This window comes from Alnus glutinosa, chromosome 1, assembly GCF_958979055.1.
Source record: "Alnus glutinosa chromosome 1, dhAlnGlut1.1, whole genome shotgun sequence".
NCBI classification, from domain to species: Eukaryota; Viridiplantae; Streptophyta; class Magnoliopsida; order Fagales; family Betulaceae; genus Alnus; species Alnus glutinosa.
The window spans coordinates 4,997,194-5,133,526 of record NC_084886.1 but is presented as its reverse complement, the minus strand read 5'-3'; the positions used below and the strand labels follow the sequence as shown (position 1 = coordinate 5,133,526).

Sequence of the window (136,333 nt, the reverse complement as noted above, 5' to 3'; positions counted from 1 at the left end):
GCTACGAGCGGGCCTCAGGCCAGAAAACCAACAAGGAGAAGACTTCCATCTTTTTTAGTAGGAATACCCCATCAGAAGCTAAAGAGGAGATTCTGTCCAGAGCTGGTGCGGGGCTGGTTCAATGCTTTGAACTATATCTAGGACTCCCAGCCCTAATCGGGCGTTCTAGGGTCTCCTCCTTTAATTTCATAAAAGGGAGAATTTGGGCTAAGCTTAATGGATGGAAGGAGAAGTTCCTTACGCATGCCGAGAAGGAGGTGTTGTTGAAGGCAGTCATACAAGCGATCCCGACGTACACGATGAGTGTTTTTCGTCTCTCTAAAGCTTTGACTAGAGAAATCAATGCTATGATGGGGAGGTTTTGGTGGAGCTTCAAGGAGAACACCAACAAAATAGCTTGGATGGCTTGGAGGAAGATGGGCAGAAGCAAGGACCTCGGGGGATTGGGCTACAGAGATATTGGCTGCTTCAACATGGCCATGCTAGCAAAACAATGCTGGAGGCTTCTGAAGAGGCCGGAATCCTTGGCTGCTCGAGTTATGCGTGAAAAATACTTCCCTAATTCGGAATTTCTAGAATCCAATTTGGGAAAGAAGCCTTCCTTTGCTTGGAGAAGCATTTGGCAGGCAAAAGGCCTTCTCCAATAGGGTCTTATGTGGAGGGTGGGGAATGGTCACAGGATTAATCTGTGGAATGACAAGTGGATCCCAGCCACTCCTCACAAAATTCTTGATCTCGTCAGGATGCTTCCAAGGGATGCAAGAGTGGCTAATATCATCAACAGGGAAGCCAATTGGTGGGATATTCCCCTCATAGAACAAATTTTTTCAGAGGATACTGTGGAAAAGATATGCAGCATTCCCATCAATCCTAGGTCTCAGGAGGACAAGTTAATATGGATTGGGACTAAAAATGGAGGATTCTTGGTCCGTAGTGCCTACCACCTCGAAGTGGGGAGAAGAGATAGGGATAATTGGAGTTCCTCTACGGTGAACTCTGCTTCCCACCTATGGCGGCGTCTCTGGAGTCTAAAACTCCCTCGCCATATCCTTCTATTTTTGTGGAGAGCTTGTAATGAAATTCTACCTACGAAAAATAATCTCTACAAGAGGAAAGTGGTTACTGACCAGTTATGCCCGATGTGCAGCTCCGAGGCAGAATCTGTCGGTCATGCTTTGTGGAGATGCGTCTCGGCTCAAGCGGTTTGGGGTTGCTGTAAGGGTCCCATCCAGAAGAGCTCTGTTGAGGCAGAGGAGTTCTTTGAGGTTTTTGCTGCTCTCTGTGATAGGTTGGAGGCCAAGGATCTTGAACGATTTGCCACGGTCGCCCACAAAATTTGGTCCCGGCGTAACAGGGTGGTTTTTGGGGGCGCAGTTCTGCCTCCGAACGTCCTGATTAAAGAAGCCTTTGAGCTTGTGGAGGAGTTCCGGAATGCTCAACTGCGCACTGAAGATCTAGGGCAAGGGGGGCAATCCTCTAATGGCAGATGGGTCAAACCAGCGCCGAATAACATTAAAATCAATTGGGATGCAGCTCTGGATGGACGGAAAAAACTAATGAGGATGGGGATTGTTGCTAGGGACTGCCAAGGGGCTGTGAAGGCAGCCATGTGCGATGTCATCCCTTATATTAGGGACCCAGTTGTAGCGGAAGCCATTGGCGCTGGGTGTGCTGTTCAATTTGGTCGAAAACCTGGGGTTTGAGTCGATTGAATTGGAGGGTGACGCCCGTGAAATTATCTTGGCTCTAAGGGATCCTGCGGAAGTCGATTCTATTCATGGGCATTTGCTGATCGAGACAAGGCAGTTGTTGGATTCTTTATCTTCTTGGAGGGTCTCCCACGTTAGACGCGAAGGGAATATGGCTGCTCATCTTCTAGCAAAATTTGCTTTGTCTGAACAGTCCCAGCATGTGTGGTTTAACTCTTGTCCCAGTGTGTTGTTGAGTGCTGTAAATGCAGATCTCTATTAATGGAAGCTTCTGTTTCCCTTCAAAAAAAAAAGTTCCTACGACTGTGTCAGTGATATTCAACTAACGATGTGTTTGAGATTGTAATTTTGTAGACAAAAAGTGAGATTTTAAATTAAATCACATATAATAAGGGTGTGTTTGGGATTGCGATTTCGTTGAGAAAAAGTGCGATTTTAAATCAAATCATAGAAAATGAACCGTTTGGAAACTGCGTTTTTAAAAAATTGCGATTTGAAAACGCAGAAAAGTGCTTATTCAAATCGCAAGCAATGTGGTGCTTTTTTTAAAACACAGTATTTTAAAGGCTAACCTGCGATTTTAAAGGCCAAACTGCGATTTTGCCAAACGCTTAATTGCGTTTTTAAAAATCATTTTTTTTCAAATCGCACATTTTAAAATCGCTATTTTGAAATTGCACTTTTTGAAATCGTAAACCCAAACGGACCCTAAATAGTTTAAAATTGTGTTTTTTAAAAATTGCGATTTGAAAACATAAAAATCTGATTTTTTCAAATCGCATGCAATTGATATTTTTTTTGAAAACACAGAATATTAAGGTTAACCTCAGCGGTTTTAAATATCAAACTGAAATTTTGTCAAATGCCTAATTGCGCTTATAAAAATAATTTTTTAAAATTACACATTTTTAAATCAACTTTTTAAAATTACAAATCAAACCGGATCATAAACCTAGTCATTACTTTTACCTGGAAAGTCCATGCAGTTGGCAGCATTAATGATAGAAGGAAAGAAAAAACAGTAAGAAATGAAGTAAATGGTCGTCATTGAATCATATTTTTTTTCTGATTCTTGCATTTCTCATTGACTAAAAACGTTTTTCATTCCCTGTTGAATGAGGAATATTGCGCAAACTTAATGAATTAATAGATGTCTGCCTCTCTTTTCTAATCATTATTGCGTTTACGGAGAGAGAAAGACTACAGACAGTAAAAGGATAATCTAATGCAGATGAGGGCCAGTTTCCAGCCACAATAATGATATATGTTTGTTAAAAAAAAAAAAAAAAATCATGGTAGACTTGCAGATCCTGTTCATATATACCTCTCTATTTTCAAAATAAAATTTCATTTTGAGCTGTGAAGCAACTATATATATATATATATATATATATATATATATATATATATATATATATATATATATATATATATATATATATATATGTATAGATCCTCCCTTTCCCTCTTAGAATATCATAGATTAATAAATAAATTTTTTATTGAATTTCAGCATACCAAAGAACTTGACATATAGAAAACGGAAGGCAATATTCAACGTTAACTTTTTCTGGGTTTTGAGTTTCTGACAGTACCTCAAACAAATAATTTTGTTCTTTGTTTTTATAGGGAGATCTTTTTAATTATCATGCCCTAGAACAAGTGAAACAGATTTTAATCGTGAAAGCTAGCTAGCTATAGCTATAAGCCTAGCTATAAGTATGTTCTGATTATATTATCATTAATTAGACACATTTCATCATGCTGGCCGGAGATTCACTCTCTGATATCATATATATATATATTTAGAAACTGGTTATGGGAGTCATCTTCTTAACTAATCCTTTTTCTTTTTTCTTTTTTTCTGTAAGTTACGCTATAAACGGACGTCGTACGTGCACCTTCATGAAGAAGCTAAATTTCCATGTGAAAGCGAAGGTGCCTGCTCAAACTAATTAACGAACGCTGGCTAAAATGTCAATTTTAGGACAAGGAGCACTTTTGAAATATCGCAATTATTCAAGCAACTACGCATCAGAAAGTAAACGCCGTGGCACCCACGAGCCTTGACTTTTAATATAACCCATGATCGATCATCAGCTGCTTCTCATATCCAATCAGTACGGTACTCATGATGGCCGGCCAACAGATAGAAATATTAAAGCACTCTCTTTGACATCGATTTCAGATTATCATACGTACAGTAGTGGTTTAGAAAATATAAGGGTGATTGATTAATGTATATAGCTCATGACTGCGAACAACAAAGTACGTACGACTAAATATATACTTGACAAACTCAGTTGTCTTTGACATTTCATCAAACTGGGCGTGCCCTGTTAACCAATAGATTGAGACTGTAAAGCTCTAAGTATTTGGAAGAGGCAGGGAGGGACCCTGGGGGGCTGGGGTCTATGCAAGGAGGATTCAGATCACACTAATTAGCTAGTAATTTGAGCATTTAATGTAAAAAAATATATATAAAATAAAACTTACGTGTTCAAATAAATTTTAAACATCAATCAAATTTGATGTCTGAGAATGAATTTATGATCATTGATGTTATATGGAACGCATCCTCATTGACCATTCATTCATTCACCTATCTAGTGACGTGTTTAGGGAGAAGGGTTTGTTACAAGAGATCTGCTATATGCATGTTTTTTTTTTGTACATCCTTTATATATGTTTTTATACAAATCAACTATCAAAATTTATAGAATTCACATGAGATGATCAATGCATGTTTTGAATTTTTTTTTTTTTTAAAAAAAATGTGATAAAAAAAAAAAAAAAAAAACATTTCTCTTGCTACAATCCCCTGCCCAAAGAACAGGGGGGGGCAGGGAAGTTGCAGCTCAATATATGAAAACAAAAAAGAAAATAAAGAAAGAAGACCCAATTTCTTTTCTTTAGATTTTTTGAGTCCTTAGAGCACAAGCGAATGGACCAATTAAATGCAGCTACGCTGGAGACTGGACTAACTAGAACAATTTCATCAACAAATTTGACTTGGAAAAGGACAACCTAAAATATGTAAAAGCTAATTAATTAGGAAGACTTGTTCAATTTTTTCAACAATGAAGTCATAAAACTCATGCTTGTCTTTGGAATTGACTTGTAGCCCAACCTACGTGAGCAAATGTGGTTTTGTCTTCGAAAAATAAAGACGTGTTGGTTTGGGAAATTCTTAGAAAATATTTTTTGCTTTTATGTTGTGACGTGACATAAAAAAATAAAATAATTTTAAATATTTTATAAGTATCTTATGTTTTGAGTTATTTTTAATTTTTTTTTTTTTTTTCAAAAAAAAAAGGTAAAAAACCTATCCTAAAAAACATTGTCAAACGAGTCCAATACAATGAAAAAATACACTTTAAAATTTACATTTAATTCGTTCAAAAAGCAACAACATTTAATCCGTTCAAACTTTCACTTCATTAAAAATTACAATCTCTATTAGCATTTGGTGTTAAAATATATGGAAAAATCTTATATGTGATGTGCACGTATTGTTTTTGTTTTTATTTGAAATGTTCAAATTACGTACCCGTAAAAATATTTAATTGTTTAAAATAGAAAGAACAAAGAACAAGATGCTTATCTAGCCAACACTTAAACATGGCTCATAACAACCTCTTACCACAAGATGCGTACCTAACCAACAATTAAATTAGATCTGGCTCTAGCTACTTGTTGGGACACCCCGGACGTCACTAGTAAAAGGGTGATTTGGCCTCCCTCAACACTAGTAAGAGAATGGCTGAACCACCTTCACAACCTTGTAAGGTAGTTCGGCCACCTATTGGCCTTCAACTTTTTTATATTTTTCTTCTTTGTTGCATTGTTTTATGATTTTTAAGGGATAATTCAGATATTTTAAATAAAAATTTAGTATATGTGTGTCACGTACGTATGACAGTTTCCAATACGTCCATTTTTCACGTAAGATCAGATGCTGAAGGATGGTGTAATTTGCAACAAAATGATAGTACGTAAGAGAGTTCATTGTTGTTTTTTAAAGTTTGATGAGGTAAGTGCAAAATGGCGTATAAACTCCGGAAGGGGTTAAGTGTATTTTTTCCACATTTTTTGATTTAAAAGTTTGAGATATAATAATGTATCTTTTTCATGGAAAACGAATGCATGCAGCCATGCACCCACATTTTATGGCATGAAAATGAAATAAATAAACAAGAATTGAGAAAGCATTTAAATATAATAACTTGACCATAAATAAATCCCAAATAATTCGGTCGATTTGACTTGAGAATTCAATGCAACATTAATTCTAATCCCATCACTAATTTGCATCCTATACAATTTTAAAGAAATTTTAAAATTTTAATTCCATAACAAATTAAAAGTCTTTGTAATTTTAAATAAATTTTATATTTTAAAATTACGTAAATTCAAGCCGATTTTTACATCGAACGCCATAAAAAAAAGGTTTTTATTAAAGATGGATTAGGCTTAAGTGTAAAAAAAAAAAAAGCTACAACACCTATACAATCGTTTTTTCAATACTCAAGATATAGTTTTAAGTGTTTTTTTAAAAAAAAAAAAAAACAAAAAAGAAAAAAAAAAAAAGAAGAGAGAGAGAGAGAGAAAGAGAGAAAACGAAGTTAGATTTTAACCATTGAAAAACTTACATCACCTATGCAGTAGTTTTTTTTTTACAGCACAAGTCAAATTTATCAAAGATATGACATGTTACCGAGACAACTACAAATTTTTTTGTTCCAAAAAGTTTTTTATTCACTTTTGAATATACGTTTTTTCTTTATTAAACCAAAGACAATTTTTTTTTCAAAGTTTTTCTAACACACAAAAGCAATAACCTGATAAAAATATACTCAATTTTCATTAGTAACATGTCACATTTTTAATATGTAATATTTTTCATGTCATTCAATACATGAAATGACTTGAGAGCTTTCCAGTGAGAGTTGTTTTGCTGGGTGATCCCTCCTCCCGGCTGTATTTTTTGTCTCTCTCTCTCAGCCTTTTGAGCTGTAGAGTTTTTGTTCCCCCCGATAGATCTGATGGTGGTTGATCTTCCCATAGCTCATTTGAGCTATGGTGGTTTGTGTTTTGTTTTTGTTATTTCTTTCTTTTGGTTTATGGCAGGGAGATTCAACTCAAGAAGTCCAGTTTGGGGAGTGGCTGGCTTCCTGTGTCGTCGATAGTGTGCTTTGGCCGGATTTTAAGTGTTTTTCCTCGAATTTGAAGCCAGATCTACGCACATCTATCGACTTCTACTAGACACGAGCCACCCAGCCGCATTCCCCGTCGCCTTCCGCCCCTTCTGCTAGAAGTATTGGTTGTGTGGATCACCGGGGCTCAGTGCGTGATCCTCACGCGCCAGGGAGTCTTTGCTCTTTGATTGCGCGTGAAGCCATTCTCCGCCTTTTCAAGCCGTGCTTGGCAGCGCCTGGGGTCTACGACGTCGGATCTGTTGCTGGGTGCTTCTGGTGTCAGTGCGTGTTCTACGCGCGCCGCCACTCTGGCGAAGTCTGCCATTTTCTCCACTGCCAGCGACTTGTATTTGGGTTTTTTTTTTCTGCCATTGTGTTTATGTATTCTCCTTGTTTCTCCGGTACAGTTTGTCTTTGTATTGCTTAAATCTTAATGGAATTTTTATTGGCTAAATGCTATATCGGCCCTCTTTTATATTGAGAGTGTGCGTTAATGTAAAGAGAGGTTCAAACGTAATTCCTGTAAGGTTTGTATTTCTGCTTAGGCAGCTTTTTTTAAGTCAGATCCTTCTGGTTTAGAGTTGTATGGATCTTGTACCTCATTCTCATAATGTAAACCTTCGGGCCTTTTTAGCAATATATTTGGTAGCACACGCTAGTTTGTTAAAAATAAAAATAAAAAAAATTGCATGAAATGACTTAAATTTAAGTAATTTGAGAATCTAAAATTTGAAAAAAAATTGTTGAGATCCTAATTTTTTTTGGTCCGTATTCAAAGAGCAGTGAACATTAATAGAATTCTTTCAAATGATCTCATCAATTGATATAGAATTCAAGGGTCAAGATTTTGTAATCTCTGCAGAGACGACTGCAGTTATCATTTCCAAGATATGAGTAAATAATGATAATATAATGCATGCTATTTAGTACATTTTATTTTGTTTTTTTTTTTTTTATTATTATTATTTTTTAAATCTATATATTAACTATTAAATCCGTAAGATTCAAACATGATTCAAGTGTGGGTTCTACACCTCTATGTTGATTTTCAAAATAGAATTATAGAAGTTTTTTTTTTTTTTTTTTTGAAGGAAAAATTATTAGAATTATTAGAATTATAGAAGAATAGGAGAAAGATATAAATAATAATTCAAAAAAGCATTTCACTAATATAATATTGAGTTGTTAAAAATGACAAAATCTTAACCATTAAATCCTAAACTAATGGCCAAAGATTCTAAGCATTCTACAATTAGAATATTTTAAGAAATCTTGATATTAACTACAGCATGAAAAGGGACTTTCTTCTCTTGTAAACCTTGATATTAACTACATTTTGAATTTTCATATGCAAAATAGTTAACCAAAACATATTTTTTCTATTTTAACTAATGAATTTCAAAAGGTACTATATATAAAATTATCTATTATTTCACTATATCATTCTTTTTTAATTCTTTCTTTATCTTAATTCTTATATATTTTTTCCACGATAAGTCATTCTTTTTTAACATGATAATTTTTTTGAATAATTATTTGCTATAAAATCAACAAAATTTTGTTTTCATATGAGGTGGTTCATCTAAATATAACCTTAAAATGACAAACATAGATTTTGTCAGATAGGCACACTCTAAAATATAATTTTCAAATTCAAAAATATATTAGAATATTGTTATGGCATAAATAAGTTTTGGTGAGAGAGAAAGGGGAGAGAGAAAGAGAAATAAATAAAAAAATATATATGCATTTTACATTTAATTTGCATAATATAAATTTTTTAATAAATTTGTTAGCTATTTTAACTTGAAGATGAAAATGACTGAGCCGTTAGAAATGCTTTATAAAAAGTAATAACGAAGTATTAAAAAAGTATGCCATTTGGGGCATGAAATTCGAATTTTGAATTTGACGTCCAAAATAAAGAAAGGGGGAGTGGGGGTTCAGAGAAACCGCGGCGGCTCGGTGAAAGGTGTCGAGCCGGAGCCAAAGGGAGCCGTGTAGGCGAGGCCGGTACTGGGAAAAGAGAGGTGGAGAGAGAAGAATAGGTAGGGGCCACAAGGATGGTGAGTCATCACCTCTTCCCTAAATCGCGAGCTCCTATCTGATTACGATTGATTGGACATGTTGCTTTTGTTTTCATTCACTCTCCTTCCCACTCCCTCGTTGTCATCTACATTTCCTCACGATACTTTTTTTTTTCCCAAATTGCCCTTTCACTCTTATATGGTTTTTTTTTTTTTTTTTTTTTTTTTTTTTTTTTTTTTTTTTTTTTTTTGTTTACCAATATTATTAACCACGTTATATAATATATGAATTAATAGTATACTTTCGATGACACTCTAATCTTTTGTGGTCAATATTTTTATGCATAAAATACTCGATAGTATAACATTTTTGTCTGGTTAGGAAGCAACACATAACTTATGTGACGACTTATACGCTTTGATAATGACTTGCTGAAAAAATACAGTGTGTGTGTGTGTTTTTTTCACACTTTGGACAAGGCCATAAAAAAGATAAATATTACAATGTAAATTTCAGCAGCGCTTTATGTTTTAAAAGAATATAAGAGATAATTTCACTTAAGAGTACTGAACATCAAAACGTCTTAAATTAGATACTAAATTATCAGCTGTTTTGAAAAAAGATTATTGAACTTCTAAACGTCTTAAACTAATGTATCAAAGTTTCTAAACTTCTCAATAAATGGTAATCCGTTAGGATTTGTTGTTGAATTCTGTCAAAATTTTTAAAATATCATTTATTTTTTTTAAGAAATTTTTTTTTTAGGATTTAGGTGTTTGTAAGAATTTAACGGAATTTACAAAAATATCCATGTTTAAATCTTTGGAAATTTTTATAATTTTTTTTTTAAAAAAATAAACACATGAATATTTTGAGAATTTTGATAGAATTTAATAACAAATTCTAACGGATTACTTTTCGTTGAAACGTTTAGAAACTTAGATATCCTAATTTAAAATGTTTAAAAATTTAATATAATTTTTATCAAAAACAACCGATAATTCAATACAATTTAATAAAGTTATTCCTTATTTATTTGATGTCTTTTGGTTTTCCCTCTCTCATACGCTCTATAAAGCACCCATCCCTTGATATTTTTGGCTTTCAACTTTTCCAAAAACCAGTAAAACTTTAGACGGCAATCAGAGCATTTTTGTTGCTTCTTGATGTCCTGCACGACCACTTTCCCTTCTCTTTTTCCTTTATTTATTTATTTTCTAATTATTCTCTTTTCCCTTTTATTCGTCCTAACACCCTCCCTACGGCCCTGAAAAACCAGTACCGTACGCAACCTTTTTTCATGAACTATGAGATATTTTCCTTGTAACTTTCTCAGGTTCAATGGACTGCGCACACTTGAAAGCCAATTCATTCATTTCATGCATTCAAATAAAATCAAACACACTAAAAGTAAATTACAAAGTTGCTACTCTCATGTCATCACATACTTCTTTTCTTTAACCTAAACAATTTTTTAGGGTCACAACCGCCCGCAAAGTTAAAATCTTATTCGATCGGTATACTAAATTCACAAGTTTAAAATGAATGTAATTTTCATATGCATTTTTTGTAAAGCATGTTATTTTCATTTAGATTTTGAACACATATCATCAGTTTAATAGACTTGACGGAAGAAAATCTTCAATTCTATTTTGGAATAAAACTTGTCTAAAACTAACGAAGATCATACCAATCACAGGAAGCATCTTACATTTTACATCTTAGGTTTGTGTCCTAACATATAAGATAAAGAAAATAATTTCTTTATATATATGTTGTCCGGGGCGGAACTAGCTTATGACCTTTTTTTTTTTATTTTTTTGTGGTAGATTCTAAAACAAGCATATTTTCCCCCAATTTTTTAATTTTTATTTACTTTTCTGCGGTGCTAAAATTCTTGTTCTGCCCCTTTAATGTTGTAATTGTATCATGGAACATGAAGCATAGTGAAACAGGGATCTAGGTCGACTCCTCTAGAAAAACCAATTTCAGGGTAATAGCCCCATTAAAAGGAAAGAAGAAAACGAAGGAGACATGAATAAGTCAAGAATTATGACGCGGTAATAAATATATTTCACTTTAGCTTCTTCTCATAGGTTTCGTGTAGACATGAAGGAGTCAAGAATGAAATAACGACCATTAATCTCGTTTGGTTTTTTCTATTATTCCGATCATTTTTCATCTTGAGAAATAGCCATTTCTCTTTAAAACAAATTTGAAATAAATAGCCATTTCTGAGATATATAATGAAAATAATATGGAATAGCCCTAGTTTTTTTTTTTTTTTTTTTTTTTCTGGGCAAAACAAGAGAGGCGGGGTCTGATATGATACATTGTAATCTCAAAACATAATACTTGATCGTCTTTATCCACGTGTCAACTTTTACTTTTATTTTTTACTCCTTTTTTTTTAAGAAAAAAAAAAAAAAAAAAAAACCTCTAAAGTTAGATAGGGACCATTTTGCCATATGAGTAATGTGGCCAAAAGTTATGTCTTAGAGTGATAAAAGATCATATTTCAATGGAATGTGACCACTTTAATTGGGGTGGTCGGACACTCATTATAACTAATTTTTTTTTTGCCTAAAAATAAAAAATATGTGTTGAAATTTCTTTACTGGTTCAGATTTAAATTAAATCTGAACCATTAACTTGAAACGATTGGAGGCAGGTATATTTTAAAATATGCAAGTGTGAGTATGTATAGCATTTTTCGATAATTTGGACTTGAACCCAGATTTTTTTTTAGCATGATAAGGATACTCCTGTTTCCAGAAAAATCCCCTCTCTTCGAGACCTCGGTGCTTATATGGCCCAAATAATATGAGAAAAAGACATTGCCAATAATTATTTATTTATTTACGATTTCTTTTATCCTTAGTAGGGCATTAAGGTAATTTCACGTTCATCCTGTTCACTCTTCCACAAGAAAAGAAAACCTCCGGTCCTTTCACCTAGCTCCTTATTAACCCCATCAAGCTCTCCAACCCAGAGAAGAATCTCTGTGTCTCTCTCTCCATCAAAGTCCTCAACTTTGAAGCTCTCCCATCCAAACAGAATACTCTGCCTAACGCACAACGCTGTCTATCTTCTGTCTCTGGTGAGAAAAAATTTTTCTGACGTACTGAATGTACCAACGCTGTGTCTTCTTCTTCTGCTGAGTGGTGGGTTTGAACTCTCCCCACTCTCGAAATTCCCACATTACAGTGATCCTCACCATCATCTTCTTCCGCCAGATGCTTTAGAGTTACAATCTCTGAAGGAAAAGTCTGTGTTCGTTGCTTTGGCTTTCTCGAATACTACCGTTTACATTCCCCTGGGAATTCAAATACAGAACTGAAATAAAGAAGCTATGGCGGGTGGTAAAGTCTATGTGGGTGCTTCAAACATGAACGTCTTACTTCAAAGCGAAAGGCTTCCTTGTTCTTCTGAGGTCCTTGAGCCTCTCTGGATTCCCAGCTCTGAACCCTCTTTGCACGGTAATTTTCCAAACCTGTGGTGCAATTTTTTCATTTGACTTTGGGCTTTGGGAGATATTATTCAGCCCGTTCCGTGCCTTCTTTGTATTGGGGTTCTTGCGTTATCTTTTTGTTTTTTCATCTTCTTTTTTATAATAATAAGCCTCTCTTGTAATATTTACCAATAGGTATTTCTTGCTTGATACTGGAGATGAGCTGTTGCTTCAGTTTTAATGCTGGGAGTTCGTGTTTGTTGATCTTGATTGTTTCCTATTTTTCATTGGTGTATTTTTTATTATGCCTTTTATCTCTGTTACGTGGCTTTATTGGTGAAATTCGAATATTTATTGATTATTTTGGTTGCGAAACAGAGTAACCCCTGTTATGCCAACATATTGAGATGTAAAGCTTGAAGCTTTCATAGTGTGTGACGTTAAGCCGCTGTGTCTGTTGCGTGTGTGTTTTAATGTGTTCTCACTGTGGTTTATCTGCCTTGATTGTTGATTTTTTTGGGATTATGCCTGGTAGCAGATGCTTTTGGTTATTAAATTCATTAGATTTGTTTCATGTTAGAGAAGGAAACAAAGTGGGGATTAGTTGCATAAAGTTATTTCATCATTTTTTTTCTTTTAAAAAAATAAAATAAAATAAAATGTTTCCAAGCAATTGAGATAAAAACCACCCCCAAATCCATTCCTTTTGCGTACGCAGCGTACCCATCCATGAATTTTGCATATGGAGTAACCAAGACAAGAAAGAAATTTAAGGAATTTGAAACGCTTATAACCATCTAATTTTGGGTGTCTTCAATTCAGCTTCAAAATCCATGGTTAATTTTGAGAAGGTTGGTGGAGGAGACAACACTGCTAGCCCATTTTTCCAACCGCTAGGTAGCGATGAAAATGGTGATGAGGAGGATTGTGATGGGTGCTTTCATCGACCCGGAAAGAAAAGGCGGCTTACAGCCAATCAAGTTCAGCTTCTTGAGAGAAATTTTGAAGTGGAAAACAAGCTTGAACCAGAGAGGAAGATCCAACTCGCAAAGGAACTTGGTTTGCAGCCTCGGCAAGTTGCCATATGGTTTCAAAACCGGCGGGCTCGTTTTAAAACCAAACAACTGGAAAAGGACTATGACTCGTTGAAAACCAGTTATGATAGGCTCAGGGTTGACTATGACAATCTCCTCAAGGAGAAAGAAAGCTTAGAAAATGAGGTAAATCCTAGACGCTTGCTCAACAATTACTGGTTAGGATTAAAACTATACCCTTTATCCTGGTTGACAGGTTCACTGTTTCATATGCTACAGGTTAATTCCCTGAGGGACAAATTGCTTGATAGAGAGAAAGGGAAGGAAAATGAGGAACCACTTGATGCCTGCAAGTCATCAAATGCAGAGCGCCAAGAGCCAAGTCTCAATGCAGTTTCTGAAAGGGTGTGTAAACAGGAAGATGCAAGTTCAGTGAAAAGTGATGTTTTTGACTCGGATCGGGATAGCCCACATTACACTGATGGGAACCACTCTTCATTGTTGGAGCCTACGGACTCTTCTCATGCCTTTGAACCAGAGCAGTCAGATTTCTCACAAGACGAAGAAGACAATCACAGCAAGATCCTCCTGCCCCAAGCATGCTTTCTAAAAGTTGAAGATGGATGTAACGATGTCCCGCTTGCAAATTATTGGAATTTTGGTTTCCCAGTGGAAGATCAGCCCCTTTGTTTCTGGAATTACTGAGTTATCATGTCACTTTAGCTTCTAAATTATGTTTAAGCACTTAGTTGTAATTATGTTTAACGAGCAATAAATCCTATTACCTTGACATTGTTTCTCTTTTGGGTTTGAGATTCTTTGCGTATCCTGATAAGCATATTTAATACTAAACAAGAAATAACACCCAACAAGAGAGAGACCCAATGTGAAACCCAGCTGAGAAAAGAAAATATCTCGACAAATGCTCAATGCATTGGTAATTTTCCTCGACATGAAAAAGATGGGGAAATTCTTGCCAAAAAGTCAAGAATTCGGTATGGTTCATCTTCAAGAAGTTATTTGATTGGCGTAGACTTTGAGGCCCCTACAGCTTCCTGTGGATGCTGACAGCTTGGTCTATTACTTATAAACAATTCACTGCTATTGTTCTAATCTTCTATTTGTTTATTCATTGAGATTGCGTCTGTTACAGAATATCTTGCTGATGCAAGTTGATTCGCCTATGGAAATTAGTATAAAATGTCTTTCTCTTTATAAGATAGGATCTCTCCAATATTTTATTTATTTCATGGAATATTGATTGCATCATCACTAGCCAGTAGGCATCTGGAAATGGAGGGACTTGTAATAGACGACTGCTATTGGTTTCTCACAGTTCACGTGAAAAAGTTCCTGCTTCTTTTTTTTTTTTCTTTTTTTTTTCTTAGCAAATACATGGAGCTAGGAAGTCATAAGCTGAACTTCTGGTTTAAAGTCATAACACATTGAAATTAGGTGTTGAAAGTCAACAAAATCATGCTGTTCTTCAAGGTTTACCAATTGGACGTTTATTATGATGAACAAATGTGCATCAATCATGGACCACATATCTGCATCCGGATTCATTAATATGAAAGCGATAAAAAGCTGTATACCATCGGATGCTTAAGAGATAAAGAACAGCACATTCAGGAGGCAAAGGATCAAGGAAGCTCTCGAAAAATGGTTAAAAAAAAAAGGAAAAGAAATGTGCATCAGTAAACTGAACCTATCAGAATGGACAGTCATTGATGTCTGCAGAGATCAATAAATTCAAGACAAGGACTCAAGTTACACAAAACAAGACTTTCTTCTGAGGAGGAGGAATAGAAAGAAGAAATTACAGGGATTACATAAAATAAGCTTAGATCAATGAAAAACCAGCCAAAATTTGTCATGACAGTGAAGCACGCAATCACTGCTTTTTTTCGTGAAAGTATCAATACCCATGACATTTCTTGTTGGGACGATGTAGGGTTTTTTTTTTGGTGTGGGTTTGGTTCAATAAAAAATTGCATTTGGACGGGTATTAACATAAAAAGAACATTTGGTAAACAAATGTTGAATTTTGTTGTTGGAGGAATATTTTGACAAAATAAATGTTTAATTTCCATAGGGTTGGCAGCTAATTTATTCTTTACAAATTTTAAAAATTGAAAAAGAAGTGGCTACTTAAGTGGAGGTACTTCGTCGAAAAGAGGGAGAAGAACTTCTGAGTTTGGTTTGCCGGAGGAGGGAGGTTCCCCTCCTCCCTCCAGGATTTTGTTCCTCCCTGGGTTAGCCTAGTGGAGGCTAAAGTCTCCCAACCACTAGGGTTGTGGAGTTTTGAGTCCCCCTGGACTTGTTCCAGTGGTGATTTTAGTCCTCCTAGTCTTTTTGGACTATGGAGTGTGTTTGTTTTTTAGTTTTCTAGGTTTCTTTGTTTCTTGGCAGGATAACACTTCAGAGAGGAGCAGGAGGGGGTAGCTTCCGTCGTACTTGTCGTCGGCGGAACGATTTGGAGAGTCTCAGTTTTTATCATTTTTTAGTTCCAGATCTCCTCTGTTCTGCCACTCTCTAGTCGACACGTGCCCCCCAGCCTTGCTCGCCGTCGTCCTCAGACTCTGCCGCTGCTAGCTACGGCCGATATACTCACCGTTGACCGGCGCGTGGTCGACACGCGCCAGGGGGTTAGTCACTCCTTGGGCCGCGCGTGATGACCACGTTTCCACCTCTGTTGCCGTGCTTGGTGGCATTCGGTGGATTTGGTGTTCGGTTGCTGCAGGGGAGTTGCTGGCGGCGGCGCGTGTGGAACACGCGCCGTCTCCGGCGGTGCTTTATTCCGACGACAGCTCTTTCTTTGGGTGGTTTCCTGTTCTTGATTGCAGATTGTATTTGATAGTTTGCTCTGTGTTAGATTTAGCCTAGTCTTTGATGATTTGTGACTGACTCCATAGTGCAAGTAGAGGTTCGAATGTCAACGCAAAGGCACATTTCTATTGATTAGGTTTATTTGTAGCAACTATCGGTATAATCTGAGTTTTAGGGTAACTGTAAGGGGACATTTGTATTGTTATGAGTCCCTTATTGGTCTGAGTTTGTTTATGACTGTAACTATGTTACCCTTTGGGTGTTTAATGAAATGTTTACATCTTCCCTTCAAAAAAATAAAAAAAATAAAAAATAATAAAAAAAATAATAATAAAAAAAAGAAGTGGAGGTGGTTGCACGACTACCACAACATGTCAGGGGTGAACCATAAATTTTACTGTGGGGGCAAAACTTAACAAATTGGGGGAGGAAATTAGTTTTTGAGTCATAGAAAAATATATGTTTTGAGAAATTTTTAAATGTTTTTGGAGAAGCCCCCAAGCCATAATATAGTTCTGCAATGGTTCTACATTTGTTTTTGTTCTCCACATAAATTGTTTTTTTTCTTTCAAACGCCAACTCCACCAAAATATATTTTTAAAATTATTTTTCACCTTTTACATTAATGTTCTATTTGTTTGGGCGTAAAATACTTTTTAGAAAATATTTTCTATATTTTCTGGTGTTTAGTGCAACAAAAAATGATAGTTAACGGGAATCATTTTCAGTTTTACTGTAAAAGCCTCTTTAATTTTTAAAAAATGAAAACTGTAAATTATTTTTTGAATTTAAACTCTTCATTCTTGTACGCACGTTTGTGGGAATCCGTCACCGCCAGGCATTGGAGTTTGTTGGTAACCCGAATCTACCACCGAAGGTCCGTCCCCGATTGTCAAAATCCGGCACAAATTGCCACATTCTGGCATCGACCAGATTCATCGCCGTAATTCGTTGACACCAGGCCACTGTTGCCGAATTCTGGCCAAACTGGCCAATATCCAGCTTTATTATGCCAGACTCCGATTAGTTTGGCCGGATTTGGCCATTTGTGCCGGAATATGGCCATTCTCGTCAGATTCTGTCCTCCATAGTTGGAATCCAGCAACAGTAACCAGAATTCTGTGAAAGTGGCCAGCTCGTGACAGAATTACTCTCGTCACCTGTTGTTTTTCGTCGTTGGTATTTTTTCGTAAGAGCTAAACGTCGAAATAAAATTCAAGGAAATCAATTTTTTTTTTTTTTTTAAAAAAAAAATGATTTCGTTGAAAATAATTTACAACAAAAAAAACATTTTACTTCAAAATAAACAAAGGATAAGAAACATAATTAAAGTCTATGTTGGGACCATATGAATTTTAGCTGCTGGTAACAAATGTTAGATATTATTGTATCTTTGGTGAAAATCCAACTTTGACGTCAAACAAAGAGAAAAAAAAGATTGGAATTGAAGGGTTCAAATATCGTTGAACTGAAAATTGATGGACATTATTTTTCTTGACTATGGTAATTAAGTAACCATAATATTTTTTTTTATTACATATTAGAAAGGGTATCTCATTGTATTACATAATAATTTTATTTTTTCTTTTCAAAGTTGGATTATTAATAGCACTTAATTACTATGTTCTAAATGTGATTTGAATTTTTGAAATCCCTACACACCTTTAAATTTGCTGAAAATTCAAACAATATCTGTATTTCATCAACTTAATTAGTTAAAATTACCGAATTATTAATATCATGCAAAATTTTACGTGTAGATATCTATGACTGAAAAAGAAAAGGCCTTGGCAATTCGCCAGGTGTCAGCAAGCCCTTGAACTTAGATATTTACTCCAGCCGATGATCTCCATCACATAGCTGAAACCATCAGTCATTGTCCGCCACGTGTTCATTGAACTTTCCACCCAAAGCGAGACAGCAATCATCGAGCAGCTTGATGAATCCCTTGATGATTGCGCCCCACTGGATGCCCCCCACTTGAACATATATCCCCGGAAACGTGGCAGCCAATCGATGGTAGCTATCGAAAGCAAGCCAAGAGAGGGTGGGGTCCAGTGCAGAAGTGTCTCGGGAATACTCCACCCTTTTCCACGAATTTTAATTTAATTAATTTAATATATATAAGTTTTATGTATACTTTAAATTTAAAATCAGCAATAAAATAACAATATAGAAACACCATCCTATCATTTCGATTAAAAAAACAAGACTAGAGTGGCAGCTACTTTCTTTTTGGGATTGCTCGCGGCTAGGGCTGTATTTGGGTTGAGCCAAATCGAGTTTGGATATGTTGAATTCAACTCTAATACACAATAACTCACAAAAAAAAAAAAAAAAATTCTAATGCACAATATAGAAGTTCAAGCCAAGTTTTGAATAGTTGATCGAATTCGACTCGATAAAAATTTTGTTGAGTTTGAGTTTGGCTCGAATTCGATTAGCTTAACAAATTAAGCCTTTAATCGAGCTTTAGTGACTCAAGTTTGATTGGGGTTTTATAATAATTTTTATTTAAAAAAATAATAATATTAAAATTCAATACAATTTTAACTTTAATTTATGTTTCACATTCTAAATGGAATGTTTGTAGTATTACATATATTATGTCTACTATGTTAATATTTGTACACAGTAAATAGAATCTTATATTTATAAAACTTACTTTTCTATTTCTATATATATATATATATGTATATATACATATATATATATATATATATATATATATATATATATATATATATATATATATATATATATATATATGTGTGTGTGTGTGTGTATATATATATATATATGTGTGTATATATATATATATATGTGTATATATATATATATATAGACGCACACACACGAGTGAGCTAACAATTCAAGCCGAACGAGGCGAGTCGAACTTATATAAATCGAGATCACGAGTTTTGTTCGAGCCGAGCTGAGTTTACACGAGTATGTCTCATGTAATATGAGTGTATTATTATGTTCACAAACGGCTCATTTATTTTTTAAACGGAAACCGAATCAAATTTATGTGAGCCGAGTCTAACCGAGTTCATGAGCAGCCGGGCTCATCTAAGCTAGACTTTTAAATGGAGACACATATGTGGTTTGAGTCAAGTTCAGTAATTTTTTACATGATTAACTTCAATATAAATTTAATACGAAAATCTATAAATTGGTGTTTTGTATAATTGGGTTTGGGTTGACCCGAATTAACAAATTTAATAAATGTGTCAATTCCATATCATCCCGCTTAACCCATAGATGACCCTGTTTGACCCGTATAATAATAATAATTATTATTTTTGTTCTTTTACCAAAAAAAGAAAAACAAAATTCGAATGGGTTACCCGATCACAAGTTATTCATTGTTCATTTATTTGAGTTAATTTTTAAATAATGAGTTAAAATAGATCGTGTTTGGGTTAACCAAAACAAGACATGTTTATTAAATGAGTTGTGTCAACCTAATATGGGTCGTGTCATGTCATTCGCTTATTTAAATATGTAATTTCAAGATTGAAGAATCTAACTCGCTTAGTTAAATAAGTCATGTCAAGATTGATCATTAACTGGTTGGAGGGTCAAATAGACCTGGCACTCCAACTAGAATTACCAACCCTAACTTGGGCGAATCCAATAGAGGAAGTGATTAGATACCTCTTTAACATAATATGATTCTTATTCTTTTTTCTTTTTTAAATGATTGAAGGTGTTAGTTAAATATATGAAATAGATCACAAAGCGCGTAAGAGAATAATAGACTACATTGTATTGAGTCTTGTTATATATTTAACATATTACAAGAGACCTCTATATATAGAGAGACTATGGGTAGTGACCAAGAAACCTTAAAATAATTAAGGTAGAGAATAAACCATAATAGAAAAGATACAATAAACATAATGTTGAGAATATAAAATATTATAACAGAAGGTGTAAAAACTACCACATCATCAACCCACTAGTTAACCACGTCACCTCATTTGATTTTTTTAATTTTTTATTTCAATTTGTATCGAGAAGAATACAGTAATATTTTCAAGTTATTTTATTATTTAATTAAGGAAAAAATTAGTTAAAAAAAACCGTAAATTCTAAATAATTTTAAATTGAGATATTAAATTGATAAAATTAAAAAGCTAATTTTTTTTTTTTTAAATATATATATATAAAAACAAAAAAAAAAAAAAAAAACGAGGAGTTGTATAATATTTCCCTTTCCCTTAATTCATTCTCTTCCAGGAGGTACACGTACAGATAAGATAGGGATGTTAGATGTAACGCATGGAATAGGGCCCAAGAGTTAATATGGGCTTTGTTGGCAGTACTATTTCACTTTAGTCTATTTCGCTTTCATAGGTCCCACGGTCCACGTGCCTGCCCCGCCTTCTTGTCAGTACATTCACGGTTCGACACAAGGTGCTATGAGCCTATGACCTGGGGGATTGTTGCCGAATAAACCAACCACCACCATTGGCCTTATTTTTAGTTATTGAAATGGATGACACTCAAGTTTTTTTTTTTTTTTTTTTTGGGCCAAGCAAGATTCTCATATTCATACACGTGTAACAAAGCCGAAAGCAACTATAATTTCACAGTTTGGCTGAAGAACTAGTTGACCCAGCCTCGATAATCCAACACTATTCTTTGTTTGCCTGCCACCCAGTTCTTTCTAGTTAGGCCATCTTTTAAGGAACAAAAAAAAAAATCACAAATATGATGATTTAATGATTGTTTTTGAGTAAAAAAAAGGGATAATTGCACCGGAGGTCCCTGCGGTATACCATAATTATTTTTCACTCCCTATAGTTTAAAAAGTTCACTGGAGGTCCTCGTGATATGCAATAATTACAAATCGATCCCTGGCGTCAAATTATGTTAAAATTTTTAACAGATTCCGTCAAATGCCACGTCAGCGCCACGTGTCGTCATCTTATTGGTGACACGTGGCGCTGACATGTCTAATTTTAATAAAATAATATAAATTTATTAAAAAATAAATAAAAAATACTTATTTTTTTTAAAAAAAAAACAAAAAACAAAAAAAAAAAAGAAAAAAACAAAAATGGGAAAAGGGTGGCCTGGCCACCCCAAAAGGGGTGGCCAGGCCACCAACAGCCCATGGGGGTGGCCGCGCGCCACCCCCAGAGGCCGCCGGCGGTGGCGCGCGGCCACCCCCAGGCCATTGGGGGTGGCCTTCGGGCCACCCCTAGATCTTCTAAGGGTGGCCCAATGGCCACCCCCGGCCACTGGGGGTGGCCGCGCACCACCCCCAGAGGCCACCTGGGGTGGCGCGCGGCCACCCCCAGTGGCCGGGGGTGGCCATCGGGCCACCCTTAGTAGATCTAGGGGTGGCCCGCCACCCCCTGGGCCTTGGGGGTGGCCGCGCGCCACCCCCTGCAGCTTCTTTTTTTTTTTGTTTTTTTTTTTGAATTTTTTTTATAAAAAAATAAGTATTTTTATTTATTTTTTAATAAATTTATATTTTTTATTACGATAGACACGTGTCGCCATCTTATTGGCGACACGTGGCGCTGACGTGGCATTTGACGGAATCTGTTAAAAATTTTAACAGAATTTGACGCCAGGGATCGATTTGTAATTATTGCATATCACGAGGACCTCCAGTGAACTTTTTAAACCATAGGGAGTGAAAAATAATTATGGTATACCACAGGGACCTCCGGTGCAATTATCCCTAAAAAAAAAAAAAACAGTTTCAAAAATACCATTTTGGTATTCTAAAAAACAGCCATTTTGGTTGCAGTTTCCAATTCAATGGGGAACCAAAAGAAGAATCACCATTGTATTTTTCTAGTTTGATGCGAAGTTTATTCTTCTGTTAAAAAAAAAAAAAAAAAAAAGATAAACCAAAAGAACTCATATTTGATCAGATAATGATTCTCTATAACGATTTGTTCGAATTTGAGAGAATTCAAATAAATGATCGTAAAATACCACTTATGAGACCTATATAACCAAATAAAAATTAGGTTGTCCAACAAATTATTCGGTTAGGTGAATCTCATAAGTAATATTTCACAATCATCTGTTCAAATTCTCTCAAATTCAAGCAAATAATTGTAGAGGATCCTTATCCAATTTTATTTGTCAAGTGTCCGTGACAAAGCTTGTTGGGTCGATATGGATAATGCAAGAATGTTTGTTAATTTGTTTTGGAGAGTTTTTGTTTTATGTTTCAAAAAAAGTATGGTGTAACATAAAAATGAATATAATTTTGAGTATTTTGTGTTTCAAGTTATTTGATAATATTTTCATTTTTTGAGAACAGAAAATAAAAAACATGGAACAAAAAATTTAGCACCATTAGCTAAAAGCAAAAGAGAAATGATCCCTACACTTATTTCTCACAACAGTCCCACAACAAGCTGACGTGACTGGTAATATTTTATTATTTTTTTGCAAAAAAAATAATAAAATATTATCAGTCACGTCAGCTTGTTGTGGGGCTGTTGTGAAAAATGAGTGTAGGGATCATTTCTCAAAGTAAAATCATCCTCAGCGCTAATTACATTTTCCACACATGTAGTTTGAGTCGAATTTGATTTGTCAATATGTAATCTTGAGAGTTACATATTACCCACCTTAAGTATAATTGTATATATTTTTGGTTCATGAGTTTAATATGCGAATTTTAATAATTTGGGATTGAAAAAAGAAAAGAAAAGAAAAAAAAAAAAAAAAAAAGACTCGTGGTAAGTAAAATAAGACTTTTTAAACGAGATATTAATAAATTAAACTCAAAAAAAAAAAAAAAAAAAAAAGACTTAGAAATATCACTGAAGACACCTACAGTAAAAATAGCCTCACTGCTGCGCAGATCAGGCCCATGAAATAAAAAGAAATCCTCAAAATTTTAAGCACATTTTAAACCGAATGCACACCCTTAGGCCTTAATAGCAAACAAGATCCAGGCATTCCCCTTCAACCTCAAAATCAGGAAGATTTCCTTTAGCGGCCCAGAAAAAGTCCTCTCTACAGCTAAAGCTTCCATTCATGAGGTTTTGCAATGCAGATCTCTAATGGCACAAAGAGTCAAAAACTCATCTTCCCTCCAAGTTTCTTACAAGAAGACCAGAACACCAGTTTCCAGATCAAAATTTTAACTTTGCCAAACTAGCTTCGAGAGGAATATCATTCAAAAAGAAAAAAGGAAAAAATGGAGACTCAGGTTCATTAAGAAGTCAGGAATAAACTTGACAGAACAAATTACTCTACTCTTGGCAGTCATAGATTTTAGAGAAAGGAGCTTTGAGACCAGGAGATGAAAATAATCTCAACTTAATGTTATCACATGGTGTCCATGCAAGAATTTCGACACAAGCATTAGTGAAAGGAGCAGCTTAGGAGTGATTTCTGAATCAAAATAGTTAATAGACCAGATCTTGTTTGAAAAATAAAGATGTTCCAAGAAGTAACTAAGATTAACTTAAAAGTGTGGTCTGGATTCTGAAAGGAGAACATAGGATTCAAAGAAGTGGGTGCAGCCAGGACTTTGATTCTATCAGAAAAGAAATGGTTCTCCTTTTGATTGGAGATGCCTTATTCGTAAGGAGATGCCTTATTCGTAATGGAGACTGTTCAAAGTTCAATTCATAAGCTGAGGAAGAAGATTATTATTATTTTTTTTTATAAGTAAGAGAATTTTATTAAAAAACGCAAAGCGCAATCAAGTATACAGGGGGTATACAAGAGAGACAATTAAGAAGAAGAAAGCAATATAAGGAAATCGTTATAACTAATCCCTAGAGGTGCGAGATACGCAGCCGTCCAGGAGTACAAAGAGTGAATAAAAAAGGAAATGAGCTCCTCTATGGTTCTTTCTTTGTCCTCAAACTGTCTATCGTTGCGTTCCATCCACAAGCACCACATAAGACAACAAGGAACCATTTTCCACACGACCGCGCTTCGGGAGCGTCCCCCCGGCCACCAACAGGCAAATAAGTCTATCACCCGAAAAGGCATCACCCAAGACAGACCGAAGCGACTAAGAATGACATACCAAAGAGCGCGTGCAACCTCGCAATGAAGAAGAAGGTGATCCACAGTCTCCCCGGTCATTTTACACATGCAACATCTATTAATCACAATGACACGCTTCTTTCTGAGATTGTCCAAGGTGAGGATTTTCCCTAGCGCTGCCGTCCAAGCGAAGAAGGCCACTTTCAATGGAGCCTTGGTCCTCCAAATGCTTTTCCAGGGAAATAAAATAGCCTCTTTGCAAGCAAGAGCCTTATAGAAAGAACAAACATCAAAAGACCCTTTGTGAGAAAGGGACCACCAAAGCCGGTCTCCCCCATCTTGAGCAACCTTGGAGGAATACAGTAAGGAGAAAAAGGAAGCCATAGCATCCACCTCCTAGTCGTGAACGTCTCGAAAAAATCTGACATCCCACTGATAGGATCCACTTACCACTACCAAGTGGTCTGCCACCAGAGTATCCTTGACACAAGCTATTTCATACAGAACTGGATAAGCTTCCTTGAGGGACATCTTCCCACACCATACATCATCCCAAAAACGGATCCTGGACCCATTACCCAAGATAAGTCTGGTATAGCTACAAAACAAGCTCCACACCTTCCTAATGTTCTTCCAGATCCCCACACCGTGAGACCCAGGGGGGTCTAAGGAACACCAACCAGCCCTAGTAGAACCATACTTTGCATCCACCACAGATTTCCACAAAGCCTCTCTCTCGTAAGCATAACGCCACAACCACTTCCCTAAAAGAGCCTTATTGAAAATTCTCAAGTTCCGGATGCCCAAACCACCTTCGGAAATAGGAGAACAAACCTTGGACCAACTGACCAAGTGATATTTGAATTCATCGCCCATGCCACCCCACAAAAAGTCTCGATGCAACTTCTCAATACGACTAGCAACACTGGATGGAATAGGGAAAAGAGCGAGGAAATACGTAGGAAGGTTGGAGAGAGTACTCTTTATAAGGGTAACCCTGCCCCCTTTCGACAGATACAACCGCTTCCAGCTAGCCAACCTCCTCTCAATCTTACTTACAACTTCATCCCAACAAGACTTAGCCTTGAAAGGAGCTCCCAACGGAAGACCAAGATACTTTATAGGGAGAGAGGAAACTCCACAGCCCAATATGCTAGCCAAACCGTCCATATTATCCACCTCACCCACAGGAACCATAACAGATTTAGCCAAATTGATCTTCAATCCTGAAACAGCTTCAAAAGACATAAGTAGCATACGAAGATAATGAAGATGATCTGAATTAGCCCCGCAAAAGACTAAAGTATCGTCTGCGAACAATAGATGAGAACTGTTAATCGCTTCACTGTTGCCAGATCCCACAGAAAACCCTGATAGGTAGCCCTTTTGGGCAGTAGCGTAGAATAACTTACTAAGAGCCTCCATCACAATAACAAACAAGAGGGGTGACAGTGGATCACCCTGTCTAAAGTATCGTCTGAGGAAGAAGATTATGAAGAAACAGGGAAACTAGAAATAGCTTCATATCAATCTCAAGCCTAGGGGTTAAAATTTTCTGACAGCAAAATATGTGGCCATTCCTTCTTGTTAACTAACAAAAAGGAATGTTACTTAATAGCATACACATTTACTGGTGACCACTTTTCCTGGAGATCAGAAGTGCTTAACACATAGAAGGCACATTGCTAAATCTTAAACCACCATCTTATCTTACATGTTGAGCCAGCTCCATCTTGCCTACAGCAACTTCTCTCACCCCTTTTCTGGATCCAACAAAAATTAAGCTTGAGCATAAGGTAATTAATTTCTAATTGTCTTCAGGTTATTAGACATGAGGTAAATGAGCATGCTATCAGCAGAATATCTGACCAAGGTAGAGTAGCCCACCAAAGAAACTTAATATCCAAGCTTGTATCTCTAATCAACAATGAAAATAGACATCTTCTTTTACATCACAAATATTGAAGCAGAACTAAGATGGTAAAGATGCCATAGATCCAACAGCCAGCCAGTTCTAGCTTTTCACATATTACTGCCCTAGCACACTTGTAACTTTTGTTTAAGATCATCTCTAATCATGATCAAAAGTATCATACTGAAAGCAATATGGGAACAGAATACATGATTATGTGAGTCTAAATATTAGATTATAAGAATTAAAAGAATGATTTTCAGGCATTGTTCGTTGGCCACATCCAAACTATTTGCGAGGGAGGCTTACTCTTATATTTCCTCATCTCAAATATCAAAACATGAGGTCTCTCTGAAGGCTGCTTCGATCTTGAGCAGCATTATAAGAAAAAGAAAAAGAAAATAAAAAATCCAATGTTGTTGATGGAATCAAAATTTGCAGGAAGGTAGATAGGCCTCGACATTGAGAATAAATTTAAAAATGCATAGATTGTCACCCCACAGCTATGAGGGGAAAAATGAGTTAAGTTTGTCAATTTATCACTTTGATGAGCTAGAAGACTTCCTGAGTTTCCGAAGGATGCTCCACATGAATGTGGAAATAAAGAAGAGGATAACCCCAGTAACAACGGCATACTTGAGACCAAGATTTACCAGCAAATTTACCAGAAGCCCAGCCAACAAAACACCAAAGAAATTTGCAGATACAGCTGACCAAAATGGCATCTCTAGAACAGAAGCTATCATGGCTCCTGTCCATGCTCCTGTTCCAGGGAAAGGCACAGCCACAAACAGCATCAGACCGAGCCACTGGAACTCTTCCACAGGACCAGCCTTCTTTTTGGCACTCTCAAATAGCATGTCGAGGAACCGAGAAGCAGTCTGATTCCTCCCAGCGAGAAAAGATGCAAATTTCTTCAAGTATAGAATGATGAAGGGCACAGGAACCATGTTCCTACAGTTATAGCCGCAAAGTTTATTAATTTTAAACTCATCAAGCTACCAATCTACTGAAATCAAACTCCCTTGCACGGTTGCACCAATAATCATAGAGAACTTTAGACACAACAAAATCATTAATAATCCAAAAGCACTGAACCTCAAATACAAGCACAATTCTGTCAAATGGGCCTAAAGGCCCTGAGAACAATATATGCTAAAGATAAATGGTCTAAACAATGAAGTGCCTATTCCTCTTATATCACTAATTCACTATATTCATACAAATCCAATCAAACAGGTTCAGAGGCACTGAAAGAACCAAAATGATCAAAGAAAATCGATCAAATTGAGAATTCCAACAACAGCCACATTTAACTCAATAGTGGGGTTTTGAGAAAAAGGGGGAAAAGACTAACCCAAGAACGGATAGGACGGTTAGGGGAACAGGATTGAGTTGCATCCAATACCCAACAGGAATAGCCCCACGAAGCTCAAGCACAGGAAGCGTAGCGAGGGAAAACACGACGGCCTCATCAGGCCAGCCCAAACGCCGAAGCGCACTCGCAATCTTCAGGCCAGAGCTCGAGGCTCTAATGGAAGCCAAAGCAGCATTAGCCTCCCCAGAAGCCGCAAACCAACCCAGGGATAGAGCAGCCCAAAATATTACCCACAACAGAAATTTGCCCGGCCGTTCCTCAAAGGACGGCAAAGTCTCATTCTCCTCGACTGAGTCAAGAAACCCATCTGAAGAAGCTCTTGTTGTAAGAAGAGGACCAAAATGGTGGGAAGCTTGGAAGGTTAAGCGCGCGTTTGATTTGAAAAGAGGCATTGCGCTAGGAATAATGGAGGAAATGACACGGTTGAGAGAAAATTTCAGGTGGGTCTTCCGAGTAGAGAATGTTGAGGTCGATGGTGACGCTAATAGAGAGGCAGCCATTGATAGTAGAAATATATAGAAGGATTGGTGTAGGTTAGGGTTTGTAGAACTCTCTTTTCAGCCCCATAACCTGGAAATTGAGCAACAGAAAAATCATGATACTATTCAGTTTTCCCTCGGTAAGTAAAGATACCCATTTGGAAAATGCCTGGGTACAAGCAGAAGCAAACAAGGAGGATTTTCCGAGGTTTAAGTTTCTGACATTAGATAGGCTAAAGCTAGGAAGATAGGCATTGCCGAATAGGATCTCTATAGGGCTTTGCTTCAAAGTTGACACAGACCAACAAAGAGTGATGACGACAGATAGTCGATTAAATCAATGTAGCATTTTTAGTTAGAATTATGTTTGTTTGGCTCCTATTAATGCACCTAATCTTCTATCTAATGGGATTGGGATTCCATTCCCCGTAATCGTTTGTCCGTACAGTAAGAAGCTTTAAATGGATCCTGCTTGAATAAGAAACCTCTCTACCTCTTCACATTTGTATTGAATATAATTAATATGAAGTGTTACAATAGTTTTTATAAATAGAGAACTTAAAGAGTGGGGAACAAAAAAACCTTAAAAGGGTAAAGAACCTAATAGAATATAAAAATATCCTAACACTATAAATACTAAAAAGATTTGTTACGAAGTTGTGCCCCGTGAATAAATGTTCGGCCCGAAAATGGAAGAAGTTAATAATTTCTTATATCATGCTTTTGAGCTAAAAGCAATTAATTTTATAAATTTAAAGCTATGTTCGTTAAATTTTTTGTTTTTTTTTTGTTTTATTTATTCTTCTCAAAATAAGAGTATTAACAAATAATATAAATATAAAAAACTTTAAAAAATTTTTTTCCCTCTGCCTTCTCTCTACCTTCTCTCTAGAATTCTCTGGTGTCCTCTGTGAAAGTCTCCATGGGAGGGAAGCTTTGTGCTTCTCTCCCGCTCACTCATCACTGTTCCATACCTCATCTCTTCATCCTTCCTGCCACCCATCCACCTTTCTCACCTTCCGTCATCCGTCTTCCTTTTTTAAGGTGTTTTAAGCCACTGGAGATAAGGCATAAACTCCATCTATCCTTCTATCCTTTTCGATGTTTTAAGCCATTGGAGATAAGGAGAAATCTCCATCTACCTCTCTATCCTTTCAGGTTTTTCTATGCTTTCTGGTTTGTCACCACCCAGCATCTGTCTCTGGTTTTTCCCTCCGCCCCTCACGTGTTCTTTGTAAATTTTGGAACGGTTTTAGGATCGAAATTTACGAATCTAGATCTACTCTCCTCCTTCGATTTTTACACGACACGCTCCTCACCAACGGGTTCTCCGGCGTCCCCGGCTTCCACCGATGGTCTCCAGTTCTTCCACCGCCGCCTCCTCCCCAGCGCGTGGCTTGCACGCTCCAGAGCGTTTTTCGCTCTGGCCGGCGCGTGACCACCCTGTTTGCTCCCACAGCCTCCCACCACTTCGGCCATCGGTGGTTCTGGACGAAACCGGCGTTTCCTGTTGCTGAGAGGTCTCCCCTCGGCGGCGCGTATACCTCACGTGCCGTCACGGCTGCTGGCTCCCACTGCTCCTCCTCCTACCGGACTTCTGCTGTTGCTGTTTGTGTTTTTATTTTTTTGTTGTTTTGGGCTTATTTGTTGTATCCCTCCCTCCCGGTTTACCTCTGTAATTGTGTTTGGGTCCTTGTGACTCAATACACTTGTGATATCACCTTTACTGGTGACCCCGGCTTTGTGGCATCAGTGCCTCAAGCCAATGGACCCGCATCTTCGGAAGCATTGCCCCCGCGTACTTTCATTCTTAGTTTTCAATTTGGGTTGCCCAAGCCCTCTTGTTTTTGTTGTTTTAAGTTTTAATTGTAATAGTTTCTGATGTACTTAAAAAAATAAAAAAAATAAAAAAAAAATAAAAAAAAAATAAAAAAAAAATATATATTTATGTCACATCAAAACACACACACATACTCTATATATATATAACGAGAGATTCAATCTAGGTTTTAAGTTTTAACCCAAAATAAAAAATAAAAAAAATAAAAAATAAAAAAGGAAAAAAAAAAGAATGAAATCAAAATCCAAATCAAAATATCTACACCAAACATATCAGCACGTGCGGTCAACCTCGCTCTATCCCAAGTCCCGTAGGCCGTAAGTCCTAACCCCATCTCAGCTCAGAACACGAGTGTTAGAGAGATTCACGAGTTTATCATGAGCCGCAATCGCAAGCGGGACAGGCCCTACCACTCGCGTCACGTGCCGACGGCGTCGCTCGCCAAGCGGCGTCGTCCGGCGCCTCGTCGAGACGTCGAAGAGGAGATCGTGGACAAGCCGATACAGAAGCCAGCGCCGGCTCCGGCGCTGCTGGTGACGGGGCTGCCCAGGGACTGCTCAGTGCTGGACGTGAAGTCGCGGTTCGAGATCTACGGGTCGATCTCCCGCATCCGCATCGACCGCGATGGGTCCGCTTACATCATGTACCGCGCCAAGGACTCCGCCCAAGCCGCCTTTGACGCTGCCCTCGACCCCTCTTTTGCCATCACCGTCGATTCCCAAAAAGTACACTCTCTCTGTCTCTCCTTTGGTTGCCCAGAAAGTAGAGGAATTTCAATAGAAGAAAAGCTAAATTGGAATCCTACGTTTTTAGTTGCATTTGCTAATAGAGGAGTAATTGGCCCAATTTGGTTGGTTTCTTTGCTTTTCAATAGAGTGTCACACATCAAAAGTGAGGCTTTTTTTGTTGTCTTTTATACTTGTTTTCTTGACATGGTTTGAATTTCAGAAACTTTCCCGGAAATAAGCGGAAATTGTGATTTTCGATGTTAATACTTGATCTAGTTTCGAACTTTAGGGAATCGAGTACATATGTAATTGCATATATTGAGGGAAAATAGTGCAATTTAACATTAATCTCTTGGTGGTATTTTCTTATTTTTCACCTGCTTTCTTGGATTTTACTTGGCGTTTTGGGTAATGAAATGAGAATGTTTATGCTGCAGGTACAGGTGATGTGGGCAACTGATCCTCTTGCCCAGTGGAGGGAAGGAGTTGGGCTTGGTGCTAACAGGGATAATGCTTCGTCGTCTTCCAGGCTTTTGCGGCCTGAGGTACCTCTGAGCAGACATGGACGAGGTAATAAACTTGCTTCAGCTATAGTGAACCCCAAAAGTGATAATGATGGCTCTTCTAGTGCTTTAGATGTGCCTTTCAGGGGCAGAGAAATCGTTGCTTATGATGATCTCCTGTAATTATAGGATTAGGTTTAGCTATATATAGATTTTTTATGTAGGCCTGAAGCTGCTTGAAAGAAACTAGTGAAAGCTGTTGGAATGTGGCTTTTGGTTTTTTTATGATGTTTTCATGTTGCTTCTAAGTCGACTTGTCTAATTTATGGCTTCTTAGTTTTTTTTTTTTTTGGTATTTGGTTATGTAATTTTTTTGATTTCAAAAATTGACCTGAATGTGGTTTGCATGGCTGTTAAGTTTTCACCTTAGTGTATATTTTCTTCGCTTTGGTGATATGAATGTCTTATATATGAGGTTCTTGTATTCATTGAGAGTGCTAAGCATGGCAGATTTCCAAGTTCATCAATTCTATTGGCTTTTGAGATTTTTTCCAAATGATGCAATTTATGTTTACTGTCGAAGAATTGTCTCAATGACATGTTTTTGACAGCCCTGAGAGTTTTCATCAGAATACACATTACACGTATTGTAGTCTTAAGATGATTTATAGTAGAGTGGATGGTCGGTCAACTTTCACCTTGGGCTTATTTGTGCATGTTCCACATGTATCTCTCTCTCGTTTCCCTGCTGAATGTGAAGGATCAATGATTGCACCATCCTGGGTTTCTTACTACAACCTGAATACATTTTTAAGTTGGCATTTGTAGAACTGTTACTGCTGGTTTATGCAGTGAGATCTCATAAGCTTTGATGTCCAGAGAATTATTTGGTTCTGGATTATGACAAACACTGGCTCAGAATTTAAAAGTCCACTGCTAAGATTTACTTCTTGAAAATGAAAAAAAGAGAGAGAAATCTGATGCTAAGATTGATCATGCACATTCTCAGACGAAGTCTATTCTCATTATGTCCATGAGCAAGATTACAGCACACTTGACTTCACAGGAGAAATCTGAACCAAGAGCTGGATAATTAAAGTGCGTTTGGGGTTATTAAGGGCATGGTTTAATTTAGATCCTCTCACTGGCTGCAGTAGAGATTGGATTTCTGGGCGCTAGAAAAAGGAGCCACAAGACTTGGGTTGGCATGCATAGCTCTGAAGAACTTTTAAGGTGATGTTCATCTCCCCTGCCCCTTCTGTTCTTTTGGATGAGAAACGCGGAACGGCCTAGTAGTGAAGCAAGTCCTTTGAAATCTCGAGCTGGAATATTTTTTCTGTTTCAGAAACAAGACAATTTTGTTGATTTTAAAACAAAGACATGGTAGGAAAAGGATTCGATCCTTAAAAATAAACATTTTTGTTAAAAAAAAAAAAAAAAAAAAAAAAAAAACAGCGATAATATTTTTTCCTTCCTTTGTAAATGGTATTATTGAGTTAATCTGAATTCTTGTTCTACTATAACGAGGAAAGGATGCCAACTCATCATTTAATGACTTACATAGATTTGAAGTCATATATAAAGATGAAAAATGCTGGGTATTACAATTTTTATTATAATTTTTTTTAATTAAATATGTAGTACTTCTATCGACACTCAATAAAGATACATATAATCTCAACTGCACATATAACTAACATCCAACTCATCTATACCTATAACTGATATCCAGTTCATCCAAGCTCCAGCTCATACGCTAATATGTCCACACAAGGGTGGTGCTTTAAAAATGAAATCCATGGTTGAGTGATTTTTCTCGGATGGGACTTGAATAGGCGAAAAACACGTTGTATTTTAGAGAGTTTATAGACTTAAATATTGGGCTATCAATTGATGATTGATGTTTGGAGAATGTGAAGTTATGTATTTGGGTATTATAAATTTCTTTGCATGTTGATGAATTCTTGGTTTTTAGGAAGTTGGAACGTATGTCACTTGGGAAAGGGGTTTGAAATCTTGAAGTTAATAGCTAAGGTACATGAATTATTGTTGGATTTCCTATGTGGAAGAGTTTCTTTGCCCCTTTATGTCCTGATTAGAATGTTTCTAGTAACCAGGGAAATTTTCTTATGGGAAGAAAAAGTTCATGTTTCAATTGAAGGATAGATGAACTGTGTATCCTTGATTTTCGGCCATGTGAATATTAAGTTAAAAACTGGATTTTTGTTTAAGATTTATACCCACAAGTTCAGAGATACTTTCTAACCATGTATATCTAATATCTATATATGCGGGTATACACCATATTCCAGGATAAATTGTTGGCGAGCTTCTTCTTTTTTGTTTTTATTTTTTATTTAATGTCTATGAAAGTTTTTCTCTTATACCCAGAGACCTAAAATGTCACGTGCGATGCAAGTGACATAATTTTTGTTCAAATAGATGGAAAAACTTAACGGATGGTGCAAAGTATCATAGTTTGATAGTTCGTGAGATTCAAGTGATACTTACTAAACTTTGAGATATGATATTTTGCCACCCGAAGATACAAGTATTGTTTTTTTTCTTTTTTTTTTTAAAAATGAACCCACAAATCCAAACCCCAACCCATTTACATGGTTTTGTAATTTTTTTTTTAATAAAAAAAAAAGAAAGAAAGAAAGGAAGATAATAATTGTGTCATGAGGTGGTCATATATCATTTATCCTAACCTCTAGAGTAAAAATAACAAAGCGATGACATTTTAGGGTAAAGTGTATTTTCTCTGCTGATTGTTTTATTTTATTTTTCTATAAAAATCAGTTGCTGACGTGTTGTTATCTATTTCATTTTTTGGGCTTTGTAAAACGTTTCGGGAAGGGGTCCATAGTCCTTCGTGTGAAGTTTTGAGAAGCCCCAAACACGGCCCACTGGTTCAAGATTGGCTTTGACGGCAGAACTCGGAACCCGATTCGGGTGGGTAGCAGGCAGAGTCAGAACGTGGCGACGATGGAACACAATGAAAAAGGAAAAGAAGCAAAGCACAACAACGACGAGGAGGACAAAGAAGAAGAAGTAGAGCGACAAGTACAAGAAATATGGAGTTGGGGAGCAGGAACGGAGGGGCAGCTGGGCACGGGCAGCCTAGAGGACGAGCACCTCCCTCAGCTGCTTCACCTTCCTTCTCTGGCCTCCGCTGGACCCATCTCTTTGCTCACCTGTGGCAGCGCTCACGTTATCGCCTTGACCTCCGGTGCCACTCCCCTTTCCTTTTCTCTTTGTTTTTCTCCTACTAAAAAAAAAAAAAAACCATTCTTATTTTTTCTTCTTCTAATTCTAAGCATTTAATTTCCTTGTTTTTGAATTACAAGTGGGTAACTGTTTTTCAATACACTTTGTAGGTGGTAGGGTATTGACATGGGGAAGGGGTACGTCCGGCCAACTAGGCCATGGTGACATTTTTAATAGCTTGTATCCCAAGCTTGTCGCTTCCTTGCAGGCTTACTTCATTGCCCATGTTTCTGCTGGATGGAGCCACTCTGGATTTGTTTCAGGTTCATTCTTATGTTGTAATTTTCTCGCGTACGTTTGTGTGTGTGTGTGTGGGGGGGGGGGGGGGGGGAGGGGGCTTATGATATTATTCATTTTGGAATCCCAATATTTTCTCATTGATAGTTTTTAATTTATAATTTCAGATAGTGGTTGTCTTTTTACCTGCGGAGATGGGTCGTTTGGTCAGCTTGGGCATGGGGACTACAGGTCACATAGCTCCCCTGTAAGAGTCTCATACTTTGTTAATAAGCATGTTGAACAGATAGCATGTGGTATGCGCCATTCGCTTGTGTTGTTGAAAGGTAAATTTGCGTGGTAAAATCTGGTGTGTACTACTAGTAGTAACAGGTTGTTATAGCATACATAAACTGTTTCAATAGGATGCGCCATATATGTTCCTGCAATATGCTTAAAGAATTGTGTTTCTTTATTGTAAGATATAGTTCTTTTCATTTATGCAACAAAGAAATCAGGGATGGATGAACTGGAAAGACGCATTTTCATCAAGAGTTTATGTGCTTTGATGATTCCCTTGAGCTAGAGTATGATAGATGTATAGAAAAAAAAATGATTGATTGCTGAAAAATCAAACAAAGACAATGGTGTGCTCTAGAGGCAGAGCTTTGAAAAGGATAATTTTCTGCCTTTTTTTAGTGGAATTGGAATTTCTAAATAACTTTGAAGAATAATGGGAAGGAATAATCTTACTCTAATGGACACAAGCTATATCGATGGAGTAGAAGTCCCTAGCAAAAGGAAAGTTTAAACCTGATCACTCTCATCCAGTTCAAGCTCTAATCACTAAGATCAATGTGCTTTAATCGCTAAGGTCAATGTGATACAGGTTCTTCAGGATTTCAAATTTATGCATTTGGGTCTGGGAAGCGTGGTCAACTAGGTATCTCCAACGATAAGATCAAATCAATTAGTCTTCCTGAAGTAACTCATGGATTGGAGGATGTCAGAATTGTTAGCGTAACTGCAAATGGAGATCATAGTGCAGCATTATCTGGTGAGTACATCCAATTTTTCTCTTGCTTGATATGGCAAATATGGCAGAACATAAATTTGTACATTTTTCTAGATCATCAAATCAACTGAAACTTTAAATGCGGTGGTCCAAAATTTTGACCCAATGCAGAGTCTGGTGAAGCTAATAGGAAGTTTTCTTTTGGTCAATTTAGCATCGATCTACTATACCCTCTAATTTGTTGTTGTATCTTCTATGTTGCGTCAGTTGATGGACATCTTTACACTTGGGGAAGAGGGTTCAGTGGCACTCCAGATGCTCACTTTCCACAGTGTTTACTTTCATCTTTCTTGTTTACCAGTGCAGCTCTTGGATGGAACCATGCTCTAGCATTGACTAGTATGTGAATACATTTCCTTTTTCTCCTCTATTTAGTTTTTCTTTGTTTCATGTTAGTTAAATAGCAGTGTTAGCCCTTTGGCATCTTAAACAGGTGATGGGGAAGTTTTTATGGTCGGTGGCAACTACCATGGAGTCCTTGGTGATCTTGAGAAAATGGTCCTAAAGCAATTATCTGGTATGGCATTTAAGTAGCTGGGAGCATACGGTTGTTCTAGTAACTTGTTTATCACACTACCTGCCCCATAAACAATCTGGTTAATGGGTTACATAACTGAACCTTGATAGTTCAGATGATAGCAAACTGCAATTGCTTTACCTCTTAGGTTCTTCAGTCTTTGCTGCCAATAATCATCCAATATATTGTTGTGGGGCAGTCGATGCTGATTATAAAGTGCTATGCGCTCAGATATTTGTGTTTCCTTGTGCTCGCAGATCCCAGAGGCGCAATTCTGGAAAAGGTCTCTGTGCTTGATGCTTTAAAAATTGTGCATATTGCAGCCGGAGCTGAGCACTCTGCAGTGGTAACAGGCGAGATTCTTTTTAATCTCTATTGTTTAATCTCTATTTTTTTGGTCAGTTGCTGATTCATATTTCTATATAATTGTGGTTGCAGAGAATGGAGAAATAAAGACATGGGGTTGGGGTGAACATGGTCAACTTGGGTTGGGGAATACATGCGATCAAACTAGCCCTCAAGCAGTGAGCTTAAGTAGCAATCCCAACGAAGCTGCCACATTCAAAGTTTATTGTGGTAGTGGGTTTACATTTGCCATAAAGAATCTTTATGATCCTTCTCAAACCTGATAGTCCCATGTCATAATCATTGATTGCCTATGTATGTTGGTTTCTATAAGGCATACATGTAGAGCCTCTGAATCAATTGGTGAAGGATGAGAAAAAAGAAAAGGCTCTTTAGCCATATTTTTCATAGCATGAGATCACATTGCATTCACATTTTTTTTCACAAGTTAAATGAATTTAAAAAAATATAAAAAATGATTGAATTACATCACTTCCTATTACATAGATGTGTCTTACATCAGTAAACATTGGCAAAACAACAAACCATTTGAAAAGGAAAAAAGGGGAAAGAAAAAGCATCTAACAGTGTTACATATACAAATCCTCAGAGAAAAGAATCACGAGCCACCCAGTATCTGTTTACAAAGAGGTAAAGAAAGAAAAGAAAAGGCCCAGCTACACAACTACTACAGCATACTTCTCGCGTTGCTTCATGTGATAATTAGTAGATTATTCTCATATCCGTTGTCATAGACGACAGGACGCAAGGGATCAACTCTCCATTCACCATCGACTATAAATTTAATCTGTAAGATAATACGTAGGAAGCTCATCATCTAAAGAGGGGCAGTGCGAATCTAAAACTACAACCACCAAAGGTGATAAATATGACATACCTCGTATCTGCCCGGGTACAACTTCAGGCACAGAGAAAAGACACCCGTACTTGACTCCATCATCTTCCTCTGGAAAAACAGCACCATAATTTACATCTTTTGTCAATGTTAATTATTGTTAAGCATCTCAAAAGCACCATTAAGTTGTCCTTTTATCGTATTCAAAAAAAAAAAAACTTGTCTTTTTATCACTGCAAACAGGAAAAAGGTTGGTAATGCGGAGATGGTTGAAAATCCTGTAAAATGGCAATTGAAATGCATAATCTACGAAAAAATGACGATCTCAGGCAGTCTTTTTAAATGAAGGTGAAGAAATTGAACAATGCCATTCTTTACAACTGAATCCAATAAATTCCTGAACTAATAAACTAAACACAATTTCATAGCAGGAGCAAATATTATTGCAGAAATGTATAAAGTTTCTTCTTGAAAAATGCAGAAAGCGTGCACAATTCATTCACATCTCCGATGCTGAGATTGTAGTGATCACACTAGAAAGATTAATTATGATGAATTATCTATAACTGATCAAAACGTCCTATCCTCAAAAAGAGTCACAACTAGGTGGCAAACCTACTGCAAGAAATCTAGCACTATCATTAGTTGCATCCACAATTTCAAGTGTACGAGATATAAGCTTCAATTCCAGACGAGAAAGGACAACAAAAACTCAGTAAGTTCAAGGCAGTCTCTTGGCAGTAAATTATTAGAACACGCATACACATGATAAATGAAGATTTTGAACGAATGGTGCATATATTTAGATAGTTCTGGACCTTTAAGAGAAATCTGTCCTGTATGACATTAAAATTCGGATATACACGTCTCCATAGATAATATATTCTTGCTCCACTTCGCACTACTGCAGCTTGCAACTTAAAATATGGTCTAGTACTAATGCTCCTCGGTCCATCACTGCTGGAGAAATTTGTTAACGTTCTATTTATGTTCGTAATAACAACACAAATGCAGAACAACATCTCATTGTTCACCAAATTCCAATGAAATATGAGCTTTATTTATTAAAATATGAACAACTATTAAGCAACCCAAGAATGGACCACAGCATTTCAATACCTTACATCTTTTGCAGATGCTTAACCAATTAATTTAAGTTCAACAAACCCTTATCCCAAATAATTTGATCTGGTTCTACAGACCAATTTTGTCCATCATTCCTGCTCCGTTGAATTTCACCAAATCATATGCCATTTCCTCTCTCGAACCATAAATTTGCTGCCCCTGCAAGGCCTTCAACTTCAACCAAGTCTCTTCTCCACTCTAGGCCAGTGATTTTAGTGTAGAGGACTGAACCAATGCCAGCCAACTTTGTGTTTTTGGGGTAAATGACACTTTTCCCACAAAAATTACCACCCATATGGAACTTAGCTCATAAACTTCTCAATGCAACTTTGATCCTATTTTGAAGTTTTAGCATCAGTTTAGGCCCTCCATCTAAATCAACCCGAGTTGAAATGGAAAAATATGTGAAATAACTAAATTGCCTCTTTATGTTTAAAAATAAAAAATAAAATCCCTTTTCACGTTAAGTACAATTTAGTCTTTTTGCACATTTTTTTTGTCCAACTTAATAACTGATTTCGATAAGGGGGGCAAACTTTTTTTTTTTGATAAGTAATAACTATTGTAATTACTCTTTAGCTAAAACTTATATATACGAGGAACTACGATGAAAGCAATATGACATCTCAAGATAGCCAGCAAACAAAATAGAAGCACTGAATTACAATGCAGATGGTAATTGCCAAACAAAATTTTGGTAGTAAGAAGAAAATCCATTAATTTTAATTCCGACTAATAGATCAATGCGAGATGAGATCAAACCTGGGTAGCCCAACCATCGAATGAACCAGTTAAGAGCACCTCGGAGGCTGAATTGGGCCAAACTATCCAAGTAGTACGAAGAAGCCGTAAAGCTCTACGAGCATCATCAATTCTCTTCTGTTTCTCCTCCACCATCTTCTGGGCATCACTGCAAAAAGAATATAAGATTGTGACATTGACAATAGTAGAGCAACTTAGAAATATACATGTTGGTAAATGACCAGAAATTGTGCATACATTATTGTCAGGGCCATCTTTCCCTCTAATACTGTTAACTTTGCACGTATTGACCGTAATCTGTCCTGAGCATTCATGATCTCATTTTCCTGGAACTCCCAAGCATCAGAAAGCTTCCGCAACTCCTCGGATGAGCTTTCATGATCCTGGTGAAGAATACAAATCAGAATTTAGAAGATGATCTAAAATTCCCCATGTTGAAATTACAGTCACAGTATGAGAATCCTTTCTAGAGAAAGCGAATGCATAGCTGAATCTTCTCAAACTGAGAAAATAAGAATAGCTTGGAAGTTTAAAACTTTATCTCTTTCTTGCAAGAAACAAAAATTCATACACAGCAAGAACACCTAAAAGTTCCATCTATCCAACATGATAAATCATTATAAACAGAATCAACATAATAAATTTCCAACATTGAAATTTAACGACCATTTGGAGGATTGGTCATAATGCAACATTGTTACCACTCACCTTCTGTGACATAACTTCATCAGCATTCAACCTCAAGATGCGAAGTACAGAGGAAAGTTCTGACTCCAGGTGCTGAAGGCGACTTCGTATTTCATTGTGGTTATGGCAAGGGCTCAATTCTTTCCTTGTGTTTGAAGGTTCACTAGAAACCTCTATTATTTCAAGTATCTTGTCTCCTGAACCATCCATTGGACCCCCCGTTCTAGTTCCAATGGAAGCAATTTCAGCAGCTGTACATTGTTAACACAAATCGATCAGTTAATATAGCCTGTGGAACTGTGAAGCCACCTGAAATTTATGACAAGGATTTTTTTTCAAAAAAAAATAATAATAAATAAATAAATAACCTTCAAAATTGGCATCAGAAAAGCCTGCCCTCTGAATGCTCCAACTTCTCCACGTGTCTGGCTTCCTTGAGTTTCTTAAACCATCAACGTCTAAGAAAGATCTGTTCTGGCCAAGCTTGCCCCCAAAATCATTGTAATTGTAATTACTAGAACCTAAAGAAGCCAGTTTACTGCTTCTCTCCAGTCCAGCGACTGTCTTTTACAATGTAACAAACACCACACATTTCATTTAGACATTTCAACTTCTCAGAAAAAAAAAAAAAAAAAAAAAAAAAAAAAAAAAAAGAAGAAGAAGAAGAAGAAAAGAAAAGGAGGAGGAGAAAATTTCTACAAGCAAAGGAAATGAATCAAGTATCAACCTATTATCACGAAAATATCTCTAAATGAAAGAAGCCATGAACCAAAGTTCTTACCAAAAAGTTATTCATCTTTTTCCAGGGCACAAGCTCAATAATGCATCTTTGAAAAATACCACTATATTGTGGTTACATACACTTTTTCTTATGCTTTGGAACCATGTTATGTGAAGGTATCTAAAGAATACAAAACTCAAAATGTACTAAACCACGGAGCAAATTGGAAACTCAGAGAAATACAAGCAGTGCACCATTTTTCAACTAAATATCACACCTAGAGAAAACACCAGTGGTACTTAAAACTTACAAAACTGACATACCGTATCTAGCAAGGTTCCAGGTTGCCAGTCATCTTTACCACGATTAATTGGAAACTGAGCGCCATTTCCTTTCTCTTTCAATCCAACCCCAAAAGTCAAGTTTCTTTGTTTCTCTAATCGATTCAATATACCCTCAATCCCAGACTCATCCTCTGTTGCCGTTTCCCTATGAAAATATCATGAGTCAAATCACCCTCCCAAGAAAGGCATGATTTCTGTGGTTGCTAAAAATCCAAGGGGTTGATAAAAACCCAAAGATCTGGAATCTTATAACAGGTTGTGATTAACATGACTGCTCTAAGATTCCAAAGACTCTTTCTTTTTCATATGGTTAGTCACAAATAAAGCAAAGCATGAGTGAACATATCATAATGCAAAATAGGGGTAGAAGGAACGTCATTCAAGCATAAAGAATCAGCATTTGCAACAGCTTGTTCAGGCAGTCTAAAAGTTGAAAAAAATTAGCCAAGAATGCATAATCCGAGCTTAGTTACTAAAGACAACCCATTAAAGAGTAAAGCCTTTCTTCATTGTACATAATATTTGCAAATAAAAGATCGAAAAGAAGCCTCACAGTGGTCTACCAGACGACGAGGCTGACTGAGAAGAATTTCCTGAAAAACAAGAAACCGTCCCAGGGCTCCGAATTCCATTGCCCAGCGAATCAAAAACACTACAAAATTCGTTGTTGTCTACTGAAGAAGAATCCAAAACCCTAGTAGCAACATTCTCTTGGACCTTCTCTTCTTCCTCCTCCTCGTCACTCAAATCCCAGCCCAGCGAGAGCCAGCCACCTCTGTTCCTAATAGCCTCCACCAAGTCCATCCTCCCAGCTTCAATCAGATCTTTCTTGCTGGGAAACGCTGCTGGGTTCCTCGATTCCTTCATGAACTCCAAAATATCCGCCTCCAAATCAAAATCCCCCTCGCTATCCCAGTTCGAACACCTCCTCACAAACCCAGAACAACTCCCAGGTCCACCACCACCGCACAAAACCTTGGAAAACCGTAACTCAGAACCGCAGCTCTCCATCGCCGCGACAAAACCCAAAGGCACAAACAGTTGCTGTATTCTTTTCGTTCTTCTTCTTCTTCTCGAATCAGTGACGAATAGAATGGAGGGGAGGGCGTGAGCGCGAGGGCTCAAACGTGGGAGCGAGCAGGGCAAGACGAGGGTTGAAGAGGTAGTGAGGTAGAGCATGGCTCAGGCATTTCGTCGAACACGTCGGGGGTCTCCGGGTCTGAAATCGAAGACAGGATTGGGAATAAGGAGGCGCGAGAAGCGAGAAAAGGCAGAGAGAGGTGGCCAAGCAACGAACAATACCACTGGGAAACGTCACGCGCATTCAATTGAGTAGCTTAGATTACCGTCTTTGTGTTTTTTTATTACTATTTTTAGGGTATTTGGGCGCGGAAAGCGAGTGAAAGCCACTAAATTAAATGCCTTTTTCTTGGATTTTTGCTTTGTCTGTCATTTTACGGGTTTCGCATCCGTCCTACGTTTTGGTTTTTTTATTATTATGTTTTTAAGGTCGTTTTCGGCTATTTCCCGAATTAAAGGAGGCCAAAAATAAAAGGGATTATGTTCGGCTAGTGCTCGTTTTTATTATCCACAGAATTACAGAAAGGTGTAGATGTTGGATTTGTATGGCCCGTTGACAACATGGGAATTAATTTAATATGAGAATACTGAATTTATTTATTAATGCTCTCTCAGCTTGTTTTGCTGTAAAATATTTTTTGAAAAATAGTTTCAGTATTTTTCAGTATTTGGTGGAGGCGAAAATAATAGTCAACGGAAATCATTTTTAATTTGACCGTAAAAGCTTTTTTAATTTTTGGAAAAACCGTAAATCATTTTTCGAATTTAAACTCATCATTTTTGTATGCATGTTTGTGGGAATTCGCAATTACCAGGTATTTGAGTTTGTTGGTAGCTCAAATCTATTGCGGAAGTTCCAAATTTTGGTATCCGATTACTAAGATCTGACAGCACTTGCCAGATTTCGGCCAGTACTACCGGAGTCCTACCAAAATCTAGCTAAACCGGTTGGAATCTGGCCAAATCAACCAGATTCCGACCATACAACAGGAGTCCAACCGTATTAGGCCAGATTTCAACGAATTTGGCCAGAATCCAACAATAGCGACTGGACGTTGCCAGATTCGGTTTTTTGCCGTTGATGATTTTTTCGTGCAAGCTAAACGCTGAAAAATATTTTCGAAAAAAAATATATTTTTTTGAAAAATGATTTCGTCGAAAATATTTTACGACGTAAAATAATGAAACAAACGGAGCATAAATTGAAAATTAGTCAAGTGAGGAGAAAATATAAAAATGAAAAAACCTAACCAAATTTTTTCTTTTTAAAGGAAAACACTTAATTTTTTAGCTTATTTTATTTTATTTTATTTTTATCTTAAAAATTATTTTCAATAAGAGTTGCTCTCGAATTTTCGAAAATGAAAAAAAAAAAAAAAAATCCCAATGAATGTTTAAGAGGGAAAAAAAGTTATTTATAAGGAGAATATTAGTATCATTTATTAAATTCATCAGTTAGTTTTATCCTTCTTTGTAAAGAATAAAAAAACATTACTCATAAGAATAATATATAGCGTCAATTTTTTCTGTTGATGATTGTAATCTAACCAAAAAAAAAAAAAAAAAAAAACATAATTTGAATATGATTGATATAAATTATAAAGTATAGTGTATAATAAAAGAAGTTGGAATTATTGAGGCGGCTCAACGTACACAACACAAGGATAGGAGAAAGTTTCCAAGATCCAACCATAATTTGATAGGAGAAAGTTTCCAAGTTCCAACCATATGGATATGCCGTGTTTGGATCAAATCGAATCTTACACGGATTATGCTATGAAATGACTCCATTTCTGCCACGGGAAGGCAAAGCTCACTTTATTGCCTTCTCAAATTCTTGCTTTTACATCATTTTGATAGAAATAGGATATTTCAAGTGCATTTTGGGCTCCCCCTTCTCAAACCGAAAGGGAGGGATCTTTTTCCCTTTAGCTAGCTAGAGACCACTCGGTCTCTTCCATCTCAAATCCTCTCTTTCTCTCCCACTTTCTTCACTTCCCTCTATGATTATTAGCACACACATGATATGTCTCTCTACTCCAAACATAGATACAGTGGCGGATTTGTTAAGGGCCAGCAGGGTCCATGGCCCTGCTGGAAAAAAGGAAAAAAAAAAATTAGTAATTTTTTTCTTCAGATTTTTCTAATGTCTTGCAGTCTTGGCCCCACCACTTTAAGTCATGAAGTCAATCAGACGACTCAACTTACGTTAGAACTTGAGAAAAAAAAAAAAAAAAAAAAAAAAATCTCCAGACCATACTCCTATATGCTCAGCCCCCTCAGCCTACTACTGTAACTAGTTACTAGTGTCATTGCAACTTATCAAGTGTCAGGGGCTCAGGAACTTCACATCATGATTCATGACAACATTACATGGGAAATGGAAGAAAAAATAAAAATCAAACTTCTTAAAGACTCGATCGTCAATCGTGTGGTGGAAGGAAGTGGAACTGTAGAAGGCAAGAAGACTGAGAAGTGCTCTGTGCTTGGGAAAATGAAACGAACTAACGGAGAAGAGTCTGAAGAGATAGTCTTAAATCTTTGACTATTTCACTCTTTGTTACTTTATATAGAGAAATGATCCCTACACTCATTTCTCACAACACTCACACAACAAGCTGACGTGGTTTGTAATATTTTATTATTTTTTCTTTCTTTCTTCATGCGGCTAGAAAACCGGTTGGAGGGAAAAATCAAATTTCATTTGATCCTCCAACACTGCCCCCCCCCTCTCTCTGAAATTTCTCTGCCGTACAGATCTCCTCTCCGATCAGTGACGTCGCCGGCTTCTCTCTCGGCGGTCGCCCTTCTCCGTCGTCCGGCTTCTCTCTCGGCGGTCGCCCTTCTCTCTCTCTCTCTCTCTCTCTCTCTCTCTCTCTGGCATATTTCCGCTCTCTCCGGCAGATTCGGCTGTCTCTTCGCCGGCTTCTCTCTCAGCGGTCGGCCTCCTCTGTCGTCCGACGTCCCTCTCTGGCATATTTGGCATCCGGATCTGTCTCCAGCCGGCGACGCTAATACAAACAGGTTTGTCTCTCTCTCTCTCTCTGGTTGGGTCTGTTGCTACAATATAAAAGGGTTGATTTTTTTTTTTTGGCTGCTTCACAGACAGTGGAATTTTTTTCCTCTCTCTCTCAGGCAAATCTCCTCTCCGGCAGATTTCGTCTCAGTCCGGCTCTGCGTCATCCGTAGCTCACTCGCCGGAAGTCCCCGTCCCTCTCGGCGGTCGGCCTACTCCGTCGTCCGGCGGCCACTCTCCGGCTAAAAAAAATAGGTTCTCTCTCTCTCTCTCTCTCTCTCTCTCTCTCTCTCTCTCTCTCTCTCTCTCTCTCTCTCTCTCTCTCTCTCTCTCTGTGGCCGGATCTGTTGCTACAAAAAAAGGGGGGCAATTTTGGCTGCTTCACACAATGGACGCAGCCAATGCCTGATTTTTTTATTTTTTTTATTTTTTGGTTTTTGTTTTTGTTTTTTGTTTTTTTGTTTTTTTTTATTTTAAATTTCTAATTTTCAAGGAAGAAATTGTTTACATTGGTGGATTGCTACAAAGTTGGGGATGAGTACTCTATATATTGTTGTAGGAGTAGATATTTGTATGCATATGACTTTTCTAAAGGGTCAGTGAAGATTATGGGGAGAAATCTTGGGATTGTTCATTCCTAGAATCAATAGACCTTTGATTTGGCAGTCACTGGTTTTGTGTAGCTTGTGATTCATTTTGTTGTGGATTACTTTGTTTAGTTGGTTAGCTTGTTGTTGTTGTTCTTTTGGTTCCTGTACTTAAGCTATTTTTAGATTAATGAAGAGATTGTTGATTATTGTTGAACCCAAACAGTGGAGGCTGTCCCCCTCGAGGAAGCCCTCTTCTCATTTTGTTTCCCCTGTTTCTTTCCAATTTAGCAGAGGCGTTACAAAGGAGGATTTTGCATTAGCTTTTGGTATGGGAATATTTTGGCTTGGATTAACTTGCTCTTTTCTTATTTATTTACTTTCTTGGGCATGATGGGGTGAAGGGGTTTTGCCAGTATGGAGATTCTTGCAGATATTTTCATCCGAAGAACAACTTACCAAATGTGAATGCTCAAGGTATATCAGGTAAATTTTGTCCCTACTCCATTCTTCTTTCTTTAATTCCTTTCTCTTAGTTTGTTTGGTAAGTCAACTTACTATGACTAGGTTTGTTTGGTAATTCGGTGAAATGTAGAATGGAAACCGATTTGTGTGGGACAATTTAAAGTTGGCTCCAATTGTGTAAAGTGGGTAGATTGGAGGTTTGGTTGTGTTCAATGGTGAAAGCACCGAAGTTAAGGGTTGATTTGATTGGAAGTTTCAATCGGAGAAGCAGATGATTGGGGAAACTTGAGCTTTGGGTAGTGTTAGGTGGATGATCAATTTTGAATATTTTTCCTCATATATTGCTAGTTTTTTTTTTTCGCTGATATACAATTTTTGGTTTCCTTCAAATTTGGTCCAGGTTCGAGTTTGTCTCCTAAAACGTAAAAACTTTTAGTTTTGGTCTAAAACAAAAAGCAGGATAAAAAGAATCTTGGGGGATGAGACATCAGGAAGAGCCAGATTTTCTTGGTTTAGTTATCTGGTGTATTAATTAGCATTTACTATAATACTGCTTGTGTTCAGTTGTTTATTCGAATCTAATATAATAAAAATTGAATTTGCTTTTGTTATACAGGTAGGTAGTCAAGACATTCGACTATGCCGAAAGTGTAAAATTGCAGTATCGCTCACTCACCAAGGTTTCAGATGACCCATCCTTGAAGCCAATGTCAAGCAAGATGGCACCAAACTGGCTCTAGAATTGCAGCATACCAAATGGAAATGTTGTATAACACATACTTTACCAATATCCCATGCTTGAAATATTTTGTAACTCTATAGAGGAAGAGGGTTCTTGTTTGTACTTGTATTGTTGTATTTCTTACAAGCTAACATCATGATTATTCAAGCCTGTAAATTATGGAAGCTTTGTTCTTTGCCTTGTTTCTTGCTTTTTGCTAATGCTTGGTTATTGACCTGTATTCGCAGAGAAATGCTTTACCAAACGAAAAAAGGAAAGAACTTGGAGATTATGCATGGATGGAATCTGAAGTTGTAGTTTAGTCTGCCACCTGTTGGTGTGCTGCTTGAAACAGTTTTGAGTGTTCAGAACCTTGGTGTGTTTGTTGCTATTTTAGGCTGTTTGGCTTTTAGTCTCTATGTTGTTGGTTGATGGTTAGGCATGTCTGTGTGGCTTGCATTGTTGGGTGAAAAAAATGTAACAAATATTCATGTTTTTCAACAGTGAATCAACGAGATGGGTCAGTGAATAACTAACCACGGGTTTCTTCTATTTCTCGTTGCAACAAACACACACACACACACACACACACACACACACACACACACACACACACACACACACACACACACACACACACATATATGCTCATCCATGAGTGTTTTTCACCACATTTTATACTTCAACAAAGTTTGGCTTTAGTAGGCTGATACCTTAGACGTGCACGCACTTGAAAGACACCAAATTTGTCCATTTAACAATATTGGTTTGACTAATCAAGTACTGATTTTATAGAGCAACTTCCATCATAACTAAAATTCAGAATTTTAATTATTCAACTAATAAGAACGTAAAATATCTGACAATGACCATTTTTAACCTAATAATGTTTCCATCATTTCATTCTAACATCAAGTAGCTAACTTTAGAACCACTATAACCATTGAGATAAATTACAAGGCCCAAAATGATTACGACTACTGCTGTCCAAAACATATTTCTATTACTTTGACCCAGACCCAGCTCCAATCGAAGTCTAGCATATTGTTCCTTGTGTTTTGTTTAAATCAGTTTTTCAAATCTGTCAATATTGGCCATTGTCATCTTCTCAACTTTATCAATATCGGCCCGTCTCCCTTCCTCCATGTCTCTTATATGTTCCTTCAATCTCTTCTCATAATAAGTCATTTGGTTATCAGCCTACTTAAAAAAATCACAATCCCCAGCTTTCTGCGTGAAAACATAACAATAAATGTCATAAATTACTAACGAAAAAATAAATCACAATTAATTAATTTTAAAATTACCTTATACTTTATACAGTCATACTACTTTCTTTCGGGGTTGTCACTAGTCCATAAGTACCTTAGATGTGCATGCACTTCATAGAAATATAATGGAGAGGGTATTGACGCATCACTATTTACCGACATTTTTTCGGGCCTACGCAAAAAAATAATAATAATAATCATGCCAATAGGGTAAACTTTTCAATAGTGCATAAAAAAAATTGTGAATGCTTCATACGACTACTCACTGTTTGCAATCCTTCCATTAAACTTTTAATTTTGGCACTTTACTCCCTAATTTTGGCACAAATTATGAAAGGCAACTATCCATTTATTAGTGTATTCCTATGAGCTACATATAATACAAGCAGGTTGATTGATGAAGATAAAGCTCCACACACGATATGCATCTATTAGGAACATAATATAGAGGACAAAATCCCCAAAAAAGGGAGTCATTATTAAAGTTATTTCTCACAATTTAATTTCATAGACAATTACTTTAATTACCCATATTATTCTAGAGATAATATCTAGGCAGATAAGGAGTTTTTGATAAATCAACTTGTTTAATTATGGAACTTCCTTGAATGGTCTTTTTTTAAACAAAAGAGTTGTTGCTGGTACTGTTAAGCATATTCAATTTCAACAATGTTGTCCCTATTTCTTTAACACACATATATATTAAAAGAGAAATGGGCAAGTTTAAGTCAAGATGAGAATCATAAACTAACCAGAAGAGTCTATATATTAACAAAGGAATCAACTGTAAAAACAAAGGGAAACAACTCTGAAACAGAACACCTTACAACCAGAGATTGTCTCTAGACAAACAGCCAAACATAAATACAAAAGAAACAACTGAGTAGCAAGCATGACTACCTAAAGATTCTTTTCATAGCTACAGAAGGACAAACAAAGCCTTAAAAGAAAGTTTGTTTCCCTCTGACTGGTTCAATGTAAAATAGGTTTCTGAACAAGGTACTATGTTTTAGTGGTTCTCTTATTGTTGTATAGATCTTGGCATCAGTCAAACTTAGATAATAGATGTGAAAAAGATCAGGGATATCTTTGGAGTTGAAACACAATGGTGTTTTGTTTTTTTTTTTTTTTTTTGTTTTTAAGTAGTCGCAAGTTCACTAAAACATGAAACACGGTGGCTTTATGAAACAAAAATATTAAAGAGTGGCATTTATAAAATAAGTTTGTAACCAACTATGAGTAAAGAAATGTTATTCACTTTTGTATAAAGTGTCTCTGCACTACACCAGAGTTAATCTTGGCAGTGCAAGGATGAGTGATGTATGCCAATATACAAGATGATTATCACATTAGTGAATATTCTTCATCTTAGCTGTAAATCTGACAGAAGACCATGTTCTAACTTTTTTTTATATAACATTTCAGCAGAAATAAGAGGGGCAGCAGCAAGTGCACTAAAACACTGACTAATTACATGTTGCAACCAAAACAACATTTGCTCACACCAATTTACGAAAGTGGATATTCCCATGAATGATTCAAAGAAGAACATGACTAGAGGTTGTTGCTAGCATACCAAGAATGATCCCTTGGGCAACTCTATAATAAAAGCTTGTTAATGTTCTGAACCTCTCCTGTCCAGCTGCAACAGACATTACATTTTCCTAAGTCAATCATGATTCATTTAGGTTGTCAAACAATTTCTCAATGAATATTTTGCGACAAAAGTTACAGACACAATCATGAAATGACAAAGAGCATAAGATATGTTCTATCGATGACACCTAGAGTCAGTGCATAATGTATATATTTACCTTCTAACTTCATGATAGAATTAAAAATTGCACAGAGTAGCGTAAAGAGTGAACTGAATGTAAAGGCCAGTTAACTTGTTAAATATTGTAAAACTGCCAAGATCTTTGTTAGAGAGCCTCAGAACTCAAAAATCTACTCCTACAACAATATATAGAGTACTCATCCCCAACTTTGTAGCAATCCACCAATGTAAATAATTTCTTCCTTGAAAATTAGAAATTTAAAATACAAAAACAAAAACAAAAACAAAAACAAAAACAAAAACAAAAACAAAAACAAAAAATAAAAATAAATAATAAAAAAAAAATCAGGCATTGGCTGCGTCCACTGTGTGAAGCAGCCAAAATTGCCCCCCCTTTTTTTGAAGCAACAGATCCGGCCACACACACACACAGAGAGAGAGAGAGAGAGAGAGAGAGAGAGAACCTTTTTTTTTTAGCCGAAGAGTGGACGCCGGATGACGGAGTAGGCCGACCGCCGAGAGGGACGGGGACTTCCGGCGAGTGAGCTACGGACGACGTAGAGCCAGACTGAGACGAAATCTGCCTGAGAGAGAGAGGAAAAAAATTCCACTGTCTGTGAAGCAGCCAAAAAAATAAAAATCAACCCTTTTATATTGTAGCAACAGACTCGGCCACAGAGAGAGAGAGAGAGAGAGAGAGAGAGAGAGAGAGAGAGAGAGAGAGAGAAACCTGTTTGTATTAGCGTCGCCGGCCGGAGACAGATCCGATTGCCAAATCTGTTGGAGAGGGACGCCGGACGACAAAGGAGGCCGACCACCGAGAGAGAAGCTGGCGAAGAGACAACCGAATCTGCTGGAGAGAGCAGAAATATGCCGGAGAGAGAGAGAGAGAGAGAGAGAGAGAGAGAGAGAGAGAGAGAGAGAGAGAGAGAGAGAGAGAGAGAGAGAGAGAGAGAGAGAGAGAGAGAGAGAGAGAGAGAGAGAGAGAGAGAGAGAAAATCTGCCGGAGAGGGACGCCGGACGACGAAGAAGGTTGACCCCCGAGAGAGAAGTCGGCGACGTCGCTGACTAGAGAGGAGATCTGTACGGCAGAGAAATTTCAGAGAGAGGGGGGGGGGGGGGGGGGGGCAGCGTTGGAGGATCAAATGAAATTTGATTTTTCCCTCCAACCGGTTTTCTAGCCTCATGAAGAAAGAAAAAAAAAAAAAAAAAATATTGCAAGCCAAGTCAACTTGTTGTGTGAGTGTTGTGAGAAATGAGTGTAGGGATCATTTCTCCTTTGTATAACCAACTCAATCAAAATAGAAGACTGAAGAAGTGCCATGGAGACTAGAGAGAGGCACTGAGGCAGCGAAAAGTAAGTTTTTTTTTTTTTTTAATATTATTGTTCATAAGTGCCTAATTTTGACTTTTAGAGTTGTAGAATTGTAGTAAATTTTTTCTTGTTTGGTTGTTTAAGTTTTGTTCCTATGAAAATCAATAAAATTGTGTAAATAAATATATCTACTTATAGACAATAGAATTATGGAAATAATTATGTGGAAAATGTAAAAGTCTAAAAGATAATATTATGTATTTTGTATAGCACATCAAGTAAATTTCTTCAAACAAAATGATAAATTGCTAGTGCAAATGATCAATTGATCATTATATCATTTATATTAGATTGCCTAAGCTGAGCAATGCATAGTTGGAAATGTCAAATGTGATTAATGTGTTGAAAACAAAATTTAGCTTTTGTCATTTCAAGTTAGATAAATAGAGCATATTATTCAATCAAATTTTTGCTATGATCCCACTCTACACATGTTTCATTGTAATTCATTTTCTTCTTAAGATTTGGACAGAGCTTCATACCGAGACGGTATTAGGCAGCATTTACATTGGTATTTTTTCTCCATTTTATCTTATTTATGCTATTCCTATAATCCTATGTCTCTTTCATGATTAAAAAAAAAAAAAAAAAAAAAACAGTGATTTTGAGCTTGTTTGGCAAATGGTTGTAATTGTGGAATATTTGTTTGAATAATAGTAAAAAGTGATTGATGTGATATAAAGTATAAAAAAGTTTGGAATTGTTTTATAGAAAAGTGAAAAAGTTTTGTTTTGTAGTATATTTTTTTATTTGGATAATAATAAAAAATTATTGATGTGATATAAAAAGTGAAAAAAATAGAGGGGGAGTGAGAGTTGTTTGCCAAACAAGCTCTCTATGATTGTTTATATTGTTGTTTTATTAACTTTGATTGTCTCTTATAGGGTTGTAATTTAACTTGGAAAATTTAGGTTCATTAAACACTTTATATTTCTGTCTTTTTGTTCTAATGACAACATGTTTTTGTTGCTAATATTTTAATTTTGGTACATATTTATGAACTTTTATAATATATTTTTGTGATACACAGTGTGACAAATTACTCAATTTTTATTTTAAATTATGTTTATTGGCCCCTCTAATCACAATTATCTGGGTCCGCCACTGCATAGATACATTAATTTAAGCATCGGGGTGTCTTTGGTATTCGACTAGGGATCCCTTGACTGTTTTCTTATTATGCAGAAACACCATTCTTAAACTAAAAAATTTCATAAAAGCTGGATGCCTCGAATGTGACAAATATCCCATGCAAAGGCGTCCCCTGAAAGCCCCAACAAGCCCCTCGGTGATAAATACCCCCTTTACACCGTCGAGTTTCCGACCCAAAAAAATGCTCCAACATATATGTTTTATTTTTAACAGGAAAGATAGCACCAAGAAATTCTCTCTTCTTCTTCTTCCATTTTTTTTTTTTTTTTTTTTTTTTTTTTTTTTTTTTTTTTTTTGTAATTTAAAGATGGCACGGAGATTGCTTTCATACTTTCATTTCTTTATTTTTTTGGCCTTTATATATATATATATATTGGAAACGAAGGAAATTTGGTTTTCCAACCAATGCACAAGTAGGCCCATCCGGGCCGTCGGCTTCGTGTGAGCAAACTTGAGGTAGCCCAAGTTAGACATAAATGAAATAGATTTAGTCGGCCCGCTTCTTCTGAAAGAACTCTCATATATCCACTTTGTGGGTGTGCTCTTGGACCCCATGTTGGTTGGGTCCATCTTATATTATATTTTCAGAAATTTATTCCTTGTACCCAAATTTGGCTTAATTCCTTTTGGGGTATTAAGTATTAACCTCCAAAATTTTAATTTTTTTTCTAAATTATATATATTTTTAGATAAAACTGTTAAAAATTAATTTTTTTTACATCCTAAAAGGTCTTTATTTATTTATTTATTTATTTTTTTAATCTTGCCTCCGCCTAAAATTATAGTTCCTTCCCGGCCTATACCAAATAAAGATTGAAATTCATCTTCCTCATAATCAAATGTGGAACCAGGCATGCTTGTGCATATGTCAATCAGTTTTTAAAATTGATGAAGTGAAGATTAATGTTGCTAATTTTGTTACAAATTTAAATTTTGAGAACAAATGAAAGATAGATTTGCAAAGTACAAAATTTGCTCATTTATCTTCTTCCAAATCCAAATATGAAATCTCTCTCTCTCTCTCTCTCTCTCTCTCTCTCTCTCTCTTGCCTTCTTTGGATAGGTAGTGAATTTTAAGTGTTACTTACTATAGGATGAAACAAATTAATTATGGCCATGGATTTCTGACACTTACCATATTATGAGTTAACATTTCCTTTTACCTGGTAAATTTCAAGGTTAAAATTTACCCCTACTCCATTATATAATTTTTTTTTACCATTTGGGTTAATCTCCAAGTACGATTTGCCTCTCAGGCTCGCTTAAATTTAAATTTATATGATGAGCCGGGGGATCTGCATGAGTACTTAACCTTCAACATGCTAAGGATTTGATTATCGAACTAAGGATTGGTATGATTTAGCAGTTTAAAAACGTACTGTTTAAAAAATAAATATTTTTAAAACACAATTAATATAAATATAATTTTTAAAAACATAGTTAACTATTTGGTAAAATTGTGATTCAACCTTTAAATTTATGCGTTTTTTTTTTTTTAAAAAAAATTAATATATTTTCAAACTGCCATTTTTTTTCGAACGAGCAATTTTTGTTTGTAATAAGTTGCCAGAATGGGATTGAGCCCATCCTTTTCATTTTCCATTATTTTTACTTCTCTTATTTTGGTTAGAAAATGATAGAAAATCAGTTAATACAAAGACAAATCCAAACCTAATTAATGTCATTTAACAACTTAGGCTCTTTCAAAAATTAGGGGTTTAGGATTTAGGCTTTCTTATTTCAAGGAGGCCTATCCGCCTATATATAATATGCATTATCTGAAAATAAACTAATGGAACCATTAAAAGAAGATAAAATAAAACGAGAATCCAGTGCAACGAAATGTGAAATTAATTGCATACGTGGTCCAATCGACCGTAGGCCTGATGTGGAAGTGGGACCCGAAACGGAACTATTTGATAGAATGATACTTGCATGAGACACACGTAGACAGGTCTGGCTGGAAGAGTTTGGTGGACATATATATATATAAGAACGCTTCCCCACTAATCTCGATACATGCATCACCGGAAAAAATGGCGGTAGGGAACGAGAGGAAATGGGGAAGCTCCTTCTGGTCGTGCTGCTGTGGAAGACGCAGTCCACGCGTTCGTTCATATTGGTCATCGTCCTCGGAGCCGGCGCGATCTTCACTAGAACAGAAGTTAGTGGAAGAAGACGGAGTACTCCATTTGTCGGAGCTAAGCGCAATCCAAACAAAGCCCGGATGGAAGGCCATGCCCTACATTTTAGGTCTCTCTCTCTCTCTCTCTCTCTCTCTCTCTCTCTCTCTTCACACACATATGTACTGATCAACATTTAGATATGCAGGAAACGAGACGATGGAGAGGTTGGCAACGTATGGGCTGACGGCAAACTTCATGGTGTATCTGATGAGGGAGTTTCAGATGGATCAGGTGGTCGCTGCAAACATTCTCAACATTTGGAGCGCCGCCTCCAATTTTGCGACCATAATTGGTGCCTTTGTTGCTGATAATTATCTTGGCAAATTTCGGACCATTGCTTTGGGATCCTTCGCATCTCTCGCGGTACTTTTTTTTTTTTCACCCTCATTCCACCATTTATTTTATTGGCTGATGGACTAATGCTTGTAACAATGATCCAGCTAACTCTTAGATTAGTTATTGATAAAAAAAATAAAAATAAAAATATTTAAAAATTGATAGAAATTGCCACATTAATCCAAGTGAAATGAAGTGTTGTATTTAGTATTAAATAGTACTCATCTTTCATTAGTCACTCCTAACTTAGGATCTTAATCCCCTAAGTTAGTGGTTCCTATAGAATGAACACGCATATGTGGACCAATTGTACAATAAAGGAAGGCATATTGAGTATGAGTAACGTTGCGTATCACATAAACATTATACAAATATCTTATAAAGCTAATATATATGTAAAGGTTTAATAAGCATCGGATATATATACCATATTTTTATTTCACAATACATGTTAACGTAGTAGCTAGTCTCAACCGACTATTTGATTTTTTTTTTCCACAATGACTAATCTATGGATTGTTGGGGTTATCACGTCAGCATTGTAAAATAATTGTATGAAAAAAAAATGTAGCATACTAGACCTGTCACATAAGCTTTGTAAGATTTTTGCAAAATGTTTGTGTGGAATATTGGATTACTCATTCATATTTCCTTAAATTAAAAAAGAAGAGTGGAAACATGGTGGGTAGAGATCGATGAAGCTAGAGAGAGACAGAGCTAGAGAGAGGCCAATTTTAGAGCCGAAATTGAAGAGTGTGATAGTTCCAATCTAAATAAAATTATAATTGCAAAATATTTTAGAGAGCTATTAGACATCACTCCATTGTACATTCGTAGTTCATATTTTTTACTACTTAATCTTTGAGTTTGCAAATCCGTTGTACGCAGATGTAGGGCGAAATGATTTTTATTATTTTTCAATATTTTATTACGGATATAAACCGATATCAAATATAGTTAATTTTGGCTACTTGTGTGTATATGTTTGATGCTTTACTATTATTAAACAGTGAACGCATCAAAACGTGCCGATCACTACGTTTGTTTTAGGCCAATTCGAAAACAAAGAAAGAAAAAGATTACAAAGGACTGAAGGAGGGCCGTTTACACTTTTGATCCGCCTAATGGACTGTCAAATATTGCAGGGTATGGTGATAATAACATTAATAGCCTGGCTGCCGCAACTGCGCCCTCCGCCATGCATAACTTCACAGCAGCAACAACCGGGCCTCTGTATTGGCTACACCAAAGCCCAACTGGGAGCCTTACTTGTGGGCCTAAGCGGGTTAGCCATTGGCACCGGCGGAATCAGGCCGTGCAGCATTCCCTTTGGCATTGATCAATTTGATGTAACCACTGTTGAAGGAAGAAAAGGAACCAACAGCTTCTACAACTGGTATTACACCACACAAACTGTCATCTTGTTGGTCAACCAAACCCTGGTGGTCTATATCCAAGACTCCGTCAGCTGGTCCCTGGGGTTCGGGATCCCGACAGTGCTGATGTTATGCGCAATTATCTTACTATTTGCGGGAACTAAGATTTACGTGCACGTTAAACCAGAGGGAACCACGTTTTCCGGCATTATGCAGGTGTTTATAGCAGCTTACAAGAAGCGCCGATTTAGGCTTCCGGCTAATGGAGAGGTAGTTGGAATTTTCTACGATCCTCCACCGGAGGAAAGTGTAGCTTCAAAGCTCCCCCTCACCGAAGAGTTAAGGTAACTACTAATGGTACATGCGTAATGAGTAATGTTATTTAATTAGTAGACTATTATATGATTATCACGTATACAATTGACATGACATGATAGTAAAAATCAGTATTTTAATTAATAAGGGCTAGTACAAAAGAAAAATGAAAACTTCACTTACCACCTTTGATCTTTCATCATTTTTGCAATCATACCCATAAAATTTTAAAAGTGTCAATTATGTATATTTATCTCTCAATTTTTTTCAGTTTCATTTATCCGTTAGAATTTTTCATTAAATCTTAACAGAGGGTGTCAAAATTCTTAAAATACCTCTCATTTTAGGCGTTGGATTTAGGATTTAGGCATTAGTCATGATTTAAAGGAATTTGCAAACATACCCGTACATGAATTTTTGAAAGAATATATATATATGTATTAAAAAAAACAAAAAGGTATTTTGAGAATTTTGACATGATTTAACGGAAAGTCCTAAAGGATTTATGGAATTGAAAAAAAAAATGAAAGATAAATATACTAAATTCATACTTTTTAAAGTTTATAAAGGGTATGAATGTAAAAATGGTGAAAGATCAAGAGTGGTAAGTGAAGTTTTTTCAAAGAACAATCGATTGTTAATTTTCATTGCCACGTCATCCCAATTGTATAGCAATTAGCAATAGCATAATAATCTACTAAATCCACTAATAACTCATTTTGGGATTTACTTGCTACTTTACTTCCTTAAATAGGTTCTTGAACAAAGCAGCTTTGATAGAGGACAAGGAAGTGAAACCGGATGGTTCTTGTACAATTCCATGGAAACTTTGCAGCATCCAAAAGGTTGAAGAGGTAAAATGCCCAGTAAAAATTGTCCCAATATGGACATCGTGTGTCATCAGCTTCATCTCCATGTCACAACAAGGAACATTCATCGTATCACAAGCCTTGAAAATGGACCGGAACCTAGGACCCAACTTTCAAATCCCTGCCGGTTCACTGAGTATCATATCACTTGTCACGATTGGCCTATGGCTTCCATTGTATGACCGCATTCTACAACCGGCAATTGCAAAATACTCTGAACGTGAAGAGGGGATGACAACTCTCCAAAGAATAGGGTTTGGGAATGTTTTCTCAATTCTAACAATGGTGGTCGCCGGAGTGGTTGAGCAGCGGAGAAGGGTTTTGGCAACGTCGTATGCTGGGCCGGATGGGGTCGCACCCATGTCTGTCATGTGGTTAGCGCCGCAGGAGATCCTAATGGGCCTTTGTCAGGTATTCAACACAGTTGCACTGATTGAATTTTATAACAAGCAATTTCCTGAAAACATGAGGAGCATAGGCACGTCACTATTCTATCTCACATCTGCCGGGGCAAGCTATCTGAATAGCTTGGTGGTGAATATCGTGCATAATGTAACCGGCAAGGATGGCCGGCCCGACTGGCTGACCAACGATATTAATGTTGGCAGATTGGATTATTTCTACTTCCTCATAGCCGGATTGGCGGCGGTGAATTTGGTCTACTTTTTGTTCTGTGCTCATCAATATCGTTACAAACTTACAAGGCCAGTGTAAAGGTCGAAGCAGACCCTTTCTAGGATTGGAAGATATTGATCAACACCTGAAATTACCTTAGACTAATCTATAAAAGCTAAGAAAAAAGGGCATGCCTTCTGCGTCATTAATGTTGTAACGAGTTGTTTTATATTAATAATTGTTTGAAGTACTTCATCCTCTCAATGGATAATACTTGCGGGGATTAGGCTTAGGTGCTGTAAAAAAACTACAGTATAAGTCCTGTAATTTTTTCAATGGTCAATATTTAACTTCATTTTCTCTCTCTTTCTTATAAAATACTTAAAACTAAATCTTGACAATTGAAAAAACAATATGCTGTAGTTTTTTTTACAGTAACTAAGCCTAACAAAGATACAATGCAATAATTAGCAAGTTTATGAGGCATAGTTATTCATTTCATCCCTAGATTTTCGAGTGTATAGTCGCCTATAATGCAGGCTCATGGAGGGAATAGTTGCATCTTGAAACCACCAGAGAGAGCGGTGCGAGGGCCTCACGCGTTGGTCGGTAGGGCCCACGCACTGGTAGATTGAGAAGCTGGATGGCGGATGGCTCATGGTGGATCAGGGGTGGGGAGGCCAATGGAAAGGCGCGTAAACAATAGAGATGAAAGGATGGTGGTAGATCTAACTTCCAACTTCCCAAAAAATAAATAAAAAGCAAGGCAAAGAGAGGAGGGTGGGCTTAGGTACAAATTAAGGAGGGGTGGGAGAATTGAGATCTCACGTCGCCAGGGGGAGCGGCGCATGGGCCTCACCCTGTTGGAAGGGTTGGATGGAGGGCGGCCTGTAGTGGGTCAAAGGGTTGGGAGGCTAGCGGAGGGGCGCATGCATGGTGGTAAATTGAATGTCCAAGCTCCCACAAAAGAGGGGAAAAAAAAAATCAATGCAGGGGAGAAAGGTGGTTGAAGAAAAATAAGGGGAGAGAGAGGGAAGGAGGGAGGGAGAAGCGGTCTTCTTGAATGGTTATGCTTCGATTTGTAACGCCCTGCTTTTACAAAAAGCGTAAGTGAAAATTTTTCGATTTCCACGTGACATTACTAACTCATCAGAGTTATAAATTAACAATGGAATATAATTTTTCTTTAACAATGACACATCAGAGCTGACTGAATAACTTTAATATAAAAATAATAACCTTTTATTATGATATAATAATTACATTCCAAAATAATACAATATGTGCCACATGCGGCACTTAATAAATACATAACTACTGTTTTCTCCAAATATTGATTATACGCTAAAAGTCTCGTCCTTAAGCTGCTTCCTTTATTCCTGTAGAAACTCGCACGTGATTGTGGTTAACACCACAATCTCATGCTGTGGTTGAGTGAGTCAACGGTCCTCAACCACAGTGATACACTGATTTATTTAACCATATTCAATGCAATCAAATTATGACAGTTATATCCACATACATTTAATCACATTCATTTATTTACTTTAACTCTTTATTTACTTAAGTCATATACTTGCATTCAATCTTACTAAAGCCTTGTGCTTAGCTAAGGGGTTCTTTATAAGCCTTGTGCTCCTTAAACTGTAAAGCTTGTTGGTTCTTAGGGCCTTGTGCCTCGACTGTGAGCCTTGTGCCCGCTAGTCTACCACGGGGCCTTGTGCTCTCATTGTGGGCGTTGTGCCCGCCAGCTTATTATCATCTTTATGGGGCCTTGTGCTCTCTCTGTGGGCCTTGTGCCCGCCAACTTTGTTATTATTATTCCTTCAACCTTTGGTTTATTCTTCGGTCTTATCAGTGTATTGATGTCTTGGTACCTAAACTTTCGGTTTACCCGTTGGTCTAGTCAATTGCTTGACGCCTTGGTACGTAAACCTCAGTTCATCCGTTGGTCTACTCAATTCACTGACGCCTCGGTACCTAAACCTCCAGCCTTTTTCTTAACCCATTCATAACTCATAACTTTACCACAGTTTAATCATGCAAACAACATCATATACATAATTCCAACCAAGGCATGTTAAACATAACAAATGTCAAACCATATGTATACAATTAAATAAAACATCAATCACTAGTCATTAAAGACTAAACCACACGTATCATCCTCAGTGAGTAAGAAATACTTACTGTAATTCTTCTGACTTCATGAAAGCGTTCATAGATATAATCACTGCAATATATACATATATAATGCAAGCAAATAGTGAATTAGTATAATTCACTAAAAATACATTTTAATCATATTATAATTTCTGACCTTTAATCCTTAATATAATTTTCTATTTAAATATTATCTCCTATTTTCGCTTGAACATTACGACGGCATATAAAATTAGTCCAATTAGATTTCATTACTAATATTTTATGTGGACTTTATCACGACATTTATTGAAGTGTGTAAACATCTTTTATTATTAAAACGATTCTCATAATAATATAATATTCTTTTTATCGCTTTTGATATCTAAATAACATAATGTCGTTTGGACATTATAACGACATATAAAATAGATTATAATGCCACATATTTCATGTGGGCATTATAACAGCATTTATAAATAATGACCAAAATAACCGTTTTATTTAAAATTGCATTATAAAAGCTTTAACATTAAAAATCATATATTTATTTATTTATTTTTATATCAAATAAACATAATAACTTACCAAATATAAATAATGAGCTTTATGTTTTAAAACAAGTGATTAGAATAGTAACCTTATTTTATTCTTATAAAATTCGGACAGAATAACGACATTAGTATCAATAACGCCTAAAATACTTAAAAATATTTGGGCAGCGTAACGACTCTTTTATAAACTAGTGACTTTTTACTCAGGCATTATAACGGCGTATTTTTATATTTAATCACCCCGCTTTGAAAACCCCCGTTTTAAAAACATAACTTAAAACTTTAGATAACTTTAATAAAAAATTATAAAATTACCAAAACATCAAAACAAAGCTTATAACTTAAAAATTACATAAATTAAATCAAAACCTTAGTTAGGAACTTACTAAATATCTCAAAATGATATTTTGAGATATTAAAAGAAACTATATTCGAATTTATCCTTTCCTTTTTACATTTTAGGGCCTTTTGCCTTTAATCTCTTTTCTTTTTCTTTTATTCTTTTTCTATCCTTTATTATAATATTTTACCTTTTCCTTTGACCAAGTAGTTGATCGAGCCTTTTAAAAGGGAGTACTTAAAACAAAGAAAAGAAGGAGAACAACTTACCAAGAGAGGCGTGAGAGAGAGATCTTCTAGAGAGTTCTCTCTTTTCTTTTTTTATTCTTATCTATTCCCTTTTCTTATCTTCTACTACCAAATGCACGACACAAGAAGGGCTGCTGTTTGGGACTAGAACAGAGAGAAGATGGAGACTATTCTGGTTTTGTGTTTGGGTTTTGGCTAACAGGAGGACAGAGGACTGTTGCTTAGAGAACTTCTTCTCTATTTTCTGTTGCTGAAAATTGAGAGAAGAAGAGAGTTGTTGTTGTGTACAGAAAGGAATGAACCAGAGAGAGAGAGGAGTTCCAGTTTTTGCAGAGAAACAGAGAGATGAAGCTAGCTTACTGCAAGAGAAAATCAGAGAGAAGAAGAAAAAGCAAGGCAAGTCTACTTGCGAGGGACGAACGAACCGAGAGAGAGCCCTTCCTTTTATAGTAATTTAGATGGCTAGGATTGCTTTGAGTGAGTTTGATCCAACGGCTGGAACTCCTTATTGGGCAGCAAGTTTAGATGAGTGTTACGTTGTCAAGGATCCAAGAAGGAAGAAGAAAGGAGAGGTGAACGAAAGGGGGTTGTATCTTTTTAAGGAAGCTTGAACGGTTGGATGTATTTGAGTGGAACCTGATCCACGGTTGAGGATGAGGCATCTGGCCTTGAGCTGCTATGACAAGGCATGTATGAGGATAGGAAGTAATCATTAAGTGCCAAATATCTCATATCTTCAACTAATAAGAAGTTAGTTTACAACTTGATAAACTAATTCTCTAACTGAGTTCTTTTGTGTCCAAGCCAAAGCTGTGTGTGAACCGGGCTAGACTAGGTTGTACCATCGGCTGGACTAGGGGCTAGGTTCATGGAGAACTAAAATGAGCCCATTTATTCATGCTAAATTTTCGTCCAAATCAAATGTACTGTTTTTCATGGATATTTTTGGGTACTAAATAGAGTCTAAAAATTATGGAATTTGGAGGGTAGCTAGAGGACTTTGAGACAAGCGTTTTGGCTTTTGAATCGACCAAAACGGAGTTTGTTTGACCTCATTTCCGTTGTTCCAAAGTTTAGGATCCTTTTAAACTTTTATCAAACTGAAACTATAAAGGTTCATTAATAAAAGAATATTTATTTTCATAAATATTCATATTTATTATTTTGCTTTATTATTAGGTCTTAAATCATATTTTAAGATATTTTATTTAATATCTTAAAATTCAAGGTATTACACGATCTCCCTCCTTTTGAATGGTTACCTAGGGGGGTTCAAGGGCAGGTATTTGCTCTTCAAGTTAAATGAATAGGAAGCATGCTACATGATGACAGTTAGATCTTTTGTCACTTACTATTATAAGTTACTTTTCTTACAGTGTATAATCTGTTGTGAGTGCACATGTGAGTGTTGGGTCTCACTTTGAGAAAATATAAAGAAAGTGAATAGTTAATATCCCTAAGTAGACCCAAGCTTATTAGCGTAAACTTTTGAATTGAAATGGTGTCTAAACATATGTATTAAAGTTATATTAATGTATTCTTAGTGAACTCTGCAGACAATTCTAACACAATAAACATCATGCATGTATGCATTTTACAGTATCATGCACATGCAAAAATAATATTACTAAATAATATTTTATTATATAATGCAAATTAACTAAGTTAAAGCAAATAGCTAGCTAGTAGTAATATGAAGATTCTAGAAATGTGGGGAGGAGTGGCGGCAGCGGCAGCGGCACCAACACCAATAGGGGAGGAGGCTGGCCGGAGAGTACACTGCATGAATGTATGGATCCTTAGAGAGAGAGAGAGAGAGAGAGAGAGAGAAAGAAAGAGAGGGCATACCACGTGCAGCTGCTGGCCGGACGGAGGAGAGGCGGTGGCGGAGCACGATGGCAGAGGGGAGGTATGAGAGAGAGAGAGAGAGAGAGAGAGAGAGAGAGAGAGAGAGTAAAAATGAGGGCGGGCATCTTGCGCACTCCCTAAGAAATTTGGAGTGACGTCGTTTGGCTATAAACGAAGTCACTCTACTGAGTGACGTTGTTAGTTTCAATAATAAACGATGTGGTCGGATTAGTGTCGTTTTTTAACGACACTACCCAAAATGACTCTAAATGGCATTATGTTTGTAGTGATAGTTTCAACTTTCAAGTATAGGATATTTATAAAACATTATATATTTCAATTGGGATGGAAGATTACGCCTAGATTTTCAATTGAGATGTAAAAATAGAGATAGACAGAAGAAAATAAAGAAAAAAAAAAGTTTTTTTTCTAAATGAATTTATAGGCCTCCTGGCACTTCAAAAACAGTTGGTCAGAAAAAACTTGTTTTTTTGGTTGTCAGGGTATTTATACACAAAATTAGGGAGATAGAGTAATGCTATAAAGAGGACTAGAATCCTCACAAATGTCATGTGCCTTATAAGATTATCATTAAATTTAAAATGATCATTATTTAATTTTGATCTAACAGTAATTAATTTAAAAGCGAGATAACATTTGAATCATCTTTATATCATTACTCAAGCAGATAAATTTCTTAATTCTACATATTTGGATTCAAGGAGAGAATTCATTCTCGTTCCAGAGCTTGGTGTGAGATTGGATGAAATTTTCATATTTGCGTACACCGAATCAACTCTTTCCTTAAGATGAAATCTTCTAATAAGATTTTGGTGTTTCGGAAAAAGGATTTACCATGTCAATCATGTAGTCCACAAATGGATGAAGATCAAACATGGTCGTTCACTCATTTGTGAACTGCTCATACAGTATAAATAGTTCTTTTTCCTTTTCTTTCTTTTTGTTTGGATAAAATACCATGGATTAAACAAAATGAGTAACGGACGATCGGAGTCACCGGATACAATATGAATAGAAATATATGAGATAGGTGTTTATACAGGAATATTATCGATCCGATGGTCGGATAGCTCCCATCAGAGTGATCTGACATCTCAGGAAATTGGTGGTTCCCGTGTCCACTAACAAACAAAAGTAGGCCCAAATAAAAACACACCATTGATCAGTACTCAAGTTTGTGCATGTGGTGGCACTCTTGACTCTAGAAGGAGGACTGAAAATAGCAACATGTCCATCTTTTGTCTTCGCAATTTTATGACACAATTCGTCAGCCATACAATCATTTGCCCCCCCCCCCCCCCCCCCTTGCTTTTCTCTCCCTTCTGTTTTATTTATAGCTGTGCGAAAATTGAAGCTGAGCAGAGAAGGGAAATGGCAGTGCTTGAGGATAAAAGGAAACAGCCAAGCTCGTATTGGCTACACTGCAGTGCCAAGTGCTTCCACATGCCTTCATGGACATGTTCAAACCCATCATCCTTAGAAAAGGAACAGGATCAAAGGGATGTCAAAGTTTCAACCAAAAGAAAGCCTGGTGGTTGGAAGGCTATGCCCTTCATCTTGGGTCTCTCTCTCTCTCTCTCTCTCTCTCTCTCTCTCTCTCACACACACACACACACACACACACACACACACACACACACACACACACACACACACACACAAAAAACGCATATTAGTGCTTACTTAATTTGTAGCAGACTTGTTATGTAGCTGACGGGAAAGGTTTTGGAGTTTTTTGGAGTGCAGGAAATGAAACGTTTGAAAGGATGGCCACTTTTGGATTGTTGGCGAACTTTATGGTGTATTTGATGAAAAAGCTCCACTTGGATCAGGTTTCCGCTTCCAATATTATTAACATATGGTCCGGTGTGTCCAATTTTGCGCCCATGGTGGGTGCTTTCATCTCTGATGCCTATGTGGGCAAGTTCCGGACTATTGCCTTTTCATCCTTCGCATTACTTCTGGTATATATGCCACTCCCTTCTCTCTTCCATTAATATATATATATATATATAGATTGCACGGAATATATGTAATTTCCTTTTCAAATTTCTTTTCAGTTTTTGTTTTTTGGTCTGGTTGTACCTGAAACTTTAAAGATCGATGGTGGCGGCCGGTGGTTGTCACTCTCTCTACCTCCAATTCCTTTGTGGAACCCGATTTCAATCAAATAATTGAGGATGATGTCGTAGCATCAATAACGTTAAATTTATTGTTAGGTGAATTCATATGCATGTGATTCATGATTTGACGGACGTAGTCTCGTACGTAGACGGTTAGACTCTACAGTCCCAAGAAGTACTCCTCCGAAATATCGATTAAACAGTGACAATTCATAGTACTTATCCAATTCTTAAGGTTTCGATCTTTCGTTCTAATGCCTTCTACTTCGTGTTAATTAGAATATAATAGAGAATTTAATTTCAGATAGTTGTTATTTATAATTATTGATTGTGTATTCTAACACTATGTAGATGATGCCTTATTGAGTGCATGCGCGATTTCCTTAGTCGAATTGTAAATATTTGAACCTGATTAATTTTATTTATTTGTTTAATTTTTTTTGCATATGTCCGCGTGCCGAGCATCTCTATCACATGTCACTTTCATCATTTAAGCAGCTTAATTATTATAGTACTTCAAATCTTTAAACAAATCTTCTGTAATTTATATTTAGTAGAAAAATTCAATGATTTTTTCCTCATCAATCGACAGGGAATGGTGACCGTGACTTTGACGGCTTGGATCCCAGAGCTCCTTCCTCCACCGTGCACCCAACAACGGCTAGACTTGGGTCAATGCATAGGTCCTACCAAAGCTCAACTGGGTATTTTAATATTGGGACTAAGCTTTTTGTCCATAGGCGGTGCCGGAGTTAGGCCATGCAGCATTCCGTTCGGTGTGGATCAATTTGATCCGACCACTGACGAAGGGAAAAAGGGAATCGCCAGCTTCTTTAATTGGTACTACACCACATTCACGGTGATCTTGTTGCTCACTCTAACTGTGGTGGTTTATATCCAAGACTCTGTCAGCTGGGTCTTGGGCTTTGGGATTCCGACTCTCTGCATGTTCTTCTCAGTTATCTTATTCTTCATTGGAACAAATATTTATGTGCATGTCAAGCCAGAGGGAAGCCCATTTTCCGGCATTGTGCAAGTTCTTGTGGCGGCTTATAGGAAGCGCCGGATTGAGCTTCCAGCGGACGGCGAGTTAGATGGAAATTTTTATGATCCTCCGTTGAAAGGGGTTGTATTGACAAAGCTTCCTCTCACCGACCAATTCAGGTAACATATCTATTAAATTAATATTAGAAAGTATGTTTAGATTAGTTCTTAATTTGTTTTAAAAAAAATTAAAGAATTCTTTTGAATTATTACGTCAATATTATAAAATAAAAATATGGTATATAATATTTTTTTTTAATCTACTATCAATGATTAGGTATAATTGACAATGGTTTTAAAATTTTTTTTTTAATGTGATATAAAGGTCAAAAATGTTTTTAAGGTATATTTGTAAAAAAAAATAAAAAATTCTAGAGTTTATTTACGAAAATTATTTGATTGTATTTTTAAATAAATAAATACTAAACAGAATTATTTTGAAAGAATACAAATGAATGAAGAGCTAATTTTTTACTAAAAAAATAAAAAATAAAATACAGGAATTAAAATAAATGTTCCTCATCTACTCTCAACTGATAAAAAAAAAAAAGTGGCTACGGGACCATTTCAATTTGGTTTGAGTAGTCGTGCAATCATTTTTGGTCTGTTGTTGTGTTGATCACACAATCAATAGAGGTGATTGTGCGGTCACTATCTTTAGATGTGGCGGTGGTCACCAGGCCTTTTTCTTTATTTTATTTTTATACATTTTTTAAAAATTATAAATTAGTGTTTATACTTACAAAATTAAGTGTATATTTTTAAAAATATTTCTGTGAAAATGTGTGAAGAGTAAAGAAAAAAAAAAGGTGCTTTTAACTCAAACGAGAAATATTTTGTGGTGAATGATAAAGAACCATGGATAATATTCCAAACGCTAGAACGGAGGTGGCTTGTTTTTCAACGTCTGATGTCAGATAATAATGGAGCATTCGCACTTTACTTACGTTGTTTCAATAGTCAACGTTGACTTGGATGTGACAACTTATTTTTGTAATAAATCAATCAGTCAGCAACTCCTTCATATGCCTAGATACAAATTTAGCAATGAGTGGTGGTAATTGCTAAAGGACACCCAAAAGAAGTTAATTAAGCACTGTTGGCCAACATGTTTAGGAGCTAGGCGTCTTTTCAAGAAAAACTTTCATTGTCAAGAGATTAAAAGAATTAGAAAATAAAAAAACAGTTGAATAGCTGGGTACTTTGCTTGCTTATGATCGATCTTATCCGATCGAATAACTTTTTTTTTTTTTTTTTGGGTTTTTTCTCTCAGATTCCTAAATAAAGCTGCAATAATAGAAGAGGGTGAACTAAAGCCGGATGGTACTCGTTCGGATCATTGGAGGCTGTGCAGCATCCAGCAGGTGGAAGAGTTTAAATGTATAGCTAGAATCATCCCAATATGGGCTGCCGGTATCATTAGCCTCACGTCCATAACACAACAAGGAACATTTACTGTATCACAAGCCCTGAAAATGGACCGCCACCTTGGCCCGAACTTCCAAATCCCAGCCGGTTCAATGGGAGTCATATCAATGATCACAATCGGACTGTGGCTCCCATTCTACGACCGCATCCTCGTACCTGCCCTCCGAAAGATCACGAAACATGAAGGCGGGATCACACTTCTCCAAAGAATCGGAATCGGGATTCTTTTTTCGATTCTGTCAATGGTTGTTGCCGGGTTGATCGAAAGGGTGAGAAGGGCTTCGGCTATTTTACACCCTCATCCCCATGGGGTTGCACCGATGTCGGTCATGTGGCTAGCCCCACAACTTATTCTAATGGGCTTTTGTGAGGCGTTCAACATTCTCGGGCAGATTGAATTCTTCAACAGGCAGTTTCCTGAGCACATGACAAGCGTTGGTAATGCTCTTTTTTCTTGTTCCTTTGCCGGATCAAGCTACCTGAGTACCTTCTTGGTGAACGTTGTGCACCGTTACACCGGAGGGCATGGCCGGCCTGATTGGTTGACAAAGGATCTCAACGCTGGCAGACTGGAGAATTTCTACTTTCTCATAGCAGGGATGGGGGTCCTGAATTTAATATACTTTTTATACTGTGCTCATCGATATCGTTACAAGGGCAGCGCTGTACAAATACAAGACAATTCCCATGACGTGGAGCTTCGGTCGATCAAAGCTTGAATGTTACGTACTATTGAGAGTTAACGTAGCTTTACTATAAGGACATTAATATTGAATAAATAACAGAGGGAATTTCTTTATATATTATTCCAGTTGTAATGTTAACTACTGCTGAATTATATATATAAGAATTCAGTGAACATATATATATATATATATATATATATATATATATATATATATGGGTATGGGCCGTATGGCTACTAAAATAATTTGTAACAGAAAAAGTATGGGTTACCTTGACAGAACTAAATATGTACGTTATCCACTGCCTGGGCTCAATTAGCATCCTTGCCACGCTGCTTGTAGTAACATTTGCCATTGTCGTGGGATCACATTTGTTTGGAAAAACTTCAATTATCTTTCGTCATCTTTCATCACTTTTCTAATCACATACTTAAACTTAAAAAATATTAATTTAGAGTTATTATCTTTCAGAAGTTTACAATGTCAATCATTCCATCTAAGTTCAATGTTAAATCCTAACGGATGAAGTGAAATCTCCAAAATATCATTCTCTCTCTCTCTCTCTCTCTCATATATATATATATATATATATATATATATATATATATACATACATACATACATACATACATACATACATATATAGTGGTGGGTTGTTGGAGATTTTACTTATCAACTATTAGATTTAACGTTAAATTTGGATGGGAGTATTGGCATTGTTAATTAACTTCTGAAAGATAGTAATTCTAAATTGACACTTTTTACAGTTTAATGCAAAATCAGGAGATGTAAGTGAAGTTTTTCCAAATTTTTCTTCAAAATATATTTAGGGCATCCTACTAAATAGATTTCTTTAAATTTCAACAATTAGTTTAGAATTAAATAATTGAAATTGAGTAATCCGACTATTTAGTGACAAAGAAAATTAGTCATGAAATTATTTTATTTCAAGTGTTGGTCCAAAGACTAATTTTTTTTGTCGCATCTTGCATGACGCTTGTATAATAACCTACTAAATAGCATTTTCATTACAATTTTGCCACGAGTAATTTGGGTAGGTATTATATTTATCCATATTTTAATTAAGTGGGAGCTGGGGATATGACAAAATCTGAAATATTGAATTCCGAACCAATGGTTGAAATTTTGAAAATGCTTGCTTAATTGAGATCTAAACAAATCTATTTAGCAGAATATTCTTACGATATGCATGATTGATTTCTAAACAATCATATCCATTGTTGCTAAAAGGTATACGGGTTGTGTGAAGGCCATATGGTGTGGCATGGGATGAGAGACATGCATCCACTTCAATTTGAAAAACCGATCAAAGTGGCAAATGATCGACAAGGGGTTGGGGAGGTTCAATGATTGTGGCTACTGATGATGAGAGGTTTAGGCTTGGAGCCTTCTCCTTGTATTTGCATGGGCAAGCATGTTGACGTACCAATTAAAGCTGCCATGGGTTGCCTAATCATCTCTGTGCCTGTTACGGAATCTTTGCCAATGGAATGATCTTGACACCCTGTGAAAGAGAAGGTGGCCGATTTATCTTTTCCCTTTACCAAAAAGATCATCTCATTGACAATGATCGACGTTTGCGCCTAATGCCATTCACACCCATTCTCCCTATATGTTTTTATTTGGAAGCTCATGATAATAATCTTGCCCATGTGTATGTTGATGATCAATTAATTGCATGCGTTGCATGCCCATTATTCCTCAGAATCTCGAATGCATTGACTAAGCAAATTAAAACGTACTTTTCTTTCTCCATCATGATTTTACATTAATAGCATAAATAATCTCATTAATATATTAAAAAAAAAAATTGGGTGAAACTCCGTCGATATCAATAGATTCCTTCCCCTCTTCAAAAATAGATTCATCCTTCCCATTAAAAATTGATCCATATATTGATTATATGACCATAACTACGATTGTACATATTTGTAATATTTAAACTCAAAACAACCTTAATTCAATGCCATAATCTAGCTAGCGTCACAACTATGGCTTATACCAAAACTGCGGAAAAGCGAATTTCAGTGGATTGATCAAACACGGCAGCTAAATTAGGATTAGTTAATTCTTAGGCCAACCAAAGTGTTTAATGTTTAACTTTTATTTAATTTGAGCAACATTACAAACTCATAAGTGTTAATCTCGGTGAATTTGGTTTCATAGCGTCTTCGAAAGGAAGAAATAGCTTAATTGGTGGAGAAGTCTAACAAAGGCCAGGTGTACCATCCTCAGCGTTTAATAAACAAGATCAATGAGAGCCTCAATCGTTGATGCTCGTGGAAATTTGGTGACAGTATTATCGACATTTTTTAAAAATATCAATGCTTTTTTAATTTTTTTTTTTTGTGCGAATAAAATTTGATATTTGGCTCTCTTCTTTAATTATTTTCTTTTTTTAGCCATTAACATGCTCTGTTAGTATTGGGTTTATACCTTTTTGTATCATGATTTTCTGTTTCATGGATTTTCGTTGTCATTATTAATTATCTTCTTCGCAAACTATTTCAGACGTGTCCCATAATATTTCCGTTGAATGTCTTTTGTGTTAGAATATATGGAATATTTAGTTGATATTGAAATATTCTTTATATTTATTTCCTTAATTTCCTTATTGTTTTAGAGAGTTATATAATACAATTAATTATACTTAAATAAACAAGATGTCCGTTTGGGTTTGATATTTTAAAATGTGATTTTTAAGTGTTCGGTAAGATCGCTGCTTGACCTTTAAAATCACGGTTTAGATTTTGAAATTGTGCATTTTCAAAAAAACATGCTATTGCCTGCAATTTAAAAACGCATATTTTTTGTGTTTTCAAATTGTAATTTTTTTAAAGACTCAATTCCAAACAATTCATTTTCTGCGATTTGGTTCAAAATTACATTTTTTATTTACAAAATCGCAATACCTAGCACAACCGTAGCCCATACGTATATCTCCTCTTCGACTCTTCCGCTTTCCCTGTTATTATTCTCATCATAGATTTCTAGATATATAATAGCAAACCTTTCTACACAGTTTTCTACATGGCATCAGAAGCTTCATTATATGTCCAGACTTTGAATTAATACTTGACAGCTCAATATTTCAATGGGACGATGGAATGTGTGGTGCAGAGGTCTGCTTCTAGTCCTTCCATGCCGCAGTGATAGACGGCTTGAGTTGTGCAAACAATATGCTCTTCTCGAGAAATACTAAAGATCCTCCACTCATCCCCTCATCACCTTCTTTTTCTTAAAAAATTTGATTTTTATTATAAAATTGTGATAAGGAGATGAGGGGAGGATGTGTAGAAGGACTCATATTTCTCTTAATTATTTCACAATTAAAATGGTAAAGAATCGATCACATCAAAATATGTACTTGATCATTTGGTGCAACATATAGGACTTTCGTAGCAACAACTTGAGCAAAGTGGCAATTAAGTGACTGACAACTTGGATAAAAACAACTTATGGAGATTTTTTTTTTTTTTTTTTTTTTTTTTTTTTTGAATAAAAGTTAAAAGTGATTGATATGATATAAAGTAAAAAAAATTTATATGAAAAAGTGAAAAAAAAAAAAAAAAATTGTATTGTAGTGAGTTTTTTTCTTTTAAATAATAATAAAAAATTGTTGATGTAATATAAAAAGTAAAAAAAATTAAGAATGTTTTGAATTGATATTTTTTGAAAGAAGTAAAAATAAGAGAAAAAAAGAGGGGAAGGAATTATTAAACGGCCCATATATAGTTACTATATAGTTACACTTATTATAATTGGCCACAACAAAATGACAATGTCAACAATGAGTGTAGCATGTCAACTCAACGGAGGTGGACGTAAGTGAGATAGACGTCATAATTCCAAGAGCCATTTCTCATATATATATATATATATATATAGAGAGAGAGAGAGAGAGAGAGAGAGAGAGAGAGTAAGAATACATGAGTAGTATTGCTTTCTCGTTACTCTCCTTAATTTGTCCAGTCCAAACCCATGAGTATTCGTTCTCAAGAGTTTTATCCATGGCGGGAAGTCCAGGACCAGGCTATGTCGATGGCCAAGAGGACCACCACTAACCTAAATACGTCCATATAGCGTGGGATCATCCACATTGCTAAATTCCAAAATCTAATTTCTAGAACCTCCATTAATTTGTGCCGTAGATCTAGATCACCAGTCCGGCCTATAAATGGAAGATGCTACCTGTCGGCGTACAGTACTAGTCCTCACGCACTTTATAGGTGGCGCCCTTTGGTTTTTACGTGAATAAAAAGATTCCATCGTACATATATATATATATATATATATATATATATTCCAGGATTTTTCTAACTTTTTGCCCATATGTAACCCATAACCATAAGTCGATCTCCACCACCACCCCTAGGCCCTAGCATTATATGACTCACTGATATTGCTGGCTATGTCAATCGAACCAATTCCAGATATCATTTTCAATGTGACTCTGATCTCAGCATCTGGCCACTTTCTGTGCCGAGCCATCACGGATTTGAAGAGAGACTCGTGCACGTATATGAACAAGCTGTCGCTTTACTAGTAATTACTTGGTTATAATTTGTGTGTCCGTATCTGATATTCTTTGGGTTGGGTTTATATAAAATTAGTCTATATATAGTCACAAAGATATATACACAAAGCCGGAGAATTCATCTTTCAGCAATCCAGCGATTGATGTCGGCCACTTCCTCAATCTCTTTCAAAATATCTACAATATCGTGTACCGAAAATAACGTACCCACCAACAAGCCGATCGAGACAAAATTGAACATGACTAGCTAGCTAGCCATGCACTGTCATTGAGAAAAAAGGCATTTGGGCATGCATGCATAGAGGGTTTAGCTACATCTCACGGCTAGGTTAATTAATGTAAGACTGATGAGTCAAAATCAAGATAGCAACACATTTGTAGTGCTGGAAATTAACCAGCTAGGACCGGGAGTTAAAACCTTTTTTTTAAAGAAAGAAAAAATTAATTAATTTTTTAATTAATTATTTTATTTTAAAGAGTTTTTGGTGCTTTTGAAATTATTTGTTAATGTTTTTATTTTGAAAAGAAAAAAGAAAAAAGAAAAAAGCTAATTAGGATTGAGAATTAATTCTTGCTCCTTCACTAATACTTATCGAATCTCTTTGAAATTACCTTAAAGATCACTAAACCACCACCATTAATGGTAATGAGAAAACGTTTTTATGCTGCTATGATCTATTTGAATGTAAAAGAAACGACCGGCCAAAACACACTTCTTGTTTTTCATTCACCTTAAAAAGCTTGCAAAAGGTGAATGTGTGTGCGAGAACTTGTGAAAAAAGATATCCACATGAGCACTTTCAATTCTTTTCATTTTTCTGAGGATGCGACTGTAGGGGTAAAATGGCGGATGTGGATGCAGTTATTAGCGACATTTTCATTTGCATAATGCGGTTATCATTTTTAAGTATTCGCATTCATGCGGTTATTGCGATTATTAAATACTATTATTACTCGCTATATATCTGCATACGTGCTAATGGCCATTTTGGATTACTATCCAAATCTATATGGAAGCTTAAATAATATGGTTATTACTATATGCAAGCTTGAATAAATTAAGATTTTTCTTGTTACACAATTCATGAATATCAGTCATAGATGTATGTCATTGTTTCATAAATTATTCGAGATTTGGATTACTTAAAGAAAATAAAAGAAAAAGTAAATATAGTGAGATATGACTTTGAGATGATAGTGAAAATAACCTAACATAAGGTTATTGAATTTTTGGGTGTTGAATTTTTTTGAATCAGAATATTATTCTAATTCACTGAGTCAATTATGAGGTTTGACTTTGTGAGATAAAATTTGAAAAAAGTTGAATAAAATATGATTTATTTTTTAAAAAAGTAAAATATCATTCTACATTTTATTCAAATCAAATACACCTAAGATTCTAAACTTGTCAAATCCAAAATGAAGTCATTTTAATGAATTTAATTAAATTTATATTAAGTAATATATATATATATATATATATATATACACAAATAAGGGAAAGCAGATGCGGTTATTAATCGCATTTGTATACTCTAAAACTACATCTGCATCCATACATGTGGATAGCAATTAGGTACAGATAGCAAATACATGTGGTTATTATCCACCTGCATTTTCACCCCTACATGTGTGGACATTTATAAGACAATGGATTTTGTAGGCATCGCTCTAATAGAGTGCTCCATCGTCGGGAGCAACCAATATTTTACTTACATATAGGTTTGGCGAATTGGGGGTTTCTTACCTGATGAATTTATATCTTTAAAGGATTTAATTAAAAACAATAAGAAGTTTAGAGTTTAATTTGTTACCAACAATAATTAAACTCATATGAGAATTATTTAATTTTCTAAAAATACAAAAATTTATATTAAATAAAAATATTTATCCACTGAATTAGTTGAACACCTATGATTCACAGTTACGAGATTCTATGATGCACTAAAAAATAATATAAATAGGAATACCTTCTATCCGGATGAGTTGTAAATCTCTCTCATTTTACATCAACCAATTATACGTAGATAAGTTATCAAAATTCACAAAATACAATAGACATGAAAACAATAAATTCTATTTTAATATATAACCACATTTTTAATCTCTCCCTCGATCCATGACCCATTGCAAGTTTCCATAAAAATTCATGGACTCAACGAATTGAGGCTGAAATTATAAGTGTCACTGTGCGAAATGAGTACACAGATTAGGGAACTTAAATGAAAAAGATGAAGCTAGAGTTAAAAGAATACACAGAAAAAGAGATGGCAACTATTACAAAAGAGAGAGAGGAGCTCTCGCGCAAGAAACTTTTCTTGTGCGAGAGAGCTCCTACGCTCATCTCTTGCCCAGGAGCTCTAGCTCCTGCGCAGGAGTGCATAAGCTTCTGCGCTCATTCGCAAGCAGGAAAAAAGAAAAATAAGCATAAAAAAATTTGGTATTTTGGTATAAAATTTAGTGTTTTCATGTCTAATGTAGAGTGTGTGTTTAAATGATATGTCAATATCTCGTTGAAAACTGTAAAAATTGAGTTTTACACCTATCCTTCTCAAAAGGTCTCTCTAAATAAATTCGTTTGAGCAAGAAAAACTTTTGGGTAGGCCCGAGTTCAACACAAAGTTATTTTGGGCTCATTTTAGATATATGACCCATTGTAAAGGGCTAGAACGTCAAGGACCCGATAGACTCTGTACACGTGTGCTCCGTAGGGTCCCCAGACTCCCAACGAAGTCCACACCTCGACAATTGTCAACTTCACTTCCTTCCTAAAACCCTTGCTCCAAGGCCACGAATGAAGCCACACTCGCTCGTAGGTTTCCATGCTTTGAATTGTCACCAGTGGCGTAAAAATCAGCCTGTTCGATAGCAACACAGCGAAGTACCTCTTGCTCTCATCCATGGATTCGTCTTCAACGACGTCGTCTCTGCACCTATCCATGGCGGAAATTAATAGATTTTATTTTCCTATGGATTTCATTGTTTTGGACAAACGTACAACCTATTGCAGTACTATCTAGCACTGACATTCCTGTTATTTTGGAACGACCATTCTTAGCTACTTTTAATGCTTTAATTAATTGCATGAATGGAATCATGAAGCATACATTTAAAAATATGACCGTTGAGTTGAACATCTTCAACATTTGTAAGCAACCTGTCATTGATGATGATGAGGAAATTCATGAGTTAGACATGATCCAAAATTTGGTGGAAGATAAATTCGTTCATTCTATGTTTTCTGATCCTATAGAGGCATGTTTACTGAATTCCAATAGTCATGATATAGAATTAGACATAACTAATGCTGTTTTGGATGCTAATCCAGACTAATAGATATAACTCATGTTTTAAGGACTTGTATATACCCATTAAAACTCATCCATCTAGTATCAAAGCACCAAAAATTGATCACTCCAAAAATGGTAATTTTTTTAAAGAAAAATATTTGAAACAATTTTTTTGAAGATTTTGAGCTTATAAATGAGTTTATTAAGATTTGCCAAACACCTTAACTTAGTTTGCAATTGAAGTAGTAGTGTTTGCGTCGTAGTTTAAGTTGTGTTTTTGTTTTTATTTGTTTTTAGTTTTCTAACCCGTTTTGCAGATAATAAAGTTTCATTTTGTTTTCATCACCTCAAGGTACTCTTCTTAATCTATACTTATTTGCTTCATTTTGTTACATTAGGCACAATGTAAGTTTTAGGTTGGGGGAGGAGTTTGATGTTTGATGTATGTTGTTGTTTTCATGTTGTTTTATTTTTAGTCTTAATTTTGTTTATTAAAAAAAAAAAATTGTTTCCTTGGCATGAGGTTTTATTTTTAGTTCACTATGCTACTCATGCTAAAGAATTTAATTGCTTTCATGCACAATTACTGCACATGCACTTAGTCACATAAACATGACTTTTTGTTGAAGGATATAGATGAATTAGAAAATCTTGAGAATAACAATGTGGCGATTTTTAACCCTTGTGAGTTTTGAGCCAATCATTCTTTGTAGAGGGTAAACTTTCATGTTATCATATTTCATTTGGAAGCACAGAAATTATTTCGTTGTGTTAGTCTTATTATTCTTTCTTTTGGCTGAATGCTAAAAATCATAATTTTTTAATAGGAGTAATTACCTTTTCCCCCCATGAACTACCAAAAAATGCGCAATGCCCCCATGAACTACCAACTCGACCAAAATAGAGCATTCAACTACCAAAGATAACCATTTTCCCCCCTTCAGTCAGTTAGAGGGGTCAAAAGAAATTGTCAACGGGTCATGTGCCGCTTTACATGGGGACATGTTGGAAGATGGTGGTAGTTCAGGGGGGAAAAGAGGAAGATAGTGGTAGTTCATGGAGGGAAAAGAGGAAGAAAATGAGGGTAAAACGGCGTGTGACGGTCACATGACTCGTTGACCGTTTGTTTTAACCCCTTTGACTGACGGAAGGGGGGAAAACGGTTGTCTTTGGTAGTTGAATGTTCTATTTTGGTCGAGTTGGTATCATGGGGGCATCGCGCATTTTTTGGTAGTTCATGGGGGAAAAAAGTAATTACTCCTTTTTAATATCACACTTATTTTTTGAAGTCATGAATGTTGAAGAGTCATGCAAATTTTCTAGAGATGAGATTAGGCCATTTTTCTTTACTTTGAGTCTCAACTTTCATTTTGTGATACATTATCGCTAGTTACCCCATTGAGGCTTATGCTTAGCCTTTATTTCTTAAGCCATTTTCCAAATCATGAGGCTCAAATGTGTGCAGGACAAACATATTTTGCATAGGTTTGCTCAGCCTCAGGGTATATTGTCCCAAGCAACATGGCAGTCCAATATAACTTTTCAACAAGATCTTTTTGCCACATAGAGTAGAATCCATATTACTGTGTCTAAATCTTTGTTATGTCTAGTTCATCTTCTATGTGTTCAAACGAAATGTGTCACCATATGGCTGCAAATTGTATTGTTATACAAACATTTAGTTTCCAAAAAGTTTGAAGTAGGATAAAATAATCCAGTATCACTTTTAAACATAATCTTTTCACATGAGATTCATTAATTACCAGGTCTGGATCAGAACAAAAGAAGTGAGCAAATATGCTTAAGAAAGTTAAATATGCTCAGTCTAAAGTTTGGAGTAACATCAAAAGGTCCAATATTGCTTTTCCATATGATCTTTTTGCCACAATCATGAATCAAACACAAATTCTAAATAAATAACTACTTGAGGCAGTTCAGCCATGCTGCTACCACATTCAGGACCATGCCAAATGCATTCATACAAACTAATTAAGTTCAACATATAGAAATTATAATGATCATGAGGTACCAGCAACATGACCAACTCCACCTTGTTATAAGTACTGGCAAAGTGGATAGACAATTAGCCACACATACAACAGCAGCTACGAGAATAAGAAGCTAAAAATATAATATACCTGGATTAACCATACAGAATTCTGACTATAAATAGCATTGTTGACAAACCAACTTGCCAGCTGATACCACTCACTTTGTTTCCATCCATAAATGGAAATCCTATACTCTGCCATCTGAAAATGACAGACATGTAAGTTCTTTAGAATTCAAGTGACCAATTCTTTGAGATACCAAGAAGAAGAAAAGACAAGAGTCTAATTGGTGTAACTACTGATTTATGCTCAGCACAACTGATAAGTGAAGGTAGTTATTAAGAGAGAAATTTGGAAGTTGGTATGTAGGTAAATGGCAAGTATCGCATGTAATACTTTCTAAACTCAAAAAAGTCGTTTGATTTAGGCCCTTTCTGCGTATTAAGGAAAAAAAGAGTGTATCACATGTAATACTTTGGCAGTTGTATCCAAAACCAAAGACAACATCAAAAAAATGACACAGCGGAAATTTTTCCATACAAAAGAATCAATTTGATATAAGCAGCAGTAATATGCCCTGGCCGATACAGGGTGCAGAACACTTTTGACTTATTCAAACACCAAAAATTCATCTATTTTATTAAATTTTACAGTGTGTTTTGTATTATTATTATTATTATTATTTTTTTATTTTTATTTTTTATTTTTTTTTATAAGTAATGAAAAGGAAAGATTAATTTGGCAGTATGCTACCAATATAGAAACATTGCTCAAATTTGAGACAAAGTTCACAAAGCAAATATCAACAATCCACAATCAATTTTTGGCTTTCAAACTAACTTGGTTGGCAAGTAAAGATAATTTGTGAACGTTCGAGGAGTTCAATAACTTTGAAGAGACCGTGCTTGTAAATATATCTAAAACACCAAACAAATATCTCTTCTTTTTCCCTTTTTTTTTTTTTTTTTTTTTTTTTTTTTTTTTTTAATTTTTAATTTTTATTTTATGTTAAACTTAAGTGCAGCAAAAGATGATTTTTGTGCAAAAATTAGACATCTTTCGTTGCAAGTTACTCTCACGTATTTTCTAAGTATTGAACAGTAAAAAGCGCTTCGCAATAAGCTGAGCAATTGCACGATTCTCCAATAATGTTGATAAGATGGGTCACCGAGAGAATGATGACTAGCTAATAAGAAGAGACCGATAGGCTATAAGAAAAGACATAATTAAGGATTTAAAAAACATATTGCTTGAGGTAAAATGACAAGAAAGTATTTATGTAGCCAACCCAAGTATCAATGCTTTGCCAAGTGTGCTTATGTAAATGCACTTGGACCTCTCAAATTTTTTTTTTTTTTCTTTTTAATAAGCAATAAAGGTTTTATTAAAAAAGTGTAAGGTGTCCTTAAGTACATATGAAATATACACATGAAAACCAAAATAGCCAACATCAAGAAAGAAAACTCAACTGTCAAAAACCCAAAACCTATGGGAGACCCTAAACCCTACACTATGTGCGCCTTGTCTTTCATAAGCCGGGAGGACATGCTAGAATCACTATAGTTGATGGACCTTGCCAAATTCAAAACTTCCCTCCTCCCTTTGGTCTTAGAACGTTCTGCCTTAAGTCCCCGATGATAGTCATCTTTAATGGCTTCCAAAATCGCTAGGGACGGATCCATATCCTCAACACTATCCAACTCCCAATCCAAGGTCAAATCGGGAGGTAAAATACCCAAAGAGTAGAGGGAGTCGCTATACTCCCGGCCCATCCCATACCCTGTCACCCTGCTCCCACGCAACCACCTCCAGAAACGGATAAAAACTTATTGAACACTTTTGGGATTGGGTCAAACCATTCACCCTGATATTTACCGAGTTTAAGCAAAAGAAAATCTAGATTTCTAAATGATATGTTTATGTCATGTTCTAAACAAACTTTGGAACTTTACATGAAGGAGGTCAAACCAAACAGAAACTAGCATTATTTCCATAAGTTTCTCCAAAGCAATTAATTCCCATTCCAGTTTGCAGTCATAAAAATTATGCAAGCAGTAGGTTTAACTGTTATTGTGAACCAAACCTTGAATAAGGTTGTCCTGCTTTAAGAATATCTCAGCGTCTGCTCTGTCCACAAGGATTATACTTTCTTTCTTTTTTTATAAGTTTTTAGAAGGAATGATAGAGATGTTGGCGTCGATTTGACACAGCTCAGCCGTGGAGATACAGAAAGGGCTGAACTGCAACACTGGACGTCGTCGCTTTAACACGAGACAAGGATTATACTTAAGATTGAACTTGTCAAATCGATGGAAGGTACTTTAATCAGCATGGACATCCAAAAAATCAACATTGAGATCATACCTGCATTGCAATTGTCTTCAGTGTAGAACAAGGACATACATGTGAAAACACATATAATTTTTTTTTTTTTGCCCAGGTGGAGAGGCTTTCTTCTGACGAATATAAATCAAGAGAACTATAAAAGTGCATACCCTCTCAAGTCCAAACTCTCAAAAACTTCCTTAAGGGTCATATATTTTCAACAAAGTGAAATTAAAAAGGGGGAGAAATTTTGTAAGGCATTCAAGTGGAATTGCCTTGATTTTGAATTCATCCAATGTAGGTTGAAAAACTCAAACAAAAACTTTGCCCGGGGAGGGGGGGTTGTTGAGGAAACAGTTTCTACCTCATCAGGTTCCTTTTTTAGCTTTGATTTGATGAAGCGAGGGAGATGCTTCCGGTTCATGCATGCAGATGAAGGCAGAATTTCTGTATGATGTTCAGATATATGTCAAATGGATTTTGCAAGATATAGTTGAACATTTAAGAAATAGAAGTGCAAAATGGAGAATGCAGAATGCTATCTCCCCAAGAAATTGCATTCTCTGATAGCATGCAGATCGAACGAGAGAGAAGTTCTAGGAGGTGATGCGTATCAGTGAAAAATCTTGTTGAACTTGCAATAGGGAAAAGATCCACAGCATCTGAGTTAAAAATCAGAGCAAGCCTTAAATATTTTTTTTGATGAATAAAAGGCTTTCCATATTCCTATAATAGCAAAAAAAAAAAAAAAAAAAACTAAGTAATTACACAAAAGGATACTCAGTCATCAAGTATTCAACAAAGAATTGTTACTGTTACTGCACTTTGAACTCCATTGCAATGCTCACCATTTTCATTTGCATAAACATGTACCACTCCATCTTCCATTTTGAGATGGTGCTGCTTGGAAAAACCAGAAAGCAATTATCAGACAAAAGGTTAACAAACAAATGAATGGCGGTATTTGAATGTTAATATGTTGTTAGCTTTAAAACAAAGCAGAAGTAATCTTTAGAAAATTTCAAAACATGAACAGGCAAAGAATAGCTCACAGCTGTTGCCTCAGCAGGTTCGAAGTGAAATGGATCGCTGTTCATCTCTGACGCACTGGGGCATAACTTTTATGCAAATCTAGACACTCACGAATCATTTTCCGTACTTCTTCCTCTTCTGTGCTTATTGAATCTGAACCCAGATGTTTTGACAAGAGAGAAATATGCCGCAAGTAGTTAGTCTTTTATTTAAATAATACAATTAAACCAAAACAAGAGTGCACTTACAATGGTTGGCTACTGATATTCTCCATAACCGACAAAGTTCCCACCGTCCCCCATTATTGGAACAGCGCACAAATTTTGGTGGTTGTCTGAATTGACATCCTGCAAATCCATCAACCAGTGAAACAGATTGATTATGTCCCTCACTTAATCATAAATATGTTGTCACGTTTGTAACCTTAGTAACAGAACTAATCAGCATATAATTAGACTACAACACATTTCTTGCTGTTGACATGACTCGCCCCGTAATGAACAACAAAGTAACTACATGAGATTGGAGTATACTTTTCAAGGACACTGCTAATTTTGGTAACCTCAATATCATCTGGACCCTAGTTTTGGTATACTAGAATGTTACAATACGAGCTTAAGTAACTAGTACTACACATACTTGTGCATTTGTGATATCAGTCGAAGAATCTATATATCCATAGTTAAAAAGTATGTCATCTCCATTTGCAAGCTCAGTTCCTTGTCAGAATCTCCTGCACTGTCAAAAGCATTGCCACCAGGGGATCTTGGAGTCACTAGCCTACATACAGATGTTAGCCTTGTACCAATACCATAACGGTTTTTTTTTTTCCTAAGTAGTCATATTTGTTCAGAAAAATATACTAGCGTGTCTGCAAGCAGTTTATTTAGTTATTGATGAAATTGAGACTTCAAAAATATTGTATAGCATACACAGACTCCTTGCCCAAAAATAATAAAAAAATACAGCAACTCAAGAAGTTGAAAGCCAACAAATTAAGCGCCCCTCACCCCTCTCGAAAATTTATCTACTTACGAATGAAAAAAAAAAAACAATAAATAATAAATACCCTGAGGCTTGGGCTTTATATTGTGAATCTGTGATGCCTGGCAAAAATCATTCACGGATCCTAAAATTTTGGTGATATACCTTTAGCTACTGAGATATTCATGATGGTTAGATTCATATAAGACAGCACATTGCTGTTCATTGACACCAAAACAACTATTGAACAACTTGATAGCACAAACATTTTTTGCAATAGTACTCACTGTTAGACAAGCTTTTTTTTTTTTTTTTTGCAAAATATATTGAAGAAGTAGAGGGGTTGGATGAGACCCATTAAGCATGATCCTACGTCCACCTCAAAATTTCAATACTATAAGTAACAGTTAGCATTATCTTTGTTTTCTCTTTTATCACATGACTTTCTCAAATTATTTTCAACCAACAACGAAACGTATTGATGATTCAAAGTATTCCGACCCTCTACAGAATAAGCTTTCAGTCGCAACACCTATAGACCGTCCAACACCCAGGTTTTCCTCGACTCAGCCTCCTTGAACACCCGGGCAAATCACGCTACAAATCCTTCCAACGCCACCTGTGCTTGAAGACCACAAAAAGAACACCTTTCGGCGTCGCCTTCATCAGCAACATTAGATCCTCAGCCTGTCTCAAACTCTTCAAAATAAAGATCTCCATGCCGATAGATTCTGAGATGCGGAACTCCACCTGGCTTGGTTTAGGAATTTCATCGAACGTTTGGTGTTTCACAAGGATAACGGCATTCTTGATTTTCTCTGTGATCTCTACCTTCTCAAAACCTAGATGTAGCTTCTTAAACTTTATGGACTCGATCACAGGAAATGGAGCTAAAACCGCCGCATCATACTCAGGAGTCGGATGTACCTTCTTCAACTCCATTGACTCGATCCTGGATACGGATCTAAAGTCTCATCGTTGCGGACGCCGTTCTGGCTAATATCCTTGAAGATTTCTATTGTTTGATCATCGTTGCTTCCAAGTGAGGAAGCTAGAACGTTCTATCTTATTTTCAATTTAGTAAGTTCCCATCCTTTTTATGCTCCGTTTGTTTCGACGTAAAATGGTTTCCGTCGTAAAATATTTTCGACGAAATCAATTTCAAAAGAAATTATTTTCTCGAAAATATTTTTCGGCGTTTGGTTCGCACGAAAAAATTACGAAAAAGGAAAATGCAACTGTCGCCGGAATCCGGCGACGACCGGTCGCCGTCGCCGGAATCCGGCGAACATGTTTGGCCGGATCCGGCCAAAATTGCGGATTCCGGCAGGACACCTCCTGGACCGGTCAGATCCGGCCTGATCCGGTCATTTTGGCCGGATCTCGGCAGGATCAGTGGCCGGATCCGGTCAGATCCCGCCGGATTCCGGCCATTTGGGCCAGATCCGGCCGGATCAGTAGCCGGATCCGGTCAGATCCCGCCGGATTCCGGCCATTCTGGCCGGATCCTGCGGGGTCAGTGGCCGGATCCCGGCCAGATCCGGCCGGATCAGTGGCCGGATCCGGTCAGATCAGGCCGGGTTCCGGCAGGTTTCTGTCCATGGCCGGATTCCGGCGGCCGGCGGTATTCCGACAACCGGATTCCGGTGGCTGGCGGTATTCCGGCAACCGGATTCCGGCGGCCGGCAGGATTCCGGTGGTCGGATTCCGACGCCGGCATTATTCCAGTGACTTGATGATGCCGGATACCGGTGCTGCCTATTTTCGAACGACCGACTATTGTAGGATTTGGACAGTCAGATATCAAACGTGCGTGTAAGGACGAAGAATATAATTTTGGAAAACGATTTACGGTTTTAAAAACCGTAAATCGTTTTCCAAAAATTAAAGAAGGTTTTACGGTCAAACCGAAAATGATTTTTGTTGACCGTTATTTTCGCCCCTACCAAACACCGTAAAATACCGAAATCATTTTCCGGAAATCATTTTACGCCGAAACAAACGGAGCATTAATCTTAATTTCCCTTGAAATATTTGAAATAATACATTTAATGGTTTATGCAGGGGAAGAGTACAACAGCAAGTATGCTGGCTTATGTTTTAAAAGCAATGGACGATGATCTTACAGCTGTAGTTGGAGCATATGTGCCACAGGTATCATTGTACGTACTTTGAGCAGCTCGGCAGAAAAGCTGAATTTTACAAATGTAGTGTCTAAGTTTCTCTTTACTTCTTTGGTTATATGCTCAGATCAATTCTCCTAACGGTTTCTCCTTTTCATTGAACTTTACATTTTCAATTAGAACTTGCTTTTTTGGCTTGTTTTATTTAGTTGATACACTTCTCTTGATATCGATAGATGTTGGAAATAATTGAAGCTATCCTTTGCAGTTTCCAGAAGGAAATATTATCTCAGGTTGTGGTCAAAATTTTGTGCTGGAGGTATCCTTTTCACTTGATGTTCAGAATGGAATTCAGTTTGTTTGATTATTATATGAGCATTGACACTGCATATGAGAATGTTAATTACAATGAATTTATTTTAAGGATTTTTTTTTCTATGAATTGATAAAGAATTTGTTTCACTGCATTGATGCAGTTAGTATATCACTCGCACTGCAATTTACTCAAGAATATAGAACAAAGTACGACCGTAAACTTTTGATAAAATAAAAGAACTACGATGGCGTCTCACCACCGTTTGAGAAGTCTCATCTCAAGAAAGAAGACTGCTGGAAATTTTATTCAAATTCATCAATACCTCAAACTCTTACAAGGTTATACTTATATAGGGTTTCTCAGGACTAGCAACCCTACGTACCACCTTTAGGGCCAAGCCCATTATTGACTAACAATATTATCTAAACAGATTTAAACTCCGAACATAGGAAATTACTTGTAAATCAAGTAGTCTCAATAATTAATAAAGTATTATTCCAGCATTATTCCTGTGGTACGATGGACCTCCATCAATCCCCCCCTCCCGGAAAAGAACTCGACTGAACTCGACTCAGTCGAGTGAAGCGCCAAATAATCGTCATAAAGATCTGGGTTAAGGCGTTGAACTTCGTCAGCCTTCACCCAACTGTCATCCAAGGGAGAACGACCCTTCCAGCGAACAAGAAACTTTTGGTACCCGCCTTTGCGTGTAGAGACTAATTGATCATCGAGAATGGCCTCGATCTGTTCACGTGGCGGTGCTGGTGGAGGAAGGATGGCAGGAGGGACAGGACCATCAACAACAGGGGGGTCAGCGGCAGAACTACCTGGATAGACAGTAAGATCTTCAACATTAAAGATCGGACTAATAGCAAGAGTATCAGGGAACTCGAGGTGGTAAGCATTAGCACCTAACCGCTTAAGGATCTTGAAAGGGCCTGCCCGGCGATGATGAAGTTTATGGAAGGACCCACGGGGAAAACGCTCAGGACGTAAACGAACCAACACAGAATCACCAACCTCGAAGGAGACATCCCGGCGATGGAGGTCGGCAGTAGTTTTATACTTCTCAGCACTGAGAATCAGCCGACGGCGAACTTCAGCATGCAGACTCTAAATATGTTAAGCAAACTCATCAGCCCCTTGGCTAGCAGGCGACTGCAGGGGCAGGGGAGTAAGGTCCAAGGGGACCTGGGGGCGCCGACCAGTGACAATCTCGAAAAGGGAGAGCTCGGTACTCCTGTTGACCGAACTGTTGTAGGCAAACTCAGCGTGAGGGAGGAGCAAATCCCAGGTGGTATGGTGATCAGTGATGAGGCAACGCAACAGATTGCCGAGGCTACGGTTAACCACCTCCGTTTGACCATCGGTTTGAGGATGGAACACACTAGAAAACTTGAGTTGAGTTCCCATTTTAGCCCAAAGTGTCTTCCAAAAATAGCTGACAAACTTGACATCACGGTCAGAGATAATGGAAGTTGGCACACCATGCAAACGGACAACTTCAGCAAAGAACAGGGTGGCCACCCGAGAAGCATTAAAAGTTTTTGCACAAGGAAGAAAATGAGCCATCTTGGAAAATCTGTCGACCACCACACAAATAGAATCGTGTCCTCGAACAGTTTTTGGGAGCCCTAGGACGAAGTCCATGCTAAGGTCCACCCAAGGTTGAGAGGGAACTGGCAAGGGCGTATAAAGGCCAGCATTGGTTTTGCTACCCTTGGCGAGTTGACATGTCCGGCAATGTTTAATAACAGTGAGGACATCGCGGCGAAGGTGTGGCCAAAAGAAGCGATCCTCTACTAAATGAAGTGTCTTGTCCCGCCCAAAATGACCCGCCAGACCGCAGGAATGAAGTTCAGTAATGACAAACTCGCGAAGGGAGGAGCGAGGGAGACATAACCGTGTCCCTTTAAAGAGAAACCCGTCGGAAATACTGAAGTTAGTATCAGCAGTACGAGGGTGGGAGCTAAGGCGGAGATATAAGGACCCAAAGTCGGGGTCAAGGCTGTAAGAGGCCGGAAAATCAGCAAAACAGGGGACTTGCACAGCCAAATTCTGAAGCAGTAGGGCCTTGCGGCTAAGAGCGTTGGAGACGCGATTCTCAATGCCAACCTTATGTTTAAGCACAAAAGTGAACTGTTGGAGATAATCAGACCAGCGTGCATGCTTGGAGTTGAGCTTCTTTTGAGAGTTGATATGCCGAAGGGAGTCATGATCAGTGAACAGGATGAATTCAGTGTGAATCAAGTAGTGCCGCCAGTGTTTAATAGATTGTACCATAGCATATAATTCAAGTTCATAAGTGGAATACCGTCGTTTTGCATCACTGAGTTTCTCACTAAAAAATGCAATAGGGTGGCCTTGCTGGCTGAGAACGCCACCAATGCCGGAATGAGATGCGTCACAAGCAACCTTGAAGGGGACGTCAAAATTGGGCAGGCGGAGGACTGGAGCTTCAGTCAATAACGTCTTGATTTTCTGGAAGGCTTTGGCAGCCGCAGGGGTCCAAAAAAACGCCCCTTTCTTGGTACACTCGGTAAGCGGGGCCATGATGCCACTAAACCCCTTGATGAACCGTCTGTAAAAGGATGCTAGACCATGGAAACTGCGGACTTCATGGACGTTATTGGGAGTCGGCCAATCCAGTATGGACCGTACCTTCTCAGGGTCAGCAGAAATCCCCTCAGCAGAGACAATAAACCCCAAAAACAGAAAACGAGGCTGAGCAAAAGAGCACTTTTTGAGGTTAATGAAGAAACTCTCAAAACGCAGGGTGCGCAGTACCTGTGTAAGGTGGTCCACATGCTCCACTAAATCCCGGCTGAAGATCAGAATATCATCAAAATAGACGACCACGAACTTGTCAATGAAAGGCCGTAATACTTGAGTCATCACTCGCATAAACGTGCTAGGGGCATTAGAGAGGCCAAATGGCATGACAAGCCACTTAAACAGCCCGTCTCTGGTTTTGAAGGCCGTTTTCCACTCATCACCGGGGCGAAGTCGAATTTGGTGATAACCACTTCGCAAGTCCACCTTTGAAAAAATGGCAGCACCGTGTAACACATCCAACATATCATCAAGACGTGGAATGGGGAATCTGTATTTGATAGTAATTTTGTTAATAGCCCGACTGTCCACACACATACGCCAACTGCCATCCTTTTTAGGGGTCAACAGGGCAGGCACTACACAAGGACTTAAACTGTCTCGGATGAAACCACGCTCCAATAGCTCTGTAATTTGACGGTGCAATTCCTTGTGCTCTGTGGGACTCATGCGGTAAGCAGGGAGATTAGGCAGGGAGGACCCGAGGATAAAATCCACGCAATGCTGGACGGACCGCATGGGCGGTAAGGCGTGGGACAATTCTTCAGGGGTCAGGTCACTAAATTCCTTGAGTAAAGACTGGATTTCTGCAGGGGGCGACGGTGCAGGTTCCCCATGAGCTGGGCGAGTGATTACTGCAAGCACAATATCACGCTGATGGCAGGCCTCCACAAATTTCCTCAAAGTGAGGGTTCGATTCTCTGATTGGGGAAGGGCGAAATCTTGGAGTTTCATAGGTTGAAGGGTAAGCCGGTGGCCTTCAAAATTAAAAAAGTATGTATTACGTCGTCCATCGTAATGGACGTTCCGATCAAACAGCCAAGGTCTGCCCAACAGCAGGTGACAGGCCTTCATAGGAATCACATCACACCATACTTCATCACGATAAGTCTTCCCCAAGGAAAAGGAAATCAAACACCTGGTCTTGACTGGGATAGAAGTATCGTCAACCCAGCTAAGCTTGTATGGGTGAGGGTGTTTATCCAGGGGCAGCTTCAACTTCTGGACCGTCTCCTGGGAAGCGACATTCATACCGCTACCATTGTTGATGATGACATTGAGTGCCTTGCCACGATGTTCGACCCGGGTGTGGAAGATGTTGGTGCGCAGCCAATCGTCATCTGCCTTGTCGTCCGCACGTTGCCCAGCTAGAATACGTCGGATCACACACAAAGGGAGGGTGGAACTTTCCAGAATTTCCTCCTCCATCTTTTCGTCCTCAGGTTTCGTAATCTCCCGGGTGGGTACCAGGCTGTGGCCGGTGCGCTCCTGGTGCAATAGGTCTTTACCGCAAACTAGCGTGAATTTGTGATTTTTAGTGGGACACATCACTGCATAGTGGCCTCTACCACCGCACTTGAAACATTCATCTCTGGACTTGTCCCCTCTGTCTCCTACAACGTCTTTGGGCTTACGATCATCAGGGGCACTCCAACTAGAAGTGTTATGGGACCTAGAATGATCAAATGAGTTGGAAGCCACGGGCCGCGAAAAATTCTTATTGTCGGGGCCTGTTGGGGTCGAATAGTTCCAATTGGAGTGGGCCCGCTGCGGTAAAATCAGTTGCCGTTGCTGTTCCAGACGGAACGCAAGTTGATAGGCTTCCTCGACACTCAGGAGCCGCACTGTAAGAAGTTCTTTGCGAATATCTTCTCGCAAACCAACCCTGAACCGGGCTAATGTTTGGCCCTCTGTTTCTGTAATTTGGCTCCGGACGCTTAGTTCGTGGAATCTATTCGCGTATTCGTCCACAGTCATGTTGCCCTGCCGCAATAAAATCAGTTCTTCAAACAACGAATCTTCATAATTGAGGGGAAGGTATTTCTCCTGAAGTTTTAATTTCATCTCGTCCCAATTGTTGATGGGAGGTTGTTTGAGTCTATGTAAACGTTCCTCCACACTATGCCACCAAATACGAGCCTGCCCCTTTAGTTTCATCTTAGGAAATCGAACTTGTCTGTCCAGCGACAAGCCAGACCAATCAAAGTAGTCCTCAAGAGAGGTGAGCCAATCCTGAAATACATGGGGTTCGAATTTCCCATGATAGTCCGAGACATCCACATGAACCCGTTTAGCAGCATCATCCATCCTGGACTCCGGAGGGTGTGGTCGCTCCTGAACAAGGCACCCTTCGAATCGAGGGGTATTCCCATGTTCTTGTTGTAGAAACCCCTGACTAGAGCACGGAGATCGTGTCCACCTGGCCGCATAACCCCCGGTAGCCGTATCTGGTACAGGGTTCTTATCCTTGCGCAGCGTAAGCTCTGGGACATAGTCATCAAGGTGCTTCTCACCAGAACTTTCAGGCTTGTCAAAGAGGTGCGTCCAAACCATGTCCATACACAGACTGAGGGAGCGCAGATGTTCCAATACCTCGGACATGTCGGTTTGTTTTGGTGATGGCGGGGCACCACCCTGTGGCCCGTTCCGTGGTTGCATGGTAGAAACAACGTTGGGGATCGGAAGGCTCTGATACCAATTGATGCAGTTAGTATATCACTCTCACTGCAATTTACTCAAGAATATAGAACAAAGTACGACTGTAAACTTTTGATAAAATAAAAGAACTACGATGGCGTCTCACCACCGTTTGAGAAGTCTCATCTCAAGAAAAGAAGGCTGCTGGAAATTTTATTCAAATTCATCAATACCTCAAACTCTTACAAGGTTATACTTATATAGGGTTTCTCAGGACTAGCAACCCTACGTACCACCTTTAGGGCCAAGCCCATTATTGACTAACAATATTATCTAAACAGATTTAAACTCCAAACATAGGAAATTACTTGTAAATCAAGTAGTCTCAATAATTAATAAAGTATTATTCCAGCATTATTCCTGTGGTACGATGGACCTCCATCATGCATCTACCTAAGAATTTGTAATTTCTATGAATGTTAATTACAAATATACTGACATTAAATTCTTCATTTGTCAAATGATGTCATATAGTTTTGTAATCACAGAGAAATTTATTGATGAAAATGATTGGTACTTTATTATCAATACTAGATCGCAGTCCATATCTATGTGTAGAGACTGCTGAGTCTGATTAGTGTTTTCTTTTCGCGCTATTCTGTTTTGGAGGATTGCACCTTTATGCTCATGCACTTCATGTTCAGGATAGGCTGATGAATATGGTGGTTGTTTTTTGGGATTATCAACTTACATAGCTGATTAGCTGTGGTTACTAATCTGGATTGGGAGCACGTTGATACCTTTCAAGATGAGGTATGTTGATTAATAACCTTTTTATGCATATATGGAACTTATATCGTAAGACTGTTTATTTGAGGGCCTAGTTTAGACTGATTGAATCTTTACTCTTAAAATTAGGAGGTTGTTAAATCTACTTTCAGGAGGTTCCTGAAACTAATCAAGATGGGTGGACATCTAAAATATCTGGAGACAGGTACCCATCACCCACTTGACTTTTTTACGATATTATCTATGCCACTAAGTCACACTATTTGTGGGCACCAATAGATTTATTTTTCATTTCTCCTTGCAATTATATAAGTGGGCTTGTATAGTGGGGTATTTGGAAAAGGGAAAGATACTCTAGAGGTCCATGAGGTATAAGTTTTTATCAAATCATTCTCTAAGGTTTCAATGCTAGAGGTGTGGGTTCTAGTCAGGTTAGTCAGGTTAGAGGCAAGAGGTTGGGGTTTAATATAGCTTTTCTTATGTCTTTTGGGTTTTTTCGAGTGTTCTTCCTTTGTTTTCTGTTTTTCTTTTGTTTTGGTGTCCTTGTATACTCCCTGTATGCTTAATTAGGAACGCCTTTACACTTTTTTTAATGCTATTTCGTTTATTACCTATATAAAAAAAAAAAAAAAAATCATTCTCTAAGCTTTAAATTTTATCAATTTACTTCTTAAGCTTAAAACTGTTATCAAATAGATCATTCCGTCTATCTCTTGTTAAATTTTTAACGATGCTGTCATATCATACCCAATCAGAAGGCAACATATGTCCCTCTAATAAAATATATATATATATATATATATATATATATATTAAAAAAATTATATATATTTTAAAAAAATTATAGCCATCCCATTTATAGAAAGCTAAACTATATATCCATTCTATTTGTATTTGGCCATTGGAAAACATGTGCCAATGTTCTGACATAAGATTTGGCATGTAATTTAACATTCTTAAAGATTGACATGTGTCACCAAAATTTAGATTTCTGAATTTGCTAAACTTTCTTTGAGATCTTTGAATGGTGCCTGGCAAATCGGGAAGGCCAGTGAGTTCTAACTCAAATTGCACTTCCTTGCCCTTGATCTAAATTATATGGCTCTTAATTTTAAGGTTGCTTTTTCTGCAACATTGGTGTTTCAACTTGCATTAATACAATTATATGTCCCCTTATGCTTTTGTTCTATCATGATATTGCAGTAATTGGTTATTACTGTTTGTGAAAATTTCCCAAACATGATACATTCATCAATTTAAACTAATACTTGATTAACTACAGTGCCACGGGGGTATCGGGTGGCAACATCCGTCCACAGATTATAGGAATTCATAATGTCCTCAATTCTTAGCAGTGAGTGAAAAGTTTTACCATGTTTGGCTTCATATTCAAAAGCTGCAATTTCTCTTTCTATTCATATACACTGATAAAACTTTTTTCATTAGCAATAGCTTTTTTCTGATGACAGCCAGTAGTTTGAGTTTGTCGGATGAAATTTGATTATTAAGATTGGAAATATTAGAGGTTGATGTATTTTTACTATTCTTCACTTATAGTTTATTGGGTCATTGGTCTCTTTAGTTTCTCATAAAATTTTGCTACGAGCATAATTCTTGTTTTCTGTCAAGTTATTTCCACAATGATGGTGCTTTTCAGTGACCGAATGCAATTTTATGAGTTAATTGATCATTTAAGGTCACACTTGAGAAGTTTCACTGATGTTTCTAGGCGTTTTGAGATGGTTGGTACAATTTATGGATGCCATATATATGATGATTATGCACACCATCCAACAGAAATTCGTGCACTTCTTCAAGCAGCACGTCAAAGGTTCCCATTTAAGGCTCTTTTAGTCGTATTTCAACCTCATACTTACAGGTACTTACCTCACATAGAATGGGAACAAATACAATTTGAGTAATGCTACTCTTCATACCTATTTCACATCAGCTGATGTGACAAGTTTTAAATAGTTTTTCTTTTGTTTTTTATTTTTATTTTTATTTTTAAATAGCTAACATAGAAAACCATTTAAAACAAACCATGTCCACCAATGTGAAATTGACGTGATAAACAGGTGTGAAAAATAGCATTACTCATATGATGTACATCTCCTTTCAATGTAGTAATTTTATTATACGACCGGATATTATGTTGTAAGACGAATTTATGCAGCTTTGTTCTTTTGTAGTCGTCTAGCAGCATTGAAAGATGGATTTGCCATTGCACTCAGTGATCCAGATCAAGTTGTGGTTACAGCGATACATGCATCTAAGTCCCTTATCTTTGTTGTTTACAAATATTAGGGCAACTAACATTTTTATTTACGGTCAAGTTTATCCTGCCAGAGAGACAAATGTTTTGAATGTGAGTGGCAGGGATTTTGCTGCTTCTATTATCGGCCCGCCATCTGAATATATTTCTTCTTTGCTAATACCCATATCCTACTTTTCAAAATTCACAAATGAGACTATCTGTATATGTGATGGTTACTTTTTTTTTGAACTGCATGATGTCGAATGCTGGCATGTCCTCTTATGTTTGGCTAAATGAGTAATTACTGTGCACAGAAACGTTTAACAATTTGGTGAATATATATATATAAGTTTATGAGAAAAATTTAGAGAGATAGAGTTAAGTGGGATTTCATTGAGAATATTGTCTCTTTACGTATGAACTTTGATTAATGGTCCATGAGTTCCTTTGGTGGCTTTGTACGTAGGAGGACGTGGTTGATAAGTTAGTGCTTCAGATTTCCAAGGACCTTCATCGCCAAATTGTTGTTTTGACCCTAGGAGCAGGCAATCAATCTTCATAGCATACTTTGGATATTCTTTCACCACTTCTAATTGAATTTTACTAAACTTTTCCAACTGTTATAACTGTTGTCACATACAGGTGATATTACTACTGTAGGCCCCAAAGTGTTCCACAAATTGCAACAGAAATCACTAGCAAACTTGTAAGGTTCCATGTGGCAGCTGCTTGTGCATACTTGAATATGAGAATTTCAGACCTTTGATGGCTCAAGATCACCAAAAAGAGATTCCCAGGATGAGGATGAACATATCAGTAATTTATTGTTCGATGCCAGCTTCTTTGAGTTATTACTGACCACCTTGTACTTTGGCAAGAAACAACTCTCCTTTTACGACTACGACAATAGTATGGGAAGATGAAATCGATTGCAGGCAAATTACCCAACTGGTAATGAGAGTTTCTTCTGTGGATTTGGATGGAGGTGAAACTATTGAAGAAGAAAGTTCATGACATAGACTATGACTGCTAAGTGCCTACCATGTAATGAATTTGCATTTCCAATGTTGCATTATTTATTATGTTCCAATTTAGAGGAAAAACAGAAATGCTTTGTTGCATTTAATAACAATTTACTTGACTCTTATGTACATACATGCAAGAACTAGTTTGATGAAATGAAGAATCAAACATAAGATCAACCACATTAGTTCTATATCGATATTTCATACTGATTTTCATTGTTTGAAGAAATCGATGCTAGCATACTAGCATAAAATCTGAGTTTATAATACTCAAACATGTATGATTAAGTAGATACATAGAACGGCTAGGTTACAACGGATTTAAGTTGCCACAAACTATTTAGATCAATCGGCTGGAACCATGTCTCATAAAATTGTAATCACTAGTTCTCGAACATGTTGGAATTTCAGAAGAAGTTGTAATCGGCATTGAAACGCAGTTGAGCTGATCTTAGACTAAAACTTGCATACCCCATTCCTAAAACTAAAAGTAGAAATCCAGCAATCGAAAGGAGAAACATAAAATCATCAAATTGAACAAATACAAACTTTAGTTATACACTTTAAACTGCTTCTTACATTATCCTCGTCTTGCATGAGAAGTGCAACTAAGAATTGAACTCATAACCTTGTTCGCAATAAGGGGTGGGAAAAACCTGCCCAAACCCATCCCGCCTCATTAAGATCAGTTTTTTGATTGAAATTCGCGGTTATGGGTCCAAGTTTTTTAAAAATGTGCGGGGCTGGTTGCGGGTTTAGGAATTTTAAAACCCCGAATACCTGCCCCGCCCTGCGACTTTTAAGCCTAAAAAACCCTAAGATCCTAACCCTGCGCCGCACCCCTCTATCCTCATGCCTCACCCCTCTCTTCACTCTTTAGTCTTCAGCGCTGCACCCTTCTCTTTAGTCTTCAGCGCTGCACGCACGCAACCCTTTTTCTTCTTTCTTTTTTCATTTTTGTTAACAGGCCATTCAAGGGAGCCCTTGGTTCTGCGCCACTCAGCCTCACGAGTCACGCATCAAGTCACTGCCATGGTTCCCTCATCAGCCATGAGCAGCCCACCATAGCCTTAGATCCAGAAATCACCGGATCCAGTCAACCACCGCCAGACCACTCATAGCCACCATCAAAGTTTTGCTCAGCAACTTTAGCCACTGATTCAAAACCCACCACACACTAGCTCCTTGTTTAGTCCTTGCGCTGCTCTTCAAGCACATCGAGCCAATGAATTTCACGAACATGAAGGGATCGGCGATGCACTCCATCACCAAGCTCAGATTGCTGGAGAGTAAAGCTTCCAGAAGCTGCTATGAGGCCTTTGCCTCATAGCCCATCGAAAACACCTACTGCCTCAGAAGCTCCACTCTCTCCAAAAATTTGCAAAACCCAAATACGATATGGATATTCTTCAATTCCTTTTTTTTTTTTTTTTTTTTTTTTTTTCAGACTAATTGTTCTTACTGTTTTCTTTTCTCAAGATAGTTGTGTTTGTGTTGCAGCTAGTAGTCAGTTAGGGAAAGACTTGGATTCTATAGAATACCCGCTCAATCCACCCCGAGACACGCAGATACAACACATTTTTGCTAGGCCACGAGTAGGGTTTTTGCAACCTACTGGGTGCAGGTTCGAGTGCCAAAACAGCTGAAATCCACCATGCCCCGACCTGTGCCCACCCCCTAATTATGGAGAGAGAGTTTGAGAGGGAGAGAGAGAGAGAGATTTACTATTTCGTTGTGAGAGCTGCTCATGCAAATTCCTTCCATTTCCTCTAATCTAAATTTTGCCATGTCACTTAATGAAATTTGAGGATAAAAATAATGTAAAACATGTTGGCCCAACAACATTGAATCTTGTGATCCCTCAATTCAATCGCTTGCACCCACCTTCCTCCTCTTCCATGCTCCACCTTGACAATGACGTGAATTGGGTGGTCTATGGTGATGTTAGCTCTTCCCTCTCACCTTTGTGACCTCAATAGTCGGTGGACCTTGAGCCACGGACATGAAGTTTATGCTACACAGATTCAATGTAGATGGAATATGAAAGGCCCAAAATTGAAGACCAATTACTCAATCAGATTGCATAAGAGGTTAGAAGTATAATTCTCTCTAAATGTAAGTTTAAGGTCACTAAAGGGAAAGTTATCATTTGCAAGATTTGAGGCTTAGATGTGATTTTAGTTTGATTTTGTTGCTTGTTTTTTTTTCTTTGTATTCCTATTGTTGGATCCATTGGCTGGGTTGTTCTTTAATTGTCTTTTGCTTTAACTTTGCTAAGATTTCTTTGTTGATAATGAAAAGTTACTCATTCATTAAAATAAAATAAAATAAATGAGGGCCTTATTTATTTTGGACCGTTAACTCTCCCCAAAGGATTACCAAACAGGGCTGTCTAACAGAGATTTTCGAATGTGTGATAAAGGGAGGAAGAGATGTAATGAAAATGAAATGGCATAACAATCACTTTTGCCGTCGAAAATTGGCATTAAATATCCAACGGGCATGGTACTTGAGTCTTAACTAGTTGTTGGGGGTGGGACGTTTGTTCTCTAATGAGCATCATTTAATTGATGTGAAAGGCCCTTGGCGCTTCTTGCTCTTCTTTCTTTTTTAAAATAATAAAAATAATATATATATATATATATATATAAATGAGGCCAAAGGAAAGATATCATGGATTTGCAGACAAAAAGCCGAGCGTGATTAATATATATTTATTGAAAAGCTGATTTGTGAGAAGACGTATTAAAGAAAGCCCAAATCCAATTTGATGCACTCACGCACACCAAGGGTTTTGGTTGTAAACCCTATATAATATTATTTGTTTGGATTAATTAAGCTTATGGTTATAATTAACCCTAATATCATTGAAGTTAATTACTCATCTCTTTGTTTAGTTTGCATGGATCAAGGAAGCCTTAAGCATGGAAACAAGCAAATCTCACCTCCTTGCTCTTGCATGACTCTTAAAGCGACCAACGGATATATAGAAGAAGAAGAAGAAGAGGAGGAAGAAGAATAAACCGTTTGTCACTTTTCATTTGAGTTATTGTGGCTCTGTTGAAGTAAATAGCTTGGAGGTCAAAAGTTGCATAATAGTTCACGTGATCGACTGACAGGGTATGGGTTTGCCAATATTGAGGTACGCGTGCCAATGAAATTGTACTAGGTGAGATTTGCTTGATATTTTTTCAGGTAGATACATTTGATGTTCTATGGTGTTCTCTCGGAGCTTACATCCGTTTGAAAGTTTTTTATATTATTTCATTTCTTATTTTTAAAATGAAAAATGATCAACCACCACTGCGCTTGCTCTTTTTTTTTTTTTTTTTTTACAAAGGAAATCTTCTCATTAAAAAAGATGACCATTACAATCTAGAGACCAAAAAGTCTCTAAAACAAACAGGAGAAATAAACACAGGCATTTCCTCAACCCAAACATGAGATAAACCTGTTGAGGAAGCCCTTCTAGCTAGAATATGGGCCACTTCATTTGCATCTCTATAACAGTGACTTCACTTACAAACTGAGAAACTAGCAACTTTCTGTTTAATGGCATTCAAAAAATGCCCAATTCTGACAAGGGAGTAATCTGAACTACAAACACCTTTGATAATTTGCAAAGAATCTCCCTCACTTTCAATGTTAACATAACCTATTTCACAACAAAATTCCAAAGCAAAAAAAGCAGCCATAGCTTCAGCACAAACCGGATCCACAACGGCCCTACAAGCACAGCATTTAGCAGCAATAACAAAGCCATCCATATTTTTGATCACACAACCCAAACCAACCAAAGCAGAGTTTACATTCAAAGATGCATCTCAATTAACCTTCACAAAACCAGTCATAGGAGGTTTTCAAAACTTACAAATATTTGACCCATCAGCATTGGAAGCCATAGACAGAGGCTTCCTCAAAGAATACATTTTGAAATCTTCAAAGAGATGGGAAGCTTCAGTAAAAACCTTCACGGGAGAGGAAAACTGTCCCTCAAAAACCAGCTTATTTCTTCGTAACTAGATTCTGTGTAAAACAACCACAGCAAGGCTCATCATATCAGCATTCAATTTAGATAATAAATAGGAAAGAAGATCAACCATATTCAAAAAAATAGAGGGGCATTTTTGACATGGAACAGGGCCACAACCCCACACATCTTGAGCACCCGGGCAACACCACACAGCATGTATAATAGACTCCACATCTAACTGACAGCAAGGACATAAATCATTTTCAACCACACCCTTCCTCAACAAATTCTGTTTAGTAGGTAATGCATTCTGACAAGCTCTCCAAAGAAAATTTTTTGAGGCATTTGGAACATTAATAGCCCAAATTTTCTTCCAAAAATCCCGACCACCAGAATTGGAAGAACATTCCCCATTCTTTTGTCTCAACAAATCTAAAGCCATATGATAGGCGCTTTTAACCGAAAAAATCCCATTTGAGGTACCATTCCAAATAATCTTATCCGAAGGCAGCAAGGGGCATAAAGGGATGTTTTTAATAGTGTTTGCAACATAATCAGAAAAACATTTATCAATCAAAGCATAATTCCAGCGCTTAATAGATACATCTATAAGATCAGACACTTTTGCATCACTAGGCAAACACAAACCAGGCTGGAAATTCAACGCTCCAATATTAGGCAACCAGTTGTCTCCCCAAACATTAATAGAATTCCCATTACCCACTCTCCAAATAATGCCATAGGAAAAAAGGTCCTTTGCTGCCATGAAACTTCGCCAAATGAAAGATGGTCTTTTCCCCAACTCAGAAGCTAAAAAAGATGAATTTGGGAAATATTTAGCCTTTAGAATCCGAGAGCTCAGGGAATGAGGGTACTGAACCAATCTCCAGCATTGTTTTGCCAAGAGGGCTTTATTAAACATTAACAAATCTCTAAAACCCAACCCCCCAGAAGATTTCGCCCTACCCATTCTAAACCAACTCATCCAATGGATCTTGGAATCATTACACAAATGTCCCCACCAAAAAGCTTGCATTAGTTGGTTTAGTTCTTTGCACAAACTGACATGAAGAAGGAAAACACTCATAGAAAAGGTAGGAATCGCTTGCACAACAGCTTTTAGAAGGACTTCTTTTCCTGCCAAGGATAATAACCTGGACTTCCAATTATTTAACTTCCGAATAACCTTCTCTTTAATATTTTTAAAAGCATCAGTCCTCTTTTTCCCACCAAAGTTGGAAGACCTAGATAAGAATCATACCTATTTGCTTCCACAAGACCAAAGAGATTTATAATCTCCTTCCTTCTATCAACACAAGTATTACGACTAAAGAAAACAGCTGCCTTCTTAACATTAATTCTCTGGCCCGAACCTCTCTCATAAGTCTCAATAATATTCAAGATCCTTCTCCATTCTACATTATTCGCCTTACAAAAAACTAAACTATCATCAGCAAAAAATAGGTGAGAGATTGAGGGACCCTTCTTAGAAGTTGGTACACCAGAGATTAATCCTTTCAGCTGAGCATTACACAAAAGGGAACTAAAAGTCTCAGCACATAATATAAACAAATAAGGAGAAATCGGGTCTCCCTGTCTAAGTCCCCTAGATGGAAAAATTTTACCCACCACAATACCATTTACAGCAACCGAATAAGACACAGAATTTACACAAGCCATAATCATCTTGATCCATAAAGGGTCAAAACCCAACTTAGACATAACAGCCTCCAAAAACCCCCACTCAACCCTATAATAAGCTTTACTCATATCAAGCTTTATACCCATATACCCACTTTTGCCCCACAATCTAGTTTGCATAGTATGCATAGTCTCATAGGCAGCAATAATGTTATCAGTAATAAGCCTACCAGAAATGAAAGCACTTTGAGATTCTGAAATAATGCAGGGCAATATCGCTTTAAACCTATTAGCAAGAACTTTAGATAAAATCTTGTAAACCACATTGCAAAGACTAATGGGTCTATAGTCAGTAACTGACACAGGGTTCTTAGTTTTAGGAATAAGAGCAACAACAGTAGCATTTATAGCAGCATCCAATCTACAAGTTTCAAAAAAATACTTGATAGCATCACAAACCTCTTGGTGCAGAATCTCCCAGTTATGCTGAAAAAAACAGGCAGGGAATCCATCCGGTCCAGGGGCTTTAAGGGGATCCATCTGGTTCAGAGCTAATTGGATTTCATTCACGGAAACAGGGGCCACCAATTGATGATTCATCTCAGCAGTGACTTTTGGAGAAATAGAATTAATACAGGCATCAAACTCCACATTACGTTCAGCCCTATACAACCATTGAAAAAAACCTTCAAAAGCCCTCTCAATCCCCTTCTGAGAAGACCATTTTTTCCCATCCAGGTCTACTATTTCTTTAATGGAATTTCTACTCTTCCTTTGAGAGGCACAAGCATGAAAAAACTTACCATACTTCAACCAATTTTCTCTAGCTCTCTGCCTCCATTTTAAATCTTCTAGCTCCAACAAATGATCAAGATTTTCCTTCAATGCCTTCTCCTTAACAATATTCTTCGGATCCCCCTCCAATTGCACATTTCGTAAATCTTCCTCCACCTTCTTTATATTCAACATCTCTTTGTTATCAGAGCACCTCGCCCAATTTTTTAACAGGCCTCGACAGCTATCCAACTTTGCTTTGAGAACAAACCATTTATCATTCGTAGGATTTTTAATTCTCCAGGCTTTCCTCACCAATTTTTTATGCTCCTCATACTTCATCCAACCGGCTTCAAAAAGAAATCTTCTGCTTTTTGTCCAAGGCTTGTAACTAGCAGACTCGAAAGAAATTACTAAAGGACTATGATCAGAACGGTATCTGGGCAAAATTTCCACTTCAACTACATTGAACACCCCACTCCACTCCATATTAGCAACTGCGCTTGCTCTTATGTCAAGTAAATGCTCATTAATTGAAGAGGAGAAGAAGAAGAAGAAGAAGAATAAACCGTTTGTCACTTTTTATTTGAGTTACTATGGCTCTGTTGAAGTAAATTGCTTGGAGGTCAAAAGTTGCATAAGAGTTCACGTGATCGATGAACAAGGTATTGGGTTTGCCAATATCGAGGTACGAGTGCCAATGAATTTGTACTAGGTGAGATTGGATTGATATTTTTTCAAACAGATACATTTAATGATCTGTTCTGTCCTCTTAGAGCTTACGTCCATTTGAAAGTTTTTTATATCATTTTATTTCTTATTTTTAAAATGAATAAAGATCAACCACCACTGTGCTTGCTTTTACGTTAATTAATTGAAGAAGACGAAGACGAAGAATAAACCGTTTATCACTTTTCATCTGAGTTACTGTGGCTCTATTGAAGTAAGTGGATCCAGCTTCTGTGATGTAGTTTAAAACTACAGTAAATTAATGAACGGCTAAGATTGTTCCAAAATTATTTTAACTAAAACTCAGTCGTTTTTAATTTAAAGTTGTTGAAGCAAACGTTTCTTTTGTGGTTTCCTGCTTGACGCCGTTTAAGGGCAGTGGGAACGTCTTTCTTTTCATCTTGCTTTTCCACATCTATGCAAGCTGGTTCTTGACAGAAGCCCAGCAACGAAGGCAAAGATTCTTCTACTTGCCCAGCAATGAATAGGAAGAAAAATAGGTCTCTCTCTTTCTCTGTTTCCTTTGCATTTGTTGAAAAATAATGAAAAGAAATGGGTTTCTGATTTTGTATTTGGTGAATAAAGAGTAACAAAATGGGTCTCTCTATCTTCAACCAACAAAGGAGGGTGGGTTTTTCCTTTCCTTCTCTTTTTTAAAAATGCTAAAGATTCTCCCCTCATCTTCCTTTCATCATCCTCTTTTCCTTAAAAAAGTTGATTTTTATTAAAAAGTTGTTTCTGATGTTACATCAGAGACAATTTTAACATCAGAGACAATTTTTTAATAAAAATTAATTTTTTATTATAAAAAGGTGATAAAGGGAGGATGAAGAGAGGATGCGTAGAAGTTCTCTTTCTTTTTTTCTTTGAACAGGAGAGGCCTTCTTGTTAATACAGGGGTTTATAAAAAGAAACGGCAAAAAATCCACTTCTTCTCCACACAATTGTTGCTTTCTTCCTCGCCAACTCAGCCAACTTACCAAGAGAGCTCCATCACCCAATTAAAGGGCAAAAACATACGAAGGCAACCATCTTACCTTCCAGCTAAGAGACCGTTCAAATTGCCTAGCAGCATCTGAATCAAATCCAGATTCATTGGCTTGCAGAGAATAAAAGGTTTAAAGTCGAAAACTCCAAAACCATAAGCTGAATGAAACACCAAGCGGGATTACTGGAACACTGAGAAGGGACTACCGGACTGAAGCAAGATAAATGGGGAAGAAAGCTGAACTGGATCTTCCGTACATCGGGAATTCCGAAATGTGGGTTTCCGAGCGTGGGTCTTTTGAGCATGGGTATTCCGAACACCGGGTCTTCAAAGCACGGGTCTTCTAAGAACTGGGTCTTTTAAGCGTGGGTCTTTCGCTCGACCCCTGAGGCGTCACCTCCATTGTTGGGCTTGTTCCAAGAACCAAGTTTGCAGAGATGTGGAGAAGCAAGACACACAAACCTTAAACGGCGTCAAACAGAAAACCCCCAGAAGAGAACTTTGAGTTTAAAACGACCACGTTTTAGTTTTAAGGATTTTGAAACAATCTAAACCGTTGTAAATAGCTTAAAGGTCAAAAGTCGCATAACAGTTCACGTGATCGATGGACAAGGTCTGGGTTTGCCAATATCGAGTTACGCGTGCTAATGAAATTGTACTGGGTGAGATTTGCTTGATATTTTTTCAGACAAATACATTTAATGTTCTGTGGTGTTCTCTCAAAGCTTACGTCTGTTTGAAAGTTATTTATATTATTTTATTTCTTATTTTTAAAATGAAAAAAGATCAACCACCAGTGCGCTTACTTTTACATCAATTAAATGGTCATTAATTGAAGAAGAAGAAGAAGAGGAAGAGAATAAACAGTTGTCACTTTTCATTTGAATTATTGTGGCTCTGTTTGGAAACCGTTTGTCACTTTTCATCTTTACAATAAACCCAACAAGAAACCAAAAGTAAGTGTCCCACCAATAGAATCAAAAGTCTTGTATTTTCTTATTTTACAAGAGATTAGAGCTTGTTTGGTAACTCATTCACAAAATTTTCATTTTCATTTTACTTCTCCCAAAAATATCAAATCAAAAACATTCTTACTTTTTTACACTTTTTATATCACATCAATAATTTTTTATTATTATTCAACCAAAAAAACTCACTATTCAAACAAAACTTTTTCACTTTTTTACAAAACATTCTCAAATTTTATATCACATCAATCATTTCTTACTACTATTCAAATAAATATTCCTGTCACTTTTTGTAAATCTATCCTTTCTGGTGGCACTTGATGTATTTGATGCGTGGCAGACTAAGAAGTAAATAGCTTGGAGGTCAAAAGTCGCATAACAGTTCACGTGATCGACGGACAGGGTATGGGTTTGCCAATATCGAGGTAGATTTGCTTGATATTTTTTTTGACAAACACATTAAATGATCTGTATTGTCCTCTGCAGTGAATACCAAAAGCCGTTTCAGTCCCACAATCTTTTCTTTCCTTCCACTCCACGCCGCCTAAAGACACATACTTGCAGTACGTTTGGCCTGAGAAGGGTTTTCCAATCCTTCAACATGACTTCAATATTCTGTCGTTCCTTTGCCCATCGTCACTTCACTACTCAATCTCCCACGGCCCGAATCCTGTTCCTTTTCGATCATCGTCAACGGTGGGAGAAATACTTGTACTCCGCAGAAATAAAAAATGGTGGAACACTATGCCCTGCCACTAGGTTACCCCCAATTCCCGCTGAAAGTTTTTGCAAGGCCGTTTCCAATTCTGTAATGGCTTGTTCTGCACTGGGTATCATCAAGCACACACCTTTAGTCCCGACACCGGAGAGGTCTTCACTGTTCCCGATAACCCTGGGTATGGGTTTGATCGATTCTTTGGGTTTGATCCTTCGTCCAACAAGCATAAGATTCTCCTTGTTCATGCTCAATTGTGGCTTTTCTGGATTTTTACTCTGGGTAGCGGGTCATGGAGACAGATACACGTTGTTCCACCTCAACAAGTATTTTATGTTCCGGAGCATCCTAACGACGTTGTTAATGCTAATGGCGCAATTCATTGGCTTTTAATGGCTTCTGAATCTGTGGGTGAATCTTGGGATTGGATATTTTATCGTGGCGGAAGTTGTCTGCAGGAGAAATGTATATTCGCTTTTGATATGAGGGAGGAACAATTTAGAAAGATTCCTTTTCCTGATGATCTATCGTTCCCTGCATATCTAGCTGAATTTGGTGGACGTTTGGCTTTGATGGAACAGTTTGTACTGTGGAAGAGGACGAGCTTGGGGTACGATGTCGTGGAGTACGATAAGTTGCAGTGTTGGGTATTGTGTTGGGTGGTCCCTCCTATGTGGGAACCAACCCACTTGCCTCTCTTGACTTGCAAGAGGCAAGAGAAAGAAAGAAAAAGAATGTTAGTGGCTGGCTTTACAGCTGTGAGTGGGAGAAAAGAAATCAGAGATTTTAGTGGAGTGAGCTTCGTCCAAAAATCAGGAAGAGTCGAGAGAGGGAGTGAAAAATCAGAAAAAGAAGAAGAGAAGAAGGCTGCAGTGAGTTTCTGGAAACTCTGTCCAGATTTCATCAAGTGCTCCGATCAACAAGCATTTGTGGTCCGATTGAGCTGAAATTTTGTGTGGATGTTCATGACACGTGAATCTTCGTTGTGAACGGTGGAGATCAGATTCTGAGCATCCGATCGTGGTTTTTCAGCCCGTGAACAGTAGCATCCTCTTTGGTGAGATTTTTCCTTTTCTCTTGCAGAAGTTGACTTGAGCCAAGAAATTGTATTTCTTGAAGAGAATCTCTGATTGTATGCCTCTAGTTGAGATTAGAGAAGACTCATGTATTCCCGTAATTGTTGATAGTGGAATTGTTTGAGTGACCCAGTGGTTTTTCCTTCTCACACTGAGAAGGTTTTCCACTTAAAATCGTGTGTCTTGTGCTTGTGGTGTTTGGATATATATTCTGCATATATATATTGCTCTATTTGGTAGTTTCCTTGTAGATTCACACAAAGAGGGAGTTTGGGCATTGTTGTTACTCCCATCATATTGGAGGACTACAAGAATCCCACTTGGGTTAAGGAAACAATTCATTTACCTTTTGGATGGATGAGGCATAATAAAGTTCTTGCCTTCAACAATAACACCGGCGAGATGTTGCTAACATCGGCGAATATGCGTCGGGATAAATCCAATGTTAAATGCTTACTCTATTATAATACGAAGACAGGAATTTTTCGGAGGCCCAAGTCACCGGTAAAATCACTTTGAATTCTTTGAAATTCCTGAAAAAAGCCGTGGGAGAGCTGGGGGCGACAAAGATTATGATTTGTTTGTCATTGACGCTACGTTCGATAAAAGAAAAATTTTAAATTAAAATAATTAAAAAAGAGTCAAGCAGCAAGTCTAGAAGGCTTCTACCCTAGAAACAATCGTATCCATCCCACTAATGATGGCTGGTGAATTTAATTAAAAGCTTAATAGAGGCAACCTAATTATCGTATTTTTATAATAAAGTCTCTTAATTGCTTTCATGTACTATATATATTGTCGTGGGTTTTTTTTTTTTTTTAATGTATGATAATTTTATTGCTCTTAAATTGCAAAAGTTCACTATATATATATATATATATATGTAGAGTTATGATTACCCCGGGTCCGAGGTGGTAGTTAAGCCCACTCTTTTGTTTTTTATTATTATTTTTTTTAACAAGGAAGAAGTTGGATTATTGGGTAACATGGAACAGTCATGTAAGTTTGGCATGTAAGGGATATGGGGCGAGTTCATTACTTGTTGCTTGCATTGCAACAAAGAGTTTGTTTTCGTTTTCTTTGTCAAAGAGTTTGGAAGTGAATTGTGCCTTGTTTGTATTTGCAAAACATGCTGGTCAGGTTTAGCTTATGAACATTTTATTGAACACGTGGTTTGGAACTTATTCGTTATGAACATCCACTTTTTGATAATTGATGTTGCTGCTTTCGTAAATGAGAACAGCATTTTTTAAAGCCTGCATACAATCAACCAGTAAAAATAAGAAAGGTAGCGAGTAAAACCCAGTGTGAAAAATGAATAGGTAATATATATTGGGACATTTGAGAGGAAGTTTGTCCAAAATGAATTTGCTTACTGCCAACATACTCTTTTTTGCTAGTGGAGAAAAGGCCCACCTGCAAATACATTCCACAACAATATTAGAATTTAGCTCTTAAGGAAGCCAATCATTATTCATGGCAAAGTCATAATAAGATTATGAGGAATTGAACAATATGAAAGTCATAGTAAGATCCTGAGGAATGCATTATCCATGATAATGTGATATATACACTCTTAAGATAGTGAAATAAAAGAAGCAAAGAGGTGAGAAGTAAGATTGAAAATGAAACATTAACCAACATAACCAATAAAAAAGGCTTATCATAAAAGTCAAGGAATGCTATGTCATAAAGCACAATTGCAGTTTCCTTGATAGCATAAAGTATGCAGCGAACCTGCAATGCAAATAACAGGGAAACACCATTTCTTGCCATAAAAACAAATTCTCAAAGAGGTGAATTGTACAAGGTGTATGAAAAGTTAATGAAAGTAAAATACAGTGTATTTTTCTTTTTCAACTAATCCTTCTATGAACCTTTATATACCTGAATAAAGACAACCTTCGAAAGCCTGCCTCTAAACAGTACACGCATTCCACATATGACATCATTGAAACAACTCTTACCTAATCATACCAATTTAAGAGAAGACCTCGAGGCTTAGCTTGATCCCACTTCATATCACTTTCAAAGCCTGCTGTAGTCAGAAATTTAATCGACAAATAATTAACATGAAAACCCCCAAAATCTTATATTAATCAAGAACCCTTTTGACAGCCATGGAGCTATTAGGGTTTGGTCATGATCTTCCACTAGTGGTTATTAACTCGCTAGCCATAAGGAAAGGAAAAGGGCGATGATAAAACAACACTTAAAAGAAGTATACGTAACAATTGTTGCAGATGAACATATATCAATTCTTAATTTAAGGTGAATTAATTGCTTTAGGATATTAAGGTACAAAAGAAATGCTCAGGCTTTATCCCCCAAAAGCAGAATATTCAAAATTCTAAATAGTAGTAGAACTAGTTAATGCAAAACATAAAATACAAATATCAGAATTTATTTTTGTATCAAGAGAATAGGCCTAGACTACACCAGGAAAAAATTGTATTGTCAGGGCAGAGCCATGAAAAAAAACTCAACCAATCAACAAAACCCATATTTTTTATTGCGGATAAAGTTAAGGAATAGAATCGTAGCGAAATAGAAAATTAGAAATAGGTAATTATTGTTTCAAAATTCCAAAAAGAAAACTCATATTAACTAACCAACAACATCTCCATATACCCTGTCTCTAATTTGAGTTTGAACTTTCTTGGGTCTACACAGATAATGATCCAAAATTGTAAGCCAACTTCTTTTCTTTCCAACCTTCCTCCGCAACCAAAAAAATCACAAGCCACTATTTGGTTGCATAGAAAACTCACGAAAAGAGCAGGAATATTAAATTCCAAATCCAAATTAGTGCACCCAAATTTTGCCCAAAATCATAGTTTTCCAAAATCAACCAACTTTATACATATAGAAACTATGTCATACAAATTACCCTTACAACTCACTATGCACACCTAACAACGTCACAAATCATAAATTAATTATTACTACACTAGAAGGTTCTGGACATTCTTTCTTTCCAACTAAGCTATTCAAATGTCGACACATATATTTTCATGCCACTTAAAAGGAAAACACTACAACATAAAAGAAAATCCAATAACTACAAAACTCATTCCAATATTTACAGCCACCAAACAGAATCTGGAGAGAAAATCAAAAAGAAAACAAATAACCCATTATCTGCACATAAACAACCAATTATCTGAATTTTCAAATACAAATAAAATGTTAAGGACCCATTATCTGCACTCAAACAACTCAAATCTCACCCAAAAACAACTAAAAAACCGGATCTGGAGAGAAAATCAAAAGGAAAGATTAAAAAAAAAAAAAAAAAAACTAAGAAAGCCTTACGGTGGATGGGCTTGTCGGCGGTGGTGGTGGTGATTCGGCTGGGGTTGCTCGTGGTGGTACGGTGGTTGGGTCGTCGAATTCTTCGGAGCCGAATCGGAGATGGAGAAAGCACGGTGACTTTTGGCCGGAGATGGAGGACGTACGGTGACGTACCGGTGACGAGCTCGCGGAAATGGTTTTGGGGATAAAAAATGGGTATAGAAGAAGATGCACTGCGCTGGTTTCAAAATCAATTTATTTTTTTTATTTTTTTTTAAATATATTAAAAGGGAAAAGGCCCTTTCCACGTAGGAAAGGGTGGACAAGGGATGGCTTGCCTATCATTACTTGAAAAGAAAAGGGGCAATTGAGATGCTGACCGGAAAATATAGGAGAGGAAGACGTGTTAGGCGCAGGTGGGAGGGAGACCTGAAATTTTTTGAAGAGGGGGATGCTTTCCTGGAAGACGTGCGTGAAGACTGAAAAGCAGCTGAAGAGGGTATGGGCTAGGAGCTGCTGACTGACACAAGATGGGCTAGTTGCTACTGACTGGAATTTTTTTATTTTTTTTTAGAGGGAAAAATTAAAAAGGTCGGATGATTAAAAAAGGAGACATAAATAGAGGGAGACTTGGAGAGAAAACCAAAGAGAACTATGAGAGAAAGGGGAACGGTGGCGAGCAAGAGAGGTTTAGGAACCATTTATTTTCTGAAAAAAGGAGTCTGCAATAGGACGTGAAACACAGGGGAGGAGAGGACTTTTCTGTCCTTTTTTGTTACGACCCGAGAGAAAGAGATAAGGAGAAGACTTATATATGAATGCAGCAGTGAATCTGGGCGGAGTTTTGGAGGAGCTGATGAAAGCTCACGGGTTGACTTGACGAGGGAAGACATTTTTGAGGGAGTGAGGAACCCGTTTGGACTTGACGAGGTTGAAGAAAGAGAGTAAAGAGTGAGGTGTTTGATTTTTTGTGTGCGGAAGAGAAAGGAGATTTTGGAGAAACTGTGATAAATTTTCGGGTTCCTTGTCCAAGGACAGTGTTTGATAAAAGACCATGTGAAAAGAGGAAGAAGAAGAGGACAAGAGAAGGAAATTTCTGAGTGGAGGTTGGCGTTGGCCGTGGAGCACAGTGAGCATGGTTTAAACAGAAAAGAGATAGAAGAGAGGAAGACACAGCAACGGATAAGCAGGAGGTCGAACACCTCAAAGAGAGGTTGGGCTGTTTGGGAGAAAAAAAAAATTGGAAAAGGAGAGGATCTGAAGTGGCTTTAGCCTTGAAGGCTCTGATACCATATTTGAAAATAAAGAGAAGACAGAAAACACACAGAAAAGCAGGGAATGAGAAGAGGACGAACACAGAGAAAATTAAGGACTACATTGTTGCTGATTACACTTCGTTGCTTGATTACAGGATAGCTTAATTTATAGGCTTTAACAAAGGTCAAAGACCAGAGTACAAAATGATAAACTAAAGTAGAAATACAAATAGGTATGGCTTGAAGGTATAAGTTGAGATAGAGGAGTGGTTGCTGCAGATTTGGGGATGGCTTGCTGCAGTGGTACGGTGATAGGTATGGGTTGAGATACAGAAGTGGTTGCTGCAGAATTGGAGATAGCTTGCTGCAGTGATATGATGACTTGCTTGCTGTTGTGGATATCCTCTAAGAGCATCAGTATTGAGCTCTTAAATCAAAAGTTTAAGCAAATTTTAGAAAAAAAACCCAGAAATCCTTCATGCATCAAATTCTCCAAAATTTCTTCAAAATGGGTTATGTCAAAAACCCTCTCCAAATTTAAACCCAAAATCCTTGAGCCATTTATTTTTTGTTTATCATTTTCTTTTATTGGGAATGAGATAAAAGATGAGGGGTTGTTAAAGTGATGGTGTCAAAACTAATAAAAAATAATAATATTTATTTAAAATAGAAAGATATTTAGAAAGTTTGATGTAAAACTTTTTAAAAGTGATAGATAAAATAAGTATAAGTAGATTTTTGAGTTAAAATTTAGAGAGAATTTATAGAGCTTCGTTCAGATGCTCAAATATCCCAAGGTCTCCCCTCCTCTCTATCTCTCAACATGTCTTAAACCTCTGTTTGAGGCCCGAGAGACCGCTGGGAAAGAGGAAAAAAATAGGAAATTTGTAGGAAATTTTGGCTGCTTTGTCCTACTTTGAGAAGTCAAAGGTTGCGTTTAAACAAATCCAAAACAGCATGGATCGATCCTCTTCTGGTGTGAATTTATTAACAGAAACCCACCAACTCCGCCATTGTTGTTCCCAGAAAGGAAAAATCATGGGTTTCGGAAAGGAGGATCTTGATTTAGTGTTGGCCCCTGCTTCGTCCCCTGTTTTTCTCCTCTTTTTCCGATTCGATTCCTCTAAATTCGACTGCTCCGCTTTCGTCCTCTTCGTTCTCATCCGATTCCGGTATGGGATTGAACCGAGCATCGGAGGTGGGGGACATCAAAGGCTCATCGTCGTTGTACACTCTCAAGCACTTGGTTTAGACATCTTGGGCACTTGGTTTGGGAAAAGAAGGTTTTGGGTCAGCCTGGTTTTTTGTTATTTGGGTGTAGAATGAGTGAAGGGTTTCGCATCGGAGTCTTAGAGTTTGAACGGTGACGCCGAAGGATGGTGGAACAGAGGGTGATGCGGGATTTTTTTTTCTGGTTTGAGCAATGGAAGAACCGAAGAAGGGATTTTTTTTTCGCCTTTTAGCAATGGAAGAACGAGGGTGATGCTTTTGATGCGGCAGTTTTTACGCCTTTGATTTTTTTTAAAAGCGTCTGACAGGAAAAAAAGAAAAAAAAGAAAAAAGAAAAAGGATACAACGTGTCCCTTCCCTCGTCATTGCCTGCCTCTCCTTCAGGCTTTAGGGTTCAGCCCCCCACCTCTGTTTAGCAGCCGCCCGGAGATCTCTCTCCGAAGTCCCAACTGTCCAATTTTTCTTTCCTATTGTAGAGCCTGAATCTAACGTACGTTTGCTGCGAGTATTGCCTGGTAATTTATATGCCAAATCTCTTCTTGTCTTCATACAACTCTTTGCATTGTCGTTGCTTTTTTATTCATTGGTTTCGTACTTATTTGAGACATGATCAGTTTGCTGACGTTTCGAGAGGGGTTAAAAGTTTCGACTTTGTCTGGTAATCGCTCTGCTGCTGACCACAACGAGAAAGATCCTAACTTTTGTTGCCAAATTAATTTAAAAACGATCTCGTATTGAAAACGATTCTTTCCTCTGTATCTGCGTGTGTGTGTCTCTGTTTTTTGAAGTTGTGTTGTTTGTGAGGTTATTCTAGTGAGATTTTGAACATGTTATCTTGCGGTCGGCTTTTGGTTATACGTACCCCCTTCCCCCCTGATATTTGGTTCCTTTTGGAGCAGGTGGATCTCTGTTGCAACTTGCAACCTTCAAAAACTCAACAATCAAGCCTGCAGTGAATTCCACCTGGTATTTGGATCCCTTCCGAGCTGTTTCTCTGAAATTCTATTCATTCACATTCAGAATTCGTCAGTACTGTTTGAATTGTTCATCACAGTTTCAGACATGGACTAGCATTTTGATTTTCCTTCGTATCCGATTCTTTTAAACTTACACAGGGTCTTTTGTCATGTAGAAATATGAGTCGCCTTGGTTTTCAACTCTTTCGCGCGTCCATTAAAAGGACTGGAGCTGCCACGTCCAGGAGGCAGACTGCCTTGAGATATATTTCTAGTGGGCCATCAATAGGGTGGGGTGTTAATTCTCCAATTCCGGTAGAGTTATGCTTTATTCCATTTCGGCTACTTGGGCCTCCAGAAGTCCGTCGCTCCCCATTTATTGTGAATTCATTTCTAGATGACAAGCGAGAAGATGAACTAGAAGATGAATCAGACGATGAACTAGTATATCAAGTAGGCTTTGATGAAAATCCATGTTTTACTCTTTTTAGAACGTTTATACATAAAGAGAGATCGTGTAATTGTCTGTTTCTACGACGAGATGATCATCTGCATTACGCTTTGGATTTGTCTTGGCGTCACTGTCCGCAAACCACTCTTGAACTCATTTGCCACTTGAAGAACACCACTCGTTTAGGCAAACTTAGAAGAGAGGATTTCTACACAGCAGCTCTGTGGCTCCACCGTCACCACTCTGAAACATTAGCTTACAACGTGAGGGAATTTGCCAGATTTGGGTGTTTGAAAGACTTTCTGGAAATTCTCTACCGGATTGTCAATGGGCCACAAGTTCGGCACAACCAAATGATGGTGAGAATGAGAGTTAGGAAAGCAAAGAGGAGAAAGCAAGGAAAGATAACCAAGCCTAGAGTACTAATATTGCAAGAAACGAGAATTACGAGAACAAACAAGGCCATTGGGAGGTACAACTGCGATCCAAAATACCGTTTCTTACACGACCAGATTTCCAATCTTTTTGCCGAGCTTCTTAAAGCCGACCTTGAGTACCTGATTTCTGGGCAGGTAGCAAAAATCAGTTTGGCTTCAAAATGGTGCCCTTCTCTTTACTCTTCCTATGATCGTTCAACTTTATTTTGTGAGAGTGTTGCAAGGAAGCTTTTTCCACGTGATGCTTGTCCTGAATATAGAGAGATCGATGAGGCCCACTATGCTTACAGAGTTCGAGATCGATTGCGGAAACAAGTTTTGGTCCCACTTCGCAGAGCCCTAGAGTTGCCAGAAATTTACATGAGTGCCAATCAATGGAACTTGCTTCGATACGATCGGATTACATCTAAAGCCATGAAAACTTACAAGCGTTTGTTCTATAAACATGATGAACATCGGTTTTCTCAGCACCTATTTCTAAATGTGAATTCTCCTAAAAAAATGCCAAAAACCACTAACAAAGAATTGCTTCCTTATGAGATATTAAGGTCGTTCTTTCATCATCGTACTATTCATGCTGAGCTACAATGGAAAAGAATGATCGATACCTACTGTAGCAAAGGAAAGTTTGTAAACTGCGTTTCTGTCGTTCATACTTCCGTGTTTTGCATGGGATCTAGTACTTATACAAAAAAATTCTGCATCGCATTCACATTGATGACATCTGAACTCTGTGCGAGCCCATGGAGGGGAAAGATGTTGACACATAGTAAAAAACCTGAGTTTGTGAACATTGAAGGAGATGATCTTGGATCAAGGATAAGTTCTTTGAGATATCAAGCAATGGGTGAATCCCTGGAGCTCATACAGTTGTTGGATAAAATTTTGGAAACTGCAAAAGATTTGAAGTTGGCTAAGGAGAATATGATTGAAAGGGTTTTCGTGTTTGATCATTCTATCATTCATAGCAATTTTTCTATCGATTGGGAGGAGGATTATGGGGCAATGGAGGAGAAGTATAAAAGGAATGGGTATGTGATGCCAAAGATTGTGTGCTGGCATCATCGGGTATTGAATGCATCTCCGAGAGTCTCAGTTAAGGGTGGCATAACTAAAATAGTAGGCGGATTAGAGGCAAGTTTTAGAATTTTCTTGGAGAGTGATGGGATCTTGAGTCCAACGGTTGGGATGGAATCAGAAATATGCAGTGAAGATTACCCGAGATTTGTGGTGCGTGATTAATCTTGTATTCTTCAAGATTTTATTATTTTCTCTCCGGCAAACCCTCGTATAATCCTTGTGGACATAGCAGACTCAGAGAGATATTCTTAAAGCAGGACAACCTTATCCAAGGTTTGGTTCACAATAACAGTTAAACCTACTGCTTGCATAATTTTTTATGACTGCAAACTGGAATGGGAATTAATTGCTTTGGAGAAACTTATGGAAATAATGCTAGAGTTTCTGTTTGGTTTGGTCTCCTTCATTACAAGTTCCAAAGTTTGTTTAGAACATCACATGAACATATTATTTAGAAATCTTGATTTTTTTTCTGCTTAAACTTGGTAAATATGCATATGATAATTGGATATGTAAATCCTTAAATAGCTTGAACTGAATTGTTGCATCTCTCAATGTGTGCCTATTGTGGTTATTACTGTATCAGAAGCCTGGTTAATTCATATGGGAGATGCTTTTTTGAAACCAAAAATATGGTCATAAGAAAATGGAAAGCATGAAATTAATGTAGCATTGACTAGTGTAAGACAAGTTTTTGGGAGGATCGAGTGCATTTACATAAGCACGCTTAGCAGAGCATTGATACTTGGGTTGGCTACGTAAATACAAGCTTTCTTGTCATTTTACTTAAAGCAATATGTTTCTTAAATCCTTAATTATGTCTTTTCTTATAACCTCTTGGTCCTTTTTTTTTTTTTTTTCCTTCTTTTTGGTGATATCATTTCGGTTAATTTTGAATCAAATCTCTCGAATACAGAGTAGGTAGGTGCCTTAGAGTCCTAATTTTATAGAATTCAACTTGGCAACTCATATTTTTCAAATTTAGATTCGATATTTTGTACCATTTTATTATTCGAGCATTCCTGGCAGCTATCTTATAGCCGTTTCAATTCTTTAAATAAAGGAAAATTTTCAAAAAAACCACTTATAACAGTTTTCCTATAGGTTCTTAAATATTGGGTATGCTACAATGCTACCAAATGTGTATTCATTATTTTAATATAAAATATTTATCTTTATCTCTTATCTATTTGCCTTTTTTATTGGAGATAATGTTGGAATTTGTTAAAAAAAAAAATGTGAGGATAGGTAGTAAACTTGTATTTTTGTAAAGAAATAACATTTAATTGGTATAGGAAAAAATACGATAAATTATTGTGGAGTGTATTTAGATGGGAAAACATGGAAGTAGTGTTGTACTATAACTTTGGAAAAAAAACAAAGGAAAGTAAGTTGTTGAAAGCACTCGACCAAAAGTTATGAAGTGTATTTGGATATTGAATAAAAAACTTGTGGCTATGTTTGATAACCCATTTTATCCCTCCCTCATTTTTTCCGTCAACTTGACTCTTTTGCTGTCCTTCAATATACGTCCTAGAGTAGGACAAAACAAAAAGAGAACAAAAAAGCCAAAAGGTAATGATATTTTAAATATTAGGGTAAAATTGCTAGGTTAGATTAAAAAAGAAAAAAATGTTATAGAAAGGGATGATATGATGAAGTAGAGTTAATGTTTATTATTATTAAGTCTGGTTGTCCATTCTTCTCCCTCATTAAATACCTTTTATGTTGTCAGGAAAGACTTGTAGAATTTTGGCATTAGTTGATTTTCTCACCATTCTGGGCCAGTGTAGAAGCCTTTTGAACTGTAAGAGTAAGTCTAGTTTGGTTAATTTCAAACATCTCAAGATTCAAGAACTCTCTTTTGAAACTAGTCTAGTTAGGATGTACGTGATACCAAAGGACTCCGTTATATGAATGAAACGTTATATGAATGAAACGTGATATAAAGTATAGATAATTACTAGTCTAGTTAGGACGTACGTGATACCAACTATACTAGAGGCTCCATTATTTAACTTGTTTTTCTTTTCTTTCTTTTTTCTCCTGAGCATGCTTAATAGTAATTATCTCTCTCTCTCCATAATTAGTGACTCAAAATATACCGAACATGAAAATCACAATTAAAACTCTCAACCTCATTCAATTGGTCAAACTTGAGCGTAAAATATTTTTTCATGAAACTTGTTGGCACTTTTGTAAATTTTCGAAGCCCGACGATAAATGTGCCTTTGCCTTTGCCTTTGCGCGCAGCCTCTTGAGTCTTGAACCTGCTGAAATTACACCATTGATGATTGATGGACAACCAAGGCACTATTTGCTATTTTCTTTAAAATAAAGCCTTACATAAAATCTAAAGACCACTATAATTTGAACAAACAATTTATGTTGTCTAAGAAACACTGACAACGATCCATTTGGCACGTGCATTGGTAGTTCATTCTCATTTTGTTGAACAATAAATGCACATTAGATGTAGCTGTAGGGGTACAGGTACTAGAACAATCATAAATATGAAAGAAATGATTTTCTGACATTAGCAAAAAGAAGCTCCACGTAAAGCCTCTGAACAACTTAGCGTCTGACCGGAAAAAAAAGGAAAAGAAAAAGGATACAAAACCTAAACGTGTCCCTTCCCTCGTCATTGCCTGCCTCTCCTTCAGGCTTTAGGGTTCAGCCCCCCAACTCTGTTTAGCAGCCGCCCGGAGATCTCTCTCCGAAGTCCCAACTGTCCAATTTTTCTTTCCTATTGTAGAGCCTGAATCTAACGCACGTTTGCTGCAGAGTATTGCCAGGTAATTTATATGTCAAATCTCTTCTTGTCTTCATACAAAACTCGTTGCATATATGATATATTGTCGTTGCTTTTTTATTCATTGGTTTCGTACTTATTTGAGACATGATCAGTTTGCTGACGTTTCGAGATGTGTTAAAAGTTTCGACTTTGTCTGGTAATCGCTCTGCTGCTGACCACAACGAGAAAGATCCTAACTTTTGTTGCCAAATTAATTTAAAAACGATGTCCTATTGAAAACGATTCTTTCCTCTGTATCTGCGTGCGTGTGTGTGTCTCTGCTTTTTTAAGTTGTGTTGTTTGTGAGGTTATTCTAGTGAGATTTTGAACATTGTGTGTTGTTATGTACCTTGCTGTCGGCTTTTGGTTATGCGTACCCCCTACCCCCCCTGATATTTGGTTCCTTTTGGAGCAGGTGGATCTCTGTTTCAAGTTGCAACCTTCAAAAACTCAACAATATTCAAGCCTGCAGTGAATTCCAAAAGCCGTTTCAATCCCACAATCTTTTCTTTCCACTCCACGCCTCCTAAAGACACATACTTGCAGTATGTTTGGCCTGAGAAGGGTTTTCCAATCCTTCAAGATGACTTCAATATTTTGTCGTTCCTTTGCCCATCGTCACTTCACTACTCAATCTCCCACGAGCCGAATCCTGTTCTTTGTCGATCAGCCTCAACAGTGGGAGAAATACTTGTACTCCGCAGAAATAAAAAATGGTGGAACCCTAGGCCCTGCCATTAGGTTACCCCCAATTCCCGTTGAAAGTTTTTCCAGGGACAGTTTCCAATTCTGTAATGGCTTGTTCTGCGTTCCCAGGTGCGATAATCAGGTACCCATCTTTAGTCCCGACACCGGAGAGGTCTCCACTCTTCCCGATAACCCTGGGCAATACGGGCGTTGGGGGTGGTTTGATCGATTCTTTGGGTTTGATCCTTCGTCCAACAAGCATAAGGTTCTCCTTGTTCATGCTCAATTGTGGCTTTTCTGGATTTTTACTCTGGGTAGCGGGTCATGGAGACAGATACACGCTGTTCCACCTGAACAAGTATTTTATGTTCCGTTCCATTCTAAGGAGGTTGTTTATGCTAATGGCGCAATTCATTGGATTTTTTTGGGTTCTGAATCTAGGGATTGGCTATTTTATCGTGGCGGAAGTTGTCTGCACGAGAAATGTATATTAGCTTTTGATATGGTGGAGGAACAATTTAGAAAGATTCCTTTTCCTGATGATCTATCGTTCCCTGCATATCTGGCTGAATTTGGTGGACGTTTGGCTTTGATGGAAGAGTTTGTATTGTGGAAGAGGAAGAGCTTGGGGTACGATGTCGTGGAGTACGATAAGCTGCAGTGTTGGGTATTGGAGGACTGCAAGAATCCCACTTGGGTTAAGGAAACAGTTCATTTACCTTTTGGATGGATGAGGCATAATAAAGTTCTTGCCTTCAACAATAACACCGGCGAGATGTTGCTAACATCGGCGAATATGCGTTGGGGTGAATCCAACGTTAAATGCTTACTCTATTATAATACGAAGACGGGAATTTTTCGGAGGCCCAAAGTCACCGGTAAAATCACTGAATTCTTTGAAATTCCTAAAAAGGGCTGTGGGAGAGCTGGGCGCGACAAACACTATGATTTGTTTGTCATTGACGCTTCATTCGACGAGAAAAAAGTTTTAAATTAAAATAATTAAAAAAGAGTCAAATAACAAGTCTAGATGGCTTTCGCCCCCATAAACAATCGTATCCATCCCACTTATGGCGGCCGGTGTATTTAATTAAAAGCTTAATAGAGGCAAACTAATTATCATATTTTTATAATAAAGTCTCTTAATTGCTTTCATGTACTATATATCGTTGTGGTTTTTTTTTTTTTTTTTTTGTATGATAATTTTATTGCTCTTAAATTGCAAAAGAAGTTCACTATATATATGCAGAGTTATGATTACCCCGGGGTCTGAGGTGGTAGTTAAGTTCACTCTTTTGTTTTTTATTATTATTTTTTTTAACAAGGAAGAAGTTGGATTATTGGGTAACATGGAACAGTCATGTAAGTTTGGCATGTAAGGGATATGGGGCGAGTTCATTACTTGTTGCTTGCATTGCAACAAAGAGTTTGTTTTCGTTTTCTTTGTCAGAGTTTGGAAGTGAATTGTAATTATCAAAAAAAAAAAATTAAAAACTTATCAAATGAGTTTGGAAGTGAATTGTGCCTTGTTTGTATTTGCAAAACATGCTGGTATTGCTCCTTTGTTAATAGAAAGCTGATCAGGTTTAGCTTATGAACATTTTATTGAACATGTGGTTTGGAACTTATTCGTTATCTTTTTGATAAAACATGATTATTGTTCTGGCCAGCGTGAATACATCTACTTTTTGATAATTGATGTTGCTGCTTTTTGAGTTAAAGCACTCCATATGGTCCAATGTGTTATCTCCAGATTTCTCCCCCCACCCCCCACACACAATTTGATTTTTCCTTTGTTTGATTTTTTATGTTCGCTTAATTAGCATGCGTTATAATTTAGAGTTTCCTAATTACTACTAGAAAAATGTTAATCATAAGCGTAGTGGTGCAACCTATCATAAGCTTAGGTTTCCATGTTGTTCTCCCAAGTTCTTTAGCAAGTCAAACTTACGATTGACTTTACTTTGATATCATGCTGTCATAGCCCCATTTTGGAATATAAGGAGAACGCGAACTTGAGTTATACATAATAAAAGATAATAAAAATATCCACATAATTTTTAAGGATGTAGCACTTCATATTATATATATATTAGTAGTTCTTTAATTGGTACAACAAAATGCCACAAATTACAAAAGCATACTGTACAATACAAAAGTTAGGTTGGTTCTTATCGATCTATTGCTCTTAGGGTAGAGGTCTACGCCATCCATAAATAAAAGACTCCAGTATACAGTGTTATCTAAAAAGTTTGTAAAGGAAATGGGTGAGTTCGACAATTCAATAAGGAAATCACAACAAATAACAGTATATTTTTTACAAATCTGGATAGAGTTTGATACTTTTACAAATAAATGAAGAGTTACATAAAAGGCAATTAGATCAAATGTAGAATAATGCAAGTATCATTAATATAGCGTGTAAGTTTCAACCTCCCTTTGGCCAATTACGCTTTTAACCGCAAGCGGCGCACATTTGACTCATCCAAAATGACGACTATGGGTTCATCCTGTTGTCACAGGGGAAAGCTGTACTGGGTTGGGAACTTCCCTAGGTGAAGGCCATCACGGCTGGTAGCACATACCTTCACATAACCGTCCTTCAGTGTGTTTGCCATGCTACCTTATGAAACTATGAAACTATAGGATCCGGATCATCTATGACATGGTGCTGCGGGTTTAAAACTCTGTGCACCTGTAACATATACTATGATATCATCAACCTTTGCTCATATGGTGTACATGTAACATATACATTTGAGAACTATGATTTCATCATCCTTCGTTCATATGGTGCACACGTAACAAATACTATGATATCATCACTTTTGTTCATATGGTCCACATGTATCAAATATAAACTATATATGATCACATGAGATTCCAATCACATCATATAACAAGAGCATTATTCATGACGGTAATATAAAAAGGCAAGTAATTTTAAAAGAGTTGAAAGAGTTCAAAAAATTTCCAAGTTTTTCTTTTGAAAATGTTTTAATAAAATTATGTCTAGGTTTTTAAGGTTGTGTTCCCTTACCTGAGAGTTCCTGAGTAGAGCTAGCTACCTTCTGCCTGCTGTGAAGAAGGGATGATGGATTGGGTCTTTTACTAAAGCTTCACTCTGTTTACTTCTGAGAAAAAAAAAAAAGAGGAGTGCATTCGCCATTCTATTTAAAGGAGAAGAGGCCAGGAGTGTTTTTAAGCCATAGAGAGAAGGATAGCTTGTTGTTCACGTGGCTCATTTCTGTAGGAATTTTGGTGCATGCTTGAGACTTGTCAAGAGCTGGGGACACGTTTAGAATATGCAATCTGACGCTTTATTTTTTTATTTTTTATTTTTCTATTTTCATTTATATCATATAAAAATTATATACAAGAAAGCATATAAAATAATATTATACAAAAATATTTTAATCTCTTGAAAAAAATTTAAATTTTTCTGGGGTTTTATAGCAGTGGCCAACGACAAAGGAGAGGGTGTGGATTGAACGGAGAATAGGGATTTTGGGATGCCCACTCGATATCCATTCCTTTAAACTCGATCCGAACTCAATTCGTGACTAAAATCCGCTTGATTATTAAGTGAAACATACCCGACTCACTTAACAAAACTAAATTATTGCTCGCGAGCCTAGCTCTTTCTTAATATAAACTAATATATTAAGTTATTAACTAATTAGTTAATATATTCCAACTTAATATTACTAAGCAACTAACTATAAGCATAGTTAAACTCGATCTGTACATTGCACATTGGTACGACCTACACATTATGAGAAGCAGTCATTTAATAATTGGTCTTGTTGAGCATAATAAAATCTATAATTATTGTGTCTATATATATATATATATATATATATATATATATATATATATATATATATATATATATATATATATATATATATATATAACACGTTAATTTAATAATTTAATTAATATTTTAACAGTTAAGGCATGAAAACCAAATTTGATGACATGTAATTTCTATCTAGGACTCTTTTTTTTTCTTCTTTTTTTTGACATGTCTGCACAATGGGAGGGAAAGGGGGACCGAGGGAGGGAAATTCGAACTAATGTCATCCGTTTTATGAGGCGTAGTTTAGAGCTGATTAAGGGTTCATTTGAGTTTGTAATTTCAAAAGGTGCGATTTTAAATAACAATTTTAAAATGTGCGATTTAAAAAATTGATTTTTAAAAACGCAGTTAAACGTTTGGCAAAATTGCAGTTTAACCTTTAAAATCGCAAATTAGCCTTTAAAATTTTGCGTTTTCAAAAAAGCATCATCTTACTTACGATTTAATAAAACAGATTTTCTGCTTCTTCAAATCGCAATTTTTAAAAACGCAATTTCCAAACTATTTATGTTATGCGATTTGGTTTAAAATCGCACTTATTGTTTACGAAATCGCAATCTCAAACACACCCTAAGCTACCCATTGAGGACCTAAGTATGACTTATTTGTGTATGAATCCTATGTGCATGCATATTTCCTTTACCCTTATAATTAAATGCATGTGAAGTATAGTACCACATCAAATAATAAAAACAAGATATATTATATGTTTGCAATCTTTGTATAACTCCAACTTTTTTTAAAATTAACAATTTAATCTGTTTTTACATGTGCGTTCTACATTTCTAACGGTTAATTTTTTTAAAAAGTTGTTGAAGTTATATAGAAGTTATAAACATATCATATCTCATTCCTTTGACATATCGAGTGTGTACAGTTTGCTATCTCTCCAACTCTCTCTTCCGGATGGTTTTGCATTATTTGATCAAAAAAGTTACATCTTACCACCATATAAAGTGCAAATCGATCATTAAAGACATCAAATAACGTGTTACGTGGTCGCATGGAATAGAAAAAAATAAAAATAAAAATTGTTTGGTTGTTCTTCGATATTCCTTACCACTGCACCGTACATCAATTAACATGAACAAAATTTGACAAACAAAACGATTAAATTTTAAGCAATCCAACACGTTGCTAAAACATACATTATTAAATTGTTAAGCATATTTATAAAAGTAATCATAAAACAAGTACTCAAAGTTTTATTTGTTTGGGATGAATTTTCAGTAATGTTTATGGATGTTGCACAACTGATTATGAAAGTTGAGTTTAATCCCACAGGGTTTAAGGGAATTTTTAGGACACTGTTAGCATCCAAAATTAATAATATGTAACTCCAGTTCACAACATGATTATATGATTATTATAAATAAAGAGATCCAAATTCCTTTAACTATTCTACTCGCCTTCTTTCAAAAGATTTTCGTTTAAAAATATACTCGTTTAAAGTATATTAATTGAAGAAACATTGATGAAAAAAGAAAGCTAATTAATTGACATACAATTGATACTGCACACTTTTCACGCGGCTTTTTTCGACCCAACTCACTTTCATATCATAAAAAATGTATGTTCAAGCATGCGTTAGTGTGTTTTCACATCAAGAAAAATGTCGGTTTAAGCATGCGTGCGTTATATAATTGCTTCATTGATTTATTTATTTTTGTTTTATTTATTTATTTTTTTTTTGTTTTGTTTGTTGAAATCAAGCCAAACTCAATGAAGATAATTGTGGACAAAAGGTTTGTGGTTATCAAAGTTAACAATTTTTAAAGACTGGGATTTTTTTGGCATGCATCGAAACAATAGGGCCAAATGCCCAAATCATAAAAATAACCAATGTCTTTATTTTTTATTATGAGATATCCATTAGATTTGTGGGATACAAAATAGGATGTAACCCTCTCTTCTGTTAATGATCAGAAACTTGTTATATAAATAAAAATGTTTATCTATTGAACTAGTTGACACCTATGATTCACCGCTACGAGATTCTATGATGCACCAAAAAAATAAATAAATTAGTTTGAGCAAGAAAAACTTTTGGGTAGGCCCGAGCCCAACCCAAAGTTATTTTGGGCTCATTTTAGATATATGGCCCGTTATAAAGGGCTATAAATTAGTGCGGCCTAAAAATTTACATACGAGTCGGGTTGTGAACCAGCCCAAATTCGGAGCCCTAGTTGTACACCCAAATACGCTTTTTCCATTCCTCAAAGTCCAATACGCTTTCTCACCCCAACTCGTCTCTTTACAGTTACGATTTGTTCCCGTGGATCCATGTCATGCTCGCACAAAAAAAGCTACGATGGGCAAGAGATCTCTAGCTGCGCATTTCGCATTACGTATGAGTATGACACTAAGCGAGCAGAGCTACTCGTGAAAATGCTTGAGTTCGGCTTAAATTAACTTGGCTTATAATTGGTTTATTTAGCATTAGCAGCAAATTCTTAACTATTTTCCCTATATTTAGGGAACAAAACTAATTTTTGCTTCACTATAAAAAAAACACCCCACAATAGGGTATCTTATGTTTCCCTATATCAATTAAATATTATTTTTTTACTCTTATTTTATTATTTTTATCTCTTTCCTACTTTTTGTCTCTTTCCTATATTAATTAAGTATACTTTTTTTTTATATTAAAATAATACATAGGGAATGAATAGTATACATGTATATATAGAGAATTACTATTCATTCTCAACCCCCTCGTCTAAATATAGGACATCTGCTGTGGGAGGTTTTTTTTTTTTATGTTTTTCATGAAATTTTCTCTAAATATAAGGAAGGGATTCAATATAGGGTAACTGCTGCTAATACTCTTAAATGAACAGAGCTTTAGCAAAAAATTCAGGTTCGTATAAAGCCAAAGGTCTCCCCCCTCCCCCAAAAAAAAAATCTAAGAAAAATAATAATAATAATTTTTACCCCTATTTTTTTTTAGTTTTGGCCCCCCAAAATTAATTTTTTTCAATTTAGCCCCCCCAAAACTTAAAAGCTGGCCCAGCCCCTGGCTTGGCTCATATAAGCTCATATAACTTTTGTCACGCCCCCGTTTTGAAAAATAAGGGAAACGCGAACTTGATGCCTAAAAATCCATTTACATAAAGCACACATCTTTTAAGTATAGGTCTTAATCATCTTGTTTATTTATATAAACATAAGAGGAACTCTTTACAAAGCTATAAATTTCAAAAGAGGAACGTACTATACAATACAAAGGTCACATCAATCCCCCAACAATCAATTGCTCTTGGGGAGGTCTATGTCATTACCAAAAAGTGACTTTGATTATTGCATCCTGAAAAATGTTGTAGGGGTAAGGGGTGAGTTTGACAACTCAGTAAGTAACACAACATAGTACAAGGTAGTATAAAAAGTTCAGTTTAAAGACTCAGAATCTTCAGAGTTCACATATTGAAATTTCAGCATCAATAAAAAAAAAAATGCATATGCAATCATCATTCATAGTGTGTAAGTTTTATCTACCACTGGCCCACTTCCGCATTTTTATCATGAGCAGTGCACGTTGAGCTCGTCCATAGGACCAATCCCGAAGGACCTATAGGCTCATCATATTGTCACAGGGAAGAGCTGTCGGGTTAGGAAGCTCCCTAGGTGAAGACCCCCCAGGCCGATAGCCCCACATTTTTGGTGTGGTTGCCCCGCTACCCATCATCATCAGCATAAGATCCGAATCACAGCATTATGGTACCGTGGGACAAAACTTTGTGTGATGCACATAAAACATACATTCAGCATAGTTTCATTATCTTGCTCATATAGTGCACACATAACATATATATATATATATATATATATATATATTGAGAATCATAATCTCATCATCATCTTCATTCATATAGTGCACATGTAACATATAATCATTGATGAGTGCCAAAAAGTGTATATTTAGACCTCTTAATTTACATTAGTTAAACCTTTAGCTTTGTTATTTTCTGATGTTTTGGTTAGTTTTAGTGTTTTTTATGTTTTGTAGGACAATAAGAGATAAATGATATAATTCAAGCAAAATACAAGAAAATTCAGATGCAGTAGACTACTTGATTTAGACCTTTCATGACAGGACCAAACGATATCCGTTTTGAAAGTTTCTTAGGTCTAAATTGAAGTTCAAAATGTCAGCTTTCCAACCCAACAAGTTTCAGCCTATTTGGAGATACATACAAAAAGATATGACTGTTTTAATTTTAGTCGTTGGATCATCCCGAAAATCCAAAAGTTTGTCCATCTCTCTTATTTTTGTTGTCCCATTCCTTCTCTCCCCAAGCTGGGCAGCAGCTCTTCCCAAAAACCTGCACAGCAGCATTTCTCTTCTCCCCAAGCAGCAGCACATGTCATTTTCAAGGGCTGGACAGCAGGACCTTCACTTTCTCCACGCCTGGACAAAACTTGGACAGCAACCTGCAGCTTCTCCAAGCACACTCCACGCCTGGACAGCACTTGGACAGCACCTTCTGCACTTGGGTAGCATGCCTGGCAGCACCTGCAAGGGACAGCAGCTGGACAGCAACCTACAGCGTCTTTTGCACTTGGACAACATGCCTGGCAGCACCTGCAAGGGACAGCAGCTGCTGGACAGCTACCTGCAGCATCTTCTGCATTTGGACACCACGCCTGGCAGCAGCTGCTGGACAGCACTACAGCCAAGCCAGACCAGCAGCAGCCCAAAGACCAAGGCAGCAACCGATCCTTTCCTCCTCTCCATTCCTGGCAGCACACGTGAAGTCCCATCCAAGCTGTGCTGGCAGCAATGTTTTGGAGCACAAAAACACCAACACTTCACTAGTTTTAGTGGATAAATAGAAGGAGATGAGACGAGAAAAGAGAGAGGAAAAAAAAGAGAGAAACGGAGGATGAAGAGAAGTGTGAGAGCAGGGGCGTAGCCTCTGCTTCTCTCCTTCTTGGACTATATTTTCCTGCCTCATACCTCTTTTCCTTTGTAAGTGTTTAATTTTTATGCTTTTAATTTAATGTTTTAGGTTGTAGTTATTTTATTATGTGTAGTTAAAATTTCGTTTAGGGTTGAGGATGAAACCTCACAATTGAAGAGAAACTGAGTTTCATGCTTGTTTATGCTATTTGAGTTTATGGGTTTTGATTTCTCATTATTCTACTTCGATTTTTGAGATGATTTTTTGATATCTCTTGTGATTTCCGGATACAAGTGATGATGTGAAATAGTTTCATTAAATTGATGGCTTGGTTTTTCATCTATTAAAACATTGGATATTTATCGTGTTTCGTTCTACTGATATATTTGATGATTTGGTTTAAACCTGATATCTTTTGTGATTTGTGCAATGAACGGATTCATTGAATGATTTAAATGATTTTTGAAGCAATGTAGAGCATACCTAAGATTTGTATGTGAGAATCTCAAAATATGTGTGATGAGCATGAGATTAGGTTGTTGTGATTTGGTGAGTGTGGATTCCAAAACCCTAGACCCCTTTATTTTCATTATTTTGTTTATGTTTCATTTTATCAAAAACCCCTAAATTTGGAACTAGATTGAAATAGGATTAGTTTGAATAGAGATTAATTTTCGCAACTCAATTCCCTGTGGGATCAACCTCACACTTGCATAACACTATATTGCAAAACGATTCGTGCACTTGCGAGTAATTATAATTTGCACAACAATCATCAACTTCATTCATCCATGTGATTCATAGATAATATACTCATTATTTCATACTTGAGATAATAGAACAAATAATATTTAAGTGAAATAGTCTTTTAAAAATTCCCGACGTTTTTTCTTTTGAAAATGTTTTATTTAAAATTTCGTCGGGGTTTAAAGTTGTGTTCCCTTACCTTGATGATCCTGAGTGAAATCTTAGTTACTTCTACATAGATTAGATCATAAAAAAAAATACATTTAGAGAATATTGAAAATATGATCAATATCTATTCTATTAATATTTTAAAGCAATTCAGCCCATCAACATTCTACCTAATATTAGAGACATGCAGTGAAAGGTTTTAACTCCAAGATGTTTAAAACATGTTAATAAATCATAATAATGTCATTTTTGCTGCAACTTTGCAGTCCAGATAACAGCAATGAAAATCAGAAACGGATTCCCATTATAGTAGTCAAAATGAGGCAGAGGATATGCTCAATTACATGCATGTAAAAAGTAAGTCCATCCATAACCATCCCTTGTACTAATAATGACAAATAAACTGTATGAATCAAATTTTACAGCAATAAACACGTGGGTAGTGCAATACCGTTTTTAGACCTCTAATATTAACTTCCATTCTAGTCAAATCCTAAAAAGGTTGATTTTTGTCCATTAAAAAGAAATTCAAAAACAGGATCAGTTCAAACATGGAGAATTCACCTCTCTGCCTTATTGCAAGTTTCATAGTGATTTCATATTTCTCAAGATGGTAGAGCCAACACATCAGATACATTTTAGTCAAAGCCTTAGGTAGTAATCCCTACTTTAACTAAAATATAAGAAACAATTGAATAACCTGATGTTGTTATGGGTATAGTCATTCAAAAAAAAATTACTTAACCCAACGATCAAACCATAAAATCATCAACCAAACTCAGTCATTAATATCCAGTATCTTAAACAGAAAAATAGAAATCCATTCAGTTATCTAACATAATTTCTCAAAAGAAAATTCCTCACTCAAAAGCCCAGAAATTTTTCCACACCCATACGGTTTCTAAAAAGTTTCTACACAAACAACTTAGAATTTTAGTACCCATTAAATAAATAACACCCACTCATATTCTATATAATAGGTTTAATGGGTAAACTAAAAAGCATCATAAATCAAAAGAAAATGAATATTTTAGAATCAAAATAGCATTTACAAGTTAGTTTTTTGCAAGAAGAGGTTGTCATGTTTATCTTCCAAATTTTCATATTATATAAGGATAAATGGAATGGGTAACTAATAGTTTTGCTTGGAATGGGTTATTCATCTCATGGGTAATAAAGTTTTCTAATGGGTATCAAAGAATGAACATTTTAGAACCAAAAAATAACCTTTACACGTTAGTTGCAGCCATTACCAAGTTCCCTAAAATACCACAAAAATCAAACCCAAAAATTTATTCAAAAGATTCCAACAATATCCAAGGTCATTACCCTACAAAAAATCCTACCGAAACTTTTCACAACCCAAAACCTGAAATTTTTTTCCAATAAGTTTTGCACTCTTTCGGCCATCAATCCAAAACACCAACTATTTTGTCATCAAAATAACCCATAAATTTCTACTTAAAATCAATCTACTAAAATTCACAGAAATCAACCCATCATCAAAATTTCAGCTTCAAACTCAACAACAACTCATTTGATTTCATTCAGAAAATTCTCAAAACCACAATATCCCGAATCACCCGAATATAATCACAAAAGCTATTACACTCATAAAGAGAACAGAGAAGAAGGGATGCCTACTGGGTTGAGATTTCAAAAGTGAGCTGAGTTTTTTTTTTTTTTTTTGAGGATTTGAATTTTTGCCGATGCCTTGAAGCATGGCGAGAAGGGTGATTAAATAGGGGAAGAAGGAAGCTATCGTGGCTTAAAGGGCGATGCATGAGTTCAACGTGTAATTGTTTGGACTGAAATGTGGCGAGAGGAGTCAGATGGCTTTAGCAAAGTGTCAATGGTTTTCAGTCTTGTAATGGAAAAGTGGCAAGGCTCTATCTACAACGTGTAAGGGAGTCTGCGAGAGAGATATGAGGTTTTTTTTTTAAAAAAAATAAAAAACTTAATAACACCCTATTTATTTGTCCTAAATAAAATATAATATTTATAAGACTTAATCTCGTTTAATAATATTATTCTTAATAGATATTTTTTTAGGGTGTTATAACTTTAGTTTTATTATTTTATAATATTACTTTTAACTATGCAACGAGAACATGTTAGGGATTTTTTTTCTTTTATATTTTTAAAAAATGCTCTTCGTAATGTAATAAATATAAGTTGAATTGTTATAATTGTAAGTTTTGATATAGATATAATCATATAAGTGCCTTTGTGTGTGTATGAGTGAGTTTGTGTATGTAATACTATGTATATAAAGATATGTTAGTTACACAATAATTTTGCACAACGATTATACAATAATGCTGATGTGTCCAACATTTTCATTTTTTTTTTTTAACAAAAATGCTGGACACATCAGCATTGTTGTTAATGGTGAGCAGGACCCGATCAACCCGCCCCAACCCGTTGCAACCGCCCCACCTCGCCCCTTTTTTTTGATACAAACTATGTTCTTCATGCGGTGATGGGGCGCATTTTCGTTTCCCCGCACAGTGCGGTGCGGGGTGCGGGTGGGGCATTTGAAAAATACCGAGGACCCGCCTCGCATCGGTTCACACCGCAAGATTTTTTTATTTTTTTTTATTTTTTTATTTTTTCATTTTTTAAAAAACCCCACAAACCCTAAAGGAAATAAGCCTAGCGTTGCACCCCCCCCCCCCCCCCCCCCCCCCCTCATTTTTTCTTTATCTTCCAGTCTTCCAGAGACTTCCACACAGTTAACCCTAGCGCCGATCTTCAATTTTTCTCCTCTCTTCTGCTGATAGCACTATGGTAGTCCAGCTCCCTCCTGGACCCTCGATCGTTCCTATCTTCGCTGGCTCTGCGAGTCCTGTGGCCTTCTGTTGTGGCTCCCCGATTGCATTATCGTCCATAGGTAGTTGGTGTTTCTCTTATTCTTTGGCCTCTGTTGCTATCATTTCTTTTTGAATATGGCTTGAATCTAGGTATTGAATATGGGTATTAAGTATTTGCTAGCTTTCTAGGTATTGAATCTGGCTTTGGTTTGATTTTTCTCACGTTTTGGCCTGAATCGGGGATAAATCTAGGTATTGAATATGGGTATTAAGTATTTGCTAGCTTTCTAGGTATTGAATCTGGCTTTGGTTTGATTTTTCTCACGTTTTGGCCTGAATCGGGGATACCCGCACAATTCTCCTCGCACCACCCCTGCACTGCACGGATACTAGTGATTTTCAGCTAGCCACGGGTGTGAATTTGTGAACCCGCAGAGGTGCGGGACGGGGCCAAAAAAGGGGGAAACCCACACCCCCCCCCCCCCCCCCCCGCGCGGCCCCATACTCACCCCTAATTGTTGTGCAATTGTTGTTAGGGGTGAGCAAATTATCCGATTACCGAAAACTCACCGACCACCACTAAACCGTCTTTGACTGCCAACCGTAAAATAAAAAAATAAAAAATCAGAATAAAAAAAAATTTACCAAATTAATAGTCGGTCAGTAATCGGGTAAAATGATTTTTCCATTGGGTTCTGACCCAACCCGACCGACATTGTGCAAAACGACTTATCAAAAAAACCCTATAATAACAACTAAAGCGACATCGTTTAGCATGCTTATATACACGAATTTTCCTCACACACATTTGACAATTCAAACCTTAGAATCACCCCTTTTGCCGTCTCCCACTCTCCCAATCAAAAAAACCAACCCCTAGAATCTAGATCACTCCCTCCTTGCCACGGTTGCCGCCCAAGCCTTGAGTCCGTGATGCCAAGTCGCACGTCTCTCTCGCTCTCTCTCCACTCTCGTGTTGATGTGTTCCGGTCCGATGATAAACTTAATCGCTAAATCGAGGTAACATTCGACATTTTCTTGTCAAAGTTTAGGTCCTGTAGGATTTTCTTTCCTTTTTAGTTTTTATGTCTCTGTATGGGAAGGAATATGTTGATAAGAAAAATTTGCTACTCGATTTAATCTGCTAAATTTGTTTGTTTCTTCTTTATTAGTTTTAATCAATTTGTTTATTTTTCTCCGGTGGATACACCACATGTCTCAGTGTGATGGGGATTGGATATCTCAGTTGTGGGTTTGATTATTGTTTGAGTATGAGAGTTTTGAGTTATTGAGTTTGTTGGAAACATGGAATTTTAAGCTGTAATCTTGTTGAATTTTCAATTTATCTGACCGTTCATTACCAATTTATCCGATTATTCCGAATTAATTGAAAATTTCAAAAATGTTTTTTCTTGGAAAAAAAGTCGGGTAATTACCCGACTTTTACCGACAATTCTGGTCAGAAGTTGGAAATGGTGTTTCCAACACCGACTTATCCAACGTCCACCCCTAATTGTTGTGTAAAAGTTGTGCAAATAACATATCTCTTGTGTATATATGTGTGTATATGAATGTATATATAGAGAAATGATCCTTACACTCATTTCTCACAACAGTCCCACAACAAGCTGACGTGGCTGGTAATATTTTATTATTTTGTTTTGTTTTCTTTTCTTTTCTTTTTGTAAAAAAATAATAAAATATTACTAGCCACATCAGCTTGTTGTGGGGCTGTTGTGAGAAATGAGTGTAGGGATCATTTCTCGTATATATATACTACACGATAAACATATAAATTGAGATTATATTACTTAAAATTTGAGTTAATTTTTCTAATTACACAAACAATAAATCTTAACCATAATTACATAACTAATAATTCGTATTCATTATTTTTTAAAAAAATATTAAACAATTACGACATTTACTTTATACATGAAATGATTAAATTAGTTGAACAGCTCGTAAACAAGTTCGAGTTCATTCCAAAAATAAATGAATAGATTATTTAGTTCGGTGATAAACTCGAGTTTGGCTTGATTACAACCCTAATTTACCTCATATGAAGATAGCGAATAATAACCGCATTTAATAAACATAATAAACGCTCGAATGCGGATAGTAATCACATTATACAAATACAGATACTTAAAAACAAGGGAAAAATACACATAACCCCCTCAAACTACCACCTCATTGTCAATGTACCCTCCAAATTATCAATTGTGTCAATCTCACTCCCCCTAAATTACCAAAAAATGTCAATGTCCCCCTAATGACAAAAATACCCTTCATAAAATTATTAAAATAAAACAAAAAATTAAAAAAAAAACATAAAATGACAAAAATTTATTCCAAAAAAATATTAAAAAAATTAAAAACTGTTTTTTTTTTTTCGTTTGTTTATTTTATTTAAAAATAATAATTTCCAATTATTTTTTCGTTTATTTTTTTTTAAAAAAAATTGTTCTTTTTTTTTTTAATTTAATAAAAAAACTGGTTTTTATTTTCCATTTTTTAAAAAATTGTTTTTATAATTTTCTTATTTTGTCGTTTGATTTTTTATTTTTATTTGAAAAAAAATATTCTTTTTTATTTTTTTTTTTAATTTAATTTAGTTAATTTTTTTTTCAATAATTTTTTTAATTTTTTTTTTTTTTTAGTTTTAGTTTTATTTTTTAAAAAATTTATAAGGATATTTTTATCTTATTCAAAAAAAAAAATTAGGGTCATTTTTGTCTTTTTGTTGGTATTATGGGATATTGACATTTTTTGGTAGTTTGAAGGGTGACATTGACACAATTGATAATTTTGAGAGTACATTAACAATTGAATGATAGTTCGAAAAGATCATGTATACTTTTCCTAAAAACAATAATCGCATTATCCAAAAACAAATATTGATAATAACCTCGTTCGCTATTTTCGTCCGCACTAATGGGAACCGGGAAGGGAGCAAATGTCAAGGACCCGATAGACTCTGTAGACGTGTACTTTGTAGGGTCCCACAAAGTCCACTTCGACTTCCCACTTCCTTCCTCAAACCCTTGGCTCCATGGCCATGAACGAAGCCTCACTCCCTCGTAGGTTTCCATGCTTTGCATTGTCACCAGTGGCCTAAAAATCAGCCTGTTCTACACCAACACAGCGAAGTACCTCTTGCTCTCGTCCATGGATTCGTCTTCACCGACGTCTTCTCTGCACCTAGCCATGGCGGCCTTGGTGGGGGCCTCACTGATTGCCATCTCAGCCTTCTACATCCACAAGCGCAGTGTCGACCAGGTCCTCCAGCGCCTTATCGAGATCCGCCGCAAGCCCTCTCGCAATGCCGGTAACCGGTTTGTCATCGAGTATGACGACGAGGCAGAAGAGGAAGCGGAAGCAGAAGAAGAACGAGACGATGACGGAGGGTACGGCTCCGACGGAGAGATGGCGGTTGATCGGGAAATGTGGGGTCGGAGTTTGTCGAGGTCTCTGGACGAGAAAATGCTTCGGAGTTATATAATTTCGGCGTCGTTGCCGAATGTGGCTTCGAGAAATGATTGGTTGGACGAAGACCCCAAGCTTGATCAGCCACCTGTGGGACTAAGGGCTCATGGTTTTGCTTTCTCGCTGGACAGACCCATTTGAAGAACAATATGGCCAAATTGTGGGATGGATATCAGAAGTGCCTGAACAACTGTTGCTGATGGCCAAACCATCTTATATGATTCTCCCTCATCTTGTCTATCCTCCTCAGCCTTAGGAAGGCATTCTTGTATTTCCACCCCGTCATTTTAGCGTCTTCATTTTTGTTGTATCGATTTTTTTACCAATTATGGAACCATGGATGAAATGAGCAATTCTTTTTTTTTTAATGACTGATTACTTCCGGTTCACACCGTCAAACTTTTACTTGTCTGTTATTTTTACTTGAGCTCTTAATAAGGTCAATTGTTTTTTAATTCAGGTGGTGGGTTTTGATATTGTAGATGATGAAAGTAAACCAGAAAGGCGCCCAACTAAGCACATGCCAACACCAGCTGAATGGACCAATGAGTTCAATCCTGCATTTTCCTATTACGCTTATTACTGCTACGCAAACTTGTATATTCTAAACAAGGTGTTACTATAGTTTCTCTTCTTTTCAAATTAGCTTCACCTTGTCCTCTTATATTCTAGAAACACTCTAATATGTTGCATTCTTTTTAAGACCTCGCCTTAGCACTCTAAGAAAATAAAAAATCTGTAGTTGAAATTGATATAAAACTCTTATCTTTTCTTTTCAGCTTCGTGAGTCAAAAGGAATGCCAACAATAAAATTTCGGCCCCACTGTGGAGAGGTTTTTATCTACCACTTATGTTTTGGTTCCTATTCTTTTATGGTTATTGAGATGCTTATGATTTTCCCGACCTTTGTAGGCAGGTGATATTGACCATTTGGCTGCCACAACAATATTCCTTTTATGCCACAATAATATTTCTCATGGGATTAACCTGCAGAAATCTCCAGTTTTGCAGTGTTTTTATTACCTTGCACAGGTTTGACCCACATTCTCTCTCTCTCTCTCTCTCTCTCTCTCTCACTCTCTCTACATGCTAATCGGTGCAATCTGCTCTGATGATCTCCTGCCTGTCATAATATGCAGTCCTAAAGTTAGTTCATGGCATTGTGGAGTTGTTTGTTTGTAATTTTGTTAATGAACCCTGTCCCAATTTCGCTAAAGTTGTAATTCCTGTTATCTTTTTAGATTGGATTGGCTATGTCACCTCTGAGCAGTAACTCCCTCTTCTTGGACTATCATCGCAACCCCTTTCCCATGTTCTTCCAGCGTGGCCTAAATGTCTCGCTCTCAACTGATGATCCTTTGCAAATCCATTTAACAAAAGAACCGCTCGTGGAAGAATATAGTGTTGCTGCAAAGGTTTGTTAAATATTGTTTTAAGTCATTGCTCAAGGTCATTTTTTTTTTTCATATATAATCATATTTTGCAGGTCTGGAAGCTCAGTGCTTGTGACCCCTGCAAGATAGCTAGAAATTCTGTTTATCAATCTGGATTTTCACATGCCACAAAGGTGAGGAAATTGACAAACAGCAATCTTCAATTTGTCCAATACAAGCCTGAGGACCATTTAATACTGTTAATGGATTTGTACTCTGAAACTTTTTGGTTGAAGAAAGTTTAATTATAACCACCCCCTTCCTTTTATTCTCCATTTGGTTGTGGGTATGTTTGCTTTTGGCATGCAGAAGCAGAGTAATTGCCACCTTCTGGTATTTTATCGTAGTAAATTATACTAATGATAATGATAAATATTCCTGTTACTATTTTGGTTCCTTTTGCAGTTGCACTGGCTTGGTGATAAATATTTCATGAGAGGCCCTGAAGGAAATGATATTCGCAAAACAAATGTACCCAATTTACGGATTGCATTTCGACATGAGGCAAGTTTGATGAGTTTTAAAATAAACCATAAAATGCAAGTAGTTTTTTCTCTGCTGTTTCCTGCTAATGAGGTTGATGTTTCACAGACATGGAAGGAAGAGATGCAGTATGTCTACTCGGGAAAGGGCAGGTTCCCTGAAGAAATAGAGCTGTGAAGCAAACAATATAGAATTCCTTCTTCCCTGTGAGTCTAATGCTAATGAAATGTGGTGTTTAATTGGGGTTGATATCAATATTCACGTTCGGCTTATGTCTGCCTAATTCCATGTCATTTCATAAGTGAATCTTCTTATTAGGTCAATATTGTAATGTTCTATCAATCTGAATACCTGCTTAGCCAATTTTGTCCAAGCCGAGTGCGGATTTTAGTTTGTACAGGTAGATGGCTGTTTTGGATCTGAATTGTAGGCCTTCTTGCCTTGCTTTTGGCATGATCTTTGGAATATGACTTCATTTTGCACTATCTATTGTTTAAATTTGTGGCATCTGATTAAGATGTCGTATGATCTGGCGTGGAAGTCTCTCTAGTGAAAGAGCCCGACGAGATGAGATCGACGTGGGGAGTTTCACAAGTATGGCAGAAGAGCCAACAACCTTAGTACGTACTTAGTAGATAGTGAGGACAGTGAATTTCTTTCAAAATAGTGGAGACTTGGAGGAAAAGAAAAATGAAGGATAGATTGGATCCAAACTCTCAGAGAAGGTTTCACTAATCATAAAATGAAAAACTTGGCCCTAACTTAATCTCTGATCATAATAACTCTCAGATGTCAATGTCTGTAGTAGAGACCATTGTCC

The 136,333-nt window shown here is 36.9% G+C and overlaps 9 protein-coding genes, 1 long non-coding RNA gene and 1 other non-coding gene across 20 annotated transcripts; 8 read left to right on the top strand and 3 right to left on the bottom strand.

The window, feature by feature from the left end:
• The first annotated feature begins 11,882 nt into the window (after positions 1-11,882).
• Positions 11,883-14,217, top strand: LOC133867903 (homeobox-leucine zipper protein HAT5-like). The gene is made up of 3 exons (XM_062304676.1): positions 11,883-12,414; positions 13,209-13,606; positions 13,700-14,217. Exons 1-3 carry the CDS (start codon positions 12,288-12,290, stop codon positions 14,123-14,125), a joined length of 951 nt encoding a protein of 316 aa, XP_062160660.1. The 5' UTR covers positions 11,883-12,287; the 3' UTR covers positions 14,126-14,217.
• Positions 14,218-26,436: 12,219 nt separating this feature from the next.
• On the bottom strand, positions 26,437-28,421 carry LOC133867896 (uncharacterized). The gene is made up of 2 exons (XM_062304665.1): positions 27,505-28,421; positions 26,437-27,101 (listed from the first exon to the last, which is right to left on the bottom strand). Exons 1-2 carry the CDS (start codon positions 28,023-28,025, stop codon positions 26,687-26,689), a joined length of 936 nt encoding a protein of 311 aa, XP_062160649.1. The 5' UTR covers positions 28,026-28,421; the 3' UTR covers positions 26,437-26,686.
• A 1,690-nt stretch (positions 28,422-30,111) lies between these two features.
• Positions 30,112-36,911, top strand: LOC133867868 (ultraviolet-B receptor UVR8). 2 transcript variants are annotated; one of them, XM_062304646.1, is made up of 10 exons: positions 30,112-30,569; positions 31,010-31,254; positions 34,048-34,307; positions 34,396-34,608; positions 34,750-34,908; positions 35,451-35,618; positions 35,844-35,975; positions 36,070-36,153; positions 36,411-36,506; positions 36,592-36,911. In XM_062304646.1, exons 1-10 carry the CDS (start codon positions 30,222-30,224, stop codon positions 36,780-36,782), a joined length of 1,896 nt encoding a protein of 631 aa, XP_062160630.1. In that variant the 5' UTR covers positions 30,112-30,221; the 3' UTR covers positions 36,783-36,911. The 2 variants fall into 2 exon arrangements, with proteins under 2 accessions (XP_062160630.1, XP_062160623.1); XM_062304639.1 differs by lacking the exons at positions 30,112-30,569; positions 31,010-31,254 and adding an exon at positions 32,298-32,308 and having other exon boundaries at positions 33,945-34,307; positions 34,456-34,608.
• A 63-nt stretch (positions 36,912-36,974) lies between these two features.
• On the bottom strand, positions 36,975-42,391 carry LOC133867856 (protein PTST homolog 2, chloroplastic). Of its 2 annotated transcripts, XR_009900220.1 has the most exons (9): positions 41,547-42,391; positions 40,973-41,138; positions 40,297-40,492; positions 39,950-40,179; positions 39,479-39,624; positions 39,242-39,389; positions 38,557-38,814; positions 37,397-37,465; positions 37,240-37,306 (listed from the first exon to the last, which is right to left on the bottom strand). XR_009900220.1 is itself a non-coding variant. In XM_062304625.1 (8 exons), exons 1-8 carry the CDS (start codon positions 42,170-42,172, stop codon positions 37,211-37,213), a joined length of 1,677 nt encoding a protein of 558 aa, XP_062160609.1. In that variant the 5' UTR covers positions 42,173-42,385; the 3' UTR covers positions 36,975-37,210. The 2 variants fall into 2 exon arrangements, 1 of the variants encoding a protein (XP_062160609.1); XM_062304625.1 differs by lacking the exon at positions 38,557-38,814 and having other exon boundaries at positions 36,975-37,306; positions 41,547-42,385.
• Positions 42,392-54,473: 12,082 nt separating this feature from the next.
• LOC133858616 (protein NRT1/ PTR FAMILY 2.13-like) lies at positions 54,474-58,233 on the top strand. The gene is made up of 4 exons (XM_062294092.1): positions 54,474-54,690; positions 54,769-54,986; positions 56,105-56,679; positions 57,405-58,233. Exons 1-4 carry the CDS (start codon positions 54,474-54,476, stop codon positions 58,231-58,233), a joined length of 1,839 nt encoding a protein of 612 aa, XP_062150076.1.
• A 6,379-nt stretch (positions 58,234-64,612) lies between these two features.
• LOC133858421 (protein NRT1/ PTR FAMILY 2.13-like) lies at positions 64,613-68,606 on the top strand. Its single transcript, XM_062293891.1, has 4 exons — positions 64,613-64,848; positions 65,034-65,251; positions 66,003-66,574; positions 67,728-68,606. Exons 1-4 carry the CDS (start codon positions 64,659-64,661, stop codon positions 68,599-68,601), a joined length of 1,854 nt encoding a protein of 617 aa, XP_062149875.1. The 5' UTR covers positions 64,613-64,658; the 3' UTR covers positions 68,602-68,606.
• A 12,046-nt stretch (positions 68,607-80,652) lies between these two features.
• Positions 80,653-80,771, bottom strand: LOC133859040 (small nucleolar RNA snoR134). Its single transcript, XR_009898705.1, has one exon. It is a non-coding gene; the product is annotated as a small nucleolar RNA snoR134 (small nucleolar RNA).
• Positions 80,772-83,259: 2,488 nt separating this feature from the next.
• Positions 83,260-94,733, top strand: LOC133858583 (uncharacterized). 6 transcript variants are annotated; one of them, XR_009898532.1, is made up of 8 exons: positions 83,260-83,850; positions 84,873-84,970; positions 85,200-85,250; positions 91,207-91,310; positions 91,416-91,491; positions 93,016-93,165; positions 93,479-93,654; positions 94,186-94,733. It is a non-coding gene; the product is annotated as an uncharacterized LOC133858583 (long non-coding RNA). The 6 variants fall into 6 exon arrangements; XR_009898530.1 differs by lacking the exon at positions 94,186-94,733 and having other exon boundaries at positions 93,479-94,083; XR_009898533.1 differs by lacking the exon at positions 94,186-94,733 and having other exon boundaries at positions 91,202-91,310; positions 93,479-94,083.
• Positions 94,734-110,770: 16,037 nt separating this feature from the next.
• Positions 110,771-118,776, top strand: LOC133867840 (uncharacterized). 3 transcript variants are annotated; one of them, XR_009900215.1, is made up of 4 exons: positions 110,771-111,727; positions 112,112-112,178; positions 112,345-114,409; positions 117,346-118,776. XR_009900215.1 is itself a non-coding variant. In XM_062304604.1 (3 exons), exon 3 carries the CDS (start codon positions 112,349-112,351, stop codon positions 114,296-114,298), a length of 1,950 nt encoding a protein of 649 aa, XP_062160588.1. In that variant the 5' UTR covers positions 110,771-111,727; positions 112,112-112,178; positions 112,345-112,348; the 3' UTR covers positions 114,299-114,880. The 3 variants fall into 3 exon arrangements, 2 of the variants coding, with proteins under 2 accessions (XP_062160588.1, XP_062160596.1); XM_062304604.1 differs by lacking the exon at positions 117,346-118,776 and having other exon boundaries at positions 112,345-114,880; XM_062304612.1 differs by lacking the exon at positions 117,346-118,776 and having other exon boundaries at positions 112,112-114,880.
• Positions 118,777-133,922: 15,146 nt separating this feature from the next.
• Positions 133,923-134,742, top strand: LOC133858595 (AMP deaminase-like). The gene is made up of 4 exons (XM_062294074.1): positions 133,923-134,210; positions 134,377-134,430; positions 134,510-134,629; positions 134,737-134,742. The coding sequence occupies exons 1-4, from the start codon at positions 134,118-134,120 to the stop codon at positions 134,740-134,742; spliced, it is 273 nt and encodes a 90-aa protein (XP_062150058.1). The 5' UTR covers positions 133,923-134,117.
• Positions 134,743-134,842: 100 nt separating this feature from the next.
• LOC133867814 (AMP deaminase-like) lies at positions 134,843-136,011 on the top strand. The gene is made up of 4 exons (XM_062304576.1): positions 134,843-135,012; positions 135,084-135,164; positions 135,436-135,534; positions 135,622-136,011. Exons 1-4 carry the CDS (start codon positions 134,851-134,853, stop codon positions 135,688-135,690), a joined length of 411 nt encoding a protein of 136 aa, XP_062160560.1. The 5' UTR covers positions 134,843-134,850; the 3' UTR covers positions 135,691-136,011.
• Positions 136,012-136,333: the final 322 nt, after the last annotated feature.

Coding starts and splice junctions, on each gene's coding strand:
- LOC133867903 (XM_062304676.1), top strand. CDS start 12,288: ATGGCGGGTGGTAAAGTCTATGTGGGTGCTTCAAACATGAACGTCTTA. Junction 12,415..13,208: donor CTCTGAACCCTCTTTGCACG/GTAATTTTCCAA, acceptor TCTTCAATTCAG/CTTCAAAATCCATGGTTAAT. Junction 13,607..13,699: donor AAGAAAGCTTAGAAAATGAG/GTAAATCCTAGA, acceptor CATATGCTACAG/GTTAATTCCCTGAGGGACAA.
- LOC133867896 (XM_062304665.1), bottom strand. CDS start 28,025: ATGGCTGCCTCTCTATTAGCGTCACCATCGACCTCAACATTCTCTACT. Junction 27,102..27,504: donor ACCGTCCTATCCGTTCTTGG/GTTAGTCTTTTC, acceptor CTATAACTGTAG/GAACATGGTTCCTGTGCCCT.
- LOC133867868 (XM_062304646.1), top strand. CDS start 30,222: ATGAGCCGCAATCGCAAGCGGGACAGGCCCTACCACTCGCGTCACGTG. Junction 34,909..35,450: donor TTCGCTTGTGTTGTTGAAAG/GTAAATTTGCGT, acceptor AATGTGATACAG/GTTCTTCAGGATTTCAAATT. Junction 35,619..35,843: donor TCATAGTGCAGCATTATCTG/GTGAGTACATCC, acceptor ATGTTGCGTCAG/TTGATGGACATCTTTACACT.
- LOC133867856 (XM_062304625.1), bottom strand. CDS start 42,172: ATGCTCTACCTCACTACCTCTTCAACCCTCGTCTTGCCCTGCTCGCTC. Junction 40,180..40,296: donor TTCTGATGCCAATTTTGAAG/GTTATTTATTTA, acceptor AACAATGTACAG/CTGCTGAAATTGCTTCCATT. Junction 37,466..39,241: donor TCGATGGTTGGGCTACCCAG/GTTTGATCTCAT, acceptor CTGTTTTTCCAG/AGGAAGATGATGGAGTCAAG.
- LOC133858616 (XM_062294092.1), top strand. CDS start 54,474: ATGGCGGTAGGGAACGAGAGGAAATGGGGAAGCTCCTTCTGGTCGTGC. Junction 54,691..54,768: donor GGCCATGCCCTACATTTTAG/GTCTCTCTCTCT, acceptor TTAGATATGCAG/GAAACGAGACGATGGAGAGG. Junction 54,987..56,104: donor GATCCTTCGCATCTCTCGCG/GTACTTTTTTTT, acceptor CAAATATTGCAG/GGTATGGTGATAATAACATT.
- LOC133858421 (XM_062293891.1), top strand. CDS start 64,659: ATGGCAGTGCTTGAGGATAAAAGGAAACAGCCAAGCTCGTATTGGCTA. Junction 64,849..65,033: donor GGCTATGCCCTTCATCTTGG/GTCTCTCTCTCT, acceptor TTTGGAGTGCAG/GAAATGAAACGTTTGAAAGG. Junction 66,575..67,727: donor CCTCTCACCGACCAATTCAG/GTAACATATCTA, acceptor TTTTTCTCTCAG/ATTCCTAAATAAAGCTGCAA.
- LOC133867840 (XM_062304604.1), top strand. CDS start 112,349: ATGAGTCGCCTTGGTTTTCAACTCTTTCGCGCGTCCATTAAAAGGACT.
- LOC133858595 (XM_062294074.1), top strand. CDS start 134,118: ATGCCAACACCAGCTGAATGGACCAATGAGTTCAATCCTGCATTTTCC. Junction 134,211..134,376: donor ACTTGTATATTCTAAACAAG/GTGTTACTATAG, acceptor TTTTCTTTTCAG/CTTCGTGAGTCAAAAGGAAT. Junction 134,431..134,509: donor TTCGGCCCCACTGTGGAGAG/GTTTTTATCTAC, acceptor CGACCTTTGTAG/GCAGGTGATATTGACCATTT.
- LOC133867814 (XM_062304576.1), top strand. CDS start 134,851: ATGTCACCTCTGAGCAGTAACTCCCTCTTCTTGGACTATCATCGCAAC. Junction 135,013..135,083: donor AATATAGTGTTGCTGCAAAG/GTTTGTTAAATA, acceptor CATATTTTGCAG/GTCTGGAAGCTCAGTGCTTG. Junction 135,165..135,435: donor GATTTTCACATGCCACAAAG/GTGAGGAAATTG, acceptor TTCCTTTTGCAG/TTGCACTGGCTTGGTGATAA.